Here is a 136,546-nt window from a genome sequence, read left to right as displayed (position 1 = left end):
TGTACGAACATACCAGAACATAATTAGGAATTTTAGAGTAGAGAGTAGAAAAACTGTATTATCTAAATTTCTCATTTAATATTCGATTAGAAGGTTTTTTTTTCATTCTCGACGCGCTCGTATATAGATAGATAGTTTCGCTAAATTAACCGACCGAAACGAAAGCCGTCGAAAACGAAAAAAAAAAAAAAACGAAAAATCCTGGATTTTTGTTGCCGCGTATCCTCAAGATTTTATCTCGTCGAATGGTAAAGCAAAGCAGGAAAAAAAAAACGATCGCGAAGTTGAAAGACGCAAAGAGACCGCTAAAAAGCGAAGCAACAACGATTCTAATGTGAAGTCACGTCGGTGGTCCTGAGCGGGACGGAGAAATCCGGTATCGCTCCAATGAGGGGCTCGCGGGGGCGTGCTCGCCATACGCAAAAAGGGGCAGGGGGTCCCCATAGCGCCGTGGTCGATACTTACGCAGTACGCCACTCGCATGCTGTTCCGGATCATCAAACGCGATTAGAGAAGTCGAGAAACGGCGAGATTTTGCCAAGCGAAATCCAAGTCGAATGTCGACTATAATTATCGACAATTACCTTACCGAATAAGTATCGGTTTTGTAACTAAAAATTAACGGGACCGGCGGTTATCGAATTACCGGTATTAGTGAAACTGGTTGGATTTTGGTTCTCCTTCCTTTTTTTTTTAATGGTGAACTATGAACTGCGCTTATTCTTATCAGGTACAGGCGACCTCGCCACAGGCTGCCACCGGAGCGGAGTTTCTAGAGGTAAATTCTATTATTAGATGTAACGTGATTTTCTTTGCCGCGTCTTTTCTTTTATACCGGGTGTTTCGAATCGTGATCCTCGTCGGTGTTGGATAGATGCGAGCACTGGTTCTATCCAGCCTTTACCTAAAACAGGGTGTTATTTTATAAGTGAGTGATATTTCGAAAAGTGATTTATCAAAAAATTTTTAAGTAATGTGGCTGTGCTTCGAGGTTCTTAAAATTGTATTTTTATTTTTTATTTTTGATGCGGTTTTTCACACCCTTTTCTTGTTGAGTGTTAGCCTTTTTAATGTTATTTTACGTCGTTTAACAAATACTGAAGTATTTCGATAACGGTTGCTACTAGCGGCTTCTAATGATCGCGGAATTATTTTTTTTTAATGATAATAACATACGGTATCGTACAAATAGTCACGTATCTGGGAAAGTGAGAAAAGGCATGTAGGTAGCACAAGTAAGAGCTAAATTAAGAACAAATTCGTATTTCTCATTTCAGAAAAACCTCAGATGCGAAATATCGGACACTCCTTATATTTTAATATTTTTCATCATTGGTTTGTTTTCAGCGGTTTGCGATACATTAAATTTCCAATATGAAAGGCGATTATAGATCCTATGCAAAAATTTCAGTTAGGTTGATGTCACTCAATAAACAATATCTGACATTTGTGACAAACTGGATTCTCATTACTATAATTTTTCACGTAAAAAAAATCTAAAAAAAATCCGTTCCTGTTTAGTGCGCGATGTACCTGCTCTTTGCGATTTACCTAATGTTAATGCTGGTTAGTTTTGATTTTCAATAAGTATAGCAGAAATATAATCATGTGTTTGCTAACCCAAAAACAACCAAAGCTAACTAAATCAAAATCAAACAAAAAAAAACAAAACTAAGCAAATAACTTAGTATTTTACTACGTAATTTTATGATAGAACGCGTGCTAAACCAAATAACTTTTGGTAGATCGCATAAAAAAACTGGCATCAAGTTTTTCTGAGGTTTTTGGTGAATCTATTAATTTAAATATCAATATGCCATATGTATTGTTGGGTAGATTTTTGAATTAATTTTTTGGAAGTTATTTTTTTTTCTTTTGAGTATCTAGTAGCCAATGAAGGTTGAAAAGGAAATAAAATAGCGTCTGATTTTCGACCATATTAAAAAGTATACAACGTCATCAACGTCCAAATATATATTTTTGTAATTTTGAACCTGGAACTTGGATATCGATATTATTGGGATATAGAAAACAAACAAGCAAGTTCTTTTGATTTTTTTATCGACTGCATTTTGAACGCTTTTTTTATAATAATTTGATTATAGTTTATAAACAGTTTGCAATTCGAAAAAAAAACCTTAAAAGATTTTTCGTATTTACATTTCTCAATTTGACATTTGAGTTGCAATACAAGTTAATTAATAATAATTTATATCGATTACTGTTGGGCAATAATTAATATTTCGTGACGCACTTTCTATGGTATATAATATGGATTAAAATATGTAAGCCTCATTTTTGTTCTGCAAAATTGGATATAATTATAACATAATTAATAGCTTTAGTCTATTTAGTGTATTTTTTTATTTATATAACTTGTAACATAAACCAGAACTTCAAAGAAAATAAAATTATATTACAGTCAGTCTTCTACAAAGAGGTTAAAATTAAAAAAAAAAAAGAAATAGTAGTTAACTCTTCCATTTAATCGTGTGCTAGCATTAATGAAAGAACGCACCTAACTAAATAAACTTGAAACGTGATTTCATTAAATTCACAAAATCCGAGTGCTATGTTTTTAAAAGACTAGAAGATTATAACGTAGGATTGAAAACTATCGATCTAACAAAGCTAAATCAAAGATACCCACTCAAGTAACTAACCTCGGAAGTGACCAGGAAGAGCGCAAAGTCTTGCCGCAAAAGTCAACATCTAGAATGTTGGGTTTAATCATCTGGCTGCTTTACCTTACAAGAACAATTACCTAACTGTATAACTATGGGCTTTGGAGAGAAATTGGCGGTTGGGGAAAAGGAATTACTGGTATCGAAGACGTACGTAAAGGAATTGAGAACCCAGAGGTCATACCCGAGCGGTCCCGTACAAAGTCTTGCTTTTATTAGTATTTTCGACGAATAGGAATACCTACGCGGGGATACCCATAATTACCGTCGATCAACTCAACGAAGGCGGGCGTGCTGGGCTTATAGACCGATTTACCAAATTCTAAAATATTTGATTACCAATTGAACGATGTTGTCGTAATAGTTAAAGTAATTGAATGATTGGGATGATGTAGTACTCCGTTTCCTCATAGCATTCATTGTTTAGTTTTAGTTTATTTCCATAACCAAGTTAATATAACTTCTGCCTTTTTATTGGAAAGCAATATAGTTCTAGTGTCCTGATGATCAATTAACATAGTAATAAAAATTGCGTTAACATCATTTACTCTGCTGTATGAATCTTGATATTATAGAATTGTGTTGAGGAGAGATGGTTTAAGTTATTTGAATTTGAATTGCGCTGTAACTACGAAAAGAATAATATGGCAAAGTGTACAGAATAAAATATTCCGAAAGCTATTTTTCAAAGCTGTCAGAAGTGTCATTTAAACGCCTAGGTGTACGATATACAAAAAATGATCTGTTTCAGAAGCTGATAACTTTTGAGGAGGCATCTATACATCAAAGCAACACATAAACTCCAAATTTCAACAGATTAGTGCGTAATGGTAATTTTATAAGGGCTCCTCGCTAATAATAATAATTTCGCAGGCCAATTACTTAATCAGTTTATTCATAAATATTAATAAAATCGGAAAGAAAATTGAAAAATGAGCAGCGGTATCGAATTAAGTATGCGCAAGTGAGGAAGCTCGGCGTAAACACTAGCAAATAGTGAATTTTGTATGGAAATTGCAAAAGTACAGCCCTCGCCGGAGGCGATCGCTATAAATTACTGACCGATATCTCTTAAGGTTTTCACTATAAGGATTAATGCGATTGGTATTTATAATATTGGTGATAACGATTTGTAATATTGTTAGCTATGTTAATTCCTCGCCTGCGGGAGTTCGTATTTTACCCGAGCTGGTTTAGGTTTACGTTTCAGAATTTACAAATTATAATGTTTATATCGGTAACTGCCTCACAAATTATCTAACGATGCCGATGAAGAATTTTCATCGATCGCTCCGCGTAAAGTGGACAAATCGAATGTGGTTAAGTATATAGTATACAGGTCCATCGTGTCCATGTAATTTTTTTTTCTGGTTAACAAACATAGCACCTGGCTTTTTTCAGACCACAATTATAGCAAATAACAAAATATAACAGATATATACATTATTAAAATACAATAACTTGTGTTGTGTAGTTTCCACATTTTCCTTGAGAGATTATTACAGTCTCTAATATTCGCAAGTAATTCATTAAGAACAGCAAAGTAGTTTAGTTTTGGTTAGTTTGGTCAATGTGAGATAATTGATATAATTTATTTTATCCAATATTTATTGTACCTATCATCTTACTAATGTTGTCGCCTGAATAGTATCGTCTGCAAAAAGTTGTATTTTACAATTCCTGTATATAAGGAAACAGTAGAAGACTCAGCACTGTTGCCTGTATCATAAATAAAAAACCGTGTATTTCCTAAGGTAAATTTGAATGAAAGTTTATGATTTTATATTTATGTATTTTCAAGTTTTGTCTTAAAATATGATTTTTATCGGAATTCAAACATGCGTGCTTGGCTAATTTTATTTAAATTTTTTTGTGAACATTCAACGCTAAAACTTTAAAAATATAAAATCCAAAAAATGAAAGCCTTGTTTTTAGTAACCTGAATTTCTTGAATTTAAGGTATTAGTTCGTCTTAGACCTAATTTTGAAAATCAAAAAGTATCAAAACTGATATCTACATAGACAGTACTCTATGTATATGTATGTATAGAAAGAATAATCGAGTATTAATATATTAAAATTAAATAAAGCTCACCATTTTAACCGGCGTTGTGTACAAACTGCATAACTATGTTTGATCCTCATAATGATATAAAACGTGTTTTAATAAAATGTTACCGTTTGTAAAAGAAACTTAAAAAAAATAGTTTCTGTTTTTTCTGTCGATACTGCTTAAAAACCATTTAAATAGCTTCTCCCCTTTGCGCTTCCAACATCTTGATTTTGCGTACATCAAAAACGCTTGTTAATTTTTGTGTGTGTTTTATTCTTTTATTTTATTGTATTTAGTAAATGACATTTCTTAAAATATGTTTTATTATTTCAGTTTTGGTTAGAGAAAGATTAGTTTACAGGTTTCTTATATAAAGAAATATTGCAAAAAAATTATACAAAACCGTTTTTCAGAGTAAGGCTTAGAAAATAAATTTTTATGTTTTATTATTGAATTACATTATTTTATTTAGTAAACAAAATATTTAAAAAAAAAATTATTTCAGAATGACAATTTAAGTTTACGCTTGTTACCATAGAATATTACAAATTGGTATACAAAAAAATAAAAAATATATAAATAAAAAGTTATCTTCTCGTATATTTGGACGGTCGTCAATTATCTCCCACAGCTTAATTCGTTATTTTATTGTACAATTTGGAAATTTGGGTCAAATAGGTAGTTGTTTAATTATTAGCTTTGAAATGAAAACAATAACAATATAACCAAACAATATTTCGCCTTTTTATTGAGGCAAATGTGTATAGTATGTGTAAATACAGACATAGTTTGAAAATGTTGTTAAGCCAATTATATAGACGTCAAAGGAAATATTCATAAATAACAACACTTTTTATGTGCGTATCGAGCATTAAAACACACTCTGCCGCCGACCTCAAGTTGAGTATAAAACAATGTTTGGCGCAAATAATATTATTAACTGCCGCTGTCGCAAAAATAATTATCATAGGCACCATAAAGTGCACCGCAGGTGTCACAACATTAATTTAACAACTTAGTCGTCACACTGACATCAATCCTGATGAGCTTTTGAATAATTGCTTTAATGAAAAACTTTCGTGTTTTATTACAGCAACGGGGTTAGCGGAGATAAAAGTTAGTAGTAGTTATGTTTAATTGGAAACTAATTCTTAAATTAATAGAATTAAACTGGTCACTTTATTTTGAATAAGTTCTAACACGCCAAATTTGTATTTTAACTCCTATTAAGTAATCCTTGGTAATGCTCAAAATGCCAACGAGTAAGTTGATTCACAAAGGAGTCCAGTCGATAATTAGCCGCTGTTTTTAATATATTCCATAGAAAAAGACGGTGTTATTAACAACATTCTAAATGCAAAGTAAGTTGCTGAAATTATTTTTGAATACTGCTATTTTGTGAAATGCTTCGATGCTGGAATTGAAAATTAATTATTAGCATATGTTTTACCTCAAACCTATACCTATTACTTAAAATTAAACATAAATTATTTTGAACAATAGCTCTCGGGTCCTTTCTCGATTCATGCCTTTTATAGAAAAGAAAACCAGCGAACAAATGAGTGAATTAAATATTAGAAACGGTTAAGACAACTTCACAAGATGAAATAAGTTACAAGATGTTTTTCTTACAACATTTATATTTTTTACAACAACATTCCATAGCAACGTTATTTTATCTCATAATCCGTTTAATACAAAAAATATAAGCATTTATAGAAACTCAGTGACTTTCAAAATTTTTACAAACTTAAATTTATTATACCTAAATAATCAGGTTTGCTTTTGATTTTCCTGTTATTTGTAACCCTTAGGTTATACTATATTAATATTAGTCGTCATCTTGCTTTTTATCAATTTCATCTAAATTATTGTACATTATTGTGACAAATAAAACATTAATTATTATTATTATTATCGTTCTTATTACAAGAATATTTGATCCCTTAATCTAGGTACTGGCAATTCGCTAAAAACCTGCAGTGTTGAAAGTAAAACTTGATTTTTGAAAATCATAAATATATTAAATTTAAAATTAGTCTGCGAGCGCGAGACTCAAAAGATCCTTTTTATTATAGTTTGCACCTTCAGTCAGAGGGCTTTTTTATATTTACTTATGACATTTTACTCGGCCTTGGTCAATAGCGATATTGGATAATAATAATAATAATAATAATAATAAAAGAGATACAATAATAACCTGGAAGCCTAGAAGCCTAGGAGCTTGACAAACTGTAATAAACCTAGTATCACAATATAAAAAAAAATTGAAATTGGAGAAATTGCATGTTTTAATAATTATATTGCTATTAATATGACTGCATGAGAGCTTGCCTTCAAGGCAACCGCAGAGAAAACGAAATAGCACAAATAGGGAAAAAAGTAGAAAAGCTATTAAAATTTAACATAATTATTCTGGGAGTATTTCAAATTTTGCAACGTTAATTTTGTCAATTTAGTGTAGATATCCCTATTTTTTTTTACTTTGACTGGTAAGACTATCGCAAATCGTTATTGCCACATACGTAAATGATCCCTTAAATGTCGAGATGTCAAGTTAAGTTATTCCTTGTTCTTCGGAAATGTCGAAGAATTTGGAACCTCTTTGAATAGATTTATAATTTTATAATTGCACAGTTTGTGTTCGAATATTACATTTCACATCTGCATGGAATATGCATTTCAGAGTTTGTGGTGAATGTTATTGTTATTTATCTCTTTTGTCATTTAAAAATTATTGTAATTTAACGCTTATTGCTTGCTCTATGGTGTATGCGTGAATTATTTACTATAACTTTTCTATATTTTATTTATATATATTTTTTATGTAATTTTTATTTTCATTTATGGGGGATACTACTATGCGGATAGGAGAAGATAATTTACACGCTATAAGGTTGCAATTCGCTCAGTAAAGCCGAAAAATTGTTATGGCCGCATAACAATTGTTAAATTAGTCGCGACCGATAAGACATCATTATTTTAATTTGCCATAGTTTCACTTATCGGTGTAACAAGCAATACCATTACGGCCGTTCAAATTAGTGCAATTTTTTCCCGAAAATGAAAATTAAACGCCGCGCAGCCCGTTTTTAATTGACCTGTCAGTCTGGAAAATTTTATTATTTTTTATTTTAAAATGGGGTCTTATCTTTTCGCTTTAGTTGTTTTTTCGCAGTGGCTATACGCGGATACATTTAGAAAAAATATCGAGGCTTGTCCGTTTCATTTTTTTTTTTTTTTGGAAAAGGTTAGTATTAAGTGTAGATACATTTTTCATAATTTTAGATAATATAAAGAAACTTCAATGTATAATCCAGATCATGTATTTACGAATTTCAGCAAATTTCCTATAAACGCTCTACATGTTGGCAGTGTAGTGTATGTGTAGATAAAAAATAACGCCATCCGGAAACGCCTTTTTCAGAAGATGCGGTTATTTTGGTGAGGTAATGCTAACCAAATCAATAAAGTACCGCAAGTTGTTTTCTACTTTAATTAACTCAGGGAATGAGGATTATTTAAAAAAAAACTATGAAGTATTTTGTTTCCAGTTAACGTTTATGACACCATTCAAAAGTATATGTGGTCCCAATTGCATTCAAGTATCTTAAATTGTTTCGAAAACAACAAAAATATAAAAATTGGTGAGGAGGTAACATTTTTTTAATTTCCTGCAGCAAGTCAAGAGCATTGAGTCGATATAATTGAGCGTTCTATATATAGTGTTATCTTTTTTGAGTTTGAGAACTAACACATCGTAAGCAATGTTATTGATTGACGGCTGACCGTTCAAGTCAAAATATAATCTTCGTTCATAAAAAATTAACCAAGATCGAGCCCTAAGTTTTTCTGAATCGTTTTTTTGGACATGACCTAGACAAATGACTTTATTACCAGATCTGGCACGTGCATCGCCGTTACATATATACAATTACCAGGAAGTAAAAGAAAGCCGGAAAATATTTGATATTGTTTACTTGACAGTCTGCGCACAGCCATGACGTTCCAAGTAGAACACCCAGGTCGTGTCGTATCAATTCGATTCAACCCGTGAAATCGAAATAGCTGAAGTGTGGCATAGGATTTCGCAGTCGTTAGTCCTTGAAAGATGGCCTTTTCGGACCTTGAAGTGGCGGTTCATAATTTTAAACGTTTACGTTTCGATATTTCGACTGGCAGGTATTTTGAGGTGATGATAATGAGACGAAACTAGGTATTAAATCGTTACAGTACCAGCGTTAACGGAGGCCTGTATTATTAAAGGCCTTGGAGGGCGTTTTACAAAAACTAATTATTATCACATATAGTAATAATTTTTGTAAAGTGATATACGCAGAGGCACGGGTGTTTATTTTGCTGTAGATGTGTGTTCAACATTCTTAAAATTAATTTATTACTGTCAATTTTTGAGATTTTAGTTGATATAGGATTTTTCTATGAATAGGAAACATAACTTACTATTAACATTAATTAATGATAAATATTAATAAAAATACATAATATTAGCTAGAAAGTTGTATGAATAAAACATTTTAAATGGAGAGCTAGTAAATAACCATCAAGAATCGACAATGAAATAATACAATAGGGGTGGGTGCGCTAGATAGGTATTTCCTTCCAACTTTCTAGACCCTTATAAAAATTGCAGCCCCGTATTTGGAAAATCTATATCTAAAAATTCGAGATCTTAGCAGGTCTAGAGGTTTTGAAATTGAAATAGAACTGCCATACTTTTTTTTTGTCAAGACGCGAATTTTTCTGACCTTGAAAAATATTGACATATTGATGCTCATGGTTTAATGAAACTTCTTTAAACTTACATAAGAAAAATATAGGTATTAGTTATTAGGAAACTTCTGGACAAACCATAAGTCATATTGATAACTACAATCAACGCATTACAATATTGAATTGGAAATTTAATTGGAATGTGGAAATGCATTGCCACCTTACAATTTAACTACACGATAATGTGGACTTAATTTCATTTTTTCTTGTGTCATTTTCCTCTAATTTTTCACCATGGCGTTAACGGTTAACGGCGTAACAGTTAGAGGTTGATACTCGGCGTTCATAGGCCGAACTAAGTCTATTACAATTATCAAACAATTTATGGTCAAATTATACCGTACGTTTTATCTCTCCAAGCATCGCAACGCCCCCTACCCTTATAGTTGTAGTTCTTTTCGCCGATTGCCGGACGGGTCACATTTTAAGTAATTAAAACACTGGGGATGTCGTTTGATACGGTTTCCCGAAACATTCACAACTATATAAACAAACCCATAAAAATTTGCATATTCCGCACGAAGCCCCACGTGCACTGCCATCATTAATGTTTTCCCAATGCGCTCCCCCACCACTACCCGTAGTTTAATTTAGTTATTTAGTGGTCAAACTCACGTTATGCGGCGCAGAAACGCCATGAATATGTGTTTATTCACGATACGAAGTACGTGCTAACTAAGTAAGATTTAAGCCATATGGGAGGGGTAAGTTGAAATATTGGGTGTGGCGCGCAAACGATCCCGATGATTTTTCGCAATTCCGTTGAGTTTATATGGTCGGTGGGCCGAGGGGTGTTTTGCACCGATGACGCTACTAACATAGATGTCAAACATAGCCTCAAATAAATTGTTCGTTACCATCTTATGTTCTATAGTTTTTGTGCTACTCGTATGGAAATTGGTCATATCTTGAGTGGAGTGGCGGGGGAATTCCGCATAGGGTAAATGTGGGTGAGATGCCGCAGTGGGACAGATGCCGCGGTGTACGTTTGGCAACACTGCGACTTTTTAAAAAGGCGCTTGTGTTTCCTTACAATTAGTTGATGGCTAACCTTGAGAACTCCATTACGCCGGTTGAAAATAAACGATTTTCTCAAGAAATATTTCGTTTGTTTGTTAAAATAACGTTCAGGTAAGTTACAAAATTTATTCAGTGTTTCTTGTAAGTTAAAATTATACCTCTAAACGAATAAAATTTGGTTTGCAATTAACTTATAGGAGATTTAGGATAAGTAAGGTTATGTTACCACCGGGTTTTAATTTCGTGGATCATAAGTGTCACAAAAAATGTGCTGCAGCATCTCTCCCATACATTTGGGATAGACGCAGCAGAAGTTTGTGGTAGAGATGACGCATTAATTCGATGTTTTATTTTAGTTGGATATGCCTCGCAAATATAAACGAAAATCTAATAGAGGAAGATGGACTCAAGAAAATTTGGTTACTGCCATAAATTTAGTACAACAGGATAGTATTCCAGTACGAGAGGCTGGTAGAATATGCAACGTGCCAGAGCGAACGCTAAGAAGAAGGTTAAAAAACAATAATTTTGAAAAGGGTGTACAAGGGCCTTCGTCATCTCTTGGCCAAGAATCCGAAAAAAGGTAGTAGGGCATATTAAAGCTCTTCAGAAAGCAGGCTTTCCTCCCACTGTAAGAACCGTAAAACAAATTGCCTATACCTTGGCTCAACGTTTGGGGTTAAAACACAAATTTAACACTGAAAAAGAAGAAGCTGGAGATCACTGGTACCGATCGTTCATGGAAAGGAATCGTGATTTGAGTTTAAGAAAGGCAGAGGGACTATCAACTGCAAGGGCGGAGGGTATGAATAGAAAAGAAGTTGAAGAATATTTTAAACTTTTAGAAAGCATTTATGAAGCTAACGATGTCTTTGATAAACCAGGTCATGTCTTTAATGTTGAGTCTGACCTTCAGTTAAATAATGTGCCAAGTAAAGTTATCGCAGCAAAAGGTAGCAAAGAAGTTCACACAGTAACGTCTGGGGAGAAAGGGGAGACAATCACCGTTGTAGCTTGCTGTAACTCTGAAGGAAATTTCTTACCTCCCTACTGCATATTTAAAGGGGTAAATAAAAAAAAGGAATTTGAAGACGGCATGCCACCTGGTTCGGTTGTTGTTGTCTGCTTATGTTAATAATGAGCTATTTTTTGACTGGTTGAAAAATCATTTTGCCCCTCGCAAGCCACCAGGGAAGACTGTTCTAATTCTTGATGGACATGGATCGCATATGAGTCTAGATTGCCTCGAATTTGCGACAGAAAATGATATTTCTTTGGTATGTTTGCCCAGCCACACCACACACTATTTACAGCCACTCGATCGTAGTTTTTTTAAACCGTTGAAAACGTTTTTTTATCAGGCTTGCGACCAGTGGATTAAAACACATCAAGGCAGACGAATTACTCGTATGCAATTTGGCACATTGCTAAGTAGTGCTTGGTCTCGCGCAGCTACAGCTGGAACGGCTATTAATGGTTTTCGTGCTACTGGAGCATTTCCACTTAATCCAGAGTCAGTTCCGGACCACGCTTTCAGCGTATCAGACCTGCACGTAGCTCATGCACACAATGTTGAAGACACTGCAACTAAAACCTGCAATACCGAAAAAGAAAACGCTGCGCCGAATCCATCATTAGAAATCAACGTTAAATCGCAAGAAGCTCAACCTCAACCTTCTACTTCGGCTAGCACTGATATCACTCCTGGCAAAATGTTGCAACAAATATCGCCCATTCCTATTCTTTCTAACACTACAAAGCGCAGAAAACAGTCGGCTGCACATCTAACAAGCCCCAGTTATATTGAACACAAAAAAGGGAACAAAACTAAAACCAAAAAGGACAAAAAGCTAAAAGTTAAGCCTTTAGCTAAAAAAATAAAACTTAAACAAAAAAAAGATTTATCATCGTCTTCTGAGTCTGAGGAAGAAATGCCAATTTGTTCTCCAACCAATGACTGCAGTGATATTGACGAAAACGAATGTGTGGAGTGTCTTGAAAAATACTGTTTAACAAAATCACGTGCTGATTGGATTCAATGCGTTCGCTGTGGATATTGGCTACACGAGACTTGCTCAATATACAAAACCACTTGCAATCGATGTGGAAGGCTTTTATTAAAAGCCGATCAAGTTAGAAGAAAGATGTAATGTTATTTTTCGTAAGCCATCTCTCCCATGTACTATGCGGCGACTCACCCACGTTATGTAGGAGAGATGGCCAAATACATGGGATTATAAAATATATTTTCTTAGAATACTGTTTTATTTAAATTGGTTTTGTTACATATTTACTTTTAAATAAATGTTCTAAAAGTAAACATGTGTTTTTAATTTTATTTTATCTCGATAGGTGTAACAGTTATGAAAATCTATAAAAATGTGCGGCATCTCTCCCACATTTACCCTATGAGTTACTGATACAAAATCAAATTTTTCTAATGAAATAAAAAATGAAGAACTTTTTAAATATCCGACGCACATTATATTTTGCCTTAATAGTTATGAAAATATTTAGGATATAAAGTTTGCTTTGCCTAGAATAATGAATTTTAGTAACTTCAATATTAATGTAATAACAATGAAAAAGGAAAAAATGTTGAGTAGCATTGTAAAAATCAGTTGCGGATAGGCAATTTTAGTTTGAACCACTGAGTTTTGGATAAAAACAAGAATGACAGAAAAATGAGAGAACAACTTTTTGGCCCACCTGTACAACAAAAAGGTGCTTTTATAGAATTAGCTTTGTTGGCTTGCTTTTTTCCGACACATTGTACATATTTAGCTTTAATATAAAAATTCTACTCTCTAACGACTTTGATCTAAGTACCAATTGACTTCAGCAGCCGTTTAATAAAATTAAAATAAAATTATAAAAATTTAATAAAATGTCTCCTAGCTAAACATATTACGATTTTACACCCCTTACAAAAGGTCACTTAAAAAACCCAACTAAATTTAACTTTTGTCACTCTGTATCTGCGAAATCTTCCAGTTTTGAGCCGAAGTAAGTTTAGTTAGATGATCATATTTTGCTATCAAGAATTTGTGACTCTTTTTTTTTCGGCAACTTTTGGAGTGTGTGCTTATTTTAACAAATAATTTAAACATCGTTTGTCTTTTATGTAAGGGGTTTTTCAATAAGAGATTTTGATATTCAAAGAAAAATGGCATTTTCTGAGATAAATGATCCACGGATTCCATCTTTGAGATTTGAAGCGACGCTGGGTTGTTGCCGTAGAAGGTCTGTTTCACGTGGCCCCAAAGGAAGAAGTCGCAAGGTGTAAAATCACAAGCTCTCGGTTGCCAATGTGAGACAACACGGTCCGGAAAGTTTTCCCGTAAAAGATCAATAGTTTTGTTGCTTGTAGCGAATGTAGCACCGTCTCTAAACTTTATAAGCCTTAATACTCAACTCTTTAAACAAAATACTTTGTTTTTTGTGAAACCATGCATTGCGCCGTAATAATCAGTAACTTCATCGCGAGGAATAGTGATTTTCAAATGGAATTTTTCAAATATCTCGGGCAGTCTGTTTGAACTGTTTGAACCGATTACATATATTTTTTTCGATTTTTGATTTGCGGTTAATTATCTACTCGGGAAAAGAACAATTTTCTGGGTCTTGCTTGAAATAAATGTTAGAGCAATGGGTCCGCCGCGTTTGCTAGTTAAAGAATTTTGCCGACCGGTTGAATAGTTATGGACAAAAACATGTTTTTCTGGGAGCCAAATTAACCAAAAAAAAAATTTTATTTCATCCAATTTACAAAACCTTAAATACAAAAGTTTTAGCCATCTATACGGGCTATATCGTCATGTAAAAGAAACCAACATCTGAAACATACTTTTTTAGTTATAGCCAATTTTCAATATTAAGGGGACCCATTTTTCAGTTTTTTTGGTTATGCAGCGCACCCTGTATATTCTTGAAAAATTATCAAAAATAAAAGTTCAAGAATTTTTTGGGTTGCACAACCGGTTTTTGAGAAATTATTTTTTTGTTAGACCCTTGCAAACGCGATTTTTAATTTTTTTAAAATACTTCCCGACCCCCCAATCCTCCCCAATTTCAATAGGTTCTGTTAGGGGACGAAACGCTATTTTCCTGCTAAATGTGAAGTCGATAGCTTCAAATGTCGGGCAGTTATCGTGTTTCATAGCGACGTCCAAAAAACAGTCGAAAATCGAAAAAAATATATGGACGCCGAAGCTTGAACGCAGCAATTTATTTTTATTTGGGGCGTGTAGCATAAACCGTTCGGAAGTTATCGTCGAAAAACCCTGCAACAGAGAACAGACAAGAAAATATTTTTTTTTCCAAGCTGATCAGTTCTGTACCAATGGCGGTCCTCTAGGACCTACCGTTACCGAGATCTCCAGTTTAGTGAGGAGGGCATATACTTTCAAAAAGAATCGAGTTCATCGATTTTTCGAAAGTAATAACGCCTCTTGTTGGAAAACACTTAGTATGTATGCTTACAGAGGGAGAAGAAATAAAAAAATAAACTTATCACTGACAAGCCTATCTACAAGAATTTTCCTCCACTGCTGTTCTCATCAAAAAGTATTTTTTATGTCTGTCATTTTTTAGTCCAGTTGTCTACCCCATCTAGACATGGTGTATGTTTAAAAGTTAACCGTCATTGTTACCGGGTTTCCATTACCACAGGTTATAGATGAGGCTTTTATTCTCGTCAAATAATATCGGAGACAAACTGATAATTTACTTCCAATTTCCAAATGCCCACTTATTGGAGTTCCCAGCATCCCCCTACCGGAGGATAATAATTTGGTTGGATAATCTTAGGGTGCGGAATTGAAGCCTGCCCTGTTTTAAATGGAATTTTCGCTTGAGGGTAAATACCGGCAGATAGTGCCAGTCACCCCAACTTGCGTAACTCGAAAGTCCCAATTGGAGAGGACATCCTTCGCAGGAAACCAATCACGATAACAAAGTCAAGGAAATGATATCCGGTAGTAGAAATTTTCAGCATTATTTTAAAAAACTAGTTACCTTTGGATATAAGGCTCGGTATAATGCCCGTTAACGACCAAGCGTGTTTATTTTGTGATCGAAATTACCGAGAGTCGCGCGTCTTTATATTCCGCCGTTCAATCTGGAGTATATGACCACCTACCGTATTATTACGCCTAATAATAACACCGTAACGTATTTCGGGTCATTTAAGCTCGAATAGATTCGTAATCATAATCCTAAAGACTTGAGAATAGCTATGCGCCGTAATATAAACAATGTTAATTTTTTATCGGTATTATTAACTGTAATGAAAGTAAAACACAAAAAAAAACACACACGCAGCGGGTTATTTTCGAAACCATCTTGATCGATTTGAATACATTAACTTTTAACGTCCGTTCGCGAAGCATTTTTTATAAACTAAATTATGTTCCTCCTGCTTCTTCTAGTTCCGTCTTCAAGCCAAGGTTGAATCCAATCATAACTAGGCGGATTTTATTTGCAGCTGTTGTAAACAGCTGGAGTTCAAGTTCAAGCAAGTTTAACAATTTTTTCATCTACTAGATTCTTCCCCTTGCTTGGCTTTTTCTTCTATTTATTTTTCCCGTCATCAAGTTTCGTAGTAGCAGTTAGTATGATCTGTCACAAGATGATCAATATATTCAAGTTTCTTTCATTTTTTCCTGGTTTCTTCATTAAGTCTAAACGAGAGGTTAGAGCACAGTTAAGGCAGTTACAGCAGACATATGTTTCCAAAACTAGGTATAAAACCTCTACACTTCTCGCGAAATAGGGTGGAACTCCCACAGACTTCTACTCCTTATTTGAAGGGAGATTTTGACGAATATACCAAACTTTTATAAGAAGTAGCCAAAGAACTATGCATTTGGTTTCTGGGTTCATTTACCTAAAAGTTATTTAGACCCAGAATGGAGGAAAGTCTTAATTCTATGTTGCATACAGATGATGGTTGTAAATCTTTTTGTACGGAGGAATATTTGGCACCTATGTGGCATTTTGCTGTGTATTGTGTTTATTTGTGTTTATTTTTTTTATTGTGTGGTGTGTTGTGTTTAAACTTGATATATCGCCATCTTTCTTAAAAATTCATCATAGTTTTAAGTTACTTAAGCTCTGCATAGACCAGACTTTGATTGAATTTTAAACTATTCATTGCTTTCTGATAAGTTTATCATTGATTTTTTTCTACTCCCGTCTGTAAAATACCTAATTACACACCCATCTGGCGTGCGGGAAGCGTCACTTTACCTCGTCAGTTTCGTTTCCCACGAATCCGAGCCACATCGGACATTTCCGGGATTTTACTGCACGGATGTTTTCGGAGATATTCCCCACGCTTTGAATTTTGACGTTTGTCAATTATGACGGTCATGTCACTGGATGTATTCGTGTTGTTTTGCGAAAATGTACCCAAAAACTAACGGTCGTATGTAACATGTTCGGTAAACTTTTTAAGTCATTCGTCCAATGCCGTTTATCGCACTTCTTGCATAATATGCTATTATATTTTTCTACTCCCGTCTGCAAAATACCTAATTACCCACTGATCTAGCGTGCGAGAAGCGTCACTTTACCACGTCAGTTTCGTTTCCCACGAATCCGAGCCACTTCTGACATTTCCGGGATTTTACGGCACGGATTTGGGAGCAATCGGATGTTTTCGGAGATATTTCCCACGGTTTGAATTTTGACGTTTGTCAATTCTGACGGTCATGTCAGTGAATGTATTCGTGTTGTTTTGCGAAAATGTACCTGAAAACTAATGGTCGTAGAAAAAGTATAGTATGCAACACGTTCGGTAAACTTTTTAACTCACTCGTTTATTAAAAACTCGCTCCGCTCGTGTCAAATAAACTCGTGAGTCAAATGCCGTTTACCGCACTTGTTGCATAATATACTATTGTGGCGTTTTTTTCATAAGAAAATGATAAAAGTCTAAGGAAAAACTTTTGTTTTTCCTTCCTCGTCCTAGTTCTGTGTAAATCTTGCCAGCATGGACCGAAACTTGCTGGTCTGTTGTGATTCTGTCCGCAGTCCAGAATTTGATTAAATTTTGAAGGATTCCTTCGTTGCTTCACTCAATTTCATTCATGACTTGTTCTGGTAAAGTTCATTCTATCATTAATTCTCTATTTGGTGGCGGTTCTTCGTAAGGAAACGATAAAAGTCTAAAGAAAAACTTAACGTAATATTTCTGGCGGTGAAAATTCAATTTCTACTTGCCTGTATAGTCTTTCAATAACGGGAACGTTAATAGAGACAATCGAAATCAACCATTAGATAAAAAAAAACTAACGACAAAGGAGAAGAAGCCAATCGCTGAAGGGTTTTAGCCCGCAGCAGACGTGGAGCGGTCGTGTCGGCAGGTCGTTTTTAAATAGTTTGGTGGGACTATTCTTCCATCGCATCCACACACAATGATGATGACTTTTATAATGACGATAATGCGGCTGGGTAAGTCAGCAGGCGCCTTCATCTCGTCATCTAATTGCGGTTCAATCTTTGAACTGACAAGGACCGAAACCGATTCGGCTTAGATAAAGTCTTTCACGGTGCCCACTTTTTTATTTGTTTTGGAAAAAATTAATAACGAGAGAGGTAATATTTAGAAGCGCCGGTCCGTTGCTATAGAGAACGTTATGAAATTGGCTTTGTGGGCTTAATAATTCGTCTTCGACATCGGCAACAACTGAAGACGACATTTTTAAAATTTTGTTATCCAGAATTTACTGTTTTGATGTTATTAAAACTATTTTTAGAACGTTTTAGTACTCAGGCTACTAAACAATTTAATATTAATGTCAAAAATCTTCCTTTAGGACACCTTAGCTGTCACTAGTAGTTTGTCACGGTTAACCTAGCAAAAGTACTTTTCTCAAAATCAAATGAATAGGGAACAAGTTAGTTTTAACTGAGATTTAAGCAGGCAAATATTTTGTACAATGGAATATCACATTATTAATTTAATTTTAAAATTGTTTAGTTAATCACTATTTACTCTACGTCCACGGCATGTTTCAGCATTTCTTTTGACGTGGCTCTCTTATGCGTCTTGAATCGGACATTCTAGAATTTGAAGAAACTCACATATGTTTGTATTTTTTCGACATATTTTTTTAAATGACGCCACATATATTGTGGTAACTGTGCTGCGAGCTTCTTGTGCCTCTTCTGATAGATGTTTAACTGATAAAATTAATTGATCTATTACATCAGCCCCATGAATCTTACGAACACTGGCAGGAAATTAAACTAGTTATGGTTTTTTTTTCATAATTTACAAAGAACCGTCGTACTGTATTCTCATCATTACTGATCTACCTCTAGGTTGATTTCGAATAAGAAGCTGGAAGGAAAACATTCCACTTTTTTGCAAAAATGTTACTTTAAAACCGTTCCTTAGAAATAATGACATCATGTCAAATATATACACTTACACCATTTTATTAGTTAGAAAATACGTAATATTTAATAGTATATATATTAGGGACTTACCGGTCGATACCATTATCATTATCAATATACATTAATGCCATTATTAATTTAAATATCTGTTATAAAACCCATTAAAACAACCATGATTTGGACCTGGGCAGTGATGTTTCGTTTTTCATACATGACGACAAATAGTGAAATGAGTGGCAAGAAAAATGAGTTCGCTGTATAATATTACGTCATTTTAAGATATTTTGATTTTTCGTAGTTTGAAAATCTCACTAGTATTTTTAAGAAAAAAAAAGTCATACAAACATTGGACCCTAAAGGCTTCGTTTTCGACATATCCAGACTGTTCGAAATTTGAAGAAGATGTATAAAAATATTTCGGAAAACTAGTCGATCACTTTTACCTAAATCTGTTTTTGTTGCGGCACAAAGGGGGCTCCTGAAATATTTGAGAATTGAGCGTAAACGTTTGAGCCTGAACAGTAAAATGTAAATTAGTAACATTCAGGCACGTTCTAAAAGTATCATCTTTAATAGAATAATAATAATAATTACCGCAATATTATAATTACTGCAATATAATTTTATAATAACGAACGGCTTTAAGCTATAGGTAGGCATTGCAATTAAATATTGATTACTTAATTACAGAGTATTGATATAAGCAATAAAATTGGGCTTCGAATTTATTTTCCGTTAAAAGCATTTTTTTGAATATTGTGTCCATATCGGCGTCCATGATTTTTCGTTTTATTCTTAAAAAATTGCTCATTTTCTTTTCATTACTAGAAATAAGTTGGTCTATTTATTTTTAGAAACAAATTTAAATATAACGTTGAAACATTAAATGCTATTTAAATGACATTCACAATTTAAATAAAAAATTAAACGTTAAGAAAAAATGTACTTCTTAAATTATTATGAAAAATGTCACCGTCAGTTCATGACCCTTTTTTTTCATTTTTATCTTTTTATGTACTTTTTTTAATACATTTAATCAATCATGTTCTCTGTTGTTTCTTCTTCTTTATTGTTTGTCAAATATCTGGGAGGGATAAATAGATGACCAGAACCTAAAATACCAAGAATTACGACCATAAGTTTCAATAGTGAATAAAAAAAAAGGAATTTTATTAAAAGCCTTAAAAATTATGTTCATGCCCAAAATATTGGGCTATTTCTCTCGCAATCACTCTAAATATCTTCGTAGCACCTATGGTACTGATGACCTGAAATGAATTTGGGCCAACCATGTTTTTTATAGTGGTCTAAGCTAAATAGCAGTCTAATTAGTAACTAAAAGACACGTAAAACCAAACAGTAACAATTTTCTAACATATCAGATTCTTTTCCAATAGTTCATACGTGTGATTATAATATTACACACTATATACGTTATTCCGTTTATTTTCGAGATAATGGCAAAAATAGAACAAAAACGGGTTATCTTTATTTTATTACAACTTAAAAATTAAGATAGTAAATAAGCTGTTATCTCAGAAAGTTGTTTAGCGTTTTGGTAAATATGCCATTTGCTAAAACTTGACTGCTAAATTTTGTTTTTTTATTTAGGTACTTGGATATCTTTACCGTGCGTTCAATTTATCTTGATAACATTTTAATTGGCTGTAATTTTTAACATTTTAAACATTATAATTCCTGCATACCTTTTTAGCATTTAATCCGTTACCGTGTTCCGCAAATTTCTTTGTCAGCCTTGGAAATATCTGTTTGCAGAGACTCGGCGCTTTGGATAAAGTCTAATACACTGACGACGAACTGCAGTTGCACTTTTATTATTCATTAAGTATGCTTGAAGCATATCACTCTTTGCACGGATGCAAAATTCGCGAAAACCCATTTTAACATTAATGACTTGGACAATAATTCAACCATCAACGTTGTCTACTAATATGTCAAAGATACACAAATTTTTATTTTTCAGTCTCTCTTTGAAAGTATATAAAAATGTCCTATTTTTGCCGATTTGTCAAAAATGAGTGGACTAAATTATAAAGTGTGTTACACTATTGTAATCGGAATAAGATATTCTATTAAACACATATATAATATACAGAGTGTTCAGTTTTAAAAAAAATATGTTAGACAATTGATGGTGTTTTGTTTTATACGTCACTTGGAAAAAAACTTGGTTACTAACCACACATTTTGTTTTTTGTTTACATTGATATCTCTAAGAACAAAATGGTTCCAGCCAATTAAAGTGTTATCTAGATAAATTGAGCGCACGGTACATCACCCGAACCTTGTAGGTCGCTTTCTCCACGCCTCTTCTAATCTAATTAAATTTACTTTGCGCAAACAAGCAAATAGTTCAAACTCATGCTACATCTTTGACATTTATATTGTTCTACATATTATTCGGTTGCTCCTTAGTCAAAGACAAACCGCAGGAATTTCAACCTTGATACGCCGCTGATCGGTATGCAAAAATATGGTCCTTATAGAATTCTCAGACGCGTCGCCTCGCTTTCCTGGTGTCGCCCCGGTTGAATCACGACAAGCGACGTTTTTACACGCACTCGTAGATCCTATATCTAGAAATCGTCGAGATCGTGACATCGCGCGGCATCGTCGCCAATTGTGGTACCATCTGACTCAGTCTACGTGATCGGATCTTTCCGCTTTTGATCTCGCCGCCGACGCGACGGTCGGCGTAGGAGTTAAAGGGGGAAAGGCGCGACGATGTCCCCTCCCTCCTTTAAATATTTCATAAACCGTGTCATGACCATTTCCAAACAATATATTCGTTCGGTACTATATACAATAGGAGACGGAGAAATAATCTTTCCCGCTATAGGTACACATAAAGTGCCGCGCGCTGTCAAGCTATGTCGCGCGAGTTAGTCTCATTCTGTGAGTCGGTATGCAACCCACTACCCACCCATACTTATTTGATTCGAAATATTTCAGATATTTTGATTGTCCGCTGAAAATTCCCGTGATTTATTAAAAAAAAACAAGAAATTTTTGCCGGTAATGCTTTTGCTATGTTTTATTAACATACGGAATGATTATTTTTAAAAGCCATTTTGCCCCAGAAAGCGACAAGCCTGCTCTCCTACGCCTACATGAAACACAGATCAAAAAAAGTTATTCAGTAAGTAGGTATAAGTAGAGGTATATAGGTATAGGTATCACTGGCTATAAACTACCATTGTAGCGATTTTTCATTGGGACCTTCTAAATAATAATAATAAAAATAAACTTTCTTTATTAATAATCCGGTACCCACCCATACTTATTCGATTGGAAATATTTCAGATATTTTGATGGTCCGCTTAAAATTGCAGTTACTTACCTATTAAAAAAACCAACAAATATTTGCTTTTGCCATTTTAGTTAACATGGCAGCGTATGAATATTTTTAAATCCATTTTGCCCATAACCATTTAAAAGAAAAGAAAAGTCGCTTATAATGAGATGATTAACACAGCGAAGTCTAAACCGGACATCACTCGACTCGACCAATATAAAAAAACGGGACTTTGTTGATATATTACGTTAAAAATTTCATTTTTTACATTTTAGATTCCTGAGGTTGATATTCTCCTTTTTAGGAAGATATGTATTGAATTTAGACTGTTTGGTTCACCTGATGGTCTCATCAATTAGATATCATTAAGCGTCTCTGCTTATAGCTAGCTATATTATATTTTACTTACGTAGGAAAAAACGAAAAAAAAAAGCTACGGTGTTATATTGTATAAATTTATCTTTGTGTCGTCCAAAAGTGCAATTTTAATATTTAGTGATTATTATTAGATACGTCTTGCTGGTCATACAGGGACTTACTAGCACGTTGAGGCCCGCCTACACCTACACGAACCGCAAATCACAAAAAGTTATTCAAATAAGGAAATAGGATTATAGAAATCACTGGATTGTAAGCGATCTCTCTCCGAATATATAGGTTCCAGTTTTCATTGAGTTCTTCTAAATAGTGGTAATAATAAACTGTCTTATATTACATCATGAGTTGTAACACAGAAGCGGCGGCATTCGCGCTATTCTATGTAACCAGAAAAACCTGGAAAGAAGACTAAATTAAGGAAATATCAAATTAAATACGCACATACATCCATCTATACCATTCCATGATATTTTTATTTTATACCATTATTGTCCCCAAAATATACATCCGCAAATACAATAAATAGACGGACATCCTAAACTACTCTTTTGCTAGAGAGCCTGATAAACAATATGTACGCTTATTTAAAGGGCTTTATTGTCTTGATTTAATTATACTGTCATTATTAAAAAACTAGCCATACACGTTTCAACCGCTTTTGTGTATTTGGAATACAATTTATCAATTTATTAGTTACTTATTAATTAATTCGTGCCAAAAGTATTTTCGCTAAACCCAATTATTTTTTTTATTCAATAAAATTCTCAAATCACGCGTAAGCAAATTAAAAAGGAGAAGCATAATTAATCACATTAAAAAAATAAATCAGTTAGTCTGGTTAACGCATAGATACTTTAAAAATATGAGGTTCTGAGGTACTATTTATTATACTTAAATTGTTTGAAAATGTTTTAATAAATACTTAATTCATTGTTTCATCAAATTCGCTACAGAAAAAATACCAGAAAGGACGGGGATTTTTGCTAGGAAAAAATTGCAATGACGTAGATAGGAAAATATGAAGGGTGACTACATAAGGTAGGAGAAAATAATTCCCGATAAGGGCAATAAATAAAGAGCTCTGCGGGATTATAACGTAACAATATTATATTTTCATAATGACTTTTGGAGATAATACAAATCACATCCATTGTCTTTGAGAGCTCTTTGGAAATATACAATACAAGACTCCAATACACAAAACAGGAAAACAATTACACCCGCCTATGCAACAGGTTTTTTTTTAATTCGTTCATTGCTAACATCATAGTATTGCTGCATTTTTGCCCAGTCTTTGCAATTGCAATATTCGAAAACACCTTTTCACTTGAAGCAGTAATTATTAACTAATTTTTTTCCATTATTATTTCAAAAAACTAAATCAAATAAGCATATAAAAAAGCAACGCACAGAAAAGACAAATATAATAAAATTAAACGGTGCTAAGTCTATACATATTACTAGAAGCTGTTTATAAAAATGATCTTTCTCAAAGTCATCAACTACAGTTGGGCGGAAAATTAAGCAAAAAAAGCACCCTTCAAATCAAACATGGTGATTTACTTTGATGCATCTACTAGTGAGCTATCCGCCACCTAATTATTTATTTTTTATTTAATTCCTACCTACCTTTTCTAAATTTTAAATGTGGCCAATATTTTTAAATCGGCGAAGCGCAGTTGACAGGCATCCAAAATTTTTCTAATTGTAATTACCATAAGTAGTGACGATTATGAAAAAAAAATCAGTGCTTAGTGGATGCGTAAATAAAGTACAAATCAGCGTAAATTAGCGCGGATTCTAAACCAAAATACCGCCACATAAACATGCTGCTGAAATAACACCTTCCACTTCACATTAAGTACGTTCTTAATAAAGTGCTTGTTTACAAAATAATAGATGCCATATCATTCATAGAACGTTGTAATTTGTTAAGCTGCCCAACCACCATGCGCAGTTCTTATTAGAGATAAAAACCGAAGGCGTGGTTTGGTAACAAATGGCAACGGCGCTGATTGGTTCTGGATGTTCGCCACGCCCACCTCGGTTTCACACAGAAGGGGAACCTTTGATTTTCAGCTATTCCCCTTCCGAGAAAATAGTGAGCTATGTGATCTCGACAATAGTAGTACAGAGACATCCTAGTGCGTTGTGATTTCGATTGTTTTTGGGGGAACAATAACGCGATTGTGTGTCTGCATGATTTAGTACGCAGAGAAAGTGGCGAGATAGTGGCGATTATGTTAACCGATGTCACTCCTACCGCGGGACATTTCTACGGGGCTCAAATACCGGCGATGACTATGAATGTCAAAGCAACCGTAAGTCGATAAACTATATTCTTAGTATATATAGTTGCCTTCGACAATTTTGCCTGGTTGATTCTTTGCCATTGCAAAATAAAACAGACTTAAATATATTTTCTATAATATGCACATCTTAAGTTGGTCTGCGTTAATGTTGGCGTCTGTTAATAATTAATTACTATCTGTCCAACTATCATTGCGACAATGTTGAATAAATCGTAATATAGAGTTTAGTTGTGATTTAAGTTTTATGCCAGGCGAAAGAAATTTTTTAACTGCGGTTAAGCACATTTTCTTGTCTACTTAATATTCCACTTCTGTCTACGAGAATAAAAACAGCTGATTTCGGGTTAAATTTTTAATGCAAGTACAATATCGGTGTTGGTGGTTTACCCATATATAGTGTACGAGGGATAAAATACAAGTCATACAGGAGGATACTGAATCATTTTCATCAATTTTTTGAGATCATTTTTTGCTAATTTTTGCTAATTATTTATGTATATTTGCATGGAAAAAAGAAAGCGTTTTTATAAGATAAAAATTATTACTTGAATCCTTTCCATTTTATTATTTTTTTAATTGTTTGTGGTGTGAAGATGGTAAATTTGAAGAAAAGATATTATACTGACTATAATATAATTTTCACGATATACTTAACACCTAGGTATAGGCATAGGGCGCTAAGACGTAATTAGAGTAAGTAATGCTCTAGCGTTGTGTAACAACACGCCGATTTGATGACTGATGAGTTCATTTTTCCTCTTGTCAATGCCTAAAGATTATCGGCTATTATTTCGATGGTTACCTTGTGAACGAATTAAGTTCAAAACAGAACCTATTTTACACTCGATATCCTAGCTTTTGAGCATGTAGGTATATAATTGTAGTTTTATGTTAATTAAAATTATAATAACTAAATACTACTACATCATAAATACCATCCGGATTGCTACAGAGTAATCCTCCTTATCATTTCTGTTGCACAGTCATAGTACTGACGCTCGATGAGTAATTTTAATTTAATAATTTTAATTATTATCTTAATTATTTTAGTTTCATTACTTTTTTCTTCATCATTAAGAGTCAGATTCTTATACCAAGTACACAATTTAATGATATGTTATTAGTTTCTTTGCGCGGTGTTACCGAAACAGCTGTCACACACCAATAAATATTTTGTAAAATATTAACATCGTTTTATTATTATTTTTTAATATGCTGATATGAATAATAATGGCAACAATTAATATCGTCACAATTGACTAATTTTCGCATATACTCTCGGGGGTGCCACAGGTCCATTTTAGGTCCTCTGTTATTTATTGTGTATACTTCGGACATTCTAAAATCATAAACTTGATATTAAAGTCAAGCGTTTGCCGACGATACACAAATTTATTATTGTTTTGATGTTGATGATCTTGTGGAGGTAGAATAAAACATAAATCACGATCTACGAAGTTTGAATGAACTGTCCAAAACCCATAATCTTAAGTTGAACCCTACAAAATCTTCATTATTACTTTTTGGTAATGAAAATAAGATTAAAGGGATCAAAATTTCTTTAAATATTTTAATTGATGGCACAGTGCTTAACTTCGTTAATAATTCTAAGAACTTGGGCATTTGCATAGATAGCGAGCTAAGATTTAAATAAAATTTGGAAAGCATATTTCAAAAGGCACTAAAAATATTATACAGTAATAAACACATTTTAAGTCAAAAGTTGCGCGAGTCCTCTGTATTACCAAATTTTAATTATTGTCATTTTGAATATGGTTTCCGTTTAGATAATGAAAGTGAGTGTAGAATTCACAAAATTCAAAACCAACGTGTGCGCTTTGTGTATGGTTTAAGAATATATGATCATATTTCTAATTTTTATAAACAGATTGGGTGGCTTAAGATGGAGTCTCGTAGAAGAATACATTTCTGTACTTTTTTAATGGAGACTATTAACGATCCTGATACTCCGTATTCGATTCTGGAACGAATAGTGTTTAGACGAGAAGTACATAACAGGGATGTTTAAAATTAAATATAAGAAAAAAATATTGCATCTACAGATTTTTTGTGCTTTAAAAATTCGTAGCTGAGATAAGACGCCATTATCAATTTTTTTTTAAACTTTGTCCTATACTATTGTGCGGCGCACTGGTTGAGTCGAGTAGCTAATTCCAAGCTAGACTGCGCCAGTCGTACAACTAATTGGTCTCTGTATTATATGTTTGTTATGCTATGATCTGAAATTAGTGAAGAAAAGCTTGGGCAATGCGAATATAATATAGTAACAATAAATGAAATACCATATACTTGCACCAGTGCAAATTGTGTCTGCGACGCCATAGTATTACTATATCACGAGTCGCATAAACAAGCATCCATATGCTGCTAAACGCGGAAAAAAAACGATTATTCTCGACCGATGTCGCGTTAAAGAAAAGTGATTTCGAACAATCGTATCCACACATTTGGCCTGGCACTTAAAAAGCGCAACGTCTACCTCACGCTGTTCTCTTTACACGTTTTGATGGACCGGCGCAGCGTGAGATTACCCAAACAAACGCCGCTCCGATAGGTACCTAAAACCTCTTAAAACTCGGTGGATTAGGCCAATTAGGAATTGGAAGCGTTCGGAACTTATTATAAAGCAGGCGCAACACCGTACGACTTTCAGATCATTCGAGGACTCGGATTTCTTTGTTTAATTAGAAACAAGAGTAAACTGCGCTGGAGCAAACATATTTTAACGCGTCGCAATTCTTTATGTCTTATACTGATCACGCGCATCGAGATATGAGATTTAAGGATGTGTTTAGATCAATCCTTTAATTCTTGCCAGCTTTATTAAGTAGATCTTTCTAGGATGGGGGTGTGACATTACATATATTTAGAATAAGTTTGAGAATTTCAGTAAAAACATCTACTAAAAACTCTTCTATACAGACATATTAGATTATTATTTGTACTTCTATGACGTAGGTGCTGTATATAATTAGAATGTTATATGAGGGCCTGCCAGAAGAGCACCTACGTAATTCTGACGACGCTTCTTTGTAAAATAAATATCTTGTTGATTTTGCTTCCCCTGTTCCAATATAGAATTCCGCATGTCAATAATGCAATACGCCCATAATAATAGTTTGACATATTTCGAATTTAAACTTTTTCTCAAGACTATTTATTGGTTTCTTATGACGTCCACATATTTTAGTAACTAACCAAAACTATACTTCTTCCAGATGTACCTAGACTTCATAATAATAATAATAATATTCATTTCGCAACAAAATAATGCAGCAAGTATTACAAAATTTAACCTTACCGTTGCAAAAAGAAAGTTGAAAACATGTACAAAAAGTTTAAGTTCAACCCCTAGAGGCTGAAAGTAATATTGAAATAGATACGTGCACTTTATGTCCAATCCTTAACAAGCAGTAAATAGATAAGTTTTTTACAATTACACATAATCGTTCTCGAAAAGGTACTTTCTATAGAGACCCTTAAATAAGTTTTCAATTCTTCTCCATTGTACAGATTATAGACGTTATAAGAGAAAGAAGATCTTTGAAAGAGGATTGGTTAGTTGATGCGGTGAAGTCGATACCTCAAGTTCAGCGTATGCACGTCAGTACGAAAGCTAATTTGATTAAAAAGGTACCGGCAACGCTTATTAAATATTATATTATGAAACAATGTAACTGAATGGAATTTACCCCTACTTTCCCTTGTTAACGCCGTTGTTTCTTCAAATGTGTATGAAAGTGGATCCCTGGCGCGTATACCATGAATGAAAAATAAACACGTCTTTCGGAACCTTTGTATTATGTTGATGTTACACAAATCCAAACATGGACATTTATACAGTATCACAAAAATTAAGCGACTTAAACCAACGAATTATTTTTAATGACTTTGACAACAATTGTCTGTTTTGATATAACACCTTCATATTGTCATATGCAGTGCGTATCATCTTATTAAAATGAGGTTTAAAAGACAGATTAATTACCGAAATCTAATCCCAATTTTCTACCAGTATAGGAGCATTTTTTTCAATTTTCATGCAAAAAGTATCTTGACTAGTGTCACACGTGCAATTGTATTAATCTTTTTAGATTTTTATTTATTAATATTTCAAATATCGGCCAATCACCTGTAGATTTTGCTTTTGTGCCAATTATTTTTGTTTGTAAATAAAAAACTATCAACTTAAATTTTTTGTGCAAGTGCAAAAAAGTGTTATGGAATTTTTAGTCTTGACATTGATTCTTAATTTGATGTTTTCTATTATGTTCTTTAATGTCAAATAATTGTTAATTTCAAAATGTTCTTTCAATTTTCTTCTAAATCGTCTATATACCTATGGAGGTATTCTCTTATAACGATTACCGAAAGATTACGTAGAGATAATATTTCGGTAACAACAAAGCAGAGATTTTCGTTACTGTAGCGGATGCCTTAAAATTCACCCTTTTATAGGGCAGACATTGTTGTGCAAACATCACCTATTCAAAAATAGAAATTACAAGTATTGGCTTACGAAAATGTCGGTTAAATCCAAATACCCGAGTTTAAACTGGACAGGTCAGACCCCCGCTCTTTTGTCAGCAATGCTCTTATCCCCGCCTATTGTTAAGATTCTATCGAAAATCGGATTCTCTTAAGCTACTTTGAGTTGAGAACCCTTGAGACACTCTATGGCATAAAAGCGGACAAGACTTCCCACAATTAGGGAAGCTAGTTTGTTTATCTTGTAGAATATTGGAAATACTTCGGTTGTGTCTATATGAGTGACGATATATATATATATATATATATATATATATATATATATATATATATATATATATATATATATATATATATATATATATATATATATATATATATATATATATATATATATATATATATATATATATATATATATATATATATATATATATATATATATATATATATATATATATATTAAATTTCGAAGTAATTTTTGTTAACTGTGTATGATAAGGGGAGCAAAAAAAATTGAATACCTTATTAAAAAAATCGACAATTAATTTTCAAATATTATATAATTTCTCTCACTAACAAAATTACATAAGAACACGAAGTAAAGAAAAACAAATTTGATATTTAAAAATAGAAATTAACAGCAGAAAGTTGCAGATAGGCAGGGGGCCAAAATTAGTAATTACAAAGTCCTTTGTAAAATATTGGTGATGTAAGGAAGAATTAAGACAATTACTAATTGTAATAATTTTAGTTTTCTAAAATTAAATTTTCGGCAGGACCTACGGAATTTAATTTTTTGATATGTTCCTTAATAATATGCTTTTGACGTAACGCTTAATTACAAACCATTGGAACCGTAATACTTTCTGAAAAATGACCACCATTACTGATAGACTCCTCCGCGTCGTTACTATAATTTCTGTCCAATTAAAGATTGATTTGAAAAGAGTCAAAGAGCTCCGCATCGAGCCCGCCTTTAATGAAAAGTTGTAAATATTTAATTCTGGTATTTGAAACGAAGCGCTCGTTAGATCATTTCGTGTAACAGTTTATTCCCAAGCAATTTGTCAACAGAAAAAATGCCTCGATAATGAAGATATGATGGACGGCAATTTTCTGAATTAGTAATGGCCAACCAAATCTGTTTTCGTATCGGGACTTCGTTCGCAATTGGAAAAATTGTGTTTCGTTCGATTTCCTAGTCAAAATAATAATTTTAGTTGGCGTTTAGTCGTGGAAACGATTGTGTACGAGAAGCATTAAGTTTATGCTGGTTAAAACTAACCAGATTTTATACTTTTTAAGTGCTAATTTTTAAAGATATCAGTGGATTTTAAACGGGTTGTCCATTTTGAATTCTCAGTTGTTGTTGAATTTGTTTTTTTTTTTCACTAACTCAAGTCAAATGAAATCATTATTTGTTGTTGGGAATATAACTAAAATTACAAGAATTGTAAATCATTAGGTTAAATAAAGAGAACTTTTTAACGATTGTTAAATAAGGCTTAATTAAGTCTTAAACGACCTACTCAAAAACTCCTATACTTATGATATAATGCACGTAGGTACATATCTATCTCAAATAATAAAGCAGAGAAAAATAACCATACTGGCAGTGCACGCAAGGCAGAAGAAGATTGACTTGATTATAAAACACTCCTTTTAAATAATGTCTTAAACTTTCAATTTTCATTCATAGACTATATGCAAAATAAAAATGTATTCAAAACTGGGCTCGTTCAGTCTGCAAGAATGCAACTTTCCTGCTTGGGGCAACAATTTCTGACTAAGCATTAAAAACATACAATTAAAGCTTGTCAATGGTTTTTAAAAAGCCCGTTTTAGTATCACGCGGATGAAAATAGTGTATATATTTACTACAGCTAGACCTCGCTGAAAGAAAAAATGTAAAAAGGTATCTTTCTGTCGACAGGACGTAAGAATTGTTGGTTTTGAAATTGAAGCATAAATAACAATTATTGTTGCCTAATTGTCACTTTCAATGAATCTAGAAGTTTATAAGGTACAGGTATAATAGGTATATGTGTATAGAAGACGTTTCTTCAGTATTAAATTATTTCAAAATAAGAAAAATTTTATGGTCGAGCCTCCTCAAAACGTTTAAATTTCGAATTAAAACTTGCGAAAACTCTTAAGATGTAAATCAGTGGCTTCATTGGCATTTCACAATAAATAATTTGAGAAAAAACTGAAAAGTACGTATAATCCTATTCTTTCATGATAAAATTGATTATGTTCAAAAATAAAATTGAAAACAATTTCAAGAGACGATAATACTTCCGCTTAGGAGGAAATAACCTTAAGAATTACTTGGGAAACAAAATAATGCTTTCACTAGTGGAAATGAGGTGACGAAAATCTATTTAACACAATTAATTAGAAATACTGAGCATTTTTTATTATAATTTAATGATGCTTTCATTGACGTGTTTGGACTTCTTCTTTGTTTGTCATATTAAAATAAAGAAGAAGACAGATGTACTCCAAAAATACCGAAGCGTTTGAACTAAAACTAAAAGTCTCAGAAAACTCTATAATTGTCGTAGTTTTTTCGAGATTGGGATCGAGGTGTGATTGCGCCGAGGATTTTGCATATTTCCGGTTCGATTTTCAACATTTCATATCGCGAAAAATTCCTAAAATGAAAAAATCACCCGTCAAGGTCGACTCGTGCGCGCGGATACTTAACGACTTGCGGTCCGACACGCGTAAAAAATTACCCGAACCTTCAGACGGCGAACGCTTTGTCTTCCAGTCATTTCAAATTTTCGTTACATACGGTTAAATTCTCCGGATTTCTTCCGAAACGGCGGTAAAGGGCGTGAAATTTTCAAATAAATCGTTTCGCCTCTTCTAATTTTAGCGTCCGCTTGGCACGTTAGGTTAACTGTGCGTCGTTAACGACTTCATTTAATGCGAAGAGGACAATTTTGTAAACGCCGACAGCCGGGCTAATTTTAATATTTTTTTAATAATAAAAGGCAGCGACAGAGAAAAGGCGTGCGTGTAATGGCGGCGAGAAAAAAAAGAGCGACGCGTTATAAATGGACCGAATTCTAACGGTTTTTTTTTGTAGGTAAATGTTTAAGGCATTGTCGTTTCTTGCGCCATATTACGTTAGTTTTGCCAGTCAATATTTTAATTAAAAGTTTTTTTTTCTCCATCTAACCCTTGGGCAATTTCATATTTCCTCCCGGTTTTTGAGTGGTGACCATGAGATTTTGACTTCGGATTCTCCTTGCGATCCATACTTAAAATTCCTACCTCTTTGAATATAGCTGCACACGATCAGCGAGGCCTGTCAGTTCGAACTGAACAGTCGCCTGAACGTGTATATGTTCCGGTCGAACTGTCAGTTGAGACTGTTGGATTTCTTTTTACTCAAAGCAAATCCTAAGCCGAGGCCATGATGATGATTGAGACTGATATTTCATATTCGCCTGAACGTGAGGAGGGTGATCAGTTCATCAGGCAACCAGTCTTCAGGCGGACTGTTCAGTTCGAACTGACAGGTCTGCCGGATCGTGTGGAGCCGGCTTTAGAAACCGACATCTAACTCTGCGGAGAAAACGCATTTAGAACTATTCCCTGTTTTTAACCAACTGTCTTTTTTACATATTTTTTGCAAATTGCATGCATAGAGATTAGTGTCCTCCAAAGTTCAGTCTTAGACTCTGTATTCTTCATGTTATATGTAAATTGTATATTAAAAATTTTATCTGATACGTTTTTTGTACTGTATGCGGATGATCATTCGTTGGTGTTGTGTGGAAATGACGATGACCTGTCAGAGGAGTACTGTAGGGTACTCGATAGAAAATTAAGTTATATTTTCAATGCAAGGAAAACGCTATAAACTATAAGGTTCCATAACTAACAGAAACAATGTAATAATTTTAATTAATATCTGTTTGGGCAATGACACTATCGCAAAGGTGCCTACTGTGCGGTTTCTAGGAATGAGTTTGGAGGGATGTTTAAACTGGAAGTCTCATTGTGATACTCTTATTTCAACTCTAAATAGTGTAAACTATCTTTTAGCAATAGTATCGTATCTTTTAAAAAAAAAAATGCAGAGTAAGATATATGATGGCATTTAAAAAAATTAACTGATAATTTCCGCGTAAAACTTTGAATATCTTTTTAAAAGCTCATATTTCCAAATTATGTTAGCACTTGTGCATACTTATCACCTACTCCTTATATCAATAAACACAAAGGTTTTATTTATTTATTACATTTATTTTTATGTACCATTGCCGCGCAAATTTCAATAAAAAAACAAATTTCCAATTGTTTGCAACTTTTGTGTAGTTAACGAAGAATGCTATCAGTAGTTAGGAACGATCTTTCTTTAATTTGGAATTACCCTACTATTTACAACAATTACCATCTGCGACTTTACGTTAAATAAATTAAGCTATTAAAATATATGTATACAGGATGCTATAAACGGTTACTAATTGTCTGGGCTGAAGATATGTGGGCCGTCCAAATGACCTTTGCAACGTGAGTAACACGTTAATACATTTAAAAAATGTTTTTAAAACCATCTTGCAAAACTTTTAACGAATCTATTGGACCAAATAAAGTATCTAATTACTCTAGAATTCAGCTAAATCAAATAAATCGCTGTTTTTTTCAACAAATTAAGCTGGCGAAACAAATTTGAGCATTGAGCATTGTGTGAAATGCAATTGGTATTAATAGAGCGTGTCAAAATGCTTCTTTTTTCAACTCGAGGACTATTAACATGCGGTAATTTTTATAATTACATTTGTTTTTTTTATTGTTGTTTGGATTGTTGCTGCGTTTCAAACGTTTCCATGGCGACACGTTTAGTTTTAGCTTACACTCGGTAATAATTAGTGAACATTTTAAAAGTTGTTAATTCAAATTAAATGTTGCGGGGATTTCAGAAGAAACAACAGAGCTTTGGAACTATAAGCTTCCCGTTATGTACATCATTCAGTTGTCAGGAAGAAGTTTTTATTTTATTAGGTCAATGTAGCAACTTTCCAATTGTTTAACATCAATAACATATCGATAACACTGTAGGAGAGTTTTCACTAACCCCCGTTTCGGTTTCTTTATTGTTTTTTTTGTTTTAACTAGCGGAAACTGGAAATGGGCTTTCAAAATGTGCTTTTTATCACATTCTGAGCATGTTCCAGACTTTTATGAATTGGCATGTTTTGATGTTTTTAAGAAGTCGTATTGCATCTATGAAATTAATATTTAACTTCTTGATGCTTTTAATTTGTCAAGATATATTTAATAGAACCAAGATCATTTTAGTAATATCTGGAATAATTCCCAACTTTTTTAAACTGTAAAAATTAGTGTCAAAAAACTGCAAAAATTTGTATTATTGATATAGCAACATGGCATTTTGTTCTAAATTTAAATCTCTCGTAATTTAAGTTGTGTTTAGTGGTGATCCTTGAGAAAATTTGGAATAATAAAGGAAATTAGTGATGATTACTGGCAATTTGTACTAATTTATGTAAGAACTGGTACACCGGATTTTATTTTATTGAAATTACTTGGTATACGATTTTTTTTAAGTGGCACTATGAAATTAATTGTTATTGAAGGAGGATGTATCCTATCGTATAGCTATCGGTCGCAAAGAACAGCTCAACATATGCCGGTGCGAAACCATCTGTCCAAGAGAAATCAAACAAAACTTGTTTTTCATTTGGTTTAATTCGAACATATATTCAATCATACTTGTGATTTGGGTTGACAAGTTTTCCACTACAATAGAGCCACACGTGATACGATTTTGTCGGCCCTGTATGGCACATATACCTGACCCGAAAACTTTCTCGGTTAATCACATCCAAAGAAACTCGAATATTTCAATCCCGACGATTTTCTTTTTCCGCCTATGTTGTAATTTGCAATTAAATTTGCTCGACGGCTAAATTTAGATAACCGAAAGGTCGAGGCAAAAGGAAAGGATTGGTTGATCGAAAAAAATGGCTTTCACTGTTTATAAGTACCGTATATGTTAGACAAATTGGAAGTTAAGTAGTCCTAGAATATTCGAAAAACAAGTTTTTAAATTATTCAAGTGCATAATAGATTATGGGTAAGCCGTTTCACGTGATTGTGTTAGGCAAACTTTAAATTGGAACAATATTTTATACTAGCATTTCGTTTTGGTTGGATAAAACGATGTAGGAAAATGATATACATATATTTTGAAAATATAAATAAAAATATGTTGCACATAAGAATTTTCTCATGGAAAGCTGGCTTCAGTATTATCCATTCTTCCACTCTTTAGCGAAAACTCAATATATGGTGCCACACTTACGAATGAGAGATAATATTACTTTTCATTGTAAATATTTGTTATGAACCATAATTTTGATATTTTTTTTGCGATATTAACACACACAGCGTTAGATTTATTAAGGCGAATTCAAAGGAGCTTCAAGTTAATCAAGCTATTTATTTCAGTCTAACTTACAAATTTAATGTAGCACTCCTTTTTTGTTTTTTAATTGTGTATTTTGTTAATTTTCTTCACTACTGAAACTATTTTAGTTGGTTTTTTAGTTTTTAGTTTTTTATAATTTTTATAACAACTATCTTTAAAAATGTAGGCACTAACACCGGAGAAAAGATTTAACGTCGTGTGTTTGACGTTTTCGTATAATTTTCTTGTATTAACTCAAAAAATTTCAATTTGAATGAATCAATTTGTTCGACATCACGGTTTATAGAAAATTGTAACAAAAATTGCAGAAAATAACTATGGATAATGTTTAAAAAAGCTGACGTTGTAAAGTGACACCTGAGAGGCGACACGTCTTATGGCAAATCTGAATGTCATCGTGTAGCTGGAAAGATTAATAACTACTAACAACTAAAATCGAAATCTTCAAGTTTCGATTGTAATTTTGCACTGTATTCTGTAGTTCTTCCCCAAGGTACGGTTGGTGAACCCAGATTCGAGCATCAGCTCTGTACAGCTTCAAGTGATGCCTGAAATGTCCCACTTCAAAATCAATTAGATAATATATAACTCTAGACACCCTAACATACGATTTACCATTGAAATAGAAACCAATAACAACCTCCCATTTTTAGATATTCTTATTAATAGAAAATCAGACCTAACATTGGGTCATTGTGTTTACATTGTCAACTATCTTATTTATAGAGCCGTAAAACTATTTCACTTCACCATAACCTTACAATAGCAATGAAGCTGAAAGCAATCCCATAATTACCACTGTTGTCCTTCCTTACATTCAAAACATCACTGACCACATATCAAAAGTTCTAGAGAAATATCAGATTTACCACTTGTCCAAAACTCTCTCAACATCTTAGATCCGTCACAGACAAAATTCCATTTGAGATACCAGGAGTTTATAGCATTCCATGCATATGAGGCAAAAAATACATTGAGGAGACCGGACGAAAAATATCAACTAGGCTTAACCTTAAGACTAAGACAAATGAACTCATCAGCAGTTGCCGAACACAATGACGAAACCGGACATAATATTTTATTCGATAAAACTAAAATTATTGTACGTAATCAATTCTTCCACCAATAAAAAGTCCGAGAGTCTATAGAAATCTATAAGCAACCTAACAGTCTTAACCGCGACTCAGGTCTTTACCTGTCAGCAATATGGGAATCAGTCATCCGAGACTGTATTTGTGCCCCTCATTTAGCTCGGCCTACCTTCAAGAATATGGTACAGAGTAAAATGCGAGCCAGTTTCAGTGAAGCTCTGAAGGAGCCAACAGGATGATTGGCGAAACGTTAGCTAGTTCGAATATACAAAAACCGACGCAAGAGGAATCCAGAAGTTTTATAAAAAGTAGATAATGCACGAATCTGATTGAAAGGTGTTGTGCGATGCCAAACGTCAGAAAGGTCATATTCTTTACTAAAAAAATAATATAATATAATAATGCATACACCGTTGGATTTCTCACTTTTCTTACGAACTCGTGGTCAGTATGGTATTCGGCCAATTCAAACTTCAATTTAATTTAATAGAAACATCGTTGGACGGTCGCGGTGTGTATAGAAACCGATTATTAAGTGCAAAGTGCCAGCGCAAAACAGAAGCTGCAAACGGCTACTGGCGATTTGCGAAATTAAATGTGCCGCCGTTTATTTAAAACAATCCAACTACTTGCTCTCTGCTGGTCTACCTACTGCGCGCGAGACGCTACCAGTGTTTAATTCCGAGACAATAAATAAAGAGAAAAACAACTGTCAGAGAACGTCGACGATCCTAATGAGTTTCGGCTATAATAAACAAGGTCCCGCAATAACAAATCTGTATGCATGAGTAGCTCGAGGGGGTCAATTTTTATGAGGGCCTTTTTGAAATAGATAGCTCCCCTAAGAGCTGACACTTCCGAAAACCCGAGTGGCTGGTAAGCAATAAAAACGTTTTGAGAGCGGTTAAAGACCGACGATGCATCGTTCATGGTTCCCGATTTTAGTGACATTGTTACAGCTTTCTTGGTTTCGGTTTAGATAAATTGATCTTAAATCAACCGGGCGATGATAGCCCAGCACTAAGTAAACATAGTTTTCTCAACACACCGTGTAAGAGCCTGGGCCTGTATATAGAGTGTGAACTTTGATTTAGAGGAGAGGAGAAGGGGTTATGGTGCATTAAAACTAAGTTACCTTCACAGACGATGGCTTATCACGGGAAACCAAAAAACTTCTCTGTGTTCCTCATTTCGTTTAGAGTGATTGTTCGTGGTTTTAATTTACAACACAAAAGTCTACTAACGATACCGGAGCATAGAATCTTATAATATTGCCAATTTAATTGACTCACTATATTTGTCCAGTTTTGACTACACCTGCTGTATATTGAAATGTAGGTTAAAACGGGTACTCCTACAGCTTTTTTTGAATTTTGAATCTGCGTTCATCTCAGATGAAATAAAATAAAACACTTATGGTTTAGAACCCACATTATTTATCAATATTTTTATTACCTGCTACCCCTACCCCATTTCCATTCCTCCATTGAATTATTTGTCTAGTGTGCCTTGACCATCAGAAATGACTAACATCAAAAGACCATGTTCAAAATTTACCGAAAACATTCGACCGTTCTCAAACCAGTGACAAAAATTGCAGAAAATGGCTCCCGATAATGGTTAAAAAAGCTAACCTTGCAAAGTGACATCTTGCACACACCCGATTAGTGCATAATTAAGAGTAGGGAGTAGAGCATTATGGCACTGACCACATATCAAAAGTTATAAAGAAATCTAACGTCAAATCCAGATTTACCACTTGTCCGAAAATCTCTCAACATCTTCGATCCGTTAAAGGCAAAATTCCATTTGAGATGCCAGGAGTTTACAGCATTTAATAAAGCTGACCTTGCAAACACCCTATTAGTGCATAATTGAGAGTAGGGAGTAAAACATTATGTCAACTGAGATTCTCGTCAATCCACTATATTCCGATTTTCTTATCTACTGCTTTAGTTAATCGTCTTGCACATTCTATTGTTTCAGCTTTCTTATCATTTCGCTTATAAAGTTGTAATGTAGTTTTTTCTGTTGTAGATATAGTTGCGGTGTTTTGTTTCGCCCACAAGTTAAATTTCTTCTTCTTTGGTACAACCAAAACCATATTTCTCTTCTGTGCCATTTTATTTGCCACCCTCATATACATACCTCGCTTGTTGGCGTTTTTGAGAATCGAAAGAAATTATTTTCACTGTCTGGTGTTTATTTTTATACAGTTTTTCGTGAACTGCGATTATTAGAACCCATCATTTAGCTTTGTAGGGCTTAATAAAGACGTCTTAGAAATCGGCTGAACATTTCCGCCGCAAAAATTTAATTTGCCACGGGAAACGTACCTTTGGATGAATGTTTGGAAACCGCAACATGCCGTTTTCGAAAACATCTGTCGCGCTGGTATTATTTATGGCTTATACGGCAGAATAAAAAAATAACACGCAGCAATGATTAATTACTATTTATTGTCCTTTTTTAAAAGCAGAAACGTTCGAGGTTAGGAATTCGTATTGTCGTTATTTATCTAAATCTTCTGAATTTTATTCAGGAAATATGATTATGATGTTCGATATTGAATAGGGATTATTGGTATTTTTGCTTTTGCTATTTTTAACACTAGCAACTCTTCTCAGCTTGAGTACGTAAGGGCGTTACAAATTTGCTACTGTAGATGAAATATCTGACAAAGAGTTAAATAATACAGTTCTCCCGTAGGCAACGCTTGAATTCCATATAGTTTTGCATCTAGTATCATAATGGAGGCCATATTTTCAATCCGATATTTCCCGGGATTTGCGTTTTAAAGTCTTATGTAAGTTAGGGAAAATACAGTGTCACCAAACTCCACATCATCTGGGAACATTTTTTTTAATATGTTTTCACAAATATTGTTTCTCGGGATAGCTTGTGCATCAAAAATAATAAATTTTCGAAAAGTTAGAAAACGTTTAAAGTATCGAGTACACTTTAATTTCTGGTTTTTTTCAAACCTTTTTTTTTTGGTGATTTTTGGTCATTTAAATGGTAATGGTAATTGGCAATTAAAAGAAATTCTCATGAAACTACTTAGACGACTAGCAAATTTAATAAATTTAACGTGGTTTTAATAGTTTAAAACCAAATAAGTTTAGTTGATTTTATGACAATTCCGGGAGGTAACCGACTAAAGAAAAATAGAATAAAAACATGAATAGTTATTTGAGTTAATATTAAGAAGTAAACTTAAAGACACGTTATATTAAAGTACACACTCTAGTCCATCTGAGTTAGTTTACTTCTTATGTCTTTAAATTTGGGTGTGCCAAAAAATGGTTAGTATTGCAAAAAATGAAAAATAATCATTTTTTGTCCACGTGGCACGTTTACTAAAAAACTGAAAAGGAAACAATTTTTTGCAATAAAATTTTTCGATATTTTCAAAAATGACCTATTTTTTAAAAAAAAATTTATTAATATTTTCAATTTTGACTGGTAAAGGAAAATGTCACAATAAAATCTTCGCAAGTTGATTCGTTTGCTATTTCTGGTGCACAACTTATACCGAGGATTAAAATTTGCATAAACTAATTAATGATGTTGGTTGAGTTAAAGTTATAAAATATTTGTAAACAAACTTCACTATTTATTACTATTTGTGTATAGTCTGGTGTATCTTTTCTATGTAATTAACCCTTTGTGCTTTAATTTTCCAGAACTTCTAGTTAAACATAAATGACTGTATCCTTAGACCTGGATGCGTTATTGTCTGCTGCTACTAATAATCGTGATATCCTAACATTTTAAAGATTGATACGTGGTTTTTCTATGAAAAAAAAAAATTAATTATTGCCGAACATAAAAAATTCTCTTTGTTGAAAACGATTTGTCTTCAACCATTCCGGAACTATTTCGTCGAATTTGTGACCAACGGAAAATGACTTTTTAATAATGACATTTCGTCCGACACATAACAAACGGAACGTCTAAGACCTAATGTAAAATTGATTGGTGCGCAAAGTGGTCGCAGCTACCCTTCGGAGACTAACAAGGATAACAGCTGTCGTGGGCGTGCACCACCGAATTTTTATGCCTTGATGGCGCAGCATATGGCGGCCTATTTGTGGTCGCTATAGAAAGTTAAGGTCATGAAATCAAAATAAAAACCAGATTTGGCGGGCAACGAGCAGACATTAACGGTTTCTATAGCTTCTTTAAGGAGAGGAGTCAGCTTAAAATTATCGAGTGCCAAAATGTTATATCGACGAAAGTGCGTCCGGAATTGTCTTTGGATCAAGTCATTATACCTGCGGTTATTGCGACCAAAACCGGTCAGATGTGGAATAAATATACGTCAATTATTGTAAGGCATGTTTATAATCGTCGTTGTGTTGACGGTATGCTCTTACAGTTAACATAATAAAAGCATCTGACGCAAACAAGCCCATGTTTTAAAGGTGTGCGACTACTACTTTCAAATACTTAACCAACTTACAATTGTTTGCGCTGATACAAGGTGTTTCAAAAAAACTTGCGCTAACGCTGGATTGGAGATCCGTCATCCAAAACAAAGGGTTCATACGGGGTATTAAACATTAAAATGAAAGAACGGTTTATTGTTAAAATTTGGCAACGTTATTTATAATGAAAAACGCCTAATTTTTCCTAAAATACTTTGTCTTACAGTATTGTCAAAGAGATGCACGCTATTGCTTTTTTTTCAATTTTTGTTGATTACTTTGAATGAACTACAGCCACCGAAAATGGTGAAAATTGACAAAACCTATTTTTATAAATATTTTTTGTCAAAGCAATTCATTGATAACATAAAAAAGAACAGCCAATTTGAAACCTTTTATTGTAATATGTGACCGTCATTTCCTGATTTTGGCATAAACTCAAAAAAAAAAAAATTAACGTATTTATGTACTGATGACTCGTGGCGTGACTCAGGGTAGCATACTCGGATCACGTCTCTTCAGTGTATATACTGCGGACTTGGGTAATTGTGTAAATAAGATGAGTGCACATCAGTATGCTGATGATGTACAACATGCTTCTTTATCAGGTCCTTGTCAGATTAAAACTGTGTGACTCAATCATCCTCGCATCTCTGTCTTCAATTCTTGTTTAATTCTCATGTGAACCCTGAATATAATTAGTTACGCTTAGACAAAATATTGGTAATGCATATTTCTTACTTTTTTTTTCGAAATTGATTAAAGGTTCAAACGTTCACACAAAAAGTACTAGCCATAAAGGTGAGTTTATCGTTCCTAGGCATCAAACTGCATTTTTTCAGTTTTAACAATTTATAACTCTACCAGACCAGTTTAAAAAGTCCGCAACGGTATCCTCTTTTAAAACGATTCGTCGTAAATATTTGCCAGATTAGAAATACTTACAGTGACGTTGTGCTAGATGTCACCACCTACTTATCTATTATTTTGTTATAATAATATTTGTTAAGATTTAAATAAAAATATTATTTATTTATTTACAGTTTTGATTGATAATGAATATGTTTCTTAAAAAAAAATTGATAAAGACATTTTGTTTCTTCGATTTTGGTATATACTCACAAATGTATGAGAATTATGAAACATCCAGTGCCTTTTGTATACTCGAGTTTGTCGGAATTGTTTGGCAAGTAAAGAAGTTAGTTAAGTCTATTTTTATTATTCCTTTTCCTTATTGTTTGAGCTTGCAAGAGCGACTTGCGCAACTCAGTTTGGAAAGACTTAAAATACTGGTTGCTGACACAATTAGTCATTAGTCTCTAGTTAGTATATCGGCTCCAAAACTTTGCCGAATTTAACAGAAAAAACGCCATTAAAAGTTTAGTGCTCCCAATTATACCATTATTATCAGCGTTGGGTAAATGGTCTGTTTGGACCGAAATGGTCGAGGCCGCGACATAACCCATCACGAATGACCAAAAACGGCCGCTTCTAACGAGTTCTCGAAATTGGGTTTTGGTCGGCACTTCAAGGTCGTTTTTGGTTATCAAATATAGATCCCGTGCGAACCCAGCCGTCTAGAGAACGAAACAGTTTTTAACGAGTCGCCGTATCCTGGTAGCCTCATTAATTCAGCATCACCGATTCGGGGAAAGAAATAAAAGGCCCCAGCGCTACCGGCTTTTTCCTGTCATGTTATAATTGTTTGTCAATCTCGCGTGATGACCGCGGGCCATCTTGTTGTTTTGAAATTCGCGGCAGACTCTCTCGCCGACCACTTTTGGACGACTACGTGGACGTTTGGTTGTATTAAGGTTGCTTTTCGTAATTTTAAAAAACAAAGAACGTCAGCCGACGTTAGTCACTCTCGTGCAGACTTAAATCGTTATTATAATTTCCGAAGTCATCGTTACGGAGCGAAATCTGCGGTCGGGCAACATGTATACCGCTTTTTATACAGTGGGTCCGAGAATCAAGTAGGGTTTACTTTTGCCTATTATTTTGTGTATTAAGTCAGAGGAATTCGAAACTTAGGAGCGTATTCTTATATTATCTATAAAGAGTTCATTTAGACAAAGGTCCGAAAACGCTTTTTTGTTTGTTTGTTTGTTGCGAGCTATAGGGTGTCAAAGATGAATATAAAATATTTATTTTTTTATTCTTACAATTTTTAAAATAATTATCAAAAACACAATATTTGGAGTAATATAACGCTTGTGTACATTTACATACATAAACTTTTCTCTCATTTTTGCTGTTTATTTGTGCACAAATCTTATTAAAACCCACGGATGCTCCGCGACAAATTTGGGGTGACTAAATGGAATTTGAAGAGGTTCCATCCTGGTGATACTGAGAAAAGTTGTAGTATACCAAATTTCAGCTAATTATTTTTAAATTACGCAAGATGAATGGAAAAAAATCTTTGACACCCTGTGTCTAGGACGCTTTCGAACCCATGTTTGTATGAATATATGAGATTCGAGGGTCGTTTAATAATGAATCACATTGTATAGTCAAGGTAAAAGCTTTTAATGATGACACGCAAAGTTGATATTAATTCTAAATTCATTATCTTTAAGAATCTTTCCGACCAACACTCTCTCAAACAAATAGAGATTTCTTAATTCCAAACTTGAGATTCATTAAAATTTGACATTCTGTGAGTCAATCTTGGAGTCTAAACTTCTTATTCAAAGGGTAAAAATATCTTAATATCTCAAACTTTACTCCAGTTTCCACTCAGTTACTCCAGTTCTCCCATTTCAATTGTCTAAAATTTACCTACGGTCCCTGCCTTCAGCAGTTCGAAGGTGCAAGACATCACCTGTCGTTTTTTAAAATGACCTCTAAAATAAAATCCGATAATGTAACACCTAGCAAAAAGTTCTCACAAGATCGAAAAATTATTTTAAGACGTAAATTTATTTTTGCTACTTAATTTAACTTAAACTATTATCTTGCAAATGTATTATGATTATTATTATTATTATTATTATATTAAATGCCATATGTGCAACAAAAAAATGTATTTACTGAAAAACAAAAATAATTTGGGTACACGTACATACATACAATTTTGACATTTACTTATAAAACTTTTATCCATTATACGCACTTCAGTATTACTGAAAATATATCAACGTCAAAATAAAAGCAATGCATATGACGACAGAACAGCTCTAGGAGCATAATAGCTTGATTATAAACTTTAATGATCGCCATTGACAAACAAGGAATAATCAAGACGGAAACTTGTAACTTATGATGCATTTGAAGAAGAAATGAACGATAATGAGACCATTAAAAGTCAGTTTTTTCAGACAAATTGTTTTGATTTTTTCTACAATTATTCGAAAGCGAATTATATAATTTGCATATTTACATTTCATTTACAACATGCCATTGCATTACCTATTTCCATTTTGTGTTTGAGAGTAATCACCTTCTACCAACTAAGCTAAAACAGACAAGAATTTTTGCCTAGTATGTAATGTCTACATTAATGAATGGACTACAGTAACTTGGGTCGATTTTTCTAGGTTGTATTGATGTGGTAAGCATAATTATATATGAGAAAAACCACGAGAAATCCGAATTTTACCAAAGACATGGAAAATTACCAATGGCGTAGAATCCCGTTTGAAGCACACATAGCTAATCTATTTTAATTAAATTGAAGTACACCAAGTACTAAGATAAAACAAAATACGATTTTAGAAGTGAGAGCCAGTAGCACACAAACATGGCCGTTGGTCTATCTACTTGATACACTCTGTATAATGTATACCAATACGACGATTTTGCAATTTCAATCAAATGGGCAGTTTATATAAACGAAAGTAAGGTAATTCCACTTTCAATGTTCAATATTTAATGAAGGGTTTTTCGAAAATCATAGGCTACACTTAAAGCTTTGTGGTCATTTTCAACATTTTTTTTTATTTGGTGGTAATTTAGAATTAAGTTTATTGTTACCAAATTTCAATTTTTTAAGTTGATGTCAAAATTACAATAAAAGGTTTGAAATTTGTTGTTCTTTATGGTGTTAGCTATGAATTGCTTTGACTAAATACATCACTTCATTTTAATCATAATATACGTAGGTAAATCTATAAACTTATAATAATATTATTTATTTATACAAGGAAATGCTCTCAACAGTAGCAATATTTACAGCGTAAATATAAAGGTGAATTTAGCGTCCTGATTTAGCGATATAATTATTTTCTGGGAAAACTTGCATGTTTCATTTATTACTAAAATTTAAAAAATATATCGGTCTAAAACCTATTAAGCGAATCTATCTTGCCATTTCAAATATCTTACCACTATATACTATTACACTTACTTCGTCCGTAAGGGAGTTATAGATTTTTTTGAGTTGTGCAAAGGAAATATGTTGGTCCCTTGGCTTTAAACATTTAAAGAATATCCACAGATATTGAAAAACATCATAAACCAATGTTATTAATGACATTTAGTAGGCACATCAAATTGTTAACTGGTATCAGTTCAATTCGAAGTTTCGTAAATAGTTAGAAATTATTATTATAATAAATATTTCAAATGTCATTATCACTTAAAATTTAGGTTTTCTTTGTTTTGTTTTACATTTATATTCTTTTTTATAATTATCATTTAAAATGCGATTTCAAAATGGCATTGCAACTTTAGAGACATTCACACAAACACATCCGTTACATTTTTCATCCTAACAGAAAATTGTCAAAATCTCTTTCATTGATACGTTATTTTCGTCATTTCCGAAAATTTGTTAAACATAATGCGCATCGTAACAAACAATGTAGCTTCGGGCTAAGGCAGGTATACCATCTATTAGCCACAACCAGGAGTTTATGGTGGAAATTCGTGTTGTCCGTCTTGACTGTCATCGACAAGCCTGTAATCGGCTTAAACTGACATTGTTAACTGTCGGTGTAATCCTGTCCGCATAACAAACAAATTTCCTATCCCTGGCGTGTTACCTCTACTTATCCTAATATTGCCATTGCCAATACACGCTGTGCTTAACCGAAATGTCTCGTCCGATAACATTTTTTTTAATTCGGTAATCAATGGGTAATCAAATCCTTAGCTGTATTGGAATCTCTACATTTTTCCCACAATTTTTTTTTGACAACGTTTCCAGATTATAATATGAAGAGTTTTGGTTAATCGCATAATTGCCCACATACTTTAACCTCGTATTCATGTCCAAGAAATTAGCACCTGACAGAGCTCATTCCAATTCGTTAAAGGATATTTACTGTACTTTCCTGCTAACGATTATTGCAGTATAGATGCTTAGGGCCAGACGACATGCGGAAATATTTTTAGCAAAAGTAAATAATACCCGAGAGTTGAGAAAAAAACCAACACCTGGTAAAACAAGAAAGAAATGACTAAACTCATATTTTATTAGCTCCAACGGATCTCTTATGTCGTTGCAAATATTATTCTGAATTCGTCAAAAAAATTATTTTTTCCATTTAAATGTTTCAGGAAAATGAAAAACTAAGTATAGTAATGGCACCGAAACTAAATCAAAATTTTATACTGTCGACTTGTACTGTCTGTTGTTATTTTTATGTGTCTGCTATTTGATAGTACACCTTTTTTCGAATCGGATATTTTCCGTAGATTATTACTTAGATATTCTCTATTACATTCGTTTTAATCTCAATAATGAACCGGCAATCGGGTTTAGCAAAAAGTCTAATTAGGTTTCAAAAGATACACCTTTATATTTTAATTAGTTAGGCAGTGTTGCCATAGATATTTTGGTCGCTGCCGTCAGCAAAGGCTATAATTAAAGACTCTGGTTTGTTTTTTGATGGCTAATCTTGCTGTTGTGTGGTTCCAGTATCATACTGCCTCTTCTTCGCTAATAAACAGTCCACTCGTTGTTATTTGCTTAAAAAAACGTATTTTTTGTCAAAGTTCGCGCGAGGAAATGCCGCCATGCCGGATGATTAACGACGAGCTGCCACACTCAACTGTCCATTCATTAATGCGATTAAAACGAATAAAAAAAAGTTGGGAGTTGGTGAGGGCGTGCAGTGTTTGTTAAACGATGTAATGCTTCAACGCGGTCGATAACTTGGCGCCCTTTTTTTGCGTATTGCTGTGACTTGCACGCGGTCAGGCGTTAGGTTTGCTTTCGTTTGTCCCTGTTGGGAATTAGCGTCGGATTTTTGCGCAGAACTAGTTGCGCGAAGAATTATGAATTTCGGACGCTAATGGACCACACCATTTTGGTGCATAGAAAAAGGACATAGTTAATACTCATCTCACCATTTTTTTTAATTTTTGCTTCAATTTTTATAAGTTTTTAGCAACCCAAAGATAAGATGACTACTATTTACAAATTTTCTGGATTCCTGCCGCGTCAGTTGATGAATCTAACTTGATTACGTTTTGCCAATTATCCTGTTATTCTTTCAAAGCTTTACTGAAACTGGTTTGCATTCTACTTTGTACCTACTTATATAGAGAACGGCTAGAATATTGAAGATATTCATTTAAAAATCAGGTAATCAGGATTTCAAGAACAATGTTTGCACACCCCCATCATAATGTTTTCTTACACATTTTTTTGCGATAAACAGAAACTATACTGGATTTTTTTCAACTTTTAAATTCATTTCCGAATTATGCTTCAAATTTCAGGCATAATATACTCTATATATAGAATAGAATATAAATTTAGTTTTAAAATAAACAGGTAATTAGGTATTACCAGTAAAATTCCTAAATTGTCACAATAATTGTCAGTCAATATAGAAGTGTATAATTCGTTAAGCGCAAAATATCCAGAAAAACCCATTAAAGAGAGTAAAGTTGCTAGAAAATTTCTAAAAACAGAGCTTGTCAAAGAAATTATTTTACTAGGTGTTGACAATGGCCACGATTAACTTCTTCACAATATGCTAATCGATTTAAAAACTCCTCCAAGACATTACCTAGTAGGATACCTTAATTAATTTGCCTTGTTTGGTATCTAACTCAACATTTTATATCATCTACATTTTGTTTTTTTTGTTATACACTCTTGGTTTTAGATCTCCCCCGAGGAAAACATCCATTGGAGTAATAAATGGAGATCGTGCAGGCCCTTCTATTGAGTCCCTTCTACCAATCCCCCAATACCGCCAATCTACCAATATTCACGCAGTTGTGGGGTGGGGTGGATCACCATCCACTTGAAACCTAATCTCTCTATGTTGCATATCAGACTGATTTCGAAGTCATTTTGAAGAAATTGTAAATATCGGGCTCCAGTAAGCTTTTGGTAGAAGAAAGAACACCAATAATTCGGTTATTCAAAATCACTGCCCAAATATTTATTTTTCTTGTGAGTTTCTCTTATACATCCATTTGTACTTCAATACCTACAATTTTGTTCATTTACCGTACCATTTAAACAAAACGTGGTTTCACCACTAAACAGTATCTGAAAATGGAAAAATGGATTTAAGTCGCACATTTCCATCGTAGTTTCACCAAACTTCGTTCAGCTCCTGTAGTAATGTAATCTTCTAGCCATGAAGATAAACAAAGGAAATGCTACGGTTGTGATGAACACAACTATCGAGAAAAAATTCAAGATATCTCCTCTATATTACAATGATATTTTTTTCTAGCTAATTAATGTCTTGTAGTTAATTTATAGTTAGAAATACTCAGATTTTGGTGGTGTTAAAATTCCGATATAAAAAAACGTTTTATGGGTATTTCATGTTTTTTTTCTCTCGCTATTGTGTATTTATGCTGGCTAGAACCAACATAAGCAACTTAAAAATTAAACTTCTTACACACAATTTACGCCGACCAAGCTGGTAAATTAAACAAAACTAATACACCGGTAATCGAGCATTATAATCCTTAATGAACCTTGGCCGTTTTTAACACACAAAGTACACGTGGAGATACTGGTAGGATTAATTTATGATACATGAGCGGTTTTTATAGTACCCGACACATCCGATTGGTCGGGCAGGTGATTCTAAACCGAAAATTATTCATTATCGCATCGACAAAAAAACAATGAAATTGTTCGCGTCAAATTAATGGAGACGTTAGATATGGAAGACATCTAGAAATTTAAAAACTCATCAAGCTATGGCACCTGCGCTTGATTTCTGATTTGCTAATTGTAATTTAAAATGTGGACCGCACTTTGGAAAGGAAATTCCAAAACAAGCAAACAAATTAACATTAATATGTTAGTTTTGGTTAGACGCTTTACAAAATATGTAATAATAAGAACGTTGTAACTTTAATTTTTAGACATTTTTTGTGGTGTTTACCAAAAGACACGAATATAACAAAATCTTATCGAATGCATTTTTATTTTCTTGAAGAAATTATAGGTATATTATATAGATAGATATCCTTCATTAGTTGCAATTATTCCATTTACTTACAAGTTTCATTTAAATAATAATATATTATTCAAGTTCAATCCAAAAAATTACATTCGCTTATAAAATGCAGTATAAATAGTACAATGAAACGTACATATATAATAACACAATAAATAAAAACATTCACATCATCATCTTTGATTTTTTTACCTTTAACATTACCTCCATGTTCCATATTTTTTAATGGTGGTATAAAATCACAAAAAAGCCAAAATCCCTAGAGCAAGCAACCTATAAAACTTAGATCCAATCGGGAAGTATTTTTTGGGTTAATAATATTTTCAAAAAAATATTATAAGTCATTCTTAAGTTATTATTATTTTAAATTTTACAGTGAATTTGAAAATTTGAACGTGCACTTTTCTACATGAAAAACGCACTTTTGTTTGAATATTTGATATTTCAATCGTTTTTCAATAATGAAGCAAAAATGATGTTTTAAAGGAAACCTTATTTAAATTAAAGGGTAGGTGGTTATATAAACGTTGGATCAAAAACGCCCATTTTGGGAGATATAGCGCTAAAAATATGGGTATATTTTCGATAATGTACCAAGTGTGGTTATGGTAAAAAGTCTCTGAAAATTGGGGCGGTAAGTAATAAGTCGAAAAATTAGAAAAAATCTAGCTGGAAATCGCTATTTGTGGAACCAATTATTAAATACAACAGAAATACACACAATGAACAAAAATATTTTTTTACCAATCATAGAATGACGTTAGAGGTAGGTTCAAGTCGAGCGTTTATTGAAAGTCGTTTTACACAGGGTGGGTGCAAAAACCATATATTTGCGAAAGTACTTTTTCTAATCTTTATATTATATAGGATGATTTATAAAGAATGGCCAATCTCTAAACTGGATATACTGGACGCCAAAATATTATGATTGAGATCAACAAGCCTCATAGCTGCTTTCGGAGCTTAAAGTTTAAATTTTACTCTGGATTTTCTCATTAATTGAGAAACTTTCTGTATAGTAATAAACATTGGCAATTCTAAGTTAGGAATTTCAAAGTTATTTGGACATTGCTTCTAGAGTTTCACCGTATCATGTAGGTGAATCGAATGATATTTCTTTATCTGTCGATTTATGGTTGAAACATTAGGAACATCTAATAGAATATTCAATCTTTAGGCCGATTTTTGACTTTTTTGTATTTAAAAAGTATTGTATTACTTGAAATATGAAAAGGTACGGGGAGCAATAAGAAAACAATATTTAACAATACATTCAAGTTATGAAGGTATTATTTTAGTCTGTTCTAGTGTTTTAGGTGTTATAATAGTCTTGTGTCAGTAGTTATAGTAGTGCATTTGTCAAATTAATTGCCATTGTCGTATTGGCGGGCAATAAAAAAAATTAAAATTGAGATTGACAATTTTTTATGAATAACCCCGTATATTGTACTTAACAAATTTCTTTTAGTTTTTGAAGCACAGTGTATAAACTAATCTACCAATTTTGTTCGATAGTTTTCAAAGATTGTATCATTTCGTGACCGGATCGGTAAACCCACTTGTTTTTTAATATACCGTCTCTCGATTCCCGGAAGAGCTTCCTATTTAAAACCAATTTCTGGGTAATATAATTATGCGCTTTTAACTAATTTTCTGTCAGGTAAACGAGTTTCTAATAAGGACCGCGGGCTGAACCTATTTTCATGCAAATGATCGAAGGGGTTACACCCCGGCTTGACCAAAGGAAATAGAAGTCTGATGGCATTGATTTACCAGTCCTTTAGGACAGGGCTGGATTTAAAGTTCCGCGATCACACGCTATTTATTGTTTTTTAAATAATTTTCAGGATCATAATTCTTACGCAGGTCCCTGAATCACTCAAATTGTGAACCTAAAAAGTACAGGTCCTACGGAGAGTCGGCGGATATTGTTTCTATATATACGTTTACTTTTGGTAAACTAACCCGCCCCTGTCGTACCCGACGGCAGCACAGCCTCCAAAATTAACGCCGCCTCTTTTATTGATTAATATTTTTGAGTTATTATCCAAAAGTTCTCACAGAAAGAGAGAGAGAGAGAGAGAGGCAAATCTCTCGTTCGAAGTAATTAACTGGGATGACCTTCGTTTACAGTAGTCGGCAAAGTCGTTGTTTCTTTTGTTCTTGACCGGAGGGCCATTTAGTGGACGGACGGACAGATGTATGGCAATTTTGAACGGTTAGTTTCATGCGCCGACAAATTAAATCCTTAAAGATGTTGAGACGGATTGCTGAATTTTTTATTGGTTATTTTATAAACCTAACTTTAACCTTAATTCTAATGGTTGGGTGTACTTGGGTGTAAAGTTCATGCCACAATGGTGTTGCCATAATAACCTGCGTATTTTTCTGATTTTTTTCTTGTCCTCAGGGCGCAGCACATTCTAGCGCTGAAATATAATTCCTACCAGCTTTGGCAATCTAAATTTAATATAAAAGAATATCAAATTCAGGTTGTTTTTGGAAACGCCAAGGGAAATTTACTTGACTTTACTTGCTCTATGGCGTTACAACCTCAACATTGTGGGTTTTCAAGAGTTGGCAACAACTATCTCTAACGTGACCAGCAGTCTTCCAGCAATTTGTTAGTTGGTTAGTTAGTTTTCTATTACCTCATTATATGCCCGCCCATAGATTGCTTGTACCGTTTCAGAAATAACAAAACAACTATTCTTTGGGATCTCTTTTACAGACACTTTCCAACACTTGCGAAATAACGTTGCTTTTGAATATTCTGCTTCCTCTACAAATTGCAGGAACGGTATCCGTGTTACTAAAGCTATTTAAAAAAAAATGTCAATTTGTGGTGGACACTAATGTAGAACCGATGCCATATCTCATTAATTATTTATTTTTGCATTGATCCTTTCCCAGCATTCTAAAAAATGCAGTAGTCACACCACTCAATAAAAGAACGGTGCAACAATTATTTCAAATTATAGAGCTGTAGCACTCATATCCGTTTTTTTCAAAAATCAAGACTTTCAAATTTTTTGAAAAGTCGAGACCTTTTTTCCGGTATGCAATCAACGCAGGATGCATAAGGATAAGCATATTCCTGGCAAGTTAGAAGAAAGGCAGAAAACAGCAACAAAGCATTTGACTTGGTCTGTGTTAATATTTTAGTGGACAAGCTTTGTTGATTTTTCATAGAAACTTGCACGGGCTACTCTAATACTTTTCACAAAAGTTCTGGAGAAACTAACAGGATGACCGGCGAAACGTTAGCAAATTTGGCTCAGCAAAAACTGACGCAGGAGGAATCCAGAAGTTTTGTGAAAAGAAAGCTTTGTTCATATGGTATTAGAGGTAAAGCCTTAAATTGGTTGTTCTTTTCTTGGGAGTCATACGCAGTTGGTTAAATTGCGAGATACCTTAGGATTTGAATAAGTCTCTGACTCTAGGTCAGTGAATTGCGGCTTACCTTAGGGAAGTTTACTCGGTCCTTTATTGTTCATAGTGTTCATACTTACTTTTCCCTTTTGCGGATGATGCAGTTTCTACCCTTTCTGCAGCTTCATCTGAGCAACTTAGCATTTCCACCAAGACAACTGTTGAGCAAATGAAACATTATGCAGAAATTAACGAACTGATATTAAATGAAATAAAACTAACGCGGGATTTAAATAAGTACGCTTCAATGAAAGCACAATCCAACAGAGAAGTGTTATAAATTTCTTCGGAGTTTATGTAGACTCGAGACTCTCCTGGTTCGAACAGGTGGATCGCAACGCATTTTACAGACTATACTGTTTAAGCCGTGGAATTTTTCACGTCGGGACCTAATTCCACAACATCCTAATATGTACATACTAAATTGTGCCACGTATGTAAAAATTTAAGACCGAATCTTAACATAAATATCGACTGTCTCTTACATCAAATAATCCTTTTGTTTTGACTGTAAATATTCACTCTTGAAAACAAATTCCTACGCCTCCCCTATTACAATATTAAGGATTTTCTTTCTTGTGATACCTTTTAATACGTATTCGACAATTGACAATATCCAATACTTGTAACTCAAGTCCCAGCCTGACATAGATGCAGCTCCAGTATCACGATAAACCTTGTCTTTTTTAACATATATATCTTAGTAAGCTGCAAAAAAAATTGAAGTCTTGCGTCAAGTAGTTTTTTATTGACAGCATTTTAAGCAAGACGTGTCCGAAAGATGTCGCAAATAACGCAAATTGAGTAAAGAGCAGTCCTAAAGTTTTTGATAAAAGAAGGGTTAGCACCTAAAATTATTAAAGAAAGACTGGATGGTGTGTACAGCTAAAGTTCTCCGTCGTATTCTGTAGTGAAAGAATGGGCAAAACTTTTTCGAATGGGGCAGGAGTCCCTTGAAGATGATTCAACATCTGGTCGACCAGTGGAGGTCATAACGGAAGATATTGTTGCGATTGTGGAAGAGGTGGTATTGAGGGATCGACGTTTAAACGTCAAGGAAATCTCAGAAATTACTAAGCTTTCTGATAAAAATGTTCGTCGAATCCTGCATGATCATTTAGTATGCATAAGGTTAGTGCAAGGTGGGTTCCTAAAAACCTTTCGGCTATTCAAAAACAACGCCGTGTCGAGTGTGCGCGGTCTTTTTTAGAACTCTGTGGTGAAGGAATTCTTTTGATAGATTTTAAAGAAATTAATACCACTGTCAATGGTAAATATTACGCAACATTATTACATAAATTGCGAAACTGCTTTCGTGTAAAACGTCGAGGAAAACTGACCAAAGGCACGATAATGCACCTGTCCATACTGCTGGTGTTGCACAAGCTGCCATTTTAGAGTGTGGGTTCGAACAGACAGATCATCCTCCCTATAGTCCAGTTATGGTCCCAGCGACTACTATTTGAAAAAGGATTTATGTGGACGCCGGTTTAACTACCAAGTTGAGTTAAAAGAGTCTGTTGTAGGTCATTTTGCAGACAAACCAAAATAATATTTTTTTAAATGGATTGAGTTGTTAACAAAGAGATGTAATAAGAGAGATGTAATAAGTGTATTGAAGTTAAGGAGGATTATATTGAAAAATAATAAAAAAATTTTACTCTACTTTGTTTTTTTCATATTCAGGCCGGGAAATTTTGGCGCTGCCCTCGTAAAGCTATGTTTCTTTGTAACTTTTTGAAAATTTCTGGGTGTAATCTGACCCGTATTACTAGCAAAAATCAACTTACATTAATGCGGTTTGTAAGAATTTACCAAAATATTCTGTTCTCAATTGGAAACACACGCTATGAACATAAATATTCAGTTGGCGTTTAATAAAAATACGGTAAAAATCACCGAGTTGGCGCAACTTCTCGTTAGCAATTAGAACAGGTTCTATTGGCGCAACTTGGTTCCAAGCAATTAATGTCCACCCGACAACGCCTCAAGGTCGGGCTTTTTTTTGCAAGCGGAACGACAAATTCCATCTTGAGTATTGAGGTTAAGTGTAATCAAATTAGATGCAAAATTTCATCATTAAAACGCTTTGAACACGATTTGAAATAAAGATAAATTAAAAAATCATCTCTGAGAGGTCCTGAGAAGATGTGACTTCAGTAGGTTCTAACTCTCAACCTATTTTAATTTTTTACAGTGTTGGTTGCTCTATCTTGTACAGGTATTCCAAATTCTAAAATTGTCGCCAGCAGAGTAAGTGCTAGAGGAATGGTTAAGCGCCTTTGAAAATTGTTGTCTTCCTTTTTATCTCGGTAATAAAGCAAAGACGGCCGTTCAGTGGCTGTATTTGGGAGAGATAATATCGATTAAGTCGAAGAGCTTTTACAAAGGATCGAAACTGACAGCGAGAGGTTTTTAACAAAAGAACGAGCAGTCAGGATGACTTGGGGGTTTTTTGGCGTTGCAGACTTTATTCGAGCCAAACCACAACAAGTGTGAATCTTATTAGCTTTACTGGTTTTAGGGGTCAGTTTGCATAGTAAATTATCGAGAATTCTAGTGTTACTGGTCACTTAAATTACTTGGGCGATAAAGGGGTAATATTTCAAATGGCCTTGAGTTACGAGTTAGTTACATTTGATACAATAATTACATCGATTAATTGAAACCCGTTGTTCCAATTATTCTTGGATAATTTCTAGTAATACGACTAGCTACGGGCAATATTATAATATCGACGTCTGTACAGCAACCGGAATTGAGTGCACGCTCAAGGATGCCTATGGCCTTTTAGGGTACGGACCCGATTAATTTATTTGTTAAATATGTACATTTATAAGAAAACAATATTTTTTGTGTCATTCGGATTTTCCTTCCGGCACAACATAAAAAGGGGTCAGTTCGAAAATTTGTGATATTTCTCCTGGGACTAACTGTAGTTGTATTAAACATCGAATTATTAAATAAATGTTGCAGATTTGAAGTGAGAAGCCTAAAGGCAAAATTCGTCTCATTTAAAAATGGAGAAGAGTTGATACGTATTAACGATGATAATTAAACTTTATTTATAATTACTAATTAATTGAAAACCGCATTTCAAACATTGAAATTCAATGGAACCTTAAAATTGAAATAAACAAAACGGAAACCTAATAGTTAACGAACTAAACTTTAGTTTTCTTTTAAAAAACAAAAAAACGTTAACATATCAAATTGTCCCACTTTAAGGCCGCCATTTATATAATATTGAGTTGCTATATGGGTGATTCTGGTTTAACTGTGATTAATTAATAATCTACTAATACAATTTTTGGATTAATTAGATGATCATGAACATTTTTTTTTATATTTTATATCAGCTAAATCTCACAGTGCCGTATCATGTCATTTCTAAAATTTATCTATAAATTCAGAATAAAGGATTTATACTAATTACCTCATAAATCCTATGACCAAACTAAAAAAATACACTTTTTTGGTTAATGTTTTAAGTTAACACTGAATTCCGGTTCAATAACTTTTGCTTGAAAATTTGTTGAAAGTACGTCATCTGAGTACTATTTACGAACATGGAGTTGGTGAAATAATGCAAAGAGTTTATATGATTTTAGAAGTCAAATTTATTTTATATCAGTACCGTGGATAAATGAGTCAGTACAGTGGAAAGAAAAATTTGAAATTCATTTGTCGTTATTGACGCTTTGAAACAACAAATAAAATAAAAAAAAAAGGTTACTTTTAAAGTCTTACCAATTTTAAGTTAAAAAGTAACAGGGCGGAATCACCTCTATACATACACATTTATAATGGTTAGAAGGAACCAGTCAGTGTTGTCTTTTTATATCATTATTTAACTTTCTTTTTTGTTGATTATTTGTTACTGTGTTTTGTTATACTTGTTTTTGTTAAGTCCTTGTTATTAGATATTAAAATGGCAGGAATATGTTGGGATTAAGAATTTCTGAAAGTATTATACTCGGAGAATATTAAGAGGTTAATTCTTTTTGTTCATTTGAGTGGAAATTGATTAGCTTTTCCAGAAAACTCCATTTTGCTTGCTGTTTTGAATTGTGAGTTTGTCAGTGTTGGTAGAGAAACATCTTTCGGAGAACCGGCGTTAAACGATTAAGCCTGGAATCTGCTGACGCAAGCAGAGATATTTGCACGACATTCGCGGCATTGCTGATGCTATTAGCGGCGTCCAAGAACAACAATAATTATCTGATTAAATAACAAGCGTAAAAACTCAACATCAGCCGACAATTTCTTAATTGTGAGCGCATTGTTGTCCCTGCAGACGGTACGGTGCGAAGTCGTTTGAACCCGACCCTTTTCTTCACTGCCGCCTTAATCAACAGTATAATGAAAAGTTGGCGCCTCTCGGTCGCTCTCGAGACACGCACAGCTACACAAAAAGAATTAAAAATCTAGTGACTGACCGTCATTATACATATAGGGCCAGTCCGTTCCGATAATGGTCGCAGCGGTGGGGAGAGAAACAAATGAATGTCAGATTTTTTGCTTGCGCCACTCGTTTTTGTACTTGGAGTACCATTTCAACGAACTCTTCGCTTTTGATAGTAGAGTAAGACAATATATTCATGAAATTCCTGCAGGTTCCTTTAATCTTTTCTTTATTTTCTCTAGTGCAGGTAGTGCAGCTCAGGATTTGGCATAGTTAAAAGTACAGGAACGCTTAAATATTAAATTGATTTAATTTATACTTAATAAATTAATTACTGGGCTGCGGCAACACCGCTTTATCAGTAAAAAGCTGGAACAATTAAATTCAATACCTAGGGGTCTTTAAACATGTTGAATTAAAAAATGTTAGCAGCAATGTTGTCATATTTCGGGATGATATTTATAATTCTGGAAACCTTTCATTGATACACTTCTAAAGTTTACAATTGTCAAAACCCTCCATTATTCTGAGATGTTAGGAATTTTTTATTAACAGTGACAACACTGCTGTTAGCATTTTTATCGTATCGGTATAAGGGGTGACAACGAAACTACTGTCGACGGCATCATTTCGAAATGGCTTGATATAAAAATTTGGTACGTCCATAATGCGAAAATTTATCACTCTCTATATTTTTGTTCACACGCTTTAGTTCGAAGATCAATATTTTTTGAAATCACGCAGTTCAAAAATATGTCAAAATCCTAAGATTTCATTATTTTATCAAAAAAAGAAGTTGGCCAGAACGAAAAATATTACGGTTGCTTACTCCTCATTCAAAGTGCAATTCAATTTAACATCAAAAACAAAATTTGAGGTCATTTAAAAAAAATGCAATTATCGTGATCGATTTGTCCAAATTTCGATAAGTTACGGCACGTAACCAGTTTAACTTACATGAACTTACATGAAACCACTGTTCAAATCTACTTTTTTTTATCCTGCATCTAATTATGATAAATTCAACTCCATTTTTTACCTTTTTAAAAAAGCATAGAAAGGACAAATAATCACTAATATTGGCAGTAGTAAGTTATAGATATCAACAAACAATTTAGTGTCTACAAGTGTCCACTGTCCACTGTCCACACCTACTTTTTTTTATCCTACATTAAATTATAATAAATTCAACTCCATTTTTTACCTTTTTAAAAAGAATAGAAAGGACAAACAACCACTAATTTGGGTAGTAGTAAGTTATAGATATCAACAAACAATTTAGTGTCTACGCATGATCTAAAACAATATGACAAGATGTTTTACAAAATAGGAGCAAGTAGATATGGTGCTTATTTACCGTAAATGTCTTTTCGATAAAAGACAGGCTGTAATAGTGTATTACTGCCCGTTCTAGTCCAGTCTTTTGCTATTTTTTCCTAAACACTGACTGAATTCAACACATAGAGGTTTATTTTATCAGGGATGGAAGTTGAGAGGGAGGAGATTTAAGTATCAAAATATTAAATTCCATTTTAAGCACTCGCATCATTAAATAAGATAGGTTATTGTTATGCATGTTGAGCAGAAATTTACCAATTTTCCAAATTATTCAGTCAGCATTTTTCATTTTCAATGTATTTATTTGTTCTATAATAGATCTCAACATTTTCCGCTCATGTACGTGTACTATAGCTAATCAGTTCTTTTATTTCACATTTCGACAAATCCATATCGATTCATCCATAAGAAAAGATCTCTAATTTGTCTCTTCAGAATTGCTCACCATTTTATGAAGTATCTATTAAAAAGAGTAAAGAAACTGATTCTGATCTTTCTCCCGGACCCTATCGTTCATACACAAGAATTTATTTTGGTAGTAGACTCCAAATATTGATGTCTTCGAGAATGTCTTGTAATGATACCTCAGAGCCGCAAACAATTATTTAAATTAAAAAATAATTACTCTGAAGAAATGATAAACATTATGTTTCTTTACTTTAGTATTTTAGTCAAATTTTTCTTTTTTGTTACAGGAACATCCGAGTCTGAGAGGCACGCCGCTGGCGATGTTGGCGGCTCAGTGCAACAAACTGAGCAGCAAATCCCCGCCTCCCCTAGCGGACGCGGCAGTCGGCAAAGGTTTCCATCCTTGGAAAAAATCTCCCCAAGGTGCCCCTTCCCCCAGCAGCGCGGGAGTATCTTCCGCAAGCTCACTGTCCTCCCAAAGGTCGTCTGCCTCGAACAGTACTTACTCTAGATCAGTCATGACGTCATGTGCGTCGGTACCTACGACTGCATCATATGGAAGCGACTTCTATTTTCCCGCCGCTACGACGCAGCCGTCCGTATCGGAAAATTCCCACGTCCACCACCAGACGTCTCTACTGGGGAAGGTGGAAGGTGCCGCAACTGCGCATCACGCTGCCTTAGGGTCGGTTTACACGAGACATCCGTACGAAACCTGGCCTTTCAATACGATGTCCGGCGCGACGCATCACGCCGGAATCAAAAGTGATACCGTAGCGTCCGCGAATGCTTGGTGGGACGTCCATTCCACTGCCGGAAGTTGGTTGGACATGAGCGGAGCTGCCGGAATGCACGCTCAAATGGCAGCTGCGAACTACTCGTCAGACTACTCGACCCTCACGCATTCCTTAGCAGCTTCTAATCATTTGCTATCCTCCGGACAGCATCTGCTACAGGATACCTACAAATCTATGTTACCCGGAGCCCAAGGGGTCGGTGCTTCGTTTGGTCTTCACGCTGCGAGTTCTTCGCCTTCACCGACCGGAGGTGCCGGAGGTTTACCTCCACAAGTACCGTCCCCGAGGTCGCAGAGGCGGTACACCGGACGAGCGACTTGCGACTGTCCGAATTGTCAGGAAGCTGAACGGTTAGGACCGGCAGGTGTGCATCTTCGGAAGAAGAACATCCACAGCTGTCACATACCGGGTTGCGGGAAAGTTTACGGGAAAACGTCTCACTTGAAAGCCCATTTGAGGTGGCATACGGGAGAGAGGCCATTCGTGTGCAACTGGTTGTTTTGTGGTAAGCGATTCACGCGGTCGGACGAGTTACAAAGACATTTGAGGACGCATACCGGCGAGAAGCGGTTCGCTTGTCCCGTGTGCAACAAACGTTTCATGAGATCGGACCACCTGGCGAAACACGTCAAAACTCATAACGGTAACGGTAAGAAAGGCAGTTCCGATTCGTGTAGTGATTCGGAGGAGAACAGTCAAAGTGACATGACCAATAACGTCAATTCTCCATCGTCGATGAACCACACGCCGCCTCCGTCTGCGCCATTGTCCGGATTGGACATGGTCGCGGGTTTGGACGTGAAGCCGCCTGGCCTGGTTTGAGGTCGGTGGGGCCCAGCGTTGCTGTACTCCAGCTACCCGCGCTGAACAAAGGCCCCATAGTGATATCCTCTTTTACATTGTACTAATTACACGTGTACAAAGTTTGTAAATATCTGATGCTTCGGAAATCTATTTGAATAGCGAAATCTATTGATGTAAATATTATAATAGGCACGGTATTACGTCACGTGAGGAAGGAAAATCGGTTTCAGCTTCGATTGAAGATAAGCCTGGGTCTAGTCGTAACTAATATAACTCTCATTCCAGCAGATACTGTCACCGATAGTTGTCGTTATCATGAAAACTGTGTGATCTGTGTGTACCCTTAAAGAATTTCTATATTTTATTGAGGATTTTAGAGGATTGGTTTAATCGAATTTGCGATTTATCGTGTGAACAATCTGGTTAGATTTGAACCTTACAACTTATCTTCGCCGGCCATCTTGGAAACGCGTTAAAAGCCACAATATTTTCCGTTCAAAAGTGACGTTATACCGTGCAGTGACAATTTTTGATGGTGAAAGAGAAGTGGGTATGTAAGAAATAGTCTTCTCTGTGGTCCTCACGTTACGATGAATTTATCATGTCAAACAGGAATCTAGAAATAAATGGGCTGTAAATGTTAACATATTATTACATATCATCATTCAGCTTTTTCCTCTACTTAATGTTACTGATTTTCGAGATTTCGATTTTTGTAAAGTCAGGGGCGGCGCCGCGTCATTTTTTTTCTTCTCTTTTCGCCAAAGATTGTATATTGTTGTTTGTATATTACTATTTTGTAAATTATTACGTCTAATGAGCTTTTGTGACCGCATTAAGAATTTAAAAAAATATATGGATATAATTTTTAAATTGGATGTTGTGTTTTTATTTTCCTGTGGAGAATTAGCATAAGTAAGTCGTTTACATTAAACGCTCCCATGCAAAATAACACGGTGTCGAGTTACAAGAATGCAGGCACCTATAATAATCATTAATTGGATAACTAATTTAATTACCCTTGTTGGTAATTAGTACAGATTGCTAGTTTGCTTCTAATAATCTGTTAGCATAAAAAATGGTTAAGTTCGTCCAACCGAATCTTTTGAAAACATAAATAATAGAATATCCAAACCAGAAAGTGAAATTTAATAAAGCAGCATGATATTAATTAACGTTGGAGAAAAATCATGGGGTATGAATTACGTTTACATTGAATCAAAAATTTTCTGGAATTGTAATTGCAGATGAAATGGAAATTTAATAGAACAACTGTTAGCATAGAAGTTATAGTTTATTTATGTTCAAAAGTGCTTTGCCAAAATTATAAAAATTGATATTACATTTATAAATCCGGAAGAAGAAAATTTAACGTACTGAAGTGGTCGATTGCATCAATTTCGCTGTAAAAAACAGTCATTTTCTTATTTGAATTGCACTTGTAAAAGTTTATAACATCCTGATTCCAATAGAGCACAGGCAGCACATTTATCCCTAATTTAGAAGTGGTAGTCTTCCATCATGAAGGCACCTCTAATTGTGAGGAATCGCAGCTATTTTTCGGAGCAATTTAAATAGCAGACCCGACGAAAGACGATTTATCTAAACACTGTCGCGGGGTTTCGGCTTCTTAATTTACGACCACTATTTTACTTTAACAAGATGACAAGCTCGCTTGTCACTTATAATTAAACTTTTCTTTTTCATCCCGTTAACGCACAAATAATATAATTGAAACAGTATACGTTTCAGAACGTGTACGTGTCGTCCGATGGGTGTCATAATTTTCCGACGCTACATTTGCTGCCAAAAGGAATATTTTGTCGTAATATATTTACCATGACTTCCGTTACTTTTTTTGATTAAACAGTTTATCACTGAAATCGAGCCAAATGATTTAGCTGCATATAAATAGACTTGCGGCAAGGGAGATTGTGTGTCGTGGCTTACAATTTCGAAGCTGTGCCATGTCGAGTGAGGGTTCCAGAAAACTTCCTTTCAAGTAGTCGTGCGAAACATATGCTTGGAAGGAATTTTGAGATGCTTTAATAAAACACTATGTAGACGAGGGATTTTTCCTTAACACATTCATTCCGAGCAAAATCAATGAATCATAGCAATTGATATTTTAGAGTGATGAGTTTACCAAACGAAAATGGCTTCAGTCATGAAAGTTCAGTATTCAGGACGACAATAAAATTTAAAGAATTGGAACTAAATAAAAAAGAAATATAATTAGGAACTTACAAAAAATAATGTCGAATTGGTCAGTGTTTCATCTTCATAGCTGATTTTCATTTCTTGCTTGTCGGGACCATATAGACCAATGTAGTTTTCATTTTGATTTGGATTCCAAAAAAATTTTCTGCCTGGAATTGATTAATACTGACATTTGACTTTTAATACTTTCCCTAAGACCAAATTTCAGGCAGGCGAGCAACAGTGAACAAATTAGAACTATAAAAAGAATAAATTCACACATTCGCAACCGAAAAACTGCGATCAACGCTCAACATAAGAACAATACAGCCCAACATAATACCATCTTAAATAATTTTGGAACGTCGTAAATGTAGTTATCAAGAGAGAAAGTCAGAATGCGGTCGCTCTATCATCGGTACGAGGACATGAAGAACATCAAGGCATCGAAAAGCGTCGAAAAAATTGCCCTTAGGGCTCATAATTAGATCATTAGATTCGTGGTAGTTAAGCCAACATACCGAAATAACAAAGATAGGAAAAAATCCCAAATTTCCAGAAAAAAAAATTAAAACCGTCGAAACCAATTTTCTTTTTCTTTATTTTACTTAATTACACAAAGTTTCAGACTGACTGATCACTATCCGTTATGGTAAACCATTTCGAAGTCCATGAAGTTGTCCACTAGAAACTTCAGCTCTGCGCTTTGTTACTGGTCTTCAAATCTTTAGTATTTCTGCCTTGAGCTGCTAAAACTGTTGTTGTTACTTGATATGAAGAATATTTTATGTGTTTCTAAAATCCTACGTTTAGAGAACGTTTTGTCTGTCTAATATACAACTCAGTGCATTCCCAAGATTCTTACTCTCTCTCTTGGTTCGACCATTTGGTTCTGGTGTTTGTCAAGGCACTTCCTAAAATCGCTCCAGTATTTCGTTATTCGTCTGATCTTGTCTGTCAAACAGAAGTGCGTTCTCATTAGCTCAGATACTTGCAACCAACTGGTTCTTGAAATACATAATCACACAGATCAATTATTTGCTCGGATAATGATGTATTCGTTGACCAAAATTTGAAGAAAAAACTGAAGGGCTAACAACCACGTTGTCACGTCGTTGTATAAGATAATGTATTGGTGATAGGGTGCATGATGTTTAGGTCTAAAACACCGCCTACTCTGTCTAGCTCTTCTGTCTCTTTTGATGTAGCTATCCTAGCATTTCCTAAAATTAAATTTTCAATCACCTGAAGTTGTACTGACAAAGGCTCTAATATTTATCTCCCAAATAATTAAAATAGCTCTAGTCACTAATCCTACTCCTCTTGAAATATTTCATTGTTACAAAACTTTCTCATCTGAGCCATTTTATACCACACACCTGAAGACCGATTCGGGAGAATGTTGAAAAAATAGGAACAGCACCAATTTGAATGACGTAAGCAGAAGTAAAGGATAAATCACTGCTCTGAAGTTAACAGCTTTTGGCCATGGCATGAAACTTTCAACTACAAGATACAGATGAAAAGTTTGTAAATTTTTCTCTCCCCTTTTACGTGAGTGCCAAACCCAATAAAACGATATCACAAGAAGAGTCCTGCCGGCACTCCATTCTTCCGAAACCCTAAAACAAACACCGTCCGAGGGAGAAATTAGGAGCGAAAAAAAAACGTAACCACAAAACGCGATTGTTCATCTCCCCGGAGTAGGTTTAATCAAGGCTCCCCCGGAGTTCGGCTCAATTGAACCATTCCCGTTTGCCTTAATGGAAACGAATTGTGGAGCAGCTCGTGTCGCATTGTGGGGATTATTATTCCGATCTAACCGCGCCGCATGATTTCATTATGCCGGTCCTCGTCGGGTATCACTTTGCCTGAATAATCTCTTACTGGATAGATTTATCAGATTATCGAGAGGCGGCGAACGACCATTCCAAGATTATATTAAGATTAATGTTTTGTTTGGGCTCTTTAGCCACGTCGCGTTTGATTCGATTAACAGTCGATAACGGGGAAAAGTAGAGAGGGCGTTCGATACACGTTCAAGTGCTTAAAAAAATGGTTATTTGGATAAGTGATTTTTCCATATTTTATTTATCCAGAGGAAACCAGTACGGATTCAGCTTCCATTTCAGCACCAATATGCAACAAGTTTGATTAACTACGCACGAATTTCTTATGGCACAAACGGAACGGAGCGGAGCGAGTATTTAACAAGCGACTAAAGAGGTTTATCAACAAATTGTATAAATTTTTTCTAAGGCCATTAGCTTTAGGGTGCATTAATACATTCGATCATGACCTAAACATCAGTACCGGTGATGTCAAAATACCATCGGTGGTTAAAATCTACCGAAGCCTTGTCCAAAGCAGCCGAAACGTTGTCGCGCCATTGGAGTGGACATCTCAAAGTGACATTTGGCGCAAGCATGTAATTAGCTATTTTAAATCAGGGAGATGTACCGTGCGTTCAATTTATCTTGATAACATTTTAATTGGCTGTAACTTTTTTGTTTTTAGAGATATCAAGGAAAACAAAAAAACGAAATGTAAGGTTAGTAGTCCAAGTGACACATAAAACAAAACACTATCAATTTTCTGCCGTAATAATAAACTCTAATTGTATGATGTCTTGCATTCAGTATCGTTTCCGGATTGTCTCTTAACTGATTGATTGCTTCTGAAATCCTTTGCCGAAGTTCCACGACATTATTACAACGAGTTTTGTGCATATAATTTTTTATATGTCCCCAAAAGAAAAAATCAATTAAAGTTAAGTCGGGGCTGCTGGCTGGCCAATCCATAGTTCCGCCGTTCCCTATCCAACCCCTGGGATATTCCATGTTAAGAAAATTTTTAACTGGCAGGACATTGTGAGGAGGGGCACCGTCTCACTGTCATATAATTGCATATAGGTGCAAATAATGATCTCCAGTTAACTTTTGATCTATAAATATAGGACCCAAAATATGCCCATCTATCACACCACACCATACATTAATTGATTGGTATCACTGGCTTTTTCTTTCGTGTATTTGTCTAGGATAATAATATCGCATATTTTGTCTATTACAACCCTTTCTTGTAATGAACGAACTTTCAACAGTGCGTAAAATGTTTTCCAAAAAATTATTATTCTCATTATTATTCTACACTTAGTTTTTGAGTTTTACGAAATTTAAATGCATTATATTTATATTCTTTCAAAACTGAGCGGATTGATTGATCCCCGAAAAATACCTGTCTCTTCATAAAATACCTGTCTCTTCATATACTCTAGTATGAAAGTAAACTGGATGTGCTTCATAGAATCGTAATATATTTGCATTATTTTCTTCATTTAAAACATTATGATTCCGGCATACGAGTTGACTAAAACATAAAATGTGTTACATCATTGTAATCGGAATAAAATATTCTATTAAACACATATGTAATGTACAGGGTGTAATATGTCGGAAAATTGATAGTGTTTTATTTTATACGTCACTCGGAAAAAACTTGGCTACTAACCCCTCATTTTGTTTTTTTCTATACCTTGATATCTCTAAAAACAAAAAAGTTACAACCAATTAAATCGTTATCAAGATAAATTGAAAGTACGGTACAGAAAATACAAACTTTAGTCACGAATTTGGGGCAAGCGGATATTTTCGGTAGACTTTAAACACTGATGATATTTACGTTTATTTGATGTTTATTGATTATATTCGAATATATTCTCACTTCGTTAGTGCTTCAAAAAACTTACAAAATATCACATTGCAATGTGCTACAAAAAATTGCCCTCATTGCAGATTACTTGAATCTTTTAAAACATTTGTTCAAAAGAAATTTGAACTTTACAATGTTGATGTGGGAGATTAGAGAAATTTACAAACGGTTAGAGCTACCTTGTCGATTGTTAAAGTTTACAACGTCCTGTGAATTAATAAAGAATCTGAACAGTATCTCTTGGATAAAAGATAAAATTTCTTTTCGAACATAACCTTTATAAAGACGAAATTCTAAACTGAGTATACCGTAATATGGGAAAGTAATTTTATTGGCTCATACAATGAATTTTTGAATGAACACCAAAATTGAACGTTTTTAGAACTATCATCCTGAATCTTGGCAATTTGGTAGGTCAAAAATTGACTATTTTACCATTACCCTCTTTTCTCCTGCGTCCTCCTTTGGTGTTGTTAATATTGGTTAATGATTAATAAAAAGGTAAAACTTCAACTTCACGTTACATCCTGAGTCTTTTTCTTTAATTTTGTGTTTTGAAGTTCTAAGATGAACTTTTTCTGGACCTGCTAGATTTCTGATTTTTTGAATAGACCTTTTGTCTGGCGGCAAATTGGGACAATTTGGAATTGTAAGAAGTTATTTATCTTTGGCATAGCCATGAAAGCATTCATTATTATTATTAAAAATGCCAACAACCAATCGAACACTTTTTACGTAGTGGTTTTGCTCCACTGGTTATTATCAAAGCGGTTATTAATTAAACGAAGTCTGCACTTTAATATCAAGTGGCGAAAAACTTATCAAGACATTTTAAATTTGACATAGTTGCCTGTGAACAAGCCGTCACTTTCGAAAACCTTTGTTTGCGAACGGGAGTTTTGAAATCAATTTACACAGAAAGTTAGGTTATAAAAATACCAAGGGTATGCAAAAAATTCACACCAGACCAAAAGCGCGTTTGACTGGGAATGGAGGTACGGTTCGCAATTTCCTCGTAAGTTGTTTTCAAGATCCACAACTAAGGGTTTGGGATGCCGAATTATTTATACTTGTTCTACCGAATGGTGGTGACGTGGTATTTTTATCAGAAGCATGCTGCTTCTGCGAATGCCTGCTTCTGCGGATGCCCAGAATTCGCAATGGCAGGATTCGAAATTCATCATTCCTCTGTATCCTGCAAACTGAAAAACATCATAGAAGTATTGACTTTTGTGAAAATAGTGCGCTCATTCAAGCTCCATCATTATAGCAAGTGTATCAATGCTCTGTGCAACTACATAAAAAAATTAAAATATTTTTTAAATTTCAATCAATATTTAATAATTTAACTCAAACTTATGAAGTTAACTAATTCTCCTGTGACGGAAACGTCACTCTTTCTCGACGTGTTCTCCAAAATAACCAGTAAAAACCATTTTTCACGGCGTGTCCCCCACCCCCACCACCGACCCACAGCATTAACCGACCTAAACGACGCTAAAGTTAAGTGCAAGCAACCCGTCTCCCCATTTACTTTATATCAGTGCAGCATTGAATGAAATTTGTCATACGGTCCCCTCTATTAAGGAAATCATTTTCAAGCTTGTATAAAGCAGCCGGGGGATAATTTATGCGGCACATCGTTAAGGGACCCCCAACACTAACGGGGATTGAAATTATAGCTCCAACATCAAACTACGTTAAAGGGATGATGGGTAATGTGCTCGCGATTTGTATAATAAAATATTGTACATCGGTGAAGTTAATATTGTTGGCGGTGAATTTATTGGGGCCAGTGGGAATTCTCCCGAGGGAATATATTATTATCTCGAAACTCAATGCCATCACGGAAATGTGGGTTATTTCTGAAAGAGAGATCATTGTTATTTCTCACTTTTGCTGTACGAGTTATTTATTTTTAGGCTTTTATAGAAACCTAAGTAGCTTTGATGTTTCATTCCGATTTCATAGTTTCATACCGATTTTGACTGCCTTTTCCGAAAGTATCTTCATTTATAACTTTTGACTTTTTAAAAATGTTTATTCTTCGTTATTTCCAAAGATTATAATCTTTTTTCTAGCAACACATATTTTTCAAATAAGTTATATCCATATCCATTTTCTATGCATTTTTTCAATTTTTCCTTCCTTCCACAGATTTTTTTATTTCGTTGTTATATTATATTATTTTAATATTGGTTTATTATTTTTTAACTTTAAGACTCCAGGTTGGTTATCCACAGTCGAAAACCATTTGGGACGGTTCCGGCTTTTTAATCACGGGTTTGGAAAGTATCGGATCTTTGTAGATTTTAGCGATATTTTCTACTGATTTAAAATTTTAAATAAAAAACTTGAATTGACAACCTGAATGAAGCAAACAAATAAAATTTGCTCACAGCAATGGAATCATCGGGGATAGTCAGCAAACGTGCATCGCTTGTGAAATATACCGATAATCAAAATTTGCTTAATCACGGCAGCTTCTATTTAAAAGCGCCGCCGCCAACGGGAGTCAATTATGGCTTGATTAAATCCGCTAAAGGACTCCTGATCAGTCAAAAACCTTTTAAAAGTCATTAGCTCACACTTGTGCCTGAAAGACACTCGTCGAGAATAAAGCAGTAGGCTTTTGATATTGATATTTTACACCATTAGTACGAGTGATTGTACAATATATTTTTGAATACATGTTAATTTTGAACGACAGAGATGTTACGTTACCGCTTGCGTTAATTTTCACGTTGTTAGTACAACAGAACCGACCGTATTTGTAGGTAACGTTTAATTGTCAGAAGGTTAACAATAGAAGTTTGTTAACATGAAAATGGCTTTCGCCTAGTTTGTTTACTTTCAGATTTCCAAACACGAAATGAAAATCCCCTACAGATTTTTGACAATGTTAATTCGCCATGAAAAAGTCCACTTTAAATCTGTGAGGTGATTTGCGTTTTATATCGAATCTCAAACTTATTTATAATTTCTAACAACCTGTATCCCTATTTCAAGTGGTTTCCAAACCATTCCTTACAAAAATTTCATATTCATTTAAAGCCACTTTGTTTCGATTAAACAATAATAATCCAGTCAAAATAGACAAAAGTAAGTCAAAACTTAGACAAAATTCGCATAGGGACGATTATATTATACATAAAATGTTAAAAATCTCCTTGGAATCGATTTGTGCAAAAAAATAATTCCAGGTCAATCATACAAAATTGTAAGTTAGTTTTATCGTGAAAACAGATCAGACAAAAATTATAGGCCGTACAATTCTCTACAAAAATTGTTCAGGCACTTTTTTTACATATTTTACATAATATGCTCACATTTCCTCACCACCTAGGAGGTAATCTACTTGGCGCATTTTTTTAAACGTGGTTTCCCCAGTAGGAATACTTCACGATCTATTGCAATAAAGAACATTTCTTCAGATCGTATCCTATTGATTGAAAGTATGGTAATATTGAAAATAGTATTGTGAAGTTTATCTGGAGCAGCCTGGAGTAGAGTTTGAATTGGCTCCTAGCCACACTTGAGCTTGATAATACACACGATACAAATGCTGACAGGCAGAAGCAGATGTTGGAGGTAGACAGGACAACTGTACTGTTTTATTGTTACATGAAGATTTTACAAACTTCAAACGTCTATATTTCTCTACGCATTTTTTTACATTTTAAATACTGCTGTTTTACCCATTTAAAAAAATGTTGTAGTATGTATGTAGTATAGTAAAAATACGAGCTTCACATTTTGGATATGCAGTCAGACTTAGTGATGAATATATTGTTGTACTTGAGCTTTCCCAGGTTTCAGAAAGTTAATAATTTTTTCCTACTGAGTCCGTGCAATCAGTAGTATCAAGAAATCAACATCTTCTCCAACGACGACAGTTGTATTTGAACTTTTCCATTGTTCTATTACTGTTTCAATTATAAGCACATCAGCATCATTAGCAGCTTGGTTTGTTGAAATACCAGCAGCTGGAAATTCTTCACATAACATTGAAATGAAGCGAGACTTATTGTAAGTATTTGCGACAAATTGTTGTTGGTTTGATTCATAGATCGATCAAAAATGATATCAAAAGATGAAGATGTTCTGCAGCTTTAATATTTATATTTATAATATCAGGCATTTTCCTGATAGATCTTTGTGTGTTTCAATCCTTCACTGCAGGTGAACATTTAAATATTGCTCTGAGTCAATCTGAAGTAAGTAGTATTATCACGGAAGTAAATATTTGTATGTTTGGTGAATGTATTCGTTTTATTCAAAATCAGACACGCCCAGCCTTAAGCGTTAAATACGAATTTAAATTACCTGCACTAAATTGGCATTAAGAAAAGCACAGAGAGGAAAAATTAAATAAAATTTGTTTTGAAATAAAAACAAGGAATGTGTGAGGTGCCTTTCACACAAACAATTTTATAAGAAAAAACTAATAAGCGATTATGACTAACAGAGATGACGTCGTAAAATGGTGCTTTACAGACCTGGTGGGATCATACTTGGCTACTTCAGAGTAAGAAGAGAAAAAAAAGTAATTCCACAACCCTTATTTAAACATGCCCCCCCCCCCAACTGGTACTAAGTAATGCAAATAAAGTTTATGCATACTTAGTTTTGTTTACTCCAATAAATCTATTAATAGCTTGCCTTTAAACTTTCACCACATGTCGAATTTCGTTGCCAAACATCTTCGCCCCCTTCTAGGAACGATAAATTTTCCAACCAGCAAATTCGCCTAATAAACTGATTCAGATCTTGAACAAACAACTTTGTCATGCATCAACGGGCACAGAACCGAACAGAAGTTACCTGAAGGAACTTAATATGGCGTTGCATACCTTGTTTAGTGGGCAATAGAACAGCCGAAAGCATTCTAGTATTATGATCGGCCCTTTTGAAGTACGTGCAAGTCATCGGTGCCACTGTTACATGCCCCATCATGATTAATTTGGTTGGGTTACTGTGCACATTGCGTTTCATCGGTGGTGCGCGTGTTTAAGTACGATTTGTTAAATCTTTGGGACAAACGATCACCAAATTTTATGTCAATCTTTATCGTGGCAGTACTAGTAGTGCTATAAGGATTTCAATTTAAGCCTGTAGTAATTTGTATTCTCCAACTTGAAATGGCAAGGCATAGATTTCTCTAAATAAATATACTACAGTTGTCTAGAAATCTTTTTTTGAGTGTTTTTATACCATATTTCGTTGAATGAATACGAAAATACAAATTTATCTTTAAATGAAGCACAGTTAATATAATACTTGACTTGTTGAAGAATAGAAACTATTTTTGAGCTTAGTTTTGATTTCGTATTAGTTCAACTTCAAGTTTAAGTTTTCGAAGACAGAATTCTGGGAAGTAATTTAAAACTAAAGCGGAACAAGCAATTTTGACATTCTCTTGTCATAATTGAAACGTTAATCCACCAAGAATTGTAAAATTTAATCAACACACTTAACGTGACTTTTTCTTTGATCCCTGTAATTTAAATTTAAATAGAACTTTTGGTGAGTTTAATTGGTTGGCTGGGTATTATAAGTGCGGTCCTGATATTTGTCTGTCAGTGGCTCTGTGTTGTAACTGTTTTATTTTTCGTCCGTCCAATATTTGTCTGTCAGTGGCTCTGTGTTGTAACTGTTTTATTTTTCGTCCGTCCAATATGTACCAATAATGGTACATATTGTACACTAATAAAAAAAATTAAACATATGATCATCGGCAAGTTATACACACACCTCACACACATACACACACACACACACACACACACACACACACACACACACACACACACATACACATACACACGTGTAAAGCTACATCTTGCCTGATATTCTACATTGGGCATGTAAATACACGTTTTCCATAGTAACTTTTGTAACATAAATTTACCATTAAGAGTGGATTAATACATTTATTTACATTGTACTTATTTACTTACTTAGTTTTATAATAATGTACTTACGCCATAAAATCAATATTAAGTAATGTTTTATATTTGTATATGAAGAATATTTTTATATTTTACTATAGTATAGGCACATATATGTTTTTCCAAATTTTAGAAGGACAGAAAAATAATCCGAATTTCGTTTTAACTTAAGCTGTTGCTAAAGCGTTCTCTAATTAATACTATCTCTAATTAAACTATCCAATAGCATTGGCTCTTAACAGGTTTGTGAGCCTTTTTGTTATTAATTTTCTTCAAAATACCGCTAGTAAACATTTTCCTTATAATAACTCTTATTAATTTATGAATACAACACTACAGAAACGCTGAGAATATCAAATCAACTAACCAGAAAACTAACCCAAACTATAATCTTAAGACTTTACAGAAAATCTTTTTTCAAACTTAAATTAAAATTGTAAATTAATAGATAAAACGAATAAGACATAAGTCATTATAAGGTATTTAGTTCTCTTATAAGTTTGTCTTTTTGCAAGAAACAGTAAAACAAAATTGATCAATTTCGAAGCGAAATCAAACACTGATCTAACGGAACAGAACTCCATTCCACTTTGTAAATGTCAAGCAGTCAAATGGTGAAAAAATATTAGCTCCCATTGATTCAGGCCATTTTTAACGTCCAGCTTCATTAATTAGCGGACCTTCTAGGAATTCGCCGATAAATGTGTGGGTAGTTCCTGTCATTTAATATATTTCCGAGCAATTGATAACGTTTTGCTATACACCAGACATCTAAAGACTAAAGACTATCGAAATACGAGGCAGAATAACAGAGGAGAGAGCATTAAAAATCTTCATGTAAAGTTTAATAATTGAAGCGTGGAAATGCGAAAGGAGCTATGTTCCAAAATTATATTTTTGAGATAATAAAAAGCTGTTTAAATTTACAACAATGGTTATAAGTGCCGGTGTTCATAAAAATAAGGCAAATGCTGGTTACTCAATTATTACGATATTCGCATACGAAGTGTGCACTTTCTGGTACAGCCTTGAGTGCTTCCACCGATTTTTTCTTTATCACCGTTCCAAACCTTCTTTCTTTCATGGGTTTCTTGAGATTTGGGAACAGGGGGCAATATCCGGGGAATATGATCGTCTAATTGAGCGAAGGTCCTTCTACGATTCTTTGATTCAAAATTAGACAGTTTCGGAACAAATTTTGCTGCTACTCGTTTCATGCCCAAGACATCGAAAAATTGGCGTGTCACGAGCCAATAGAGATGTCGACGTCTTCAGCCACTTCTCTAATAGTCATTCGACGATTTTTCATCACCATTTGTTTCACTTCTTCAACGCTTTCATCAGCTATAGACCTGCGTCTTCTTGGCCATCTTGGAACAGCTCGTACCACTTATAAATTCTTTTTTCTTAAAGCCATATGCCACTGTATTCCATTTTATTTCACAAAATTTTATGCAAATTCCTTGTTCCATTTTTTTTGACAGCAGAAAATCTCCGAGCTTCGGTCTCACAAAAAAAGTGAACTTGCAAACTGACTGAAACTGTGAACATATGTTAGGGACATGTGTACCAAAATAACAAAAGCATATCGAAGATGCAATGTACGTAGGCGACCAATTACAAAAGTCACCTTACTTTTTGAATACAACTCGTATTTCTTTTCTCAGGACATGCAGCGAGACACATACGACGATTCTAAAGCAAAATGTTAATATATAAAAAAATGGCACACACCGCATTTCCACTCTGATGTAACTTAATCAAAAGTTTAGTAGCTTTGGTTTTCATAATTTTTTAATTTTATTCCCTTCTTTAGTTTCTTATTCTTTCTTGAGTATTAGAACATCTTAGTTGGATACCCCCTATTTCTTCATCTGGAATTGTGTTATATATTGTTTCTGTTAGAAGAAATAAATACTTTTGTTTAGAGTATAATATTTTTATTTTCAAGTAAAGATATTTAAAAAACCATTAAGGCAGAAAAGAACAAAAATTTAATAAAATATTTCAAGATAAAGTTAATAGTTTTTATGCATTTGGAATTATAATTTATATTTTGTACTTACATTTTATTACACGGTCTTTTCCACATTTCAAGTGATTGAAGAAGTATTGTCGTATATATGATGCGCTAACGTCTGGTAAACACTGGTGACCTAAGGATTTATTAATTGTCTGCAATGTCTTCCTAAAACGCATAACGAAGCGATTTTTTTTCAAATATTCCATTTGTCACGGAGTATAGATAAACACATGTTTTGCATTTTCACGCGGAAAGTGATTGACAGGGGCTGTGTGGTCGTCAAGGGTCCTTTGATCTTTTCGCTTCACAGATTCGGAGAAATTCCGAAAAATCTGCGCCCGTTACTGCTTCCAGCGTTGGCACATTATATTAATGAGCTAGAATATTACTTACACGAGGTGGTCTGTGGTCTTGAAACAAGATACCGGTTTGTAGTCGGTTGACTTTTACGCGTTAAAAAAATACAGTTACGGTTATTTATATGTTCTTTGTTTCGATGACCGGTTACTGAGTGTTTTTTTAAATAATACACAAATGATGCCATACTTGGGTTGCCAAATTTTAAAATTTGAAATGCGGATTTTTTTTTAAGTTTTTAAAGCATGAAAATATTTTAATAAAATAGTCATTATTATTATTATTATTACTATATAGTATTTATTCTCATAAAATACAAATACAGGTGCACGCAGGTAGAAAAAAAGACTGTATATACTGAATACTTCCCTAAACTATAAACTACTTGGACATCTTGAAACTATACCAAATTCTAGCTTTGAAGACATTTTTTTAAAAACCTGGGCAGAGGAAAAAAAATAGAAAAAGAAAAGAAAAAGCATTAATAATTCTGGATTTTGTCCCTAGTAAATAGCTAATAATTTAGATTTCAAATTTCAACCTAGTAAGCATACAAAAACTAGAAAAGAATCATAAGCAAATAATGGATAAATGGATCAAATTAATAAATTTGAAATGTTGAAATGAAATGTTAAAATCCCATCATTTTTTGTGCAACTGTAGCAGAGTGATAAAGAAAACATCTCTGTCCTATTGTTTTAGATATCTTAGGTTTGACAGTGGCTTGGCTCATTCTGTTTCCAGATTGAGTAAAGATGTTCGTAATTTCTAATAGGAATTTTATTTAAAAAGATTTGGACTCCTATATTTTGGAAATAGAGTTTTCTTGCATCGAGTATTAAAGAGTTGTGATGTTGGATAACACTTGTCCCGTTTATAAATAATTTTAATGTTAATTCCCTCTAAATATTTGTTCGTCAACCCACCCCATGCTAATATTCTGTAATTTAAATATATCCAACTCTATAAATTTTTTTGAAAAATCTGAAAAGGTGATCTAAGTTTATTTGTGATATATTGTGACTATCAAAAATTTATAAATTGGTAATTTATTGCTATAGCAACTAAAGGGCATAAAAACAGTTTTTGTGAAGTTTGTTGTTCTTAAACCATTTTATGTATTCTGTAAAATTACCTTTTGCCTTATAGCGCTTGCCCCACCTATCACCTTGAAAACGTAATTGATATAAATAATAAAAAAGAGTGGGCCAAAGATAGTTCCTTGTGCAACTCCGCAAGTCAATTCTAAAGGATCGCACAAAACACCATTTATTTTCACAGACTGTCTTCTATGTCAAATATACCTTTTTAATTCTAAATCTACTCCTGAAAAAACAATATTTGTTATTTTTTTATCAGCAATGAGTGAGAGATGGTATCAAATGCTTTTGCAAGATCAAAGAAAACGGAGAGCGATGGGACACTTTTGTCTAATTTCCTTTGTCATATTGCTGGTCTGATAAAATATTATTAGATTCGAGATGAGACAAATTTTGTTATTTTTCTGTCAACCTTAAACTAAACAAAAACTTACTACAGGTATACGTATTACGCCGTAGCTGGAAGGTTTAGTAAAAAAATCGGGATAATTGGCAACCTAATACCATATAAAGTAAACTGAGATCGAAAATGTCAACAACCCTACCAAAAGTCCACTATATTCAGAAAAAATAAAAGCTTTTAAAATGCCAAGATACCAATACCGTTTTTAACAGAAAAGTGTTACCAAATCATAGAAAATGATAAAATTACTAGATAACTTCTTCATAATCTGCTTCACTCCTTGTTTTGCTTCACAATAATTGAACAATTACGTCAGAAATATCTGCGTTAATGTGTTCTAATGCATGTAACTTTTATGGCAATGTAGCTGCGAGGGTCCGTGTTCAAAATGATAAACCGGTGCGACCGCTGACATAAAGTAATAGTAAACAGCTGCTAACTCATTTTATTGTGATGTTTTCCGGTGATTCGATATTTTCGAAGCGCGAATGAAATGCGAGACGATAGGTCGGCTTTACATAAGATTAATTTATAGGAAAAAAATTAATGTTTGGTTCTGAATGACATCAAAATTTGTAGAAATGAGCAAATTTTCGAAAATATATGTAATGTAATGTGTAGTTTATGTAATGTAATATGTAGTTTATGTAATGTAATGTGTAGTTCATGTAATGCAATGTGTAGTTTAAAAGCCAACAAGAACAAGTGTAATAAAAATTCAATTTTAATTATAATTTTGGGAATATGAACTGCTGACACTCGAAACAATTGTGTTTGAGTCCTATTTGCAACACTAAGGGAGTTTCGGCTAAGTGGATGTACCTACAAGTTGACAAACAAAGAACTGCTAATTTTTGAAAGGGAAAATCTGCGGATTTTCCCTGGTCCTTAAGAAAACATCATGTAGACTGCCGATTATAGACAGGTCATTTGGTCATGTACAAGGGTGGGCCAAATTGGACATTTTTAAAGAGAAACTAACTAGATAAAAATTAATCTCGCTGTATCAGTTTTAATTTTTGCAATGTTTCAAAGTTTTAGGATGATCTAAAATGTGCATTTAAAAAATAATTGCTGTAATTTGTTTTAGTAAGGAAAATGTTATATTTATATGAAAACATTTTCATTGGTGCACCTCAGGTGGCTCTGATATTTTCGAAAAGATAGAAATTATCTTGGGCCATTTTTTTCTATAAACGTCAATCTCCACACACTTAACGTTTCTCCCCAAAGATTTAAACGGATCTGGACATATTTTGAGAAAATACTTCCGTAAAAATACCGCATCTAAACTTATTGACGATCAGACAGCGGCCATGTTGGTTGTTGAATGGCATACAATTTCCCGCATCCGCATGTTGGATATATTTTCTAAAAAATTTTTTCGTCGATAGTTCATAATAGCTTCATAAATTCCGGCATTATCAGCGTAGGCAATGCCTATATATCTTAAGTAGATAGTTTAAATATAATATATTTAAAAAAATAATAGTTTTATGGTTATTAATTGAAATCTATTATGGAATTTCCTATATGGTTCTTATTCACTGAAAAGAACTTAAAATTAGTTTTCCAAAGTGTGGCCTTGATGTTTTACTCGAGTTAATACAAAATTTTAGTCGTTTTTCAAAAGTAGGATGTTAATATCTTTAGCCAATTTCTTTGATAAAATTGCTTTTCGAACCGATATTCATAAGGTGAATTAAAATTGTAAACTCAGAATACCACATCGTAAAGTTTCATAAACGACACTTTTGTCATGAGTTTGTTTAGGCACCAGCCGATGAGTGATATCTACCAAATAAGTATATGAAGTGATGCATACTATATATACTTTTTCCACGATGAAACTAGAACACATATATAAACTAACCATCAGAACAACGTCAAACGTCAAAGTACCATCGGTGTTTTTATCTATCGAAAAGCTCGAATTATCTGCTTTTTATTGAAGCTGAAACTTTGTGCAAGTCCGAACAGTACATAATAGGTTATATTAGAGTGCAAAGTAAAAAAAAATCTTTAACCTCTTAGTAGTGTCTGTGTCAAAAAATCACTATTTTACCATTACGCTGCAAATATGAATATTACGGTTATTTTTCGAATGCATGGCATAAATTTATTGCATGTAAATTCAGGTTTGAACCGTCTGATGCAACTAAGTATCTGGTTTTACGATTGGATGTTTTGTTTGCCGAAAAAATACTTACTTGTCCGTGACAGTAAATGTATTTATTATTTATATTATTCCTATAAAAATTGAACGCACTGTTTTGCTATTTTAAGAACGAATACAATATGATGCAGTCTTTCAGATATATTAATGTGACAGTTTCAAGATACATTACCATACGGGTAATTAAAATCGCACGCATATTATAGAAAAAATAGTGCGTCATCGATAAATTACCGACGAACGGCGTATAAGGGTAAGTCGTTAAAAAAAATATTTATAAAAAACGTGTTATGCCTCTTAGTATAACGAATTTATCGCGCCTGATTTGCGACGTACGTTTATCACCAATTACACGCGCTTAAGGTATACCGGATAATTAAAACAACAAAACGTTTTATTTTCCAAACAAGCCGGATCCCGAGCATCGATCTCAGTCGTACGCGGCAAATATATCCCGTTGACAAATGACACATACTTCACGCGCCTAACATCCATCTGGTTTGGGGCAAAAAAAGTACAAAAATTCGTGTCATAACGAGCCGAAACGTCGGTTTATCATTCGCAAAAGTGGGCGGCGACGACGTAAACGGTGCATGCGTTCTACTCGTGGATCGTCTATGATCTTTATTAACGATGCGATGCGAATACTACCAATTGTGCTGGAATGGCTTGCTTGCTTTGTAATGAAATCGTATGCCGTGCAAAATATTGAGCAAAAATCGTATCCCCTATCTTGGGATATGCCAAGTTACGAATGTAACTAACAAAGAAGATCAAACAAATAAACAAACCGTCCCGAAAATGAGAACTTGAGAATTCGGTAAAACCTAGTTTGGCCGCTCTGCTGTATTCAGTTTTAAAAAATATAAGTCGCCTTTGGAATTGATTTCCATGGTAACGGAATAAATATATTTCGACATTTGATAGCAGTGAACTGAATCTCTCGAAATGGAATGTTTAAACTAATGCACGGCAAATCATATTTATAGAGAGACAGGTAGTAATGGGGATAGTATTCCTTTAATAGTAGTTGCAAAAAACTGTTAATAAGGGATTCCTAATAATTATTTCATGGGTGCTGCTTGAAATCATCTCATTCGTTTATTTTTCTTTGAACAGGTGGTTATGATATATTTTGAATTATTAGAACACCTACTAATAATTTCATGCTGGTGTTGATTAAGAAACATTTTTTTTAAATGGTATGCTTTTAAATTGAGTGCCTTAGATTCCTGTAATCATTAGACAATAAAAATAATATGCCGTCATTGCAACATAATTTCTTTTAAGTAGACAGCACAGAATTTTCCAAAATATTTTCAAAATACAATAACCTTTCTGTTTATAATCAGCTCTATTTGAAAAAGACTAATAATATTTATAAAAATGTACAATTTATTAGGAATCGAAAAAAAAAACATGAAATACGTGGCAGGAACCATAAATTTGTTGACGCGACTAAGTGTCTTAAACATTGCGACCTTCAAAGAACTCGAGACGAAGATGCCAGTCCCTTTATTTTGGAATAGTTTTGGTTAGTTAGGTGGTTATAGTATTGACGAACGCGAGAAAATGGAAATGTGACCCCGGCAATATGCGAAGTGTTCCCAACTATTTGCGTGGGACGGGATTTAAATTAATTTCCTTTAGGGAACCCCTCCGTATAAAAACACACGCAGTGTCGGAGACACCTATTATATGATCAATGATTCCAAGTCAAACAGTATTAAAATCTATGAAAAGGTCTTCTTTTTGATGTGCCCGGCGGCAATCAGACGTCAGCACGCGTCCCGACGCCGTCTCATTGACGACGAACACGGACAGGGTGGAATTTACAATGTGATTGCCGCTTTGTGAGTCCGCCTATCAAAGCGATTCATTCGAATTTATTATACCCAGATTTAAAATTAACCTTCATTGTAACGCTTGCTCCGTTGTGCCTCGAAATTAGGTTGATTTAGCAAGAAATCTTCTTCAACTAAAATGAAAATTTCCTGCTGCAAACCAATTCGAATTTTACTTTTAACAAAACTTCTGGATTCCTCCTGCGTCGGTTTTTGCTGAGTCGAACTTGCTAACGTTTCGTCAATCATCCTGTTGGCTTCTTCAGAGCTGAAACTGTTTCAGTCAAGCTCTGAAGAAGCCAACAGGATGATTGGCGAAACGTTAGCAACTTCGACTCAGCAAAAACCGACGCAGGAAGAATTATTTAAAAACGATTTCAAATATCATTTGGCGTCCTATATAATAAATTTGTACATTATGGATAATTAGACATTAATGACAACTCATAATGAAGAAACGATTTCCACAATTCAACTTTCTTCTTTAGCTTCTACATCTTTTACTCATATTTTAGGCTAGTAGTTTTGTAAAAAGTATTACACTAGCCTGTGGAAGTTTCTTTGAAAAATTAAAAGATTTTAGATTTTTGTTGGTGCTGAACTTGCATTGCAGGTTTGTTTACCTCTGTGTAAAACTATGTAATTTTTTAAATGTTGAGAGTGAATGTTAATAACATAATAAACACGTATCGGCAGCACTTCGAAATCTTTTGCGTTCAATTGCATGAATACCTACAAAATTAGAAATAGCATCGTTTCATTAATTTTAGCATAGCATCTATGCATACTTGTGCGGTTGCAGGTTTTTCTACAGTGAGAACCATCTAATATGACGAGATAGCTATGTCTCTGGTTTTCTTGGTCAAAGCTGATCTCCGAACCAAAAATAATGTCTTAAACATAACCAATGTGTCCTGCAGGAGATCAAAATATTTAGAAACATATTCTCTATGCGTGTTGAGACAAGACTCTGGGAAACTCTTTCATATTTTCTCACAGTTAATTGAGTATTTCCATTTAAAGAACAGGTTGAGCAAATATTCTTTTTTCGATTCAGTTTGTTGAGTCTATAAACAATTTTCCGAATTTCATTTAGTATTGGGACAAAAACATATTTCCAGGGGGTAAGAATTTGAAAGACCATGGTTCCATTTGTTTCTTGATTAGGCAATTGCTGTCTACTTTTGAGTCCAAGAAATCTGAAAGGTTTGCAGCGTCGTTTCAAGAAGCATCTGCTTCAGGGGTATTTCACAGGTCCTGTGAAATTCCATTAGGCCCTTGTTGATGTTCTTTGTCGTTTATAATAATAATTACAATAATAATAATAATAATTATTATTATTATAATAATGATAATAATAACAATAACAATAATGCTAATAATAACAATAATGACAATGATAACAATAATAATATTAATTTTATATTTACCGAAACATTAAATGATATACAGTTATTCTACTTTTTTATAATACTGGAAATATATTACAAACAAACTCATTACAGAAAACTCTTGAACGTGGGCAGCGTTAATTAATATATTTTAGTAAATATAATATTGATTATTATGTTATTTATATTTTCCACGACCTTGTAACAATTAATTGTCTATAGTAACACAACATTCAACGATAGAATTGAAATTATTACTTAACTAACAAAGTTTGTCTTAAGTTCCAGTGGACGTTAACAACATAATAATAGAGCCAACAAGATAAAATCAACAGTTATATGAATTATTTAAAAAAATCTATACAAGCATATATTTTTTAAAAAATAAATTTAAATAATTTAAGAACTGGCAATTTATATTTGTTGAGTTTGTTCCTTGTATTATATTCGTTGATTTTTTCGAGGGTTTTTAAAAGATTGTGGCAGAATATTTGACGCGGATCGGTAATATCTCCGAAAACATCCGATTGCTCCCAAACCGCGTGCGATAATATCCCGGAAATACCCGAAGTAGCTCGGATCGGTGGGATAACAAAACTCACGTGGTAAAGTGACGCTTCCCGCACTCTAGATCGGTGTGTAATTTGGTATTTTACAGCAGGAAGAAGAAAAAAGTATTTTTTGTGTAATGTTAAAAAACGGTACCTAAAACTATGTATATAAAGCTTAATTGTTATTTTGTTAAAACTAAATCTTTTTCTGTTTACGAAATCCACCATTTTCAGTGGGGGTGCACGAATAGCCATCGTCAAAATTCACAAATTGACCCAGAGTCTGCACCCGATAAAATGAAAGAATTTTCCAAAAAAATCAATGTCAAACGAGAGTGGTTTAATTACTGCTTGGGTAACTCTGCAGTCCCTGCATATATGCATATATAATCAGATTTTATTCCTCTATTTCTGAAATATGACTTAGTTATAGGAACATAATAAATGAGAAAGCGGTTTTAATTATCTATCAGAATGTTTCGTAATAAACATTTAACAAAATACATTATGTACGTAGTACTAGTAAGTAGCAGTAGTAGTAAGTAGTACTAGCAGATTAGAGTCAAAAGTTCTTGCTTGCTATAGAAAAGCAGAAAGTCGCATACCATGCCATGAGGCGGCCCAAAAAAAACTGGCGATTTAAGCGCGAAATCCCGCACCACGGTTGACAAAATCCCCGTGGCGGTCCATTACGAGAAACAAAACTTGTCAATTGATAAACAATGGTCGTTAATTTAATAAAAACGCCGCGTTCGTCGAAGCGTTTTGATCGCGAAGACGGGTTCAAGTAAGCGTAAACTAATTTTCTTTTGAAAACCGTTTTGTTTGTTTTCACCACAACACACCTTCCGACGATTATAAACTGCGCGAAGCTCACAATAACACTTGACAGCTGTGACGTTTGTTTGTTTTAAGGGGCAATATATTCGTTTGTTCAGTCAAAGCCACCTAGGTTTCAACGGGTTTTAAATTAATGAAAAGCGTGCGCCGGGACCTCGCGCACGGCGACAAAGAGAGTCGTGAAAGTGCCCCGCCTCCTCCGGCACCCGTTAAAATTTTTCAAATTTCGGGAGGCGGAGTAGTCGCGGAAGGCAGATGGACGAAACTTTTTTTTTTTTGTTCAGACGTCAAACAATTCGTCTGGGCTGTTATTTGCTCGTACCGTTAGAATTTTTATCGGAAAGTTCAATTACGTGCGATTTAAATAGCAACAATCCGCTGTACTGGGTTATTGACGCTGAACGGTACAGAATATTGTCCCCAATATACAAGGTTATCATAGAGTTTTATGTAGCTTTCATATTATACAAGTGTTTTTTTTTAAGTGTGATTCCCTTAATAACATTTTTCAATTGTAAAGTTTTTCAAAAATGTAATGCAAGTATGTTTAATTTCTTCAATATACAAGAAGTACGCGAAATTTACAGTGGATCCTTATTAATTATAAATAAATTTGTTTGTCCAAAATGCCCACTGTACAATGTTCTTGAACAGCTTAAGTATTAGTCAGTGTTTTCCACAATATCTCAGCTCTGACTTACCTCTTCACACCGGTAGGCATCCAGCTCATCTTAGACTAACGAATAATTATTTCACAAAATTTACGTACTTTATATATACAGGGTGCGGCAAAATAATAGGTACTATTGGGGATGTTAATAAAAACCAAACTACATAAAGCAAACATTTTTTTAAAATTATTTTTGAAATGTACATTGTATGCCATTTAGGAACGTTAATTTTTAAAAATTATGTCTTTCAAATGACGGACATTATTGTCGATCCATTCTTGTAGGTTCTCGGCGCAGCGCATCACTACCCGATGGATCATTTCTTGGGGAATTCAGGCAATTTCTTGTCTTATGGCTGCCTTTAATTCTTCCAAAGTCCATGGACGATATGTGAAAACACTCGCTTTCAGGTAACCCCAAAGAAAAAAGTCACAAGGCGACAAATCAGGCGAACGTGGCGGCCAGCCAAGATCACCTCGTAAACACACCACTTTGTTTAGGAACATTTCTTGAAGAAGATTTAGTGAACGACGCGTTGTGTGCGATGTAGCACCATCTTGCTGGAACCAAAGATGTTCTCTTTGATTGTTGTTCAACTCGTTCACTTTTGGACGCAGGAAATTGTTAAGCATATCAAAATATCGATCTCCGTTGACTGTTACCATTATTCCATCTTCTTCGAAAAAGTAAGGACCCCACACGCCGAACTCCGAGATTGCACACCAGACGGTAACTTTTGGACTGCGAAGAGGTCGCTCATGAAGTTTCTGTGCACTGTTTGCTGACCAATAACGGAAATTTTGCTTATTTACGTTACCCGAGAGGTGAAAGTGAGCTTCATCGCTAGACGTGAATACAGCGCCTCTGGGAATGTTTTGAAGAATATCCCTTCATAGATTTGTACGGGTTTCAAAATATCTTGCGCTTAGTTCCTGCACTACCATCATTTTGTACGGATGCATTTGGAGTGAGTTGTGTAAAATTCTTCGAACACTTTTATCGGAAATTCCCAAAGCAGCTGCATGCTTACGAGCTGAACGCCTTGGAGACTGTTGTACGGAAACTCTTACTGCATTCACATTTCCGGTGTTCTTACTGTCCTTGGTCGGCCAGTAGATTTTCAGTTAAGCGCAGAACCTGTTTCCCTGAAGTGTAAAACCCACCGACGAATCGTTTTACGAAAGGCGCGCTGCGTCGCTATTACGGATTCCCCATTTCTAATATACGCCTCGACAACGATACATTTGTCTGCCTAACGCGGGCGCGTACACAGTGTTTTCCATTTTTACAAACCGAACAACCACTATTTGAAATCCTGCCTACCTTTTTGCCGCACCCTGTACATACAATTTATAACTTTATTACGCCTAACGATATTCCCTAATATTAATCTTAGCAGTGAAAAATCAACCCTTACATTAAAAGTTTGTTATAAATATAAATGAAGGAATAAATCTAGCTATAAAACAATGTTAGAATATTTATAAATAAGAAGTTATTCTTTATCAAAATAATCACTGTCCTCACTGGACTCGTCCCCCACATTGATAATTAGTTGTGGCACTAGTCGATTTCTGTAAATATTTTCCTCTCCGATGACACCTCTAATTAATTTTATTGCCCCTGAACTAAATTTCGGCGAGGTAATGTTTTTTTCTTAAATTGGGCTTTCAGCTGTCCCCATATGAGTTCTATCGGATTAAAATTGCAGTGATATTATGGAAGACTTTGAATCCCCTCGCTATGGCCAACTTGTCTACGTTATACTTCTTATCAAACGTTCCAGTCTTCACATCTTCCGAGAACTGCTTCTTCGTGTAGGAATTGACTTCTAAATGACTTCTTCAGTCGATGTTGAACTTGATATTTTTTCCGCTTGTGCAGAATGGTAGCTGGCGAAGAAATCAACCTATATAATGAACAAATTCAATTTGAAATAGAGCTACCTCAAGTAGGGACTGTTTGAGGAAGATTTATGAAAAGCACACTAATATGAATTAATACGACAGTTTAATCAAAGAAAATTTCCCTGCTCTTCAAATATAACGGTCCGCACGGCACAGTTCTTTTTGGCTAACATCTTAAATACGGCCCTGGGAAAAGTACGGTCCCTTCCGCTATACAACAGGCGGGTCTTAAACTCACTCGGAAGTCAAAAACATAAAAGGTTGTAAAAACGGTATATCGTTCGGCGAACTTTAACAGCAATGTGTACCAATTAAATTGCTACGGTATAAACTACAATATAATATTATGTAATACACGTACTATTTATAACGAGGTAATGACTAACCTATTTAAATAGGCGGAGTTTTTTGGGGAATAGCTGTATAATCTTACAAATAAAGCCGGGATGGATATCTGTATTAGTTTTGATGTCTATTCTAAAACTTAGATCCTTACTCACTAGCGAATAATATACATTTTTTTCCTTTTGTCTCTTCATCGGATTGCGAGAATTGTAGCTTTTTGATCTTATGAACCTTTAGAGATCCTTGTTACAGGAACAACTTGTTTTTAATAAATAATAATAATAACAAAAAAATAACAGGATATTATTTCATATCCCAATTACAAAAAACTTCCCATTTTACACAGAATAGCCAAAAAGGTATCCTAATCAATAATTTCAATTGGATTAATTTAAATGGAACACCATGTTTTTTGACTTTACGGAGAATGTACTTTTCAATCGAATGGGGTGGGCTATAGCTAATTCTTCACGTTTTCCAGAACACGCGAAGTTACGGTTTTATTCATCTCATGGTCTATGTCTCATTTTGTCATCAGAATATTTGCCCAAATGTAGATTTACCCAAAAGATGAGCGTATTGATATGAATTTTATCCTTGTTTTCGTCCGTAGAGGATGCCATCAAAGTACCTAGCTTGTCGGGTTTGTGATCAAAAGTTTCGTGAAAGAAATCTTAACACGCAAGTTTTTTTATAACTTAAAAGTAAATGTTTTTCAAACAAATATTAATCCCAACCAGATCTTTGAAAATACAGTAGTCAAACAAGTATTTCAAGAATACTGAAAAAAAAGCAGATTTCATTCTTAAAATTCAACTTGCAAATAATTTCTACAATCCTTTTGCAATTTTGCACGTGAGTGTTAAATCTGATCTATTTTTATAAAACATTTCCTTAGATAGCGTTTTATTAGTGAGATATAAAATATAGTTACGCTTCGTCTTGGCTGAATTTTTATTTTGAATATTTATTGTTATTATTAATAGTATTTGTAGCACTTATTCAAATAAAATGGAAAGTCTATGTTTTAGTTACACACGTATTACTTTTCTTTAATAAAAAGCTACTTTTTAAAATTTTATTCCAGTAATATAACTTTTTTGACCAAGAAATAACAAAAAATATCTCAAATTTTCGTGGACAAAAAAAATTTCTAGAATATTCTTACTTATGGTTAATGTTGCCATGAAGATCAAATTTTATTAAAAATTAAAAGTAAAATTTACCTTAGTCATAGGTATAACCGCTTTTTACAAACTAAAGACTAGGTTAGGTTTCTGATTTTCATCTATTTTGAAATTCCGTTCTGTCCAACTACATCAGCTGTCTTTAATATCCAATTTTTTGCCAATCTCTCTAATCCCTTACTAAGTAATTTCTTTTCGAAATTGCAAGTTCCCATGGAATGCAAATAGTAAAGTTTTCAGTCAGCTTTCGTTCTGTGTTGTTAAAATACGTCACTAAATTAGATGCAAAAATCAAAAAGATTTTTGGTGAAATTATTTGCGAAATTATAACGTTATTGTTATAGTTTTGGGACTTTCTATTAATTATATCATATTTAAATAACAAACCAAATAAGGTTGCATATGTAGATTGCATCTCAGGTGTGACGATTGCTTAGTTTGACAAATAACAGTTGATAAGTACATGAGTGCTGAATTAAGCACAATTTTTATCAAATTAAACGGGCTTTATTGGAGAGACGATTTGTATCTTTTGAAATATGCCGGGATACCCTCCTCTCGTTTGTTGAATAAATAAATAAATACTTTATTTATTTAGCATAAAGCTATAACAGAAAACAACCGTATTTACATTTTAAATATACGAGCCAATAGCAAAATAGGAAAATTTAAATAATTATAGAAGTACAAAAGTACACAAAACGAAAGTCTATTACAGCAGAACCATTATAAAAGAAAAATCAGATTTAAATTTCAGACAATACATAAGTTTTAATTAATCCTTCAAAAGCATCTAAATTATCACACTGCTTAATATTTTTTGGCAGCCCATTAAACTCTAACAAACTTTTATTTAAAATGGTATTCAACAAATGTGTAGTTTTACATCGATTGACTAGGATGAAATCAGTACGGTTTCTAGTGTTATAGTCGTGAACATTCTTAAAGTATTTAACCCTATTACCAATGTATGGCGGCATCATTTTATTTTTTATCTTAAATATAAATATAAATGCATCAAACATTACTTTTTGCTTTACAGTTAATATTTGTAACACATTTAACATAGTCATCACGGGTGTATATCTATTACATTTTAGAATTGCGCGCATTGCATAAAGTTGAACAATATTGCAGATGTGGCGCCGCCAAGCTATTGTAAAGTGGCAATTTTGTATAACTTGTTAAATTTTTGCCTGCTCTAGATATGAAACCCACCTTTTGTGAGAACTTTCTCATTACATAATCACAATGTGCATCAACATTTAATTGTGAATCTAATATAATTCCCAAATATTATGCTCATGCTGCAAATTAACGCCATTTATATTAATATTAACACTCTCCAGATCCAAACCATTCAATCTATGTTTTTTGCCATACAAACAGAACTTCGACTTCATGACATTAATGCTAAGATTATTATTGCACAGCCATACAAACACTCGATAGTTGGCATTTTTAAACTTATAAGATATATGGCTTAAGGTAAGGCCATAAAAAATAGGTTTTTTTCATTTGCAAAAAGAAAATTAATTAATATTGAGGAAAATTTAATAAACCAACTTTTTATAAAGAATTCAAAAACATTATTTTTATGTCCTGTTTTGAATATTTGAATTTATTTACATTTATTGATTTAACACTTATGCTGACCAATGGTGATTTGCCCCTAAGTCAAATCGTTTTCATTCTTCGAAATTTGCGATTGGCATATAAAACGTATAAAATAAGATATTCTCAGCGCGAAGGAGACGAGTGAAAGTAAAGTATTATGTTCAAAAATTAAGGGATGTAATGATAAACGAACTTTACGTGTCCATAAAACGAAATAAATTATCGGAGTTAACACGGACGCACCGCATATCGCTGTAGTTTTCCCTTATTTTCACCGGTTGTATAAATTATGTAAAACAGACACGTAAACTGTAAGCTGCGTGCCCCGTCTCGTCACTTTTAAATATAAATGTGGAAGTACACCCCATCGGGGGATGGCGGGGCTATCTTTAAGATTATTTAAATTTCTTCTACTTATTGAGTTTGTCGTTCGTGTTTTGCTTATTAACAATTCATATCAATTTCGTGTTGATTTACGAGAGTCAATAGTCAGAGAATGGCCCGATACCGTTAGATTACGTGGCTTGAAAAGCGAACGTACTTTTAATTCGAACCCTATTAAATATTCGAACGCTTGGATTTTACAGAAGGTTTACCGCTCTACACCGAGTAGAAACGCTCCAAATTTTTCCACGGCAATTTTGGATATTTAAAATTTCAGACGCCGATATTCCTATACCTCTTATACATTATTATACCTAAGACGTTTTGGAAACATAGGATGTAGTAACTTGCTGAAAATTTGACCATTTGAAATTTTCATTCTGACGTATGGACTTAAAATGTTTTCAATATCGCATTTGTGTAGAATATTTTCTAATATTTATTCGGCTCTAATAGACTCCAATTTTTTTTTTGCTGGGATATTTAACTAATTAGTAAAAAACTGAAATTATGGATGTAGTTTCTCAACATCCTGTGCATTAGTTTCCTCTGAAATAGTGCCTTTTGCGATCTACAGGGTGTACAAAATTGGAAAAAAGTTAAGTTTTTCAATTGCAACATGAAATAATGTTACCAAAAATGGATATTTTTAAGTATTAATTGAAAGGGATTTTAATTAGAAAATTTGGTAACATTATTTATTATTTATGGACATTGAATCCAAACTACAAGAACATTAGAAAATTCTGTGACTTACAGAATAAATGGTGGTCTTCCTTATCTCTTCTGGATTTAACTCTCCGATGACGTAGATCTTCTTTAGCTACTACAGCTATTGTATTGTACTGCCCAAGTAGAAATCCAAACCTAACTGACCAAATTTTTAGTAAGTTTTCACTTCCTGTTTTCCCAATACGTGTTCCATCGACCGCCAGACACCCTGTAGATCAACATTTGCTAATCATCGAAACCTCCTTAGAATTAACTGGATGCTTATATTTCATATTTTTTTGGACCCGAAATATTATTTTTTTCGGAAACCTTTTTCCAAGGATAATGAAATGGCGGGTTTCTATCGTCCTAGAGTTTTTTTTCAAAAATTGTAATTTTTATTTATGGAATTTTATTCAAAACTGACAATAAAGATATTTTAGGGTCAAATAATTTTTTTTTTATTTGATTAGCTTAAAATTATTGGACCTTTATTTATTTTCCGTTTATTTCTGTTTCTCTTTGAATTAATTTAGGAACTAGCGATGATATTACTTAATAATTATTAACTAAATATACTCAAATTGCTTTCGGTAAGGACATTCTTAAGTCAAAAAAATTATTTTTTTTATTAAATTTATATTTACAAAAGTGGACCTAAACCGAAAATGAATATCGTAAAAACGTAAATTAATGCCACCTTTGGTTATGGAATAATCTGCCATCACAAATAATCATTACAAACGGCTTATGGTGCCAACACTCTCAAACAATATTTTATACCCAAAATAAATTCCCCCGTTGATGCTTAAAAATTACCAAATTGAATAAAAAATCTAAAGTAAAATTGGCTGTTTGTTGAGTCTTTTTGTTTGTGGGTAGCTGTTTTTCCATTTTAGATTGTAAATCATCAAAACTTTCGACAACCAAGGTTAGCCTTTTGTAGTAGGTTCTTATTTATTTGTATTTGTAATTTTGCATTTGCATTTATTTGCATTTGTAATTTTAAAAATCTTGAGAATTATATACCAGTTTATTAACTGAATAAACTAATCCATTCTATTCTATTCTATTAATATTATTATATTTTCTTTTTATTTAATATTTAATTAATTTAGTTTAATTAAATAGGTATCTCAGAATAAAATTAATTTAGAAGATATGTTTGTATTTTTGTATGTAGCATAAAAAATGATTTAATATCAACCAGTTCAGTTTGTCACCAGAAACCTCTTCCACCCTGTAGATAAAATTATCAAAATGTCAGGATTATAACAGCAGAAATAAAATTTTGTCAATTTGATGTAAGTCTAATGACCGGGTGCTCCGCAAATTCGTCTCATGTTCATTAAAATTCGCACAGTCTCGGATGAATATTATTGTTGATGAATGTGAAAGTAATCATCCAATTTAAATTGGAAATGCGCCCAGTGCATGTACGGTATAATTACGAAAAATAACAAATGTCATTATGAAAAAATAATGTCGTTTCGGCTCGGGCATACCTGCTTATTATTATAACGAATTTGAAAAGAATCGGCCAATTATGCGATAATGATATCACATTCCGATTCAGTTTTTGTGTTAGAGATCCTCCAATGTTCATAATAAAACGGACAAATTGGAGTAAACAAAATTAGTGTGTTATTAGGGATGCCTACCGATGATTTTTATTACAATAATCGATTTGTTAACGGCAGCGGTGTTATTGAACGTAATGTAATTTACAGCAGGTAGAAAACAAATGGACGAAATTGATTGGAAGTATGTCCCAAACAAAAATTTTCGTGGTAAACTAAAACAAAATTTGTCATACGTGTGTTTCTGTTGTCGATGTTACGTAAAAAGGAAAACGTGAAAATACCAAAATAAATATTTTTGCATAGCCGTCCTTGCAAAATATCTTGATTTATTGGTGGAGGCTCGTATATATTATGTTTTGTAAATTTGCATAAGATTTGAAAACGATTTGATTTCGATGATTTTGTTTTGTGAGAGGTTGCACCTATTTCTTTAGTAGCCTAAATACTTTCCAGAACAGTAAAAAATATTTGGATTCTTTTCTTTCATGCTATAAAACTAACATATTACAAGACCGCAGGTGGATAATAATGTGATTTTTATAGCCAATTATACTAATCCCCTGATTTTGAATGTCATTTACAACATTTTTCATACCACCGAAGTCACCTAAAAATTAATATCACTCTCAATTCCGCTAGACCCGGGAGAACCATTCTTTTTAGTAATTTGCAGAAATGCATCCAAAGTTCAGTTTTCATAGGTAAACTACACTTGTGGTGACATCTAATAGCCATAACAAAAACTTTTTACATTTGCAAGCACAGAACATAAAACCAAACCTTTCGTGTCTCATTCGGATATCAACGTTTTGAGAGAAATATTTTCAAAAGCGTAAGTATGTAAAATATAGTTCTTTTTTTATATTTTTTTTTCTGATACGGAATCAGGTGATTTTACTCCATTTCAGAATATAAAATTGGGAGGTTCCCATATAGAATATATTTAATGGTTAGTTTCTAGCTATTTCTTTATTTCTTATTATTAAAATTAGATACTAGATACCACATTTGATGTGTTGAAGAAAAATATCGCAACTTCCGCTAACTCCACTAGACAAATATCACAAAATTGCTGTTAGAATGCAATTTTTTAGAGCAAAATGGGGTTGATTTTTTAGCGGAATTTTGGTTTTAAAGATTGATTTTTAAATTTTAATACCACAAATTATACTTGGTAGTGCTTTGTTAGTGTTAAATGGTTAAAGTTTACTACATATATGGGTATTTAAGGAAAATGCACACAAAAATTTATATTAATTTATATGTTCTTTAAAACTTTCTGTACAATTCTTCTACGTTTAGAGTTGGTTATATTTTAAAACACAGATTTTTAAACAAATTGTACATTAGCAATTTTCTTCTGGCTATATTTTTTCAATTTTAATTTTTCCTATGCCATATTGAGTAAATCTATTAAGTTTATGAAAAGGAGCGCTTTGCTCTGATTTTTACCCACAAATTCGGAAAAAAATAGCTGGTAATTTCATCTGCCGAATTTTTTGGATAGCAGACACGTTGCAATATTAACATGAAAAAATACATGTAGAAATTGCATCATGTCTACGGGGCTTTACGCTACTCCATTTCTTGTATCCCATAAAAACAAAAAAAAAGTCCCCACGGCAATTGCAACGAATTTAGATTCAACCGAGCGTAATGATGCCGTGCCAAGTAGCTTTTGGCAAACGCTCATTTGATATGTAAAATTCGACTTGGTCGTTATGCGAAAGAGGACGGATGAATCAACTACTATTCAAAGTTGGCAGTTTAACTTATTGTAGTCTTTAAATAGGCAGGGCATTCCGCCCGCGGGCGGATTGCCACCGCCATTGGGCGGACAGGGGTGGAAAAAGGAGGTAGAGATATGATACGATTACTCCGCGTGACAAGCGACTTTAATGCGAGTAATTACATGGGTATTTTCAACGACGGTTGACGTATATGTCGCAGGATTATAGTGCTAGCGGCTATCAATTGAATTATTTGAACATACTTAAGTGACATCAAACCATCAAGATTCGAGTAGAAAACACGTTAAGTCAAGTGAATATTCTTCCTACTGTGTTCTAATGAGGTAACAATTTTGATAACGACTCCACACTTCCCAATTTTAAGCTGATAATAATACTAACATTAAATTAAATAAAAACTGCGATGATCAAAGATGACGCGATGACACAACATATAATATAAAACGAAACTAACCACAAGACGACAAAAGATGGCCGAATGATCCTGGTAGACGTGGCCATAAAAGCAAAAAAAAAAAACAAGAGGACAAAAACCAAAAAAAAATTAAGTAGAAGATTGCCAAATTATTAGCCTCTTTGATAAGTTGATCGGCAGAGTGTCTATGGTTTAGGATTTTCGCAAAACTGTCTAAGAAAGGGAACCATTAAAATAGTGCGTTTTGCTAAATTTAATCTACGACATAACCTAGAAATGTTATGTTATGTCATGTCATCTAGAAGAAGAATTATTCGTAAACTTAAACATGCCATTGCGTCAACGTCCTACCGGATCGAACGAGAATATATCTGCGGTACATGAATATTTTACCGAATTTATTACAACTTACATTCTCAACAAGTAAACGTAACGAAATCATGTTGCAATGCATTTTTATAAACGATTTGGCCTCGCGCGGGTAGAAATTTCAATTAACATTTCAAGAATGCAGAATTTTGCGATAAAATTTTTTTCTCTTTATTTTTGCCTTCGGGGTTACGCGAATAAGCAATATCGTAGGATTTAGGGGAAGTGAAATCGTTCAGGTGATTGAAGAAAAACCTTTGCATAAAAGACAAAAATTTCACACCAATTCAGACAGTGGAAAAATAGGAAATAATGCATAATCAATATCCTAAGTAGGGGCTTAGGCTTGTTTAAAATACTTAACTCCAATTCTTTTTAACACCAAAATTTTGGAAAAATCGGAGAGACATATCAAGAAAACGCCTAGCATATTCAGCCATCTTTTCGTGTGTGCCTACTTCAGCCGAAATAGGACAACCCCTTGGTTGCGTAGTTAAGCAGATAAAAAGGTATTAAATATATGGTTATATGCTTGCTTCTTGAGAATAAACAAGGCATTCTGATGATGTGGCAGCGTTGGTCTGTACCTGTATCTTACATTCACAGGATGGATAGTATTCTTAAGCCAATTAAGTTGACGATATGCAGCAAATACATGGTCGTATTTTTTAAGACCCATAATAAAGCGAACACAAACATTCTGCAACCTTTCAATACACTACATCACAGTAGTTAAAATTTTAGAGAATAAGTGGCTCACATAATTGTTTCCGTAGTCTAAAATATAAAATATGCTTGTTACTATATAAGATTTTTAGTGAGAAGTGTGCCTTTTGAAAGATATTTTTTAAAAAATCACGAAATCTTAGATCACAATCTATGATCACTCCCAAATTTTTTGCTGAATCGACAACGGAAAGTTTAATATTATCCAACATTATATTAATATTTTATTCAAGTAGCTTAACTTTATTTTTATTTCCAAATATCATTAAATGCGATTTTGATAGGTTTAGCCTTAAATTATGGGCACGAGAAAGTTCACTAATCCTGTTAAGATCTTGATTTATAATTTCCTCTGCATCCATGCTACTATTAAAACCAAAAGAGCAATACAATTGAGTATTGTCGGCATATGCCTGAACTTTGCAAAAATTGAAAGATTTTAAAATGTCAGAGGTGTAAATAAAAAAAAATAAGGGACAACACAACATGGAAACGTGATTCTAATTAGATTTTTAAATTCGTGTTAGATCTTTGTTTTGGCATGAAAACGTTTTTTGTATTGCCAGATCGAATGAAATATAAAATAGTTCACACAGGTTTTTATTTAGGCAACTCCTATCATTCAAATCGAAAATCGACAGCGACTATATCACTGGTCCATCACATAAGTGTTTAGTCAAATATGAGTCACAATTCGATCCTGTGCCATTTTTATAGGGTTGTAATAATACGGTACCCGAATGTAACCGTACGGATGCGTTCCAGCACAAAAGCGGTCTAATTTGCTATATAAATAGCCCAAATTCCTGTTTTTACAACACCGTAACTCGATATTTTTGGGACATAATCCGCCCAATAAAATTTTATACCACACTATTATTTGGAAAATTGGACAGATTGTGGGAACGTCAATCCCTTAACTTTCAAAAGGATTGCGGTCTGGCGTTCCTCTTCTTTATTTTTATTCTGCCGAAAAGGAATCGCTCGGTGCGCCATTGTGTTAGCAAGCGCTGTCAAAATTACATTTTAACAAGTGAATCGAACAAAGCGACTCGTAAAATAGTTCAACAACGCGGTCCTATTCAATTTAAATTCGACACCGTCGCAACATAGAATTTATTTGCATTTTTGTTTACTTGACACCGTTTTACCATTTGGTGGATGTTAATATGCATTTACACCTGACTAAACGAATTCGAAACGTCACAGTTTGGAATCACAATATCTGCCGGTAAGTGGCTAATTGTGTATGCGCGCATGTATACTAGCCAACAATTTGGGTATCACCGAATTAAAAATTCAATTCAGGGTATCTTACTGATCTTTAAAAATAGAAAAATAGAGGCGTACATTTTCGTATCGCATATCCAAAGCATTCTTAAAAACGTTGCAACTTTCGTGTCTATTTAATAACGTATCCAGTATCCTTGTATAACTTTTAAGCATAGAAAGCAGTGCCTTTATGAAATTTAATATATCAGGTCCAAAAGCGATGATTTTTTATGATGAGTTCAGTTAAAATTCGATTTTTCTAGGAAAATATAATTTTAACAATCATCAAACTAGTACAAACTAGAACCAACAAATATTCTAAATTAAATTTAGCATTGCTTGAATAGGTTTAAGTTTAAATTTTTGCTGAGTCTGGCAGTATATTCCTGGTAAAAAAAAGAAATAAAACAGATCATAGATATTACACAAACGTTTATGATAAAAAAAACTCTAAACTACTTTAAAATATCTAAAAGTTTCTCTGAACTCTCTATCCTTTATTTTACAAAACTTCTCGCAGATAAGCTCTGAAGAAGCCAACAGGATAATTGGCGAAATATCCGCAAGTTCAAGTCAAAAACAACCGATGCAGGAAGAATCCAGAAGTAATTATGTCGTTTATTTCTTCCTGCATGCCTGACTGCCGTAACATTTAGGGTTGCAGAGTTTGCTGTTATTTTTGCAGAGGCATAAATATCACAGTACTTATATGTTTTAACAGATTTTTATAAAGCTCCCAATTTAACTTTACAAAATCCTGAACCGCAATTAAGCAGGTTAAAAGTTATTAAATGCAATAAAGAATTTATACCAATTGCTAATAATAAGACCCTTAAGAAAGGGCAAGAATAAGAAATAATCCAGCAGTGCCATTTTGGACAAATCGCAAAGATATATTAAAGAAACACTAAGTTTCTAAGATAAAACAAGTTTTTCACATTCCGATTTGGTATGAGATTTGTTGTATTGTCAGATCGAATGAAATATAAAATACAGTTCACTATTTAAGCTACTCGAATTTTCAAACTGTCTGGGAGGTACAAGCTTCGAGCGACTATAATCACTGATCCATCAAATACGTGTTTAGTGAAGTATGAGTCACAATTCGATTCTGTGCTATTTTTAGAGGGTTGTAATAATAGGTTAAAAAAAAATTGTTTTTTCTCTCAAAGTTTATATTTTAGTGTTTCTTTTTCATGCAAAATAAGGTATAAAAATCACAATCACTAATCAAAATCACAATACTAATACTTAGCAGAATTTTATAAAGCACTCAATTTAACCTTTTAAAATCCTTTAAAATTAAATTAAATTAAACACATACAAGCAATTCAAAATTCAAGAAAATGTAGATAATTTTAAAAATTGTTCGCCTTTGAAGTTAATTTTATATAATGTAATGTTAATTTCTAATCTAATCACTTTTTAAAGTAAAGGCAAGTGTTCTTATAACAAAGTTGGCTTAAAATCTGAAATTAAGTATTAATTTTGTGAATAAATTGGATCTGAAAGTTTTGAATATTTTAAGATGACTATAATTTTAAAAAATATAAAAAATATTTAAAAATATCAAATTTTCAGGTTGATTTTTAAAACAAGCGTATATTTTTCACAGCTCACCAAAATTTCATTGGCATTTCTTAGAGGTTTTGCAATGTTAAATTGGATAAGTTTTGCTACAAATTTGTATTGTATTTTTTTGCACCTTATTTTGCATACGATTTTATTAGAAAATCTTAAACAGAAAGATTTGGATAACGTTAGACATGTTTTATTGCTTTCACTAATTAACTGTATCCTAGCAGCGTCAAAATATAAATGAATAAAAATGACAAATTTTTTGGTTGTTTGTATATACAAAATTTTACTTTTTTGCTAATTTAATACACCCTGTCCAAACTTCTTCGGTTTATAGAAATCATGAAATTTAAGCTTATGAATGGCAACTATGCAAAGAGATTATGTGTAGAGTAAAATTATGAAATCTGTATAAAAGAAAATGTAGGTAGTTATCAGGATAATATATTTGCGTAATTAATAGAACAAAATTAAGGTTATTGAAATACCCAATATAAGTAGAAACATGATTCTCCCGAAATTGTTAATATGAAATAAAAATACAAGCTTAGAAGGTTGAGAATCCAATGAAGCAGATACATTATAACTTTCAATATCGTGTAATAACTCGCAGAACGCTGTGATATACAATGTCCATTCAAATCGTTTGTCATTCTACGTTTTCTGCACCAAAGGTGACAAGTTAGTGTTACTTCGGAGATAAGAAAAACGATATTCAATGAATGAAGTATTACTACGTGAATTTGAAAACCACAATAGATAACCGTAGCTCTCCGTTTCTGAATGTAACCTTGTATGTGTTAAACCACTTCTGCGGTTTTCCATTATTCTTATTATATAGAATACCAAAATAAATTTGTTCGCGTTGTTGTGCTTTTCTTTTCTATCGTTAACGTTGCAAGCCACAGCGGTGACCCATTCGAACCTTTTGTTGTCACTTCGGATGACGAATAAGCAGACGGTCTGTTTGCCAACTCCGTGAATGGGATTTTTGGGCTATGCGTGTCCTCCTTGGAATACTACTGCACTTAACATAAGGGCATTTATTTAAATACCCTTGAAATGTTTACTCACACACTTTGAGAATGTTTGTAGTCAATTCAGGTAACAAAAGTAAAGCAGATTCATTCAAAAGTGATCCCACGCGTAATCCCCGATGGACTCTGAAGAAAAAGTCTTCAGTAGCAGCTCTATAATAGTATATCATACAACAAATACGGCAAGCGGCATTTGACTCACCAAGCGGAGCGAGTGTTTAATGAACGAGTTTCTGGGGTACATTTTCGCAAAACAATACAAATACATTCACTAATATGACGGTCAGAATTGACAGACGTCAAAAGTGAAAGCGTGCGAAATATCAACGAAAACATCGGATTGCTCCCAAACCCGTGCGGTAAAATCCCGGAAATGTCCGAAGGGGCTCGGATCCGTGGGAAACGTCACTGACGTGGTAAAGTGATGCTTCCCGCACGCTAGATCGGTATGCAATTAGGCATTTTGGAGACGGGAGTAGAAAAAGAAGTTTTTTATAGATTTTAGAGGGTCGAAGAAAATAAAAATAATAAACTAACAAACGAGTTTGCCTAACGATTCCGAAATTTAATTAATGTGTTAAGCTAGAGTGTTGAAAGACTAGAGAATTCTTCTTTGTTTTAGAGAGGAATATATAGACATTGCCTAAGAACAATTATTCCTCCTGATCAATGGACCTTCTCCGCGAGCGTATGGTAGCTAACGTAACTTCAAATATATTTTTTCACTCTAGAAAACTGATATCGAGCTCTTTGATGTCTGGTAGAAAATTTGGTTAAGACTTGATTCTTTTGCATTGTTAATTTTCAGATTTTTTTCCAAAAATTGTACTCAAAACTGATGTTTAAATCATCCTCCCTCAGTTTTCTCTTCGCATGGTAACGTTGAATAAAACAACAAACGAAAGTATGAAAACATTGCTGAGATGGTAGAAAGGGATGCCCTTTTGCGGCTTTAGAATTGAAATAAGCATTAAATGAATCGGATGAAACTGCTGAACATATGCTTTTTACATTTACAATTTTTTTTATTTTGTAGTTACCAAATAAATTTTAGTATTTTATTTTTAATGTTGAGTTAAATCGAATTCATACATTGCCTCAAAGACGCTGGGGACGCTAGTAAAATATACTCAAAGAGGTTAAAATTAATTATTGATAACATTTATGGCATTAACGAATGAACAATGCACTTAAAACAATTCTCTTTTTTGGAAGATTTAAAATCATAACAGGTTAACTAATACAAATATTTCATTCCGTGCGAAAATTACATGGGCATGAACTAAAAGAAATAGTCTAAATCGAACAAATTGTTTTCATTATTTTGAAAGAACGCCAACATAAATATATATTCAATGTCTTGAAAGAACACCAAAAGACAAGAACATATTTGATAATCTCTAACCACCTGCATATACACCCATGAAGCAAAAGTAATCAATAATATTTACGAAGCTAATACCAGGCTCATATAGACATGATTTGATGTTAAACAATAAAATCTTTTTTCCTGAAATTTATTTTTATTTACTTATTTATTGAGTATTTGTAGTTAGATACTGGTCAACACTAAATAAAAAATAACACTTTGCGCCAATATTTTTTGTAAGTCGATCGTCACAAGTATATTCGGCCGGGCTCCGCCAGTGTTTTTGAACGTTATTAAAAATGCACGCCTCTTGCTATTTAACAATATTTGTTACGGCCGTGTCAATCCCTTAAACTCTCTGGGTAGAGCGTGAGGTCACATGGCAGCTGTAAAGGACCCGATTCGTCATGACTGGGATTTTCATCGTCTAAATTCGTTACAACCACTTTGGAACAGAGTTACGAAGTTTCAACATTGTTGGGGCGTCGTGTGCAACCGAGACAGACTGGTCTGTATATTATCGGTTTTTATATAGGACGAGGCAATGAAAACTAGGCATTAGTTCAATCCACTCACAATTTGTATTGGTTCTTTTTCTTTCTGTTTATTGTATTTCCGTTATATATAAAATAATAATCAAGAAAAGTCAATACTTTCACCGTTTAGCCAAAAGAATATAATAATAAAAAAAAATCTGTAGGTATGAATGTAAAGCTTTAGAATCGCTTCAAGTTTCTTTTTATATTTTATATAACTTCGATGTAACACCAAACGAAGTGTTAAGAGACAAGAAAGAAAGAAAAGAAGAAAAACGGAACGCTGGAAAAATCAAATCACTGCTATAATTTTTTAAAAATTTTAATTTAATTTAATTTAAACCACGGTGTGTTATATTATATTAACATACACGGGCTCTATACACATTGAAATAAAAACTAGTGAGCACATTCAAGAATTTATGTAATTAGCAAAATATTATATATCTGGAGCAAATAGAGCAAATTTCTCAAATTGTACACACGCTTATTAACAGACATACGAAAAGAAATTAATATGTCCAGTTTTCCTGTTCTTGAAACTGACAATCGAAATACAAAAATAAGAAATTTTGATTCAATTACTCAATTTTAAATTTCGGATAAAAAATGATAAAAACGGATTTGAAATAAAATACACTTTTAATGCCAGTGTTCGAAGTGTTTTCGGAGTGCGAGCATTGAAGATGCCAAGTGAGATTTTGGCGAAACGTCTGCAGGATTCCATTTTTTCTACTTTTTTCTTTACTTACTTACTTTATCTTACTATCTTTTAATTGATTCGAATGAAAATTGCAAATATAAATTTGTATTGTTTATTTCAGTAAATGAGATAATACTTAGCATACGATCAGATAAACAAGGATATGTCTTAAAAGGAGCTTCCATTAAAAATTTTGCAAAAAAAAGTTAGGTAGGTTCGGTATTAATTCCAAGTTTAATGATTTTCAAGTTAAGTTTCACGTTTGTTTAACTCTTGCAGAAAAATATCAAATAAAATTATTGCAAATATTTGTAGGAGTAACAGAATGGCATTAGATACCGAAGAGATTTACGATGCCTCTCCAAATTAGTTCCTCGAAGTGTATAACTTTAGAACCGCTTTTATGATTTCAGCATGGAGAATTTAACCAATTCCGATCACTGGAGTTTTTTTATATTTCTTTTTTGGGTCTGCCAAAAGTGTGGTTTTATGAAATTATTTAAAACTTGGATATAACCTCAAATGAAGTGGTTATTTTTAGGTTCTTGGTAACTAATATAAAGAAGATATATAAAAAAATATGTTGAACTGAGGAGGCTTTTACTTGATGAAAATCCATTTATCAAAATAAATAAGAACTAAAAGTTCAGATTTTCACGAAATTATATATTTTGACATGACAATTGTTTTGAAAACACCGTGTCTTTATCAAATGTAATATCTACAAACTACCTGCTACTATGTATACCGAAAAATGACCATAAAACCTTAATTAATGTTGTTGCGAGAATTTAAGTTCAATAAAGGAGAGGTATTTAAATCTAACTGATCGTTAAGCAATACATTTCAATGTCTCATTTTGTTAAACTCCATGGCTTCCAATAAATTTAATTTTCTTGTTTTAGTGGCTGTATGTAATATATCAAAATTATCGTCAAAAATGTGTTTTTCTGTGTGTAGCATAATTAGAATCTAGACTATTGTTTTTAAACGCTCTTATATGTTCGTTAATGCGTTTCTTGAAGGATCTACCTGTTTGTCCAATATAAATTTTAGGACAAGATCCACATTTCAACCTGTGGACACCTGATTTTTCAGATTTTGGACATTTCGATTTATTGTTTTTTAAATATTTTCCTATTGTGTTCGGAAAGCTATTTTTAAACGACATTTTGACAAATGTTTTGAAACTTTTTCACTAGGTTCTCCTATGTATGTAATTGTTTTAAATTGTTCTTGTTCTGTATTAGGTTTCGGATAAATAGAGTTTACTGTTGTTTGTATTTGTTTTTTATTTATAATTTTATCTATAATGGACGGATTGTAGCCGTTGTTCAGTGCAATTTGTTTAACGATATTAAGTTCTTTGTTGTAATTTTCTGTTGAGAGTGGCGTTTTATGAAGTCTGTGTATAAAAGAGTTAAATGCAGCCATTTTGTGTGTATAAGGGTGATTTGAGCTGTTATGTATGACTGTGTCCGTGTGTGTAGGTTTATGATATATTGAAAAATCTAATTTGTTTTGCACTTTGGTAATAGTTAAGTCTAAAAAATTAATAGTTATCCTGTTCAATCTCGATAGTGAATTGTATACGATTATGTATTGAGTTAATGTTATTTAAAAAAGAATACAATTGTCTGTCCGTTCCGTAGAAAAATATGTAGATAGAAAGAAAAGGCGAAGAACCACAGAACGCAGAAAAAACAAATCACTGATAGAGTTTTTTTTTAATTTTCTGTACTGAGCTTATAGTTTTGTTTGCAGAATTAGATTTAGTTTTCTTTTCGATATATACGTAGATGCTTAATGAAAATATAAATTTCAATTTAAACCACTTTGTGATATGCCTTTTTGTTATTTGTAAGAATAAGTGTCTTAATGTTGTTGAAATCAGGACACAAATACATCTGAGCGCTGCACCCTGGTAATTTTCCTTTTGTCGAATGAATAACGTATATTAATATTACTATTAGTATTTATGTTTTTACGAATCTTAAAAAAAACTGAACCATTTTTAGAGAACATCTTCCATACACGTTGAAATATAAACTAGTGAGGACTCTCAAGAATATTTCTGTTAAAACGAGATCAAAATTTCTCAAATTGCATCCAGACTAATTAACAGACATACGAACAAACATTAATATGGTCAGTTTTGCTGACAATCGAAATGCAAAAACAAAAAACTTTGACTCCATCACTGAGTTTTAGATTTCGGATAAAAAAAAGAAATCGATTTGAAATAAGATGCACTTTATTATTTATATTTAGTAGAAGAATTTTATAAACATGTTGCATGCTAATACTGCCTGACAATCCCAAACCTATGACTAAAGTACCTGCAATCCCGAAGTGACTCGCGACAGTCTTAAAGTGACACTTTGCGCACGCCTAATGTGCATGACTGGGTATTTTAGACTAGAAAGACAAAAAAACCTATTTTGCTATATTAAAATGTTTTCTTATAATTCAGATACAAAACTCCTATAACAGCGGACCGTTTTTCTCAATAAAGGTATGATAAAACTGACAAAAATTGAAGTTAATCGGTTGTGAAATAGCGACCAAAAACCACAGCCCGTCAGTTGTTAAACAATGCAGTTACGAAGACATTAACACAAGGAAGCGGTTTCACGTGTGGCCAGGAACGTATTCGATGAACCCACTCGTATTCCAAACGGTTGTGGTTTAGCTGCAATTTAAAATTGGGTTCCAACAAATTAACCCCTTTAAATGCTTAATTCGCCAGCGCAACGTATATATATTTGCAACAGTTTGGTTATTTAAAAAATAAGATGTAACCGACTTTAAACCTCCGAAGTGCATGGCACCTTTTCTGGAGAGTTATGTACGGTTAGATAACACATGATTACAAAGCAGAACACAACCAAAATCTTTGATGATCTGCCTAAAACATTTAGGACTTCTAAAGATTTATAGTATGTTATGATCGATTATTTACCGTGATTTACGGAATCCGGTTGAATGATTAATTTTCGAAAATTTGTTAGAATTTCTCATTCAAAGAAAATGCCACATTCTACTATAATATCGGTTGTTGATCAAAGTTGCTGACGTTCCGCAAGGAAATGTCTGCAGGCTCTGAAAATTCAAGCACAACCTCTTCTGTCTTCTGGTTTGGATTCGATATCGCTGACGCTAAAACGTTTTATAGCGTACAAAATTCTGCTGCTGCTTCTACCAATTCGTTATTTATTTTTAAACTGGCACAATTGTTTACAACAAAGAAGCAATGACATAATTTCGAATTTAGAAGCAAAACTCGCTCATCTCTTTTAAAAATTATAAATATTGTCAGACTCTTTCCCGAATACCTAACTCGATGGAGATTAATAATAATAACAATAATATTTCCTTTATTTCCTATCAAATCATATAAATATCCAAATACTTATAAATACTATGATGCTAATAAAATACTAATAAAATTAAAACAACACTTTGTAGATTGATGTAAGTTATAAAGACAATAACAATGACATTGTTAAAAATAACAAGATATCTGAAATCTATCTATAGGTATAAATGCAACCCAGGACAAATAAAGTGCTTTAAAATATTCCTAAGCTCTGTATTGGTTGCAACTCTGCAGGTAACATATTGTGTGCTTTACCAGCTCTGTATGGATGACTAAATGAGGAATGTTATAAGATAAGAGTAATATTAAGTCTAATAACTAATAATTTATCCTAAGATAGTGTGGTAGGTATATGTTTATTCATTATAATTGAAAATAATGCATTTTCCTACAGTTTCCTTATCCTCCTCTAAATTTTTGTTGTTGTAGTTCACGTTTTAGCTTAAAAACACTATGCGGTTCTATTTTTATAGTCTCCTCAGTTGATAAGTAATGAATTTCAATTTCAATGAGTAAAGTCTTATATAATTAACATTTCGGCAATATTCTTTAATGTTCTTTAAAACCCTTAAATTGTTGTTGATGTGTTTTGATAATATTATACAACGCTCTTGATCAGTTGAATATTGTATTTTTTTGATTCACGCATTTATAAATTTAAATAACATTTATAAGCCATCATAAAACGTATTTATAAACACTTAATATCGCCTTGCGAACAATATGTATACTCAGGATAATCCTCTTTAATGTCGAATCTCTATTTAGAAGGATATTAGACCGCGTTACATTCTAAAAATCTCTATAAGCCGAGCGACGGGATAAAAGTGACTGTCACAGGTCCCGCTGCGACGTACGTTCGGAAGGAAGCGACGCACACTGGATTTCACGTGACAAACTATTGAACGGGAGCTGTCAAAGCCAAGAGGGATGAACAATAGAAAGTTACCCTAGCCGACTGCGATGAAAATTATACGCTACTAGGCTTTACAAGCATTTAGCGAGGATTAGTGAACGTAATGCTATAATGGGCTCTTATAGAGACGGTTTATGGGAAACAGTAGATTATTTGGAGTTTGACGGGACCTTGCATTTTTTTTTAATTTAACGGTTGGGCTATTCGAAGATTTTTTCAAGTATTTGGATAGGGAAATAAAACAAAATGCCTTTTTATAATATTTGAATATACTAATATTTCATAAAGAAAATTACAAAAAAGGGAATGAAAACAACAAAATAACTAGCGAACTATTTTTTAAGTCTTGTACACATACAATATATTGAGGACCTGACTATAAATTTTAATTTAAGTGGCTCATTAGCATTGGCAAGGTAAAGAAGTTTATGCACAAAAACGCCCAAGTGATGTGCTCTCTGATTTTGTGAAAAATAGGTAGCCCAAATATTTTGGGACAAAACGGCAATTGATAAAATCGCAATGTATGAAATTCCTATCTTAATAATTAGAAATTCACATTCTAAATTTAAAATTTAATGCTATTGCTGACGCTTATAGTATGAAATTTTGACTATACTCTCTGAATCTTAAATCAATGTCCACAAAAAAACCAAGATTTCAAACAAAATCAACGAAAATCAACGCAATATTATAGATTAACCTCAAGCCGATCGATCAAATGATACATCTTATCTTTAATGCGTAACCTTAGTTTTGAGAGTGATCAATTTTCAATTGTGTTTAAACTTCCAAACTTCCTTTTAAAGTTCTTTGTTAATAGTGAATCTTGCAGTAGAGATGTGATTGAGTTTTCTGTAAAGAGAAGTGGCATCTGAATCTGCATATGCATGCGTGTCCCAATTTTCTTGATTTCCTTAGTTTTTAAAATACTTTTTGAAATTTGAAATTTAGGAGCACCCCTCGTTTCTCGGATACCTTATGAAAGGTCGGAAGGGTGAAAAGCAGCATCCAATATAGATTTTTACATAGAATTCATTGACGTAGACATTTTTTTTTCCAAATTGGGTTCGTCTTTTTGAAAGAAAAAGTTTGTTTCTTTAATAGAACAAACACTCTATATCAAAAATGTATGAAGTTATTTGTATAAATGGACACAAAAATGATTTTTTTAAAATTTCATGGAGGTATTTGCAGTAGACGTTGGAAAAAAGATTTATTAAATATCAAAAAAAGTAACCTTATTTATTCTTGACAATACTAACACAATAACATTTATGATTTGCATGAAGCCAACTTAGTTTTATATTAACACATAGCTTTATGAACTATATGTTATTAAGAAAGATAAACCAAAACGAGAACCTGGATATTAAAACAATTATTTTTTGCAAAACTAAGTTGGTTTCATGCAAATCATAAAAGTTATTTTGTATTACCAATAAATCCTTTTTCCAAGGCCTACCACATATTTGAGAAGCTAATACCAAGGCGAACCAAATTGGCCTATAAGATATAAGGTGATACAAATAATATGTTAATATTAAACGAGGTGATTGCGTAAGCATTGTCTGGAATAAATAAAGTAACTATTTTAGATATTTAGTAAATCCTTTTCCCAAGTTCTACCGCAATACCCTCATGAAAATTTGAAAAAAATCATTTTTGTGAGGTCATTTACACTGTAATATATTTTTGAGAATGTCGTACCAAGCGAAACCAAAATGGCCTATAAAATATAGGGACGAAAATATTTAGAATAAAACTGACTCTTAAAAATCACCCAGTATTTTAAACAAGTCATGAAAATTTTGTTTCACAAAAAAGTACCAAAGGTTTGAGAAAAGGTGAGGCTCTATTTTCACTAACAACTCGGTCGCGACAAAAAGGGGACACAGTGTACTTGGACCCAAGAAAGAACCTTGAGGCACTCCAGAATAAATATCAGAAAAAGAATACCGAATTTGGATGTATGAAATAATGTTATCGATCTTAATGGTCTAATTCTTACTCTTTCAAAACCAGTGGCGCAGTAATGAATATGCATTCGGTAATAAATTTCGGTAATAGGAGCCCACTATAGGCCAGCTTTTTTACGCAGGTCTCGCATGTTACCGGGATCAGGATATCCCCGGGCTAACGTAATATTTTAGCATAAATTTTCAAACAATTGGTAAACTACCCGACTCTCTAATGGTCGCTACGCGCTCCGTACGCGCACTGTAATTTGGCGAAATTATAAAAATGCTTTAATTCCAAAGAAACCGTTTAGCAAAGTACTCCTAGGTAAATGCATGCGAATTGTCATTGCACGACTCCTAAAGTCGTGATCACGAAGTGCTAAAGGACTTACGGTAGTCCTGTAATTTGATCTCGGAGAGATCCAATTACGGCAACACCGCGAAACACGAATTTCAATGTTCGGTACCGCCCCACGCCGTTCACGTCGTTTTCGAAAATGTACAAAATATCGGCGAATAATGGCGATAAATTTTTTTTAAATAAATCCTAATGCCGGGGCATGTTGATAACATGTTATTTGCAATAATTTTGCTCCCGCATGTTTCGAGCAATGCGTTTTTTTGCCGGCCCGCTCGCAACGTAACATTAAGCGATAAAAGGAATGTAGAATTTGATGTTAGCCATTGTTGTATTAGCCAGATGACAAACAAACTAATGCTGGGTTTCTTTGTTATTGTTATTTTTCAGTAACGTGTTATTATATGCTTTCCCTCGTTCTTCGCCGTTGCGTAGACGGCTTATTTTGGCTGTATAGTCGCCCCGGATTCGTAAGGGAGAAATAATATACTGAAAATTTAACTCTCACTCTTAAAACTGACCAAACAAAAGTTCGAACCAAAACTAACCAAGTGGAGGAATTTTGGCCATAAATAGACAATCATTTGTTCCCTTTTGATGTTTTTCTTTTTAACCCGAATAAATAGTAAACTTAATAGAAAGATTTGTGTTTATGCTTATATCTAATATAAAAAGTTTGTTGCAATTTTAATAAAGAGATTTTAATTATATGTTAAAACGGACATGTTTTTCAATTAGTAATAATGATAATAAGAATGTGCAGAATTGTTTTTGCAGATATACCAAATTCCGAAAAAAATTAAACCAGAAAGACTGAAAACCAAAGTAAGGACCATTGTATTATAGGATGAAAGCGAAGACTCTTGGACATAAATAGAAAAAAGTACGATCCTTTTTTGATTTTTTTTAAAGCCGAATTAGTGTAACATTTTAAATTAAAGATTTGTGGAGTTTGGTCAAACAAAATATTTATACCAACAATGAACAAAATTGAAAGCTGTGGAACAATTGACATTTAATTTTTATTTACTCAGTAACACAAAACAAATGAAACTCGTCATTAATCTCCAAGGCTTACTCATGATTATCTGTACCTCGATTGTGAACATTAACGAGGTTTTCGAGTTTTAGTTCGTTAAATAGAGCCTAAAAAGTTTAGTAACTGTACCAAATTTTATTTAAAAAAATAATACTAATACAATCCCCAAGTATCTTCAGTACAGAAGTTAATGACTACCATGGTCAATCTAATTTGCAAATACTTGTCCAGGTATAAAAATTTGCATTCTTTAATTAAGTTTGGTGGCTAGGTGTTAAATCATTCATACTCTAAACATGCTTCTGTCTCTTCGTAGTAGCCTATCATACGATTGAAATCTGTTCTATCTGGATTATAATTGCGTTCGTCGTCTATAACTATATGCAGGCCCCTGCTGCTGTATTCTCCAAAGCCTCTACATGAACAATTTCTGCCAATATACAATAAACAGCAGAGGAGATGGCATACATCTTTGTCGAACTTTCTGTCGTCAAATTCTCCAAAATTCGCATTCTCCATTAGAACGAGCACCTTTTGTTTCGAATAAAGGTTAGTAACTGATATTTTCATTACCCAGTTCTGTCTAAGTATTTCAGCTGTGTTATCACACACACAAACATGTTAACAATATATTATAAAATTAATATTATAACTTCAAATCATTTGCATTGACATATTTTAAGCAAAGACGTAAAATTTAAGTTTTGTGAGAGTCTATACTCTTCCAAATCGCTTATTGAGGAATAATTTACTGGCCAGATAGTCCCTGCTATGGACTACGCAACATTGATCATATTTCGGATATCCTGAAAAATTGAAACTCGCAAAAAATGAAACTCCTATCTACTTGAGAATTGCTGTGATGCGTAGTTTAATTGCCATTCTTTCTTAAAAGATTCAAGCTCCGCGACCCTGATATTCAATCGATAATTTATCGATATATTGAGAACTATAATGAAAAAATCAATTTTAGTTACGATGCTCATAATTTGCACTCAAAATTTAGATTATAACAGGATTCTATGAGTCTTACCTTTTGTTATCTGTGGACCTCCTACACCATTCAAAAAGGCTGCTTGTAAGTGGTTTGTCTATTGAACTGAAATCGCTCAATATAATAGCCTTGAGTGCATGCCTCCCCAGTTTCTTTATTATTATTTTTTATATAAATAAATTGATGTAAATAATAATAATTTTCATTCTTTTCTCTTCCTTTGTCTTGCTGTGCTATGCATTTTGGATATTGTTTGGTATTAACTATTAATTTGAGAGTTTTTACCGCTTCCCCCGTCATCAAAATGCTTTGTTTCGGTTTTAGTTACAATATCGTGAAGTAATATTTGAACGTTTAATTACACAATCAGAAAATTTTATTGCTATAGGTCAAACTCATATCCGATTTTTTTTCTATTATTTTTAATTGTTTTGTGTGTGAAGGTAATATTTCGTTATTTCATAATTTTCTTCTAATTTTTGACTTGTTTTCAGGTATTTTGATTTTTTTAATTACTTTTCTTAACTTATTTCGTAAATAATTCCTATGGAACTTGTTTACACATTTACGCTATCGCTTTTTTCGTTTGTTTTTCCTGCAGAATATAGCCACCTCCAAATAATATATCTAAATTATTAAAACTGTTTTGAGTAATAGCATTATTTATTTTTTTCTTTATTAAATGATGTCTCGCGTACTAGTGGAGGGCCAATAGGTATATCCTTATCATTCCATCATTTATTCATTCGATTTCAATCAATGCATATTCAGAAAATGCGCGAAAATCCAGTATTCGCGAAGTTGCGGCCATCCGTTAAGCCCTCTTATTAACAAAATTCAACCAAAATACCTAGATTGCGTCTTAGACGGACCAGACGTTCATATTAAAACCCAGCAATCGTCTCAGTCGGAATAACCGCAATCGTTTGGCCCGACATTTCAATTAGCTCTATAATACACTCTCTCGCGTTTCGCAATAATAGCGTCGCATTTGAGCGGAATTACCTGTATGCATGCATATCGGAAAACCTCCTTCGCAACAGTATTATGTCGTCCGTGGAACAGTATATCGCGTTGGTCGGCCATTCATGGCGGTAGACACAGTCGCATGACACCGAGGCCGGTAATCGTTGTGCATTTCATTTGCTGCAACGAGGAAGCAGCCCGACCAGCGGTTATTAAGGCGTGTCCACTTGGCCCCGATAAACGCATTCTACATACACATTACACATTGAATTGACGGAGAATTAGAGTAATGAGCCGTCCATGTTAGACCAGCCGCGGCGGGACGGGACAGGATGTGGTTTGGAACTCTTAATTTCCGAAAGACAATCACCATCATTAGCGTTTCAGTACGCTAATACCCGATAATTTTGATATTAGTACCGTGAAATATACCCGAATGTGTCCTAGATCGTGACTCTGTATACATAAAACTGGATAACATCTGCCGATAGGGAACGGTGGACTTCAAAATCGGCTATTTGCTTAAATATTCAGCACTGGTTGGTAGACGTGGCTCGCGCAAGGCTGGAATACGAGATCCCTCCTCGCAGAAATCGTATTTCTACGCCGAAGATATTCAGTGCATTTTTCATTTCCAATAGCTATTACCTTAATAAAGTTATGGAGTACTCGAGTGGTTTGAGACTAATGCAGGAGGTACTGTGCATTAGGGCAGAAAAGCAAAGGTTACATCATCATCATCATAATTTAATAACGAATGGAGTGACTCTGGAGTGGGCGAACTCAGCTAACGGTTTGGGGGTGTGATACGATACTAGCCTAACATTCAATACACACATGTGAATTATATAATAAAAGCAAGCTATTATAAACCAAAATCTTTACGCTTGATAAAGAACTGACTAGATGTATGATGATTACTGAGCTGCAATTTATTATCACTATTTCTCTCGATATAATAAACTAAAAATATAAAGTCTCCAACACCCTAAATACTTAACTAATCTACTTCATAAACGTGTAAGCGCGTATAGTATAACGTGAATCTAAGAGTAGATTCTTTCCCTCTAAATTTATAGGGTTAGTGAATTTCTTCATTGTTCTCCATGTTGTTATTACTATTTAAATACATAATTACGGGGAATGGAAACTGCAACACCCAGCTGTACAATGTTCTGTCGGTTCACTGGAACAAATATTTTTGCCCAAGCCTTTACACTAAACGCACTGATTTATAGAAGATTTATAACATTTCAAATATTGTTGACATTTGGATTTTAGATTCTCACATCTCTTATTCTTCAAAAATTGTCTGCTAAACTTAAGACGTACCTTGTGTTGTAGGTTTTGTTTAGTTAGTTCTACCACAGGTTGAATGTTGTGGTGTATTTTCGACCGGTTCTACGTCATTTTGATTAGAAACAGCTTACAAAGCTGTCAAAACTCGTGTCTACTGTTGCTTGGGTACTTGTTTATGATATGTTTGTTTATGTTTTAAATGAGGTGAGTATATTTTGATGACTATTATTTCATGTTCATATTTAGCTTCAGTTTTAGCACGGTGTGAATAACGGGCTTACTAGAATCAAGGGTGGCTTCGAAACGCGTTTTTGTTTGTGAGCTCGCGATGACAATAGAAGATTCAGCTGAAAACATCACGAAAATATGAACTTCAATTTTGCATTAAGTATCAAGCTGCGTTTACAAGATGAAGTAGTTTGGGGTGCCATAACAGTTAAAGACAATCCACATACCGCTGCAGCTATTGGATACTTCCTTCAATTAACTAAAGCAATAATAATATAATGAATTTTAGTGTTAGCTATCGGTAATCACCGATTTGTGTGGAAAAGAAAATCATATTTCTCAAATTATTCATTCATTCATTGTCGTGATACCTCGCCATTCATTGGATGGTTGTTGAAATTTATTCTTGTTATTTTGCTTAAAACTACTCAGAAACTGTTGGTGCATTTTTTGTTTAAACTAACACACTAATGCATTGTATTAAAGTTTAAGAAAAAACATGTTTTTATCTTATTCTCCATTTCTCCCTGGATATCTAATGGAATTTAACAGACATCTTCCCAACATAAAGAAAAAGTAGAGCTTCTTTGTTATTCACAGAAATAAATACTACATTGCAGAGTATCCGAATTTACGTTTGTTTGAAACTTTTTAGACGAGTATAAGCAGTAGGTTGTTAGAGGCTGTAATAGGGCGGGTTAAAACGATTATGTATTTTTTGCATCTGACACACAAATACTGGTTGCTAGTTACCTCTAGAAAGTACTTACCACGTATGAGCTCTTATTCTCATTACAGTTTAGTTTAGCTTATCACTTTCATTAAGCCAATTTTAATAATAATTTTCGTAGGAAATTGAACGTTCTACAAAAATTATCCAAGATTGAAGAATTTAAAGCAAAATAAAATATCGTAAAATGTTTTCATTTATTCTAATAGAAAATTGAATTCTCTATAAAAAATGTCTCTTCTGCTCTATTGATTACTCGAATCATTTAGAAGATTCTCAATGGCTAGTTATATTCATTGCTTTTCATAAATGTTTTCAATTTATGCATTGAATTAGTAAATTTTGCGACTACTTATTATCGTTTTCAGAAAAAAAAAGTTCTTTATTCAAGGAATATCAATCAATTGAATTGAATCTATAGAAAAGGAATTCTGTTCCACCATATGAATATTTCGATTTTATTACAGTGGGGAAGTACTCCTCGAAGTTATTTGACAACTTGGAGCAAATATTGAAACTGTTCTTCGTTTTTCGTCAGACACTGATTATAATCAGATACCAACGCTTTTGAAGTACTTATTATTTTCCTTATAACTCTTATCTGAAACCCACAATGCAATGTCAACATCAAGGAAATCATATGGTCAAAGGTTTTGAACTCATTCAATGATTTTTGAGAAACGAAGTCACTGAAATCCATTTGCATAATGGAATTGATGTTCAATTGATGGATATGAAATTTTTTAACCCTAAAATTTATACCATCTCGAGATTTTACAGCTTTGACAATCTTCTTCTTTATATCGACTGGAACAGTATCATCAAACAGTGATGAAACGGTGAGTTCATCATTTACATCACATTGGTGATAAGATATGATTATTTATATATGAGACTAAATCGAAAATGCAAAACTATAATGAAGGTAATCTTCCCATTAATATGAAGAGCTCGTACGTGAGTACTTTCTACAGGTAACTAGCAATTAGTTTTTGTGTGTCAGATCCAACCCTGGGCTGGAATACTAAAATCTGGAAAACTTTGTCTACAAATTTTACAACATTTTACTTGCGACGGCAGTCAGCTCTATATTAAATAGTCCGCTGTTTCAGAGTATAGCTTCTTTCATTGTTTCATTCTGTGCATTAGAACTAAAAAGCATAATTATGATACTTGACATCTCACACTTGATGTTCTTTTAGATTCTTAGTGATTTATTCCTTAAAATGGAACGGAATTATTTAAGCTTTTGTTAAACCTAACTAGCAAGAAATAAATACATATCTCTCTAAAAAAATGTCAGTTTAAAAAATCGCCTGTAAACTGGTTTACGGAAGATCTAAAACAACTTAGAAATCGAGTCCAGACTGCTCAAACTATAAGTTTGGTCTCAAAAACAAACGCGAACACACAGATATAAAAACATGCAAAAGCATTACAAAAACGAGATAAAAACAACTAAAAAACAAGCTTAAAACAAATACATATTAAATTCCAAAAACAGGCCCAAGAACATACGGAGACTCATTAACTATGGACGGAATTATATAAAAAAATCCAATCACTCAAACGTCACCAAGGACTAGTTTTACAATTATTTCTCGACCATTATTTATAATATCTTGCTGCTGTTTGATATTGATACGAACTTTCAAAGTGGTTTAATTTGTTCTTTTGCACTTAATTGTGTTACTGAGTTAGAGGTAAAAGCATCGTTTCTCTGTCTAAGAAACTCTAGTTGCTCTGATGCTTATGAAATCAATGTCAATTTATTGAACTTTGGAGGCTTTTATTTGATGAAAATCCATTTAACAAAATAAATAAGAACTAAAAGTTCAGATTTTCACGAAATTTATTAATTAATGTAATTAATTATGTCGTGAAAATCTGAACTTTTAGTTCTTTTTTATAATGTCAATTTACTAAAAAACCTTATAGATGTTCTGGTGATTCCACTTACCTTCTTTTTTAATAAGTCCATTTAATATGGCATTTTTCCAGAGACTTTAAAAATTAGTAAAGTTAGTCCAATCTTCATATCCATAGTGCCTCATATCGGTAAGATATTTGAAAGGGTTATAAAACCACAAATAGCTAATTTTTTTGAGCAGCAGGATATCTTTGGGAATGAGCAGTTTGGATTTAGGGAGGGGCGCTCTACTATACAAGCGATAAGTAAGGTTGTGGGAGATGTGGTAGCGGATCTTGAGACTGGAAATCGGGTGGGGTCGACAATGTGAGACCCCTTAGCAAGGCGTTCGACTATATCTCGCACGATCTTCTTAAACAAAAGCTGTTTAGGTATGGATTTCGTGGCGGAACCCTTAAACTAACAGAACAGGGAACAGTTTGTGGGCGATGACGGACGTAAATCCTCTTTGGTGAAGGTCTCCAGTGGGGTCCCCAAGGGTCCGTACTCGGCCCTGTATTTTTTATAGTGTATGTTGCTGATCTATGCCGTTTTTAGGGGTCTGTCAAATGTGCTTTATTTGCGGACGATGCCAGTTTTACCTTATATGGTCCGAATTGGAATGATCTGCACAACATTATTGGGGAACTGGAGAGCAATGCGAACAATTAGTTTAAAAATAATTATTTCAAATTGAATACGGACAAAACCCAAGAAATATTCTTTTCGCTAGATAAATACAACAACGGCGAACGCCAATCGGCTAAATTACGTGGCATTACACTTGATAGTAGACTTGACTGGAAAAATCATATTTTATCTCTTGAGCGAAAAGTATCTTCCAGCTTATTCGTCCTTACAAAAATTAGGGAGAGCCTAGGCCAAAATGCCCTAATGACAGTGTATTATTCTTTATTTCATTCCCACATATTATATGGCACAATATTATGGGGAAACTCAATGCTGTTCAAATATTCAAGATACAGAGAAGCGATATAAGAATTATTGCTTGGGCTAAGCGCAATGAACACTGTACTCCCTATTTTTAAAAGTATTAGATAATGACACTGCCTTGTATCTATATTCTCCATAATTTTATAGAAATCCACAAGCATACTAATATATTTGAAGGTGTGTCTCATAGTTATCCAACAAGTGCAAAAAATCTTAAGTTCCAAAGCACAGACTTGTTACATGAGACAAAAATTCTTTAAACATTAACTTGTACAATATTCTGCCAGATAGATACAGACAGATGGCTTTTGAGGTGTTCAAAACAAATATTAAAGTGTTGCTTATTGAAAATTGTTTCTATAGTGTGGACGAGTATTCCATCAAGATAAAAAATCTAAATTAAAATCCTTGGCTTACTGAAATGTGTGAAGATCATAGCAAGAATTATGTCACGACTCATCCCTACACCCATAGGAAGAAGATGCTCAGCTAGATTTTGTCACGTCAGCTTTTAATCACATAAAGCTGTTGTTTCGCTTATTTCTTAGTTAGTCAGTTGAATACGCTCTTGCGGTAAACTATTAATTGTGTAGTTTTGAAAAATAAAGTTTTTAAAAAGCGACGGTTTCCTGTTAGAAAAGTCTTGCTATATTGCATTTTCTGTACGATTTTTATACTCCGTGTTAGTGTTGTTGACCTCTACATTTGTTATTGTTCAGTACTGTGTTATTTATAAAATATTTTTTTTTACACCTTTACATTTTTTTTTGTATTTTACCTTATATTGACAGGCTGCAATTTTATTATTGTTGTACAATATGTGGTTAATAAAATTTTTCTTCTTCTTCTACTTTTTTTTACATTTTGCTGGCATTTGTCAAAAAATATAATTTCTATTTAGATTTAGTGCAAACAACATATACAGTTTACATACAAAATTCGTATTCTAAACATCGCATCATGGTGTAACGTTTTCTAAATTAAGAATCTCATAAAGCATGTCAAAACGGAGGTCCTAATTCGGGCGGACGGTCGACACTGATGGGTTTGCTGGCGCCACCGAAAACAATGCGGTCCTTTTGTCTTACCTAACATTTAATTGACTTTTTGCTAATTTTACGATCGGCTTTCGAAAAAGAGCGGACCGCCGCCGCCATCGTTCGCAAAAATTTCATTTCCATCCCGACTTTTACAGCTTGTAAATGTTCGGTTTTTAAACGCCGAAAACACTGTAGCTTTAATGGCCCGACGTTGGCCAAACATAATAAATGTTTTTTCTTTGCGCCTTTTGCCACACTTTGAAAAAGAGTCCCGGACTAATTAGGATTGTCAGAAGGTTCGTTTAAATGCTACCCGTAATTTATCACTTTCCAAATGTGTTTGGTTTAGATTTTTATATTTCCTGTGTCGCCGCGTTTGGGTTTGGCCGCTCGTACGAACGCGAAAATGTTGCAACCGAGGGTTTTTTCTTCTTCTCTTCTCTCGTTAGTCATTTCCAAGTACAATAATAAATGAAAAATAAACTTGTTAGAGATGAAGGTCTATTTATACGTTAGGTTTTCTGTATAAAACTCACATTGGGTTCGAAAATTCAAAAAAAAAAAAAAATACGTGTAGATATTTTTTTTCACATATAAATTGCTCTTGTATTTTGAACCGGTATATGTTTATTTTTGGTGGATTTTTGTTTTCTAATTTTTTTCAAATGTTGACATTAACGCAGTTTTAGTGTCTTATTCAAATACGCTCTGACCCTGTATAATATTTGGAGGATGTACAAAACTAACCAAAACTAAAATTGAAAACGAGGTAAATGGAGATGCTTATTCTCTTAAATGCCTTTCATTGTTATATTAATTATACTAATATAACCAATTTTTATAAAATTATCTTTTATCTAAGACTAATTGCTTTGATTACAACGAAATACAATTTTTTTTAACCAACTGTTTATTGGTATTTTTTATAATAGTCTTCTATTAAATTAAGAGTGGTGCTAATCACCCGGCTTTTTTCACTAATAAAATAATATTAATGAATACCATTTTATAGAGAGTTATTCAAATTTGATTGATGAGATTATTGAGAAGCCAAAAACCGGATTGGAATTGAATTACTTTTCGCAAAGTTTTACGTCGGTGGCATCTCTCCACATTGTCGAAAAGTAATTATACTAAATATATATCCACTCCTGTAATCGCCATCTTTCGTGATTTTTACTTTATTTACATTTTTTTAAATTTTATCTGTCGAATTTCTTCCAATTTGATAGTAGACACGATAGAAGAGAGCTAATTTTGCGATATATGTTAAAAAATATTAATACGTTATGTTTGTGAGGTTTCCCAAACGGTTACACTTATTTAAATGATTTACAAGCTACAAAATGTGTAATAAGAAGATTTTGTAGCACGAAATATATGATTTGCTTTAGTTAGATCCTGTTTTTTGGAAATGTAGCTTAATAAAATCACCTTTCAACTCACAAACCTTTTATCAGATAAAGAATGTTAAAAAATACACCTCTATATGTTCATGATATAAATATCCGTTTTCTATTTGCAATGTAATTATAAAATTCATCGGTGTGAACTATGAAAGATTTTGATAAAATTCGCTTTATTCTTGAGTTTGCGTAACTGATATTGAAGTTTGATATTACTGAACTTATATTATGAAATTTAACTATAAACTCATGGCTCATCCCAAAATTTGATGGGGTATTTATTACAGTCAGTTTAATAAAGGCATTTGTAGAAGAAAATTTTTCATAAAATATGTACTCTTGTTTATAGTAAAAAAATGTTTGAGGTTTTAATATGTTTTAGTTTGGTTAACAACTATTGAAACGTTGAAAATGTAATATTTTTGCATGGAACTGTTGCACGAAACAGGTTTATAGTTATGAAATAAAAATACTACAGCTGTGGATGTTATGCGCGCTCTGGGTAAATATGAAAATATTGTATATATTTTTTAAAACTGACAATAATTCATATATATCAAATTTAACAGTATCTCTTAGGGAATCGTTATCAAATTTATGTTTTTGCTATTTTATTTAAAAGAAATATTTAGTATCAAAAATGTAAAAAGAAATTTTATTATCCTCTATTAAATAGTATTTTTAAATATTTCTGTTGAAAGTACCCAACAGTTTGTACATCACAGTCACTTCCACTTCACATGTCTCATCTTAAATACTCGGAAAAATAAAAGTAAGTGAAAAAAATCATTCTGCTTTAATTTTTACAATGAAAAATATTCGTTTAAATGACAATTGCCAATTGTCTGAAAAGTTTCCCATAACGGAATAGAGGTCTAAATACAATCTCTATCGTATTAACTTCCAAATTTATGCAATATCCTTACGACGACGTATCTGTTTGTCAAATGTCGGTTTTCCGCTAAACGGGTCAGCAAAACGCAAACTCGGGTCCAATAAAACGAAACTGCTATTTTTTGAAGACTGCCATGTTTTGTTGTAAGGGTACCAAGCGGTAAAATCAAAAGGGTTGTTTTGAAACAAGGATCTGTTGAGTGGAACTGGTCCTTGCTTTATATTGTCGACCTGATTTGGGCTTGTTAATTTAGATACGAATTAGTTACCAGACCATTAAATAAATATAATAAATATATTACAGTAATTATGTTAATTAATTTACCGACTCACTTCGTAAAAAAAAGATCTCCTATAAACTTAAAAAATATCTTGCCACGCAAAAAAAGTTTCCGCTTGCATTAATATTTACAGAAAATTAAAAATTTAACAAGAGCAAGAAATCACAGCATCAAAAACATTCAATAATTTTATTTTTAACTCAGATAATAAAAACAAGGATTCTTGGAGACTAATAAATTTTGAATTAAATAGAGGTCCTTTAAAATCCGGTCGTGACATCTTCGCCATGCTTTTAAATCATATTTTGCTTTCAGATAATATAATCGATAATATTTGATTTTCAAAATTAAACTCAATTGACCTTCTAGATTTAAGTAACAATAACAGTCATTTTGATAAAAGCCATTTCCAGCTGCCATTTCAATATTGCCAATTTTTGACAAAATGTTTGAAATTATATTGAAAAAGTTTTTTACCCTGAAAGTGAACTGTAAAAGCGGAGCGTTGTCTTTTATCGCAGTGTCAAAGTCCGTCATCTGTTTTCGAATCGTATTTTACTGATCGCCGTCAAAGAGTGAGCGTAGATGGTAGTACTTCTTTTTTACCCGGTGTTCCGTAAGGATCGGTTTTGGATTCGCTCCTTTTCGTCATTTATATAAATATTCTTGCACATTTTGTTAAGTCCATCAAGTGTGCATTATTTACCACAATTATATGCAGAAGTTCGTCCCTCGACGAACTAAACAGTAGCAGTAATATTGCTGAGAAGCGGGAGCAATCTTGGTTTGCGGCAAATGACTTGCTTTTGAACAGAAATAAAACGCAAAATTTTTAATTTCCTCAAATGTTAATATTTATTTATTTATTTCAACGGCTGAGCCAATTTACAAAGAAAAAGTAACAATATAAATATAATATAAATATATGAAAGGCACGAGCGTCACTCTTCTTGGTATCACTATTGACGATGGATTGAATTGGTCGGTTCATATTGACTCTCTCTGTAAATCATTGTCATCAGCACTGTTTATGCTGCGAAACCTTCAGCAATCTCTTAATACTCAAGTGTAAGCAATATTTCACTCTAGAATGCAATACGGAGTAGCCATCTAGTTATGCAGTCAGAGCGTTTCGTCTTCAAAAAGAGCTCTCCGAATTCTTCTTGGCGTGAATGAATAATCATGTAGAACACATTTCCAGCATTCATATGATGACTTTACCATCTACTTTCATATATTACATCGACTTTTTCTGTTCAGTCTCAGATTCATTCCTATACAACGCGTAATGCATACCAGTTAACGATTTCCGATATCGTTTTAATAAATCGACAGACAAAACACCGTTTTTACAGTACTAATGAGTCCCCAAATTTCAAATTTTAAACCTGTGTAACCTCTCTTCTTTTACAAATTTGTTTCCCGTGTTTTGTGCTTTTATTCATATATTGTTTTATTGTCTTTATATGTATTTGTTTTTTTTGACGTGCTACACATATATTTCTTATACTGTGGTTAAATAAATAAACCTAAACCTAATTAAACTCGCCAGTAAGTATATAAATCTATTAAATTTATTATTATTTATTATGAAATCTATTAAACTCTCTGATTCTGCAAAGTATAAAAATCATATGGTATTTGTTTTGTGATTGACAAAAAATATCCTCGAAACCATTTTATAGATTCTATAAATTACGCAAAGTAACCTTTTTTGGCTAGCTGGTATATGTGATATAAGTAGATTGGTTTTTCAAGATTATTGAAAATGCAGAGAAAGCCTAAAGGATTTGCCCAGTTTTTTGGCACGAATTGCCTGGAAATTGAGAACATCTCAGTTGATTATTGAAAAAAAACTTCAACCCAACAATTAGCGAAAACAAGTTTTTTTATTGTCCTTTTAAGTTACAAAAATCACTAATACGGCATAATCATGAATGTTCGATTGCCTTAACGAAACATGTGATTCGGACACGACAACTGCAACACGCGGTAACCTGGACGATCAATCGGTCACATGCATAAGAAATGACAGACATCGGTGCGACAAAGGCCGGGGCATCGACTGCGAAACCCTTCTACCCTATAATAAAACTTTATAAAATATGAAAACTTCCCCATACTGGCCGTTTCCCCGTTCACATATTATTCACGTATTCTATCGATTCAAGGGGAATTCAACCAGTTGCGTTACCTGCACGTAGGCGAATAGAAAATAGGTGAGGTCTTGCGGTTTTGCAGAAAAATGTCTTCACATGTTATCGGTAAATCGAATTTTACCTTCGCTGAATACATTTTTTTCCTAATAGTTCAAAAAATCGTTTGCGGTACACATGTGAGGTTAAGATATTTTGTTAGACTTACGCAAGGGATAATTTCGTTTTCACCAAAGCGGAAATTTCTATAGTAAATAAAAAAATGAACATGTGTCCCAAATGACCTTCAAACAATTTTATTTTCTTCTATTACTTCGGAAGCAGTTTAACGAAATGAAATTTGTACACAAATACCTGTGTGAGTAGGTAATATGTTCTGGTTTGTTGAACATCTATTAAAACCTTTAAAGTTTTAAAATTTTATATGTATACACACTATATTGCTATTAGATTTTATAGTGCCCCTAAGATGGAAATGATCTTTCATGCACTTAACTCATTTTCCCAAAATATTTAATGATATCTGGGCATATTTAGAAAAACACTGGCATACAAATACTATGTTTAAAAATTTAACTGAGGTGGCTTTTACTTGATGAAAATCCATTTAACAAAATAAATAAGAACTTAAAGTTCAGATTTTCACGAAATTATACATGACAATTGTTTCAACATCACCGTGTCTTTATCAAATATAATATTTACAAACTACCTGCCGAAAATGACAATAAAACCTTAATTAATGTTGTGAGTATTTAAGTTTAATAATGGAGAGGTATTCAAATCTAATTGATCTTTAAGCAATACATTTGAATGTCTCATTTTGTTGATCTCCATGGCTTCCAATAAATTTAATTTGCTACTATTTGTGGCTCTATGTAAAATATCCAAATTGTCGAGGAAAATGTGTTTTTCTGTGTTTAAGTTATTTGAATCTAGACTATTGTTTTTAAAGGATCTACCAGTTGGTGAAATATAAATTTTAGGACAAGCTCCGCATTACAACCTGTAGACACCTGATTTTTGAGATTTTGGACATTTCGTTTTATTGTTTTTCTCCTATGTCTGTAATTGTTTTAAATTGTTCGTTTTACTTTAAGAAGTTAACTTTGTTAAACACTGTTGCAAGCCATGCGAGCATTTCCGGTACTTTAGTCACGGGTTTGGGAACGATCGGAAATTTTTCATAGTTTTTATGGCATTCCGATGTCTGTTAGTCCTGATAGCTACGTTACTTGCTGTTATTTTGGAAAAATGAACAAAAAAAAATTCTTCAGACACCTATTCAATAAACACTTACTCCACTCGTATCAAAAAGACACGTGACTAAAGTGTCGTTTGTAAAACTTGTTGCATAATATACTATTTTGATCTACGTGTTATACTTAGGTACGTATATAAAGTAATAAATATTTTGATAACACTATAATAAACATTTGATAATTTTCTCACCTTATGAAATGTTCCTTAAACGAAAACATTTCCCCAATAATTGCCTCTAACACAGCTGTAACAAAATCCCCTAATATTTATAAACAAAGTTCCATCTTATAGTTAATTTACGACATTTTACGGCGGTTGGTACTTCATTAAGCACCCCAAAACTTGAAATAAATGACCCGTAATCAGTTAAACCGCCATTTAAATTGCTACAAAATTCATAACATATATTATTGAAAAATTGGCCGAACGTCCTTACGAAATTTGTCAATATCACTTTTGTTATTATTCTCACACCTTTAGTAACGCCCTCTTCACAAATCGCCCCTTACAAAGGTCGCTATAACTCTGTATCAAATTGTATAATTCCAGAGGCTGGTTAGTAACGCCTATCTATATACCAAAAACGAAAAAACCCCAGAGAAGAGCGACGGAGTGGTGTGAAAGGACACCTGGCTTATAAACTACCGTATTTTACAACCTCTAATGTATTCTCTGCCTTTCATTTATCTGCTGACGTGTCCATAAAGAGGTGTGCGGTGTCGCACAGAAGGTTTGCTGCGTATCCTCCCCATTTTCGGGTCACATGGTATTTGGGGGTAACAAAAAAATACGCTTTCGTTTTTAATATTAACCCAGTTCACGCCCCGAAGATGGTTTAAAAGGCAGTTTTGAAACTCCCTTAGGGACGGTACATTATCTAGCCATTTTTGAATTATGTATCGGAGTGTCCTTTATAAGGAAGGCAGAAATATGTCAAATCCCGTTAGAAAACGTTTCGTTTACGCCGTGAGATATGATAGCAGAAAACAGAGTACGCTTTGAATAAAATATTTATTTTGAGTTAATCTAGGACTGCAAAATTTTCGCCATAAAGAGAAAATAGTTTTTAGGCCTTTTTATAGAAGCGAAATAAGTAGTAAGGTTTAAAAACTGAAAAAATGTGTAGTTGGATAAAATTTTGAGAAAATCCCATTATAGTTTACGAAAAAAAAAAATATTTCGTTATTAAAATCAAAAGCAGTTAATTTTCAAAAAAGATATTAAATTAAATTATCAATACAACTATTTCCTCTATTTCTGTATCAAGTGACATATGTATTAAAAGCCCTCCTCAATAGATCAAATAAATTGAGTACTTACAGAGATTCTTCAAGAATGCCTGGAACGCCTTTACATACATTACGGAGAGAAAAATTTTAAAATTTGTAAATACGTCCCTTTAATTTTAATACATTAATGTTTAACAGTATTTTTCTGGTACCCATACAGTAGCTTAGGCAGCTTAGCTTACGATATCTTAAAAGTTAGTTGTAATTGACAGGAAACGTTTTTAGTGTTTGTTTTAAAGCTTAAAACCTCCAAAATGTATCCGTCCCACTTTAAGAATCGTCTCGCTAAAATTGTGTCCGATAAAAGCACTTCTATAATTTTTATAGGTGAATATGTAGGAAACCTTGTGCATTATGCATAATAAATATCAAATATTATTATGATATTACTTTGGTATTGTTAATAGGTATTCTCGCAGAATTAAATGATAAACAGGACCCGTTCCAAGTTGCTTGCGACCTTGCTGCTGATGTCTTAAAATGACTTAGGGCTCACATCTATATAGTGGATAATTGGGTATTTTAGATTGCCGATACTATACTACGTAAGATGTAAACAACAAAACAACATAAAAACAAAATAGAAGTGAAGAATCAAATTTGGGTAATGAAAACAGAGATCTCGGAACAGCTAAACCAAATAAAGAAATAAAATAAAACATTGAAAAAAGGAAACAAAAAGTTAAATCAAAAAATTGATGAGTTGGAGAAAGAATAAAAAAGTACTCCTTGTTCTATAACTTTTGTGAAACAAATAATAAAATTACAGTTTAATGTAGATTCTTCTAATTATAATTCCCCTAATAATAATAAGATTCGGAAAATCTGAAGAAGGCAATACTAGTGCTGTTTGCATACACTATTGTCCAAAAGTAGAAGCACTTACAAATAGTAAGTGATTAGCAACCGAAATCTTTGTATCCAAAGACTATTTAAGGGAAGAGTACTGTATTCAAATTGTAATGAAACCCCAGTTAAAAATTTACAACAGAAACCAAACATAGTGCAAGCATCAGGGGGAACATACTGATTGTAAATGGAAGAAATTCAATCACAAGGAAATAAATGGTCCGCCCGTAAAACTTTTTGAAATTATTGAAGAGGAAGAGATAGACAGCGAGAAGGTACAGGAAAGAGAAGGAACAAGGAAGAAGGAAAAGAAAAAGAAGACAAGAGCCAAAAGAAAGAGAATGAACACAAATAAGTAAGAAATAATTTGAAATTCATACAAGCAAAGAATTTATAAAAAGTAATGCAAAAAACAATAAATAACACAATTTCTATTCATTCTTAATGTTTTTTGCAAAGCTATTTTTAATACATTAAAACAAAATCTTCAAGTTATTGAAGTAACTAGAAAAATTAATATCTTAATATCTAAATTAAAACGTTTACAAGATTTAAACAAAATTTGTTTATAGAATAGCTAGTTGTAGGGGAATAAGGTTTTGTCAAATGAGTTCTTTAGAAGTCATTCAAAAATGGTTATTAAAAACAATGTATGAAAAGAATATTCACTACTCTAGTGTCGCAATTTATAAAGAAACAAATATCTTTGACTTACGGCAACTGTATTTTTAAAATATTCTCATTAACATTAAAAACAATGCACCATCCAGTCACCCTACACCATTCTGCCACACAACCAAGGACTACCAACTTTACTAAGCAAATTAAAAGCAATTGTACAAAGACATTTTTAAATCTCTGCCCGAGGGATCACAACATTCTGCCAAACAGATTAAAACAAAAAAAATAAAAAAACAAATTTTAAATCAACAACAAATAGATGGTTTCAGCAAACAGCCTGTTTAAAACTACTTAAACATCCACATTTAATTAAAAAAAAAATTCTTTGGTAAAAAAAATGTTGTAATTTATACTGATTGTGACCTTTCTCTAGGTCATGACAAAACATCTAATGCTATTGATAAAATTTTTTTAAATATTTTCTGTGAACCTGTACTTATTTATTGAAATTTAGTAAATAAACACATATTTATTTATTTAATTTTTTTTTATTTATTTAATATTCTCTTAACTTATTTTCGTTTCTACCGATATAATCGTACATTTTGAAAGTCCTTGTGTATTACAGACTGAACTATAGAATAAAATATAATGGAATAACTTTTATTTCCTTTAAACTTTTTAAACCTGTTTGAATAACTTCATTCATACTAACAATACAAGTCAAAATTTCAGCTCTTTACGAATTCAATCATGACTGTAGATAATGTAGATTTATTTTTATTTTAGTAACTATTCGACACATTTATTAAATGAAATGAAATCTAACACGCCTAAAGCTGTGGCAAATATAGATACTGGATTTGATGGGATCCCTGTCCCCTACAATTGATTGGTACATGTTCTACCCTTTACTTCACATGATTGCGGAAGTAGGAATCACTCGAAAATTCAAATAAAAGTTGAAAAAAAGGGATATCGGCACAAGTCAAACGACTATTTTTTCCAATGGCAAACAATACGGAGCCGTCAATAAAACTTGGCAAATATCGCAGCTCCGAGGGTGAGAAACGTCAATTAGTCTGGTCACCATTCGGAATCGTCCAGCTGGAAACGCGGGCGCAAAATCCAGAGGGAATATCACACCGCATTGACGCCAATCCATTGAACTTTTCGGCTATAGCAGGGCTATTTAGTGCCCAGTGAATGGAAAATTTATTCGGAGTCGTCAAAGGCCTTGTCCTCCTATATGGGAAAACATTTATTTTGCGTTAGGGGTGTCATTGCGTATCTACGACGCCAGGATTGCGCTATTTGCTATTTTCGCTCATTGCGTATATAAAAGTTGGCAAATTTATATGTCTGTATATGAGTTTTCTGCCCCAATAAGAGCTCTGGAGAAATGAATTGCAAATTCTGGTTCGCTTTTGTTGAGATATATCAAGTTCGATATTATATATATATATATATATATATATATATATATATATATATATATATATATATATATATATATATATATATATATAATAATTGAGATGATACATATTCAAAGGAATAAAAACTCCATAAACGCGAAAACCGACATAAAACACGTCAGTGAAACCTATTTCCAATTGTTAAAGTAAACCATTTTAATGCTCAGATGCTCCACCGCGTATCAGTAGGTCTTAAACTTAACAAAAACGTACACTCTAAATAAATAAATAAATAAATAAAAACTAAGAGGAAAAAAAAAGACATCAGATACAATGAATGTTTATTTTCCACTTCTATTTTTGATTCGTACGCCAAAACAAGAACGTTATTGTTTTTGGCAATGATGTATGTTGTGGTACTTTTTCACGAACAACGCTAATAATAGACATTTAAAAATAATAAAATATATAATAAATTTGTGAGTATGACTAATATATGTAATTTGTTTTTGTAATATTTGTAATTTTTAAATTCGTATATGTCTACTGTTTAAGATATTCTGTGTTAGACATTTATTTTTTGATAGCGAACTAATTCTTTGTATAATCTCGCTTTTTTGTCCTTTACAAATATACAAGAGTCCAAGAAAAGCATATATATATATATATATATATATATATATATATATATATATATATATATATATATATATATATATATATATATATATATATATATTTCGCCTTTTTGAATTTGAAAAAATATATTTGCAAATTCTTCATGAACTTTTTTGAATGGAATGGAATAGATAATGAATATCTTCTTTTGAACTACTATGGACTAATTAAAAAAGTGTTTTCATGTATATGTTATGAAAAATTAGAATGAAACTGATTACTCATATTTGTCTGAGACATTTTTCCATTGCTTCGACTATTAGTCTATTTTTAATTTGGACTTGAACAGCATGTTTAGTTTTTAATGTATAGTTTTCCATTTATGACTTTCTATGGTTTTTTGCATACTATACTTTTTCTACGAACGTTAGCTTTTGAGTACATTTTTGCCAAATAACAAGAATACATTTACTGATATGACCGTAAGAATTGACAAATATCAAAATTCAAGCCGTGTGGAAAAATCTCCCAAAACATCCTGTTGCTTCTAAACCTGTGCGGATCCGTGGAACAAGAATCTCATGTGGTAAAGAGACAGACGGGAGTAGAAAAAATATATTTTCACAAGTTATATAAATCTTATCCTACACGGGGATTCAATCAACTTCAACATCAAGAGACTAGAGAGAATACCATTTTTATAATTTTAACGGTAGGACCAGAATGATGGTCAAATCGCCAATTTATCAAATGTGTCTAACCTTAAACCGTTTTGCTGATTTGTGTTATACCTTTGATTTACTGTACACTATAAAGATAGTCTAAAGGATAATTAATTTATTTTACTCATTTTCCTTATTATTATCTACTATGAATATTTTTTTTGAAAATAAAACATAATTGCACCTTATTATCATTATCATTATCATCATTATTATTATTATTATTATTATTATTATTATTATTATTATTATTATTATTATTATTAATATTATTATTATTATTAATATTATTATTATTATTGATATAATTCAGTAATAATTTCTTTACATAAAAGACATGTGTGAAATTTTTTATGTTAATACGGTATTACAAAATCTTGTGACTTACTAGTTTCTATATGGGATAATGAGTTATTATACAGCATATGACAATAAAAGGGTTAAAGAAAATTGTTGCTTTTGACATTTGATAGAAAGAAAGGATGACATTTATGGTAATCTTGGAAACGGCGCGAAATTACTACAGATTTGATATAATAATAGCATCTATTAATTGGCAGTCGGTACCTCCTAAGTAATTATGTTTTTAGTCCTAAAAATTGTAAAATAACTGCAAAATCATGTGTAACAGATGAAATCGAAATTAATTAAAAACTTAAAACTTTGAAAATAACCCAAAAACTAAATAACTAAAATTTTCATAGATTTCTAAATTCCAATTTTGGGTCATTAGACCTCGAATCCTTTCTTTACCTTCCTTTACCGTTGCTAAAATATACATAGTGCTACCACTAAAAAAATTATTGATGTGCAGGGTGTTTTAATAAATAACATTGACAGATAAATCTATCAAAATTTAACATTTACTAAAGTTTTTTGAAGTTTTCCACCGAAAATTTGCCCTCAGTCCATCATAGGTCTTATTGCGTTGCGTATACCATTGCATGTCAATACAGTGGTATCAAAAAAATGAAAGGATAGTTCAGCGGTTGCTTCGCATTATAACGCATTACAACAATAAGCACATATACCGCATATGTTTCACAAAAATTCTATATAATTTCGCAGCCGTTTTTTTACCGTACAATGCACAGAAAATGGTAGGAGTAAGACTTAATATCAATAATTAAACGGAAACAAGTAGGATACGCATATGTTTGGTTCACATAAGCACATGAGAGAGACACGGTTCCGGAAAAAAAGACCAATTATGTAAGTTATTTCACTCGTTTGAGTGAATGCGGTTGACCGAATCAGATTTGCTACAAAACGCACCTCATCAAATTTTAGTATTTTATGCAGGGGCGTCGGTAAAAGAGGGCCGCCAATTATTTCGTAACCACTTTTTTATGCGGTTGTTCGCTATAAAAGAGGCACTGCGGTGTCCAATTTCCAAAAAATTACTGGTTTTGGAGTTACCCCCGGTTTTACCCTTGTTTACAGAATTATTAAATTATTTTCAGTACCTAATTTTCATGTCCTCAATAACTCTAATGACCCAACAACTTCATTGAGCGTCAGAAATAATAAAAAAAACATTTTTATCTTTATTAACCAAACTAAAATTTATTTTTTTAGCAAGGTATTGACCCTTGATATTAGTGAAGCGTTAATAGTAAGACTCCGTTCATATATGACAATATAATATTTAAAATCCGCAACTTTTGCAACATATTTTTTAACTACATTGCTAAAGTATTAAAAGTAAAAAAAATAAAAAATAAAAAATGACAAATTAACTCACAATCATAATTTTCTAATGAAATATCTTCGCTTCTTATTAAGTTCAAATAATATACGGTGTACACAAAAGATTTGTAGGAAATTTGAAATAGTACCTACGGAATATGATTTATCGGACCTAATTTAATTTTTGTTTAATAAATCGAAATATCTAATTAAGTAATTGAGGAGATCGGTTTCTCGCGGAATAAGCTTTTAATAAAAATACTTTTTTGCTTGTAATGTGTTTTTTTTTTCAAATATATATTAATTGCTGGTACATAAGTGACGAGAACATAAGTGCTAATCAGTTTGGCTTCAGGAGAGGACTTGGCACTAGAGAAGCCTTGTTCGCCATACAAGTGCTGATCCAACGAGCACGGGACGTCAATACAGACGTTTTTACTTGTTTCATAGACTTCGAGAAGGCTTTCGACAGGGTTCGGCACGATAAGCTCATCGCAATGCTACGAGAATCAGGAATGGACAACAGAGACACACACGGAGATCCTAGCAAAACTATACTTACAACAAAAGGCTATGGTTCGAGTAGAAAACACAACGTCAGCAGAATTTAGCGTTGGAAGGGGAGTGCGCCAGGGCTGCATACTGTCGCCTCTCCTGTTTAACGTGTATTCAGAACATCTATTCAAGGAAGCATTGGATGATACAGAGGACGGACTTGTAGTAAATGGTCAAATTATAAACAACTTGAGATATGCGGATGATACCGTTCTTGTGGCCGACACTGCCGAGGGGCTTCAGAGACTTGTGGACCGAGTGGCAACTGCATGCGAAGGATACGGTATGAAGATAAACTGTAAAAAAACACAAATATTAATTATCAGTAAAAACGATATTGGAAACCTACAGTTTACTGCAAACAACGAAGCCATCAAAACAGCAGAGACAGTTACATACCTGGGCTGTACTTTGAACAAAGATTGGGACCACTCTCGAGAAATAAAGTGCCGAATCGAAAAAGCAAGAAGCACATTTAACAAAATGAGAAACATACTCTGTAACCTATCCCTCAGCGTCCGCACTAGAATAAGGGTCCTGAACTGTTATGTTCTCTCGGTCCTCCTTTATGGGACAGAAGCATGGACCCTTACCGATGCCTCGTGCAAACGTATAGATGCCTTCGAGATGTGGTGCTACCGCCGCATCCTCAGAATTTCGCGGGTACATCATGTGACAAATAAAACGGTCATTGAGCGCATCGGAGGAGAAATGGAATTCCTAGCAAACATCAAACGCAGAAAACTGGAATACTTTGGACACATTATGCGCAATGAGAAATACCACCTACTCCAACTCATCTTACAGGGGAAAATAGAGGGTCGACGATCGGCAGGACGCAGACCAATATCGTGGCTGCGGAACCTACGTGCATGGACTGGAATGACATCAACAGCCCTATTCAGATCCGCAGTAAACAAAGTAATATGGACCAACGTGATAGCCAACGTCCACAGAGGACCGGCACTTTAAGAAGAAGAAGACATAAGTGTTCCTGAAATATTCTATTACATACTTTCGACTATCTCAACTATAGAGTTATAGAATCATTATAGAATAAATCAATGTATGGGTAAGTATTATTCATTTATTAGACATTATATTTTGTATTCAGGTATTCTAGGACCAGATGTTTACAATGTCATCTCAAAAGACAATCAATGTGTATTCGAATAAAATTATTCAATTCAATAAAAATTGAAATAAATTGATCTATTATTAAGTTTGTCTCCAGGCCATTAATCTCGACTTTAAATCAATACGCATAAATGCACCTTGTTTTTTTATATCTACAAATAAATAAAAATCCAAAAATATTTTAAAGTTATTTTAAACATTTTTGTATTCATTAACCAAATTAAAATTTTATTTGGTAATGTTTTATTGACCTTTAAAACTAGTGATCCTGCTTTTTCTAACATATTTTTGAACTACATTGCTAAAGTATTAAAAGTAAAAGTAAATTTTGCTAATTTTTGAATCTCCACTTAACAATAATAAATCAATAATTATCAACAGTTAAGATTTGAAAAATTAATAACAAAAAATAGCAAACTAACTCATAATCATAATTTTCTAATGAAATATTAATTTAGTGCATTTCTGTAAGAAGAGTGGCCATCTTCACTTCTTATTAAGATCAAATAAATATAATATATAGTATAAACAAAAGATTTGCAGGAAATTTGAAATAGTACCAAATATGATTTTTTTTTAAATAAATCGATATATTTTGCAATCTTATTCAGTAATTGAGGAGATCGGTTTCTCGAGAAATAAGCTTTTAATAAAAATTGTTTTTAGCATATGATGTGTTTTTCTTTTTTCATATATATGTTAATGGCTGGTACATAACATAATTTTTCCTCAAATATTCGATTACATACATTCGACTAACCCATCCATAGAGTTATAGAATAAATAATAAATTGACAAACTAATATACGGATAAGTATTATCCATTTATTAGATATTATATTTTGTATTCAGGTATTCTAGGACAAGATGTTTATAATATCATCTCGACCGACAAGCAATGTGTACCCGAATAAAGTTATTTAATTCAATAAAAATTGAAATAAATTGATCTATTATTAAGTTTGTCTCCAGGCCATTAAGCTTTTGTATTTCACAAATAAATAAAATACAAAAAATACAAATCGGCTTTAGCATGTATCCATGTTCGAGTCCACAAGAGCACAATTAAATGGGTATTAAATAAGATGGTCGCGGTAATATATGAATATGTAATGTTATAATTTAATTACGGTAAGCACCGGCTCCGCCTCTCGCAAGGTATTGGTCGGTGGCCCCCAGGTGGGGATACGTTATTTCTCGCGTGGTCTTATCGCTGGCCGAAGCTAGAGGCACGCAAACCTGCAGTGAAATGCTGCTTTAATCCTGCAAAGTTTCTGCTTGGTTCCGGTCGAGCCATTATTTTTGATGCATCGTAAAACGAAATGCATAATGTCGTACGATTCGATGGTTCCAATTCAAATTCGATCTCTTACAACCGACTGAAAATCGTAAATATGATCATCGATGGAGTAAGAAAACATAAGTTATGAATTTACTAATGTCGCCGGAATGATTTATATTAAAATGTCGAAAAATATAGATCCGCATATAAAATTGGATGTTATTGAGGTTACATATGGAAAAACTTTCTGAAATTCCTATTGGTGCACACTGGAAGGTAGGAAAAAAGTATCGTAAGATGGAACTTTGGTCCGAAATGCACTTCAAACTAACCAAAACTAAGTTTATTCACTGCGTTGGGTAGAATTGTAACACATCCTTTACATAATTCAATATGGAATAGCATCTAGACATCTTGACTCCGTTATTGCCAAAATACTCCAATTTTTGTAAAATTATGTATGTCTAACATGTTGTGTTATTGGTAACGCATGCTAAATTGGTAATAAATTTAGAACCACAGCCTTACCACAATACCTTTTAAATGCAATTTTGGTTTGATGTTGTACCGACAACCAAAAAAAATATACAAATCTTCACCAATGTTAAAGTAATTACTGTTTTTTTAAATATAAAATAGCTATCTAAATATTATAATGTCCGATAATAAGTAAATATCTTGTTTCTGTTACTTATGTTGAGGTATACGTTTGTCACCAATTTATTAATTCATCAATTTTTTTATTATTTGGAAATTTTTTGAATATAAATAGAATTTCGGTGTCTCAGATATTCTTAACCTCTAATTAAATCGAATTTCTATATTTACCCTATCAAAACTAGTAATGACGCAAATCAAAACAGCAATTATGAATATCACACAAAAAAATAATTAAAAATATAAAAGTTAAAGTTTGATTTGAAGTAAAGATGTGCCAGATGATACTTATATCATGCAACAAATTAATTAACAGCAATTTTAGTCACGAGTTTCATTTGGCAATCGCAAAGCGAGCAATTCCTATCTAAACATTGATTGAAGAAGCTTTCTACTTTACATCCTACATCTACCACTTAACGTCCCACTTAATTTTCCTTTTTCAATAGTTTTTGGGTTCACTTTTGCAAGACATCACGAATATGCTCACAAAGTGACGTGTGACATGACAGTTAAACCTGATAATCTTTAAAATAGCACGGCTAAAATCTACCGTAACTATCCGATCCCTCTCAGCCCCGTGATTAAAGTACCGGAAGGTGACGACATTTTCTGCACCCTTGCTCCGTAAGCAATTGTGTAGAATGAAAAGAGTAGTAAAATAGAATAAACTATGGAAAATTATTAAACGTCTAGGAAAATTACAAAATGGCAATCGCATGATATTTAACAAAATGTAATATAGACATGAACATCTAGGTAACATTATTTCAGGCATGTTATTTTCAACCCGATTTTCTCATAAATAAATCCGAGGTAATTACAGCGTACGGCTTTAATTAAAGGCACATAGTCGGTTATTATTTAAACTAGCTCGAGGTTCCAGTAGTTCAGTTCCTCCGTAAACATTATCTCTATTATTCACAATGCTATTATGAGGTTTAATGATAAATAAAAAAACAAAACCGAACGTCCGATTTGAAATCCGGCTTATTATGCAAAAGACAAAACTGTACAAGAAACAATAATTTTAACCGATGGGGTTAATCGACTCGATATAACGGAAATGATGATGATCCGAGCAAATCCATAATGGTTATATCCCAGTTATTAGAATTTTGTTCTGCTGTATACGAGATTATCAAGAGTTATACCGTTTTTATAATACAGAAGTTTTTTTTATTGTTTTGCGTAATAATTTAAGACAAAAATAGACACTCGCAATTTCAAAATGTGTTTTCGTAGTATAAATAAATAAATTTGAATATTTCATTTGTCAAAACTTTTTAACAAAGTATGTTCTTAAATTTTGTGGTTTTCTCCTATTAAGAAATTTTGAAATGGCGAAATTTCGAAGTTTAAAAATCATACACATTTAATTATACTATGCGATTGATTGTTTATTAACAATTTCTGCATTTCAACTAGCAAAAGCAAAATGGCGACGCAAACGATTTTAGAAATTCAATTTTAGTATACAACTTGAGATGTCTTTAAACTTGCTGTATTAGGTAAATAAGTACGTCTTTGACCTCTTCGATTTCTGCGAAATAATTTGTTTCCATAATAGGTATAAGATTAGATCAAAATTTTACTTTGAAGGTCGCACATACCTTACAAGAAAAATTGCAAAACAAGCAAATTTGTTACATAGAAGACACAGCCACACTAATAATAATTTGATATTTCTTAATCTTAAGGGGAAAGTAAATATTAAAATACCGCTTATGTAGGGAAATTTTTATGTGAATACTTGAAATGAAAACATCTTATTTATAATTGTATGTATTTTTATTTGATTGATTGATTGATCTTATTATGTGTGTAGTAGAGAAACTTTCTAGAATTTGAAGTAGATTATTAATTATCAAGATTGGTACATTTATGATATCAATCTTGTCGTATACAAATTATACTTCTCTACTAACTCATTTCATGAATTGACTTTAGATCATCACAGATTCCATATTATAGGTGGACAAATACAATCATCAGTGTTAGAAATGTGTTTCAATCATTAAACGAGGTTATGTCTGCCATGATCTGATCTGATAATATTAAAATAAGTCATTAATTTAGCTTTCCTGGTTATACTAATAACTAAACTTCTATAAAATATGAGCAAAAGTTGATTTACAATTTTGTTGACTAATATTAATTCACTTCAATCTTCAAGACACAAATCACAAGTGA

General features: G+C 33.2%; 1 protein-coding gene and 2 long non-coding RNA genes across 3 annotated transcripts; 1 reads left to right on the top strand and 2 right to left on the bottom strand.

Annotated features, from left to right (window-relative positions):
- Positions 1-15,139: 15,139 nt before the first annotated feature.
- Positions 15,140-17,715, bottom strand: LOC132703795 (uncharacterized). Its single transcript, XR_009619145.1, has 3 exons — positions 17,124-17,715; positions 16,798-17,070; positions 15,140-16,744 (listed from the first exon to the last, which is right to left on the bottom strand). It is a non-coding gene; the product is annotated as an uncharacterized LOC132703795 (long non-coding RNA).
- A 63-nt stretch (positions 17,716-17,778) lies between these two features.
- LOC132703794 (uncharacterized) lies at positions 17,779-24,569 on the bottom strand. Its single transcript, XR_009619144.1, has 3 exons — positions 24,278-24,569; positions 22,810-23,044; positions 17,779-20,066 (listed from the first exon to the last, which is right to left on the bottom strand). It is a non-coding gene; the product is annotated as an uncharacterized LOC132703794 (long non-coding RNA).
- A 179-nt stretch (positions 24,570-24,748) lies between these two features.
- Positions 24,749-61,914, top strand: LOC132703605 (transcription factor Sp9). The gene is made up of 2 exons (XM_060672959.1): positions 24,749-24,969; positions 59,723-61,914. The coding sequence occupies exons 1-2, from the start codon at positions 24,889-24,891 to the stop codon at positions 61,052-61,054; spliced, it is 1,413 nt and encodes a 470-aa protein (XP_060528942.1). The 5' UTR covers positions 24,749-24,888; the 3' UTR covers positions 61,055-61,914.
- Positions 61,915-136,546: the final 74,632 nt, after the last annotated feature.

Source organism: Cylas formicarius, unplaced genomic scaffold (genome assembly GCF_029955315.1).
Source record: "Cylas formicarius isolate icCylForm1 unplaced genomic scaffold, icCylForm1.1 PGA_scaffold_6__28_contigs__length_40554024, whole genome shotgun sequence".
Lineage (NCBI taxonomy): Eukaryota > Metazoa > Arthropoda > Insecta > Coleoptera > Brentidae > Cylas > Cylas formicarius.
Note: the sequence above shows the minus strand (reverse complement) of the source record. Positions and strands in the feature narration are given on the sequence as shown.

Coding starts and splice junctions, on each gene's coding strand:
- LOC132703605 (XM_060672959.1), top strand. CDS start 24,889: ATGTTAACCGATGTCACTCCTACCGCGGGACATTTCTACGGGGCTCAA. Junction 24,970..59,722: donor CTATGAATGTCAAAGCAACC/GTAAGTCGATAA, acceptor TTTTTGTTACAG/GAACATCCGAGTCTGAGAGG.